At 38.6% G+C, this 144,179-nt stretch overlaps 1 protein-coding gene across 3 annotated transcripts; it reads left to right on the forward strand.

Annotated features, from left to right (window-relative positions):
- Window positions 1–3,716: 3,716 nt before the first annotated feature.
- TRPC6 (transient receptor potential cation channel subfamily C member 6) lies at window positions 3,717–105,253 on the forward strand. Of its 3 annotated transcripts, none has more exons than XM_054056499.1 (12): window positions 3,717–4,143; window positions 63,276–64,050; window positions 71,698–71,883; window positions 73,896–74,060; window positions 79,793–80,006; window positions 81,842–82,069; window positions 85,187–85,451; window positions 87,119–87,314; window positions 89,011–89,214; window positions 99,251–99,334; window positions 100,988–101,063; window positions 101,889–105,253. In XM_054056499.1, the coding sequence occupies exons 1-12, from the start codon at window positions 4,001–4,003 to the stop codon at window positions 102,038–102,040; spliced, it is 2,688 nt and encodes an 895-aa protein (XP_053912474.1). In that variant the 5' UTR covers window positions 3,717–4,000; the 3' UTR covers window positions 102,041–105,253. The 3 variants fall into 3 exon arrangements, with proteins under 3 accessions (XP_053912474.1, XP_053912475.1, XP_053912476.1); XM_054056501.1 differs by lacking the exon at window positions 3,717–4,143 and adding an exon at window positions 4,310–4,443; XM_054056500.1 differs by lacking the exon at window positions 71,698–71,883.
- Window positions 105,254–144,179: the final 38,926 nt, after the last annotated feature.

The raw sequence follows: 144,179 nt of genomic DNA on the forward strand, positions 1-144,179 counted from the left end.
GCCGGCTCTTAACTAACACTTCCATCTCACACTAAACACATCAGTTCTTTTTATCTGAGAAGACAGATGCATTTTAGGATTTGTAATAAAAGCCATTTACATAAGTGAAATATTAAACAGGGAAATACTGCCATTTTTGTATATTTATATACATATAAATATATGGGGGTTTATATTTTATCTCAAAAGAATGAAAGCTTAATGTGTGTACAAGTCAAATAAAGACTCAGAAAAAATAGCTCTTTTGTTTAGTTCTGTGTTCACTCTCATTGGATGGAAAAGACTGCAGTAAAGATCTTTTTCTAGAACAGGTACAGTAATCTCATTGTAATTCGATTTGCAATTTAGAAGTCTAATGAAATACCGCATAAAGACCAACAATGGGTAATTCATTAAAAAGTAGCATATGTTGTTCATCTTTGCAACAGAAATACCAAGTCATTAGAAAAGCCAGAATAATACACAATACATTTTGGTGTTGGAAAGATCTGCAAGAAGTGTAATGAATAGTTAAAGTCATAATATCTGATAAGAATCTTTTTCCTTGTCTCTTGCAGAAGGAAAGGACTACTTCTTTCTTTTTCAACCCAGCACCTTGCTATCCAAAGTAATTCTCTGTAACCTCACTAGCTTTCGGATGGTTATGGACAGGCCATCATCTCTAGACTCAAAGAAGGAAAGAGGTACAAGTCCACTCCTATACTCTGACTGGTTCAGAGACAAAAACATCCAAAGGACCATAAGTGCAACAGGACGCTTCACCTTTAGCCAAGGTTCCCATCACCTTGTTACTCTTGGAACATTCACTAACTTCTGAAGACACGTGCTTACCTACCCACTACTAGAAGTATGGCCCAATCCCATAGTGCTGCCTGTTTTCCCTCTATAACCACTTAAAGAAGACTAGAGTTGCTATTGTACGTTTAAAAAAAAAAATATATATATATATATATATATATATATGTGTGGTTGTAAAGATTCAGAAGTTCAGCTCAGCATCTTTTTCTCTTTCAAGGATAATAAACATTTTTTGTTCTATGGCGTGATCTACCCAATGTTTCTGAAAAATCATACAGCTGTTTAACTTAGCAAATCTTACCAGTCCTTGATGACGTGAAACAAAACTGCATCATACAGAGGTGGTTTCCTAGAGGTAATTCATACTTGGCAAGCATATAACTTATCACTGGACTAAATACAAAAAGACAACATAAGTACAAGTTTCTTTCAGTGTTCTCAAGATAATAGATACTTCTGCGTTCTTGAGAATTGCATTGTCCAATGCCTGTTCAGTTGTCTCTCTGTAATGATTCCATTTTGTAGTTCATTTTGGGAACAATGCTCTGAAACACGAAGGACCAAAACAACGAAGCTGCATGACAAAAGTAATGATCATCACTGTTACAGTCTGTTAATCCAAAATAATAAAAAACCTTGCACTAAGATGACCGAAAACTGGAACAGTTCACACTCTTACCACATTTCTTGGCTATCAAATAATCAGAAGCAGCTGTTTGTGGTTAACTTCCAGTAAGCAATCACTGTTGTGATATGATCTGAAAGAAACCACAGGAATCACCACTGCAACTTATCAGTGTGGCTGCAGAATTTCCAGAGGATTTAAGGTAAATGAGAAAGTGTTACAAGAACGCCTCGGGTGACACCAGAGGCTGAAATAAGAATGAATGAAGGCTTGGGATCTAGGAAGGTAAGCACCTGAGAAAATGAGAAGCACCTGGAAGCTGAAAGAGATGCACCAGTATCAAGAGAAAGATGGGAAATAACGATAGGGGCATTCAAACAGTAAGTGGAAGACTGCAGGAAGCAGCAGAAGAAAACGGAGAAAGTGGCTGAATGGGTTCTGAAATCAAATGATCTGATAGTCCTTCAGCAAAGCAGGATGGTATTAGTCTCAAAAAGAAAGTAAACACACCAGAGGGTGAGCAAGAAAGAAAAGAGAGAAAAAGAAAAAAAATGGACCTAGAACAGAGGATTTAAGACATCACTCCAGTATCAAATGGCGCAGGTGAAATAAAGTGATAAAAAGATATCTGCGAATATTTTGGGAATATACCTGACTGAGTGGAGAAGCACTATATCTTCATAATAGAGAAGGACAAGTTAAATGAAACCATTATGCATGAGAACAGTGAAACACATTAAAATTCCCCCCATCACAAAGTGTTCTGTTACTGGCAAAAAAATTTCTTACAATAAAAACGTGAGGTATTATCATAGCATATTTCTCAATTGCCAAGCCTACACATAACTTTAGAACAGCTTTTTTTATAGTAATATGAAATAAGAATTTGCATGAAAACCATAAAGTATGCATGTATACGCTGCTACTAAACCTATTTGAAATAAAATAATCTTTAACAGAAAGATGTTTTGCAAAGAGAGGAAGATTTCTAAACCCCACTAAAGTCTCATTTTAAGACCCATAACTATTAGGACAAAAGAAATTACAGAAACTTTGTGCAACTGTGGAATTACCTTTGATTGCAGGTATTTCTGAACTTCATCTAAAGACCACATAAATACCAGAAGCTGTGGATCTCTGTACCCCTCCTGCTCTTGTAGTTCAGTATGTGAAAAGAGTATCTGGCTCAGACAGTCATTAAACCTATGTTCTGGCAAAGGCTGGGGAGAGCATGGGCAGCCTTGAGCTCACCTGCACGCCCAGCAAAGGATTGCATGGAGGTTTGCCCAATTCGTGTGTCAGCATGTCACGAAACCAGGGGCAGCTGTGCATGCCTGAAGAGTAAAGGCTGTGCACTACTCAAAGACAAAACCTGGCAATAGTTTCCATATGGTGAAAGGATGATGCACTTATTTTAACTGCATATTTAGTTATAAATATTCCCTTGTGAAACAGTAAGCCTATTATGTTAAATAAGATGAAAGGTGCCTATAGATCAGATGCTGTTTCCTCCATGACTTATAGTTTTCCCAAAAAAGTTTGTAATTTTTTCAGTACATTTAAGCAATTACCGTCCACGTGAGTAAAGTAAGAATACTGTCAAATGAAGCGCTACCTGTGAAGCAGAACTGAGAAATGCAAGGTGATTGAGTTCTGCTGAAGTGTTAACACTGTAGAATTACTGCTTTTTTTTTTTTGCTAAGAAAGGTGATGTTTTGCCCTTGCCTTTATCTGAAATTATTACAGGCGATAAAAACACGTTCCGCTGTGAAACAGGTACACATTGTTTGTCAAAGGACCCAAGCACAGCACACGCTGTATTGCCAAGCTAAAATGAAACAGGAAGACTTCATCCCGCTTCCTCACTGACAGCTGCACGCTTGCAGCCCTGCCAGATTCCCGAGGGAGAGTTTTGTGTGATTTTTTTCCATACCACTGTGGGCTACGTTTTCGGCAAAGCGGTGGAAAGCAGGCACTGTACCTGCCGAGCTTGTTTTTTAGACTATAATCCCTCTTTTCGAGTGTTGTTTTTACAGTCCCTGGGTTTGGAGAGGTTGTTTTTAGGGTATAATCCCTGTTTTTTAGTGTTCTTTTTAGAGTAAATACCTGGGTTTGGAGAGGTTGTTTTTAGGGTATAACTCCTCTTCTGGAGCGTTGTTTTTAGAATACAATCCCTGGGTTTGGAGGGGTTGTTTTTTTAGAGCATAATCCCCTCTTTTCAGGGCTGTTGGGGATCAGAGGTAGGCGCGTCTCTTCTCACCAGCCGGCACCGTGCCACGGTGACAGAGGAGAGAGCGCGGCGGCCGCTTCGGTGGGAGCCAAGGAGGGATGGTGGAGGCGGTGGGATCGCGGGGGCGGCGCGGAGGGGACACCGCGGTCCCTTAGGGGAGGCGAGAGGCTCCCGCACGCCCTCCCAGCTCCCGCCCCTTCCCTCTGATGCTTCCCGCAAACTTCGCATCCCCCGCGGTGCCGCTCCGGAGCGGCGGCTCCGCTTTGACATCGTAACCCCTCGCTCGGCGCTGAGAGGAGAAAGAAGCTTCGCCGCCGCCTCTGCGAGCGCAGGAGCCTCGGGACAAGATGAGCCAGGCGCAGCCCTACGCCCCGCGGAAAAGCGGCTCCCCCGCGGGCGGCACCCGGAGGAACGACAGCCAGGACTACCTGCTGCTGGACGCCGAGCCGAGCGAGGAGAGCGCCCTGCCGCCCTACGCCTTCTACCCGGTGTGAGTCCCGCAGCCCGCCCTGCCGCGCCGAGCCCCGCCGGGGGAGCCGGGGGGGGCCTGAGGGGAGGGCGAGGGGGAGGGAGAGGCGCGGGAGAGTCCCGCTGGACGGGGAGAAGGAGAGGCGAAGGCGAGTCCTCCTGGTTGGAGAAAGGGAGAGATGGTGTAAGTTCCGCTGGACAGGGAGAGGGAGAGATGCAGGCGAGTCCTGCTGGATGGGGAGAGATGCTGGCGAGTCCCACTGGACGGGGAGAAGGAGAGGTGCAGGAGAGTCCACCTGGGTGGAGACGGGGAGAGATGCTGGTAAGTCCCGCTGGACGGGGAGAGGGAGAGGTGCAGGTGAGTCCTGCTGGATGAGGAGAGGTGGTGGGAGAGGTGCAGACGAGTCCTGGATGGAGAGAGGGAGAGATGCAGGCAAGTCCCACTGGGCAGGGAGAGGGAGAGGTGAAGGCGAATCCTCCTGGATGGGGAGAGGAAGAGGTGCAGGCGAGTCCTCCTGGATGGAGAGAAGGAGAGATGGTGGTAAGTTCCACTGGACTGGGAGAGGGAGAGGTGAGTCCTGATGGATGGAGAGAGGGAGAGATGCAGGCAAGTCCCACTGGGCAGGGAGAGGGAGAGATGCTGGTAAGTCCTACTGGAGAGGGAGAGGTGCAGGCGAGTCCTGCTGGATGGGGAAAGGAGAAGTACTGGCGAGTCCTGCTGGAGGGGGAGAGGAGAAGTACTGGCGAGTCCTGCTGGAGGGGGAGAGGGAGAGATGCAAGCGAGTCTTGCTGGAGGGGGAGAGGAGAAGTACTGGCGAGTCCTGCTGGAGGGGGAGAGGGAGAGATGCTGGGAAGTCCCACTGGATAGAGATAGGGAGAGGTGCAGGCAGGTAGGGAGACCGCGCTGGCTGCTGTGAGAGGTTCTGCTGCACTCCCATGGGGCAGAGCCACTGGTGGGACCTGCTGCTGGGCAGCTGCGGTGCGGACTCGGTCACCTTTCCCCAGAGAGGGAGAAGCAGAGTAAGAGAGGAGCAACAGACCTGGTGAAGGGGCTGGAGAATAAATCTTACGAGGAGGAGCTGAGGGAACTGGGGTTATTTAGCTAAGAGAAAAAGAGAGGGGAGACCTTATCAGCTGTCTACAACTGCATGAAAAGAGATTGTAGAGAGGTGGGTGTTGCTCTCTTCTCCCAAGTGATAGATGATAGGATGAGAGCGAATGGCATCAAACTGCGCCAGAAGTTCAGATTGGACATTAGGGAAAATTTCTTCACTGTAAGGGTTATCAAGCACTGGAACAGGCTGTCCAGAGGGGTGGTGGAGTCACTCTAGAGGTATTTAAAAGAAGGGTAGATGAAGTGCTTAGGGATATGATTTAGTAGTGGACAGGTACAGTTGGGCTTGATGATATCGAAGGTCTTTTCCAATCTAGTGATTCTATGTTTCTATGATTCTGATCATGCTTGCGGAAGGCAGAGGAACAGCAGTTGTAGACCTGTGCCCGGCTGGCAGAGGTCTACTGCCTGGGTGCATACTGGGATGACTGCTCCACTGTAAGGGAGGCTTTGATTTGCTGCGGAGTTGGTAAAAGCTGCTGGGTTTGCTTAAAACCACTGGTGTCTAATGTGTGTAAGACAATTACAGAGACTGTTAACTCCTACGATCAGCTGCTCCCACCGAGAGTGAACATTACAGGCATGTTCATAAACCCCAAATCCCTTCATTACTGTGTTTTGTCAAAATCATGTGGCCTTGTGTGATTTGATTCTCCAGGTTTTGCTGAGTTGTTATCATTTAAGGTAGGGTGTAAGAACATATGTGATAAAACCTAAATGAAACATAAACTCTAAAGGTTCCAGGAACCACAGTTTTTAACATCCTGGTCACTGGGCATTCAGTGTTGACAGTGTCCCTCTGGTTATCTGTTGTCAGCATGTCTTCTATAATTACCATTTGTTAATGCTTCTGAGGAGAAGCTATCCCATAGAGGAGGAAAATGAGTATTAAGCAATGCAAGATGAGTCCTAAAATCGCAGGTGATCACCAGGAGATGCATACTTTCTTTTGCACAAATTGTATTTTATTGCTTAACTGGTAAATTCCAGTCAACAACATCTCCTAGTTTGCTGCTTTTATCTATGAGGGACTTACAGCCACTTGCCAGCTACCTGGATATAGGAAAGGAATAACAGCAGCAAAACTGGCAACACTCCCAGTGTTTGATTATTTATAAACTCAGTTAAGAACAACCAGAGTTGTCAGAATTCTTTGCTGTGTTGCTGTTCCTAAGTGTCTTTCTAGAGTAGTAATTTAGTATGCTCATGTAGGTATAAAAGCATACTTTATTGCACATTCGACTTAAACCCCATCTCAAAATATATGATTGCATCTATCTAATGAATGCTTTCCAAAGGAAAACTTCACGATGGATACTTCAGAGGTTGGTTCTGACTGGTGGACTTCAGCTGTGAACTAATATAATGATTCTGTAGTTCCTTTGCTGTGTACTCATTCAGAATGGTTGTGCAGATACAAGAGGATATATCTTGCACAAGTGATTCAAAGCATCTCTTAAGGTCTGTGGGGTGCCAATATTTTAACTTCAGCAGCATAAGCCTATGGTAGTGGCTCTTGGTCCAGCACACAAGTGTGGAGAGTGCCTCTCATCATCTTGAAGTGGCAATAAGAAAAGCTTACATCCTAATCAAGTTGCTCTGTAGAACTAGGGTAGCACTAAATGCAGGAATTTATCTTCAGCTGTGTCAAGACAAGGCTTTAGATGACTGATTCTTTGATACGGTTAGGTCCAGGACCCTGGAGTCCCTCCCTGATGGAAACTGTTTCCATCAGTCTTTGAGAGAATAAGCAGAAGCTCCTGATATGCATTGAGGGTATAAATTTGAGGAATGTGATCCTTCTCAAATTTATATAAATGCTACTGAAAGGGGTGCTTTAGTGGACAGTGCTTGTTTTTAGATGCACGGTGGGCATGGGAAAGCTGTCCTTTGAGACTTCTCTGCATGTGGAAAGTAGCTGCTTCACAGGCACCCGTAGGCAATGCCTCCACACAACTGCTGCAAGGACTTTAGCTGGCAGGGGCGAATGTAGTGAGTAATGGGCTCCTCCAGGGTATGGTGATTAGTAAGCACAGATTTTGAATTTTCCTGCCTATATTCCACCCACATCATATTTAAAGTACATTTTGCAGATCTATCTTTTCATCCAGAAGGTATTATTTACTAGTGGCCTTTATATGGTCAAGAATATAACCAGATGACCCATGCTTAAATATGTTTATAATCTTTGTCACCTACATGCAGTAAGAATATGTTTGTCTACTTTATTTGAAAATCCTCAAATGACCAGTATTTCTCAATGTTATTATGGCAGAGAGTATCGTGTGACTCTTGCCTGATATCTGTAGAGTCATAAGGTCTCTGAAGGTACCGAGGATACTGCTGATGAAGGGCATGTGTTACCCTGACAGATAATGTAAAATCAATATTTTATGTGCTGTGAGGCTACCTGGACTCAGTGTGCATGCCTTTTCAAGTCTGTCCTTGCATACTTTGTCAGTGTTTATTCTTTAGCTAGTCATTCAGAAATGTGGCAGTTTAGGGAGCTTTTTGTGCTGTCAGGTGCAATATTTTTCTTGGAAGTCCTTCTATGAATCTTTGGTGACCATTCAGTTGTAAGTCTAAACCATGGAGTTGGTGAATCTGTCCATTGAGACAGAGCTATGTGTCCCTTCAGATCAAATAGTATGGCTGTGCTTAAATGTGAACACAGGAAAATAATTCTCCAGATTACCTCAGTTGATATGTTAAAGTGTTTTAACTAAAGCTACTTACTCTTCACTTTTAGTATTTCTTCATATATCCAATTGCTAAGGGTATTTTTTTCAAACAATGTGGAAAATAACAGGCATCATTTGCACATGCAAAAATGCCCCAAGAACTTCTTGTGTAATGTTGCTTAATGCAGAGCAGTAACGCAGAGTACAAGTGATGTCCAAAAAAGAGCTAGTGTACCTCATTTTAAATATTACAAAGAGGGTAGCACACTTTGTGGTGCAATATGGCATGTGACTGTTGCTTGAAAAGTAGTCTCATACCATGGGACAGTTTTCCTCAAGTGGTGATTTAGTGCTAATGCTGGTGTCATTGCATGTAGAATTGCATTTGTAGAATATGTTCTTCATGTGCTGTCTTGTGACTGCCTTTAACTGGTGTAGTGGCCGGATTTCAAAATAACAATTTTAGGATAACTCTTTCTTATATTTGCAGCTAAAGCCCCAATCCATCAAACTACTACTTTAGTTCAGTGGTGCTGATCCCGAGCCTTGATATACATTCCATTTATAACAGCAAGTAATTGTCAGTTTAATACAAAACACTGAGTTTGCCTCTGTTTTTCCCAGATGATTTTTTCAGATGATTCATTAATTGTAAATTGCCATGGTCACATTAAAAATCGGACTATTTATCAGTGATCAGCTCATCTTGCTTGATTTGTCAATGTGTTCAGCTGCACTGATTGGGTTATTCTGTGACGTTTAGGCTAAGACGGTAGAGTGTGCTTAAATATTAAATTACTTGTACATTGGAAAAACATTTGGAATACTAACCTGTTAATGTTAACTGACTCTCTGAGTAGCAAGAGACCTGCCAGGCTTACTCATATATTTGAGGCTTTGACTTTCAGTACTTGTGCTTAACAGTGTGCATCATACCAAATGAGCATGAATTCAGTATCACTCTTTGTGAAGAACAGGTTTACTGTGTCCCAGGTAGCTTCTCCCTTTGCTGCAAACAAGATTTCAACAAGATACCCTGGGCTTAGCAGCAATGCCAAACACAGTCCTTTGGCAGTAAGTAGATAGAAGACTCTTATTTACCGTATAGTGTAAAATGAAATTCTAATGGGATTTTGTGCTGAAAAAATCTTGCTTTTCTTTTGAATTCAGAAACTTTGGTAGGAAAAACACAATTCAAGCTATCTGCAGAATCTGTTATTAAATGGTTTCCAAAACCTGTGACTACTTTTCAAGAATTTAATCACTCTATACTAGAAATCAAATGCAAGTAAACTTTCTAGTAGTCCTCTTCCCTCTAGTCATCAAATCTCACCCCTAATGTATAAAAAATGCATTGCAACATATATGTCAGAAGATCGTCTCCTGAAATACAAGAATGTGGATACCTTTTTTTTCCTCTTGTTCAAGTATTCCATTGGCAAAGGGCCCAGTTTTGTAGTTTAAAACAAGATGAAAGAGCATTTTGAGGTCTAACCCTAAATCTGAGAGCTGATGTGCAGTGGGATTTGAAAGTGAGCATACTGATTTATAAACTTCCCTGTTTATAAATGTTATTGAAGAACAGATTGTCAGTGTACGAAGCTGCTGAGAATACACTGTCAGGCATCGAGTTATATTGTTCATTTATACTTTGAAATATTTTGCATCATGAAAAAGAAATGTATTTTCTTTTACACGTGAGGAAGAATAATTATGCACTAAAATGTCAGTTGTAAAGTAAATGAGGCGCACAAATTATCAGATGAAAACAGGATAAAAAAAGAGTTCTGGTGTTGATAGCTGCTTTGAGGTCCAGATTATTCCTTAGCTTTTGTGGTCTTCAGATCAAGCATTTCTTGGTACCGTCAGACCCAATGCATATGTTAAAAACCTTTTTTTGACAAATATGTTTAATAATTTCTGTCCTGTTTTCAATAGAACAGTTTCTGCTATTGACATAACATAATTTTTATCTCCAGCCTCAACTGTCTTGCTTGAAATGACCTGTAAAATTATCTTCCAGACCCTTCGTTAGACATAATCTCTTCAGGGAGTACTGTGCAATGCAGCAGCTGTGTTTCACTTTGCTAGTCTCTTCACTGAGATGCTATGTCTTCTAAAAATATGTTGCAATAGTTTTGTTGATAGCAAAAAGGTAGAAGAGTTAGTGTGGAGGGAGATAATTTCCTTTTACAGCCTAGTGGATGGAACACTTTCCTGTGAATCAGGTCTAATAGATCTCCTTCCTACCGGCCACAGGAAAAAAAACATCAAGTCTGGATCTCTCCTATTCTGGGTGACTGAATTTAATTCCCGAAGTCTTGAGTAGAAGAAGATTTATTATCAAGCCCCAGAAAAAAACAGCTTTTAGTTCCCCATTTCCTACAAATGTTTAGAAGAGACTGCTTCACTTAGAACGAAAGATATGCTTAATGTTGAGTTCTGCTTTTTTTTTCCTAAATAATTTATTTTTAATCTGAATAATATTTTGTGTTAAAGCAAAAGGAAATACGTCTATTTTGATATTTAAGCCTGACAGGTTAATTAGTAAAAAAAAATAAATCAGTCATGTGGTCTGATGTTTCCCGCCTCATCAGAAATGAGGAAAAACGAAACTGTAACTGTGGAGTTTGGGGGCAAGGCATTCAATAAAGGTTTATTTTAAAGGGGCAGCAAAGCAGACCAACAATATTTATTTAACCTTGGAGAGCTGAAGTGTGTTGCTGGTGAGGTCTGCTCTAGCTTAACAATGCAGCTCAGTCCATAAGGTGTATGGTACTGCCTGGGGATAGGTGCTGGTTAGGTGGTCCTCAACATGCTCCATTCCAGGACATTCCTGGAACAGACTCAGTATTATGTGATGGAGTTTCTTGCTAGATCACCTTGTGCTTTGAAGCTGTTTGAAAAATCAGTGAACTTATGCAGAAACTGGTACACAGCCTGGAAATTATCTCTCAAAGGTGAATTGAAACGTATATGTTCATTTTTGGTGAAGACCTGTGGGATTTGTTGGGTTTAATCATTAGGCACTTTTGTATCCACTGCATATGCTTACTAATGTAACATTGAACTTCCTTTGGTTAGCTACATTATCTGAATGGTTTCCTATGCTAATACTTCATTATGGATTTTACTTGACTTGCAGTATTTCTGTAGATTTATTTGTACCCATTCTTAAGAAAATTTGTGGATTGCTCTTACATAGTTACCAAACAAATTAAAGTCATCTCCCTGCAGGATCTAATTTTATAAAACTGGAAGATTTCCATGTAAATATAATTAATTTGTTACATTTGTGTGATGAAGGTAGAGTACTGATTAAGAAATGTGTGGGATATGTATGGCATACTTTTCACTGTAAATGTTAATAACAAGCGTGTTCTTTGTCAAACACCGTCCCAGCAGCATTTGCCACCACAGAAGCTGAAAATTATAATAATTGGCTACTGGAATAATTCCTGCCAACTATCAGTATCCCCAAATAAAGGTGACTTGTCATGGTGAGTCTACCTCATCATGCTGTATTTAGACTTTAGAGCTCTGCAAACACAAGCAAAAGAGAATTTTGGCAGTTAAATTATTTTAATCAAATTCTTTATAACTTGGTTCCCTACCTCAAACTGTTGTGCAGTGCAAGGCAGTAACTTAGAAAAGGGCTTCATTATTAAACTGTGTAAGATGAGTCTTACATATGTGTTTATGCACATATTTGTGGGTATAGGCAACTGCACTCAGAGTCTACTCAACAGGAGGCTTAAAGTGTTTACATTGATAAGCAGTATTTAAATGTAAGTTTTACTAATTAAATGTGGACAAAAAGCTTAGCGGTAATTAAATTACATGCAGTTTTCTCTTGCATGGATTAACATTTTTAATTTGCAGTACAATGTTTATTAGTTGTTTAGCAGTGACAAATACGTAATCAAGTATACTATTTTTAGAAAAATAGAAGTTATGGAATATAAAGAGAAAATGACTAATTAAAATCTGGGTTTATTTTTTATATCCAGTTCTACACCACTACACTTTTTCATACTTTTTCAGTAGTGCAATTGACAGCACAGCTCTATCGTTTCCCCCCCAAATGAATATATCTCATTAGTTTGTCATTGTTAAAAAAAAAAAAGGCAAGCTTTGGCACTGGGAATGGAATATGAGAGTGAGTACAAGAACCTCAGATAAGTGGAGCAGAGAGAAACTGTGTGTCAAGAATTGTCATTTTAGGTGTGTCCTCAAAGTTATGTCAGAAGTGTGGATAAGTTGTTTTCTGCAAAAGTTGAATGTAATTCCCTTTTGTTTAAAAAAGTTAGTAGTTTGAAGAATATGGCAGGATTGCGGATGTGGATTAGCTAGGTGAACACTTTGTTGTAGATGGGCCACTTTCTTTTAATGTGGAATAGCAGTGATGAAATAAAAATGACAACTATTACTAATAACTAATCATGAATCACCAAGAATTAGATGTGATGCCACACTCTTCACTCAAACATCCTTCCGTATCAAACACTTCCTTCAGTAGTGCCAGTAGTCATACTACTGTTAATGTTCTTCACCATGAGGATGGTGAGACACTGGCACAGGTTGCCCAGGAAAGCTGTGGCTGCCCCATCCCTGGAGGTGTTCAAGGCCAGGTTGGATGGGGCCTTGGGCACCCTGATCTAGTGGGACGTGTCCCTGCCCACAGCAGGGGGTTGGTACTGGATGATCTTTGAGATCTCTTCCAACCCAAACTATTCTATGACTCTATGACTCTATGATTCTATGATTCTATTATTCTATATCATTAATTGAATACAAAACCAACCTTGCCCACTACCAGTTCAGAAGAACATGACTGGAGTTCAGTTTTACCCTTAGAAATGGATTAAGTACTGGTTTTCATGTCAATATTCACCTTAACAAAGAGATTAAGGAACTGAAGTTTGTTAGAAATCATTTTGTATCTGTGAGACCTTCCCATTCTGGTAGAAAGAAGGATCATGAATCAAAAGATGGCAATTGTTACAAATTTGATTTAAAAATACCCCAGAAAACAGAGTTCAGATCACAAAGTCTGTATGATGCAGTGCTTCCCATTGTACAGAATATTCAGACTGGAGAATTTCCATGAAACTTTGCTGCTATGTTACCAAATCTTGAATGGAACTGTGCCTCTCTTCCTCATATTCTTTTGAGTGAAGTCCCGGTCTGGGAAGTTTATGGGAAGGTAGTGGGAGTTTTGCTGGATAGCCCAGGTGTTTAGCAGGTTTGTATCACAAATTGACCTCAGTCGTACGTGACCATCGGCAGCAGTACCAGCTCCTCCTGACCATGTGCACAACCATTCCAGTAGCTCAGGTGTGGTGTGCTAATAGTTGTGCGCTTGGCAGGTTATACACCTCAGCTGCACAAAAGGCGTCATGTATTTCTAATCAGATGCTGGTTAATTGCTGCTAATAAGGACAAATTGCTATGGAGCCAATTGAATTGTTATTTTGAAAACAGAGGATCTTGATTTCACCGTGACATGTAGGGACCCACAATGTGTGAGCAAGCAGTGTCCAACTCGGTGCTGGACTGTAACTAGCCTGAGACCGAGGAAGTGCTGGAAAGACTTGGCATCCCTCCTTGTTCCTCCTGAGATGTTATTTTCATGCATTCTGATCAGCCTAACTACTAAATAGGCATGTGCCCGGCCAGATGGAGTAGAATGCAGTGGTGGTCTGTTGCTTCCCACCTTGTTCTGTCAGCACTGGCGTTAGTTCCAATGCGCACTTGGTTGTGCTGATTCTCCTCCTGGCCCTAGTCTGGGTTTCTCCTGTCACACACATTGACTGAATTTAGAAATGATGACTAATTGCAGAGAAGCCTTTTCAAAGGGAAGATCCCCTCATCTCTGAGGAGTGTTTTACGTTTCCTTTCCCTTCTGTAACATTTCTGCCTGTGGTGTACGTTTCAACTGTTTTCTCCCCTTTTTAAAAACAGGTAGCCATGTCACACTGCTAACTTTGTTAATCCTACTCTGTGTACGTATTTTGGGCCTGCCAAGTGGTAATAATCCAAGACTTGGTGCTTTTTTTAAGGCTCTTGAAGTGCATTGCAGACAGACACATTGCACGCAGTCCAGCTGTCAGCCTTCCAGCCACGGGATGCTTGGCAGCAGAGGGAGCGATTTTTGAAACAGCAGTGATTGAAATCACAAATTGCATCAATTAAACACCTCTACAGCACCTGGCACATCGTAGGAGAATGTAACAGCGGTGCCACCAGAGTGAATTCAGGAAATGCTTTTAACTGAGGTGCAGGTTGTGGGAGGAAGCTTTGAAAGCTGGCATCGCAAAGCTCAGAAGGTCTGTGCCATTGAGACTGGTGCCACGAACGTCACAATTACCTGCTATCTTAATGTGGGAAAGTGCCCTCCCTTCTTGACATGCCTACATGCATGCCGAGTCGTGCATAGCAGAAGCACACTCGTGAGTGGGGTCTTGTGATGGGGAGCGTGTCTGATACATCTGATCACTTAAGCAGTGGGATCCTGCATCCATCCCACACGAAACAGCTGAGCTCAAGAGAGTTGTGTGTTGACTTGCAAGCTGCACCATGCAGGGAGCTTAGTGCCTTGAAAGATATAAATAGGGATAGCTTAACTTTATTTGATCTAGTGGAATCTAGTGAGATGACCCTGCCCGTGGCGGGGGGTTGGAAGTAGATGATCTTAAAGGTCTCTTCCAACCCAAACAATTCTATGATTCTATGAATTAAAATAGTGGATAGTAGGGATTTTTCCTAGGCATTTGTAGTATGTGCCGACACTTACAGGCACGTTCTGTGAGTTTCTAACCATGTTTAGTGATTTACATGGGATCAGAACCATTGTTTTGATTTTTTTATTTGGGGGGGAGGTAATCTTTCAGAAAATACAGCCTTTTTGAGAAATGGTCCTATCCAGCTGTTTTTCATGATTAAAGGCTGTAAACCATTCCTCCCTTCTGTTTTGCAGTGCAATAATTGATTTTCTATATTAGTTTAGTTCCACTATTCTAATCTTTGGTTTTATGTGTTATTTCCTTAAGGTAATTGAAAATTGCTTTTAATTTCCCATTTTTTTAAATTTATTAATGAAATGAAATGTCACATATACTAGAAACTTCTAGTTTATTATCTATGTTTGCCAAGTTTGTTGGATTATACATGAGTTGAAAATACTTCTTTTATTGCTGCATTTATTAATTTATCATTAACTCAAGTAAACCTACTATGACCAAAATATATGAAGTAGAGAAAGTTTTTTTAAATGCTAATTTAAAGGTTATTGAACTTTTATTTGGGGGATTTCTTTTGATTTTTTTAGAAGTTAATATAAACATATGTAGTACTGATGGTGCTTACTCAAAAGGAAATCCCATACTTTGTGAACTCTTTTGCTTCTCTCACCTCTGAAATGAAGGACATATGCTCATGGGTCTACCTGCACCACATCCACTGCCTGGCTTTTGCTTTTGTCTGTCCTGTTAGGAGCGTATGGACTATGATAGTTGCTCAGAGGTTTCGGGCTCTGTATAGAATAAACATGTTTCACTGTATCAGGAAGGTGATAAATTAACTCTGGTGCACTGGGATACAGTAGAACTTCTAAAATTTCCATAGAGACATTTAAGTCCTGCTCTCACTAAATTATCTGATAAATTTGATTCAAAAAGCAGGCTGCTGCATGGCAGCGATGACTCTTCCTCTCTGTAGCTCTTCTTTTCCTCTCTCTAAGAGAGTTTCATATTGATTTCTCAATACAGTTTTTGAAGACTGCTGCTTTGTCAAGTGAGTCTTAGAATCGTACCTCTCCCCTTACAACATACTGTTTTGTTTTCATCTCTCTCTGTAAGCGTGGAAAACTGAACTGAAAAATGCAATGACCGTTAACAAAAATTGGATCAAAGTGTGGTACTGCTAACAAAAATTAGTTATTATAACTTCATTTTCAGGTGGTGGGGCTAGGATGGAATTCTCTGAGGATACTAGGTATTTTGTATGGCTTCACATTAGCATTCTTACTTCGGGATCATAAAAACTAAATATCAACATCACTAGAGAGTTTGGGCTGTAGTCCGCGTTACTGTTCTAAGTCTGTGGAGGTCGGTGAGGGTGGGAATCTGTAATAGCCTCTTGCTGGCCAGGAAAGGCTAAGGCATTACGCCAATGTGGCAGATACTGCGGAAGAAGAATAGCCGTATCTCGAACTAACATCTAAGCAACGAATGAAACAAGCAAAAATTAGAGTGGGAGAGGAACATAACTTTCTGAAGATACAGTCTATTCTATTTAAACCATTTTGTAGGGCAGTGCTTACAATAAATATCTGCAATTGCAGTATCTTCAGGTCTGCACTGCCTGCGGTATGAAGCGGTAGAAATTAATGTTCTCCACTTTTCTTCAGGAAAGAATTTTGGAGGACTAAGTCGAAGAGCTATTTAATCATTTAGCAACATATGATGTGAGCATGTTGGTAGGTAAAGAGTGACTGAAAGTGAAATTTCAGCACTGTTTTGTATGATGAAATAATAATGATCTTACCTAACAAGCTAATATTTAAAATATACACTGGGATTTCTTACTCCACAGCCAATTCCAGCCTAAAATTGACAACAGCATTTAATATATAATAGGAAAGGAAGATAAAAAAAGAATCTAGGCAGGGAATTACAGTGACAGTGAAGATAATGCCTCTGGTCTTACACAGCTGTCTGAGATCTTCAATGGCCTGAGGTTTCTACATCATTGATTTTCACATCAAATCTGAAAAACAGCAGAAATTTTCCTAGTGAGAGTGTTGATAACACCTTAAAGGGAAAGAATATCCGTTGTGGAGTAACCAGCTTTAGTTTCTGCAGGATTTGTGACATCTTCATGAATCAATGAGTAAGGTGCCGATACCAGCACTGCTCAGGATCTGTGCACATTTTCTGACCTCTGACCTCTGAAGTAAGACTGACTTACTCCTACCACACAAGTCTTGGTATCTCCAGAGGGCCAGAAAAGGCATGTAGGTACACAGCAAGGAAGAGGGGAAATAGGGGGTCTCACTGGGGATATGGTGCCGTTCCTGTCTGGATTTCCTTTTGACTGAAACTCGAGTACAGGGTGGTACGTATTCAGCTATCGACCTCAAGACAACATGCATACAGGAAGGTGCAGGAATATGGGAGCACTCTAGTGTTGGTGGTGTATGAACAACTTCTGTTTGCTTCATGTTCTTGAGGTCATGAGTTCCTTGTTTCATGAGTCTTGAACTTCTAGATAAGGTCCTAGGTATTGCGTAGTGTGGATCAAACATAGTAGGACTGACAAAAACTCCACATCCAATTCTGCTTTGTTTTCAAATCCTGTATCCTTTGGTAAAAACATCAGGAACATTATCAACTTCTTTTACTTTTGAATTAGGTGTGGGATTTGAGATTGGAATGTAGTTCTTTAAATTTTATAAATGTCACCAGAAAATATTGTGCAATTATGAAGTAACAGTAACTATTGAAAGGTCTCATTTTATGTCTTTAATCTATCAAATTAGGTCTCATTTTTACATTGTGATGTGCACTGGAATCGTTATTGGATCTCAAATCTGAGAAAGACAAATGGTCTTTTCCTGCTGAACTTGCATGTGTGACTTGCTACCAATTCAGTTTTCACTAAAGGTGTCCCTGAGCTCAGGGTGGTAGTAGATACTTTATTTGTGCATAGCAGGGAACAATAAACATTGTAATTTTTTCTTTATACTTGTAAAGTAATTATTTTTAATAACAGTAATTACAGTTATTAGAAGTAAACTACAGTAATTATTATTTTACATTGTTTTCCCTTTTATTTGAAATGCTAAGCAGTTTTACAGTTATACGTCTTTATCCTGAAGTTAGATTACACTTAATTTTTTTGGGAACTCTTTTTTTTGTTCAGAATGCATATTTCTTCAACTGACTTTATAGCACATAGGGGGTAACATCTACAGAAATGGCTCTGCTCACTCCTTGTTTTCATTGAATTCAGTTTCACGCTTTTTGTCTGGTTTTAGTTTTCTTCTAGGTAGCAGCACTCAGCTGTTGTTTTTGTTGAATACTGCTTTGGTCTTTGAGCACTTTTAAGGTAAATTTTATGATATTGCCTTGCTTATTCCATTTAATTAGAAATATATCATATTTATGAAAATTTATGAAAATTATTTCTGCCTAACACAGATCCTAGAAGAGTATAGATAAGTACATTTCAATATTTTACCACAAGCACAGGAGGAAAAAAAAATCTCCTGTACCAGAACTATATTCTTGTGGAAATCTTTATGTTATCCAAGAAAGAAAACTTGAGTTAGATTTCTTGTTTTCTCTGAAAATGTTAAAAAATGGAGTTTCTAGTCAGTGTCAGCATTTCATTATTGGTTGTTACAAATGAAACGTTTGTGGAAATTTTTGTTTTCTGGACATACTTGGTTGGACTGACGTTCATATGAACCGATGGGGGAATTTCGTTGTGTTACAGAGTATAATGAATGAACAAATGGATAAATATTTTAAGGTTCGTAATCAGTCAAATGTGACTCAGAATAATCATACTTGCCGCCTTTCTGGAATTCTAGTTGATGTATTATTTCATATCTGTTTTACGGGAAACACAATTATCTGTCGGTTGATGTCATTAATCCAGTTATATCCTCTTCTGCTGTTTTGCAAAGTGCAGACAACTTAATTGTATGGTCTTCTTCAGGTGCTGAGCAGAACGCATACATGCTGCCTTTGCAGAAGTGAGTTCTTTGTCACCAAATCCTAGTCACTCATCTAATTCTTCCACGTTCTCCTATTGCTATTTCAGACTTTTAGAAGGCCTTTTATTGCTTTTTCTCCAAGTAGTTCTGAGGTTGTCGGTTGTGATTTTACCAATCAGTTTTTTACATGGCTTTCATTTCATATCAGTCGCTTTTATCCACAGTAGCATTTGTTCATAATTTACCCTATTATTCTGGTTCTCCTTCAGTCACGTGAGATATTTGTATTCAGCATGGAGGATTCATGATGCTTAATCATGAATATTTTTCTGCCATCTTTATTTTATTGGCAATTTTTTTCAGTTAACAGCCCTCACTCATGGCAGGTCAATATCAGTGAGAGACATACAAAGGAGGATATCTGGAAAAGATTATATTTTTAAAAAGGAATAGGATCTGAATAATATTTTAGCATGAAGAACTCTGAATGTAGGGGCTATACTTATTTGATGACATCTTAGGATTGTTGTATCTCACATCTGCAGTTCTCTGAAAAAAGCAGACAGTTATTGTCAATGGTAGTGACAGGTGGGTTAGATTGATTTCAACTGCATTTGATGTTAATAGTCATATTTTCAAGAAATAGAGCCTGAATAGACCTCCTGAGGGTAGAATAATTACTCTGGTTTCTGTTACAATCCAGAAGCTGCCAAATATGATTAAAGCACAATTTATTCCTATGTTGGAGTGTTAGGTCATTGCTGACTGGAGAACTTGATGATCTGCTGTATCGCTGTTACAGACGTGATAGTTTGTGTCCTTCCCTATAGGCTGTGTGGGTAAACTGTGCAGGTGTATTTTCCCTCATTCAGTCAATCATTTTTTACTTTTCTTATGCTCTCCTATATCTTTACTTGCATTGCATGTGGAAATACCAGGATGATTTTAGTTGCCACATTGTTTCCTGTCTAGAATTCATACTTTGCAACTTAATGGGATTTTATTGTCAACTCTGTGCTGTAGAGTATAAGATTTATTTTACTAGGATCTTAATTTTTTTCTTAATGTTTTTCTTGAAAGATGCTCAGTAGTGTCAGTTTTGGACAAACAATAAAAAAATGTAAATACCTGAAATAATAAAATTTTACAATAAAGTGGAAGTATTTTCTTCCCTTTGACAGCATTCCTCTGACCAAGCAGCAGCAAAGGAGGCAGCTAGCTGAAATGCTGTCTTGTTTAGGCATTTTGCATTACTTTTATCATCCTTTTTCTAATCCTCCCCAGCTTTTCTATTGGAGGTGTTTTTTGTGTTTATCTGACCTTTTTGCTGATACCATACCCTATTGTCTGGACCTACAACTCTGTATAATAAACTGTGCTAAAGGTAATGGTGAAAATTGTGTCTGACTCATGCTGGAAGTAATTCACACAACTAGAACAGGGAAAAAGAGACAACCTTGTGATTTTGTTCTTAATTCTGTGCCAGTAAATCTCCCCATGAGTTTCCTAGATTGCTGTGTTACAATTTGATTTAGATATGTTCAGTGAATGGGTTGAGCTCATTAAACTGCACTCTGTGATGTATGTTTCATTTCCCTCTTATAAACACATCTATAATACAGGCATCCACTCATACACGTTCCCGTTTTTTCCCTTTTTGAAAATCGATGGCATTACATAGAATTAAAGGAAAGTCATCCCTTGTCATTAAATAATGAAGGCAGTGAGAGCTCAGCAGAGCTCTTGGCAACCCTGTCGAAGGCTTGCACTATCCTTTCAACATAGTGTCACGTTCCTCCTCATCTGCTGGAGAGTTCTGTGAGTTGATGGTGGCTGAACCATACATGTGTATGAATTATGGAGTCATAGAATCATTAGGTTAGAAAATATCTTAGAGATCATCAGCTCCAACCGTACCTGTCTACTACTAAATCATATCCTCAGTTGTGTGAAAGGCTGTCAGGAGTTTCTTCTGCCCCTCCATCACACAGCACCCATAAGGGGAACTGCAGCTTCTGAGCTAAGGAAATGTATGGCACTGCTGCTGGAATACACTTCAGCAGGCTTACTGAAAGACATAGAAATGGACAGTGAGAAGACGGGATCATGTCTCTGTCCCACAGGTGCATAAAGGGATGATGAAGGTAGCCAGCCTTGTGGGATGCAGAGCAAGGGTTATTTCACTTTTGTACATACAGAACTGGTCTATCTGGGTTTGGTTTTGAAATGTGAAGTTAGCCACCACATGCCAATTCATATATTTTAAATGCAAATTGACATTTTTTAAAGTATTACACAGCTTGAGCATGACTTTAGGAGGAGTTGGTGTGTCCTAACATCACACCTTTTAAATAAGCACCTACAGAAGGTGTGAAGCAGACAGGCAGTACCTGAGTACGCCCTTGTTATTGCCATAATATGGCTAAGTGCCATGGGTCAGCATTTGGCAAGTGATTGCAAACATAAACAAAGCATCTGAGTCAGAGTATGGCACTTTCAAACAAGGCCCTACAGAGCTAAAGACAGAAATATTTCCTGCTTAAGCTTAAATCTCTTGTCTGAAAGAAGAGAAGACTCTTGGGTTTTTATGTTGACCCAGCATAAAGCTGGGAAGGGAAAAACTAGAATCTTAGCAAGCGTTTGTCACAGATAGATCATGTTTGCAAGCCTGAGATAATTTTTACTTCCTCTGTTTCAGCTTATACCGGATAATATTTTCATACTTTGTTGCAGTGCCAAAGACAAAGATGTTATCTGTACAACTCCTCAGCTGCTTATGCTTCTGCTGATAGATCATGACATAAAGAAAGACAGCAGTTAAATACTCTTTAAATACTGGAAAATAAACGTTCATTGAAGAGGTTGACAACTGAACTGTAGGAGATGCAGCCTATGAACATTTTAAAGAGAAAAGTACTAAATGTGGGACTGCAGTACTGAAGATGCAATTCAGCAAATTGCCGTAAAATCCAGTGTGGCAAAAGCAGTGGTGGCTTTAGAATATAAATGTTAAAATGAAAGGTGCCATGGTTGTTCATCTAGTTTGCCTGGTTTCTTCACTCTGCTTAATCAGAGATGCCAGCCAGAGAAGCTTTTGCATCTGGGGAGGCAAGAACCCAGCCTGGGAAGGGGGCAGGCAGCATTACAGAAGCTGCTGCCTCTTCTGAGGCTGCCTGTGACTGTGGGGGCTCCATTCAAACAAAACAGTGATTAATTCCTGACTATGAAAGCATGAAAGGATTATTGTTAGTAGTTTGAAAATGTGGGAGGACTACGAGGCACTTGACAACTATTTTGTTTTGACAAATGTGATTATATGTGCCTAAACTGCAGCTCTGTGGAACTTTCTTTTGCTTTCCAGTTCTTACATACACCAAAGGTGTAGGGGGAAATGGAAGTACTATGAATATATAAATTATCTAAGCCTATCCATAATGTTGAACACACATTTAAGGCTTCTCCAACTCAGAAAGCACTTGAGCTTGTGATTAAGTCTTAATGGTGTTAATAGATTTAAAGTGTATTCTTAATTGAAAAGCACAGATCTTCTTTTATGAACTTAGACTTCAGCTATGGAAGAGGAAATGGAAAGAACCCATTCTGATATTTTATGACTGTTATGCCCCACCAATTTTTTTTTCCTGTTTTCACATGTGGTATTTTCATTGGACAAGCTTGAAGAGAAAGATAATTTTAAATATGCTAGAAACATAGAACACCAAGTTGGAAGGGACCTCAAGGATCATCTGATCCAAATTTTCTTGGCAAAAGCATGATCTAGACAAGATAGCCCAGGCACCCTCTCCAGCTAAACCTTAAAAGTGTCCAAGACTGAGGAATCCACCACTTCCCTGGGGTGATTATTCTTATTGTGAAAAATTTTCCTCTTGTGTCTAATTGGAATCTCCCCAGGAATAACTTGTACCGATTACCTCTGGCCTTTTTCCCTGTGACTCCATGTAAAAAGGGAGTCTCCATCTTTGTTTTAGCCACACTTTAAATACTGAAACATGGTGATGAGGTCTCCCGTAAGCCTTTTCCTTTCAGCCTTTCCTCATGTGGCAGCCTTCCTAGTCTTTTGTTCTCCTTTGTGGTCCTTCTCTGGATCGTATCCAGCCTGTCCATATCTTTTTTGTATAGCAGGGACCATCACTCCTGGATTGTGTTTTCCCAGGTGCAATATGTTACGCTTGTCTTTGTTCAACATCATGAAGTTCTCATTAGTCTACTATTCCGGCCTATCCATGTCTTCCTGCAGGGTGGCTCTCCCTTCTAAAGTGTCCATTGTTTTACTTTTTTCTAATGTGTATCTTAAATCCCATTCCTGAACATGATTCTGTCATTCCATGCTTCTAAATAATTTGCTCATGCTGATACTTCTTTTACTTTTATGGTCTCTTACATAAGGAAGCAATACACTGAGTTTTCTCTAGTATTTATTTCAATATTAATCAGTCATTTAATTGAGTTGATAACAATGAGTTAGAAATTTCCAGATGTAAAAATATAAGTTCCAGTATTTAGTGTTAATGAACCGTATTCATATGATATGCTAGAAAGATGGGTAGGCAAAGAGGTATCATTATACATGCATTTAACTATCTTGTTTCTGTGTGTGGATTTTATAAAACATGTTATAATACTTCAAAGTACTTGTTGCTTTTGCAAATTTAAAAGGGTATAAAACCACTTATGAGTTAATTTGCATAAATAGAGATTGAAAGATGATTTGGCATAGATGAGCAGTAGGACTTCAGGACATTCTATTGATGCTAAGATATTAGAATGAGAATTAATTTAACCCAGATGCTTTCTTTTTACTACGTGAGACAATTTAAACATGTCAGCGCTGAGTAGTGGTGTTAACTGGCAGCAGAGTCAATGGAAAAAATCACAATGTTTCATGCCTAGTTGAAGAACAAGTGTTTGAAAATGAGGACTGCTGACTATGGGAAAATGTCCTCCATTCATTTAATTTGGAAGTACAAATGAGATTACTTAAGCACTAAAAACTAAACCTAAATATATCTGAGGAAGTGTTTAAAAACATAGAATGTATCTTGGCTGTAATCAAGTTGTTGAAGTATCTACTGCCAGAACTTCAACTGTTCTTACAGAACAGACCGAAGATGGAAACACTAGTGCTATAGTTTCATAGCTCTCCTGAAGTAGCCCTGAAATGTGTGTTTTATGTTATAGACAAGTAAGTTTCAGCTTAATTTAGCCATCTAGCATCTCTTCAGTCTATATATTGCAGGTGAACAGGATTTTATGCAAAATTTTATTTCCTAGTTATAAAATGTGATACGGTTTATGGTTATAAACTCGTGATATGGTTTCTGCACTTCTACAGATATTTGCTGATTGTCTTCTTGTGTAGACTGGAAGTCTATGTAGATTCCTGTTACCTGGATAACTTTCAGTCTTACTGATTAAACTGCCTTTTGTGTCTGTCTGTGTGTTGGGGGTGGTGTTGTGTTTTGATTTGAGAACCTTACCAATTTTAATTTTTAGCAATTAAGTATGACCAAATGATTTGTTAGTTGGAAAACTAAAAAAAAATACTTCACTGTGCTCCACTTTCTTCAATGACAGTTTAGGAATCTTTATGGTTATCTTTACAGTTCCTATCAATTTACAAAAATAATTCCTTAGGGTAGTGGTACAGACAATGTAATAAATGCAATTAAGTGAGACAGATAAATATTATGGTGATAATGGAGCGTTTATGCATATCCACGTAACTGGGAAAAGATCAGTGGTTCTGTTAACAGTTTACAAGTTCTGGAGATCATCCTTATTTATGGCACTGACTCGGGACAGGGAGCAGTGTTTGAACAACTTTTATGTAGATGGACAACATTGAGAAATATATTTGAAGACTATATTTTCATACTCACAAAGCCCCTCCACAAATAGTACTTTTGTTTTGAAATTATTGAGATTGGTCTTTCTGATTATGAACGTTCTTTTTGTAACATCACAATATTTACTGCACAGTGCACAGAAGCTGAGGCAACTTTCAATTAAAATAGATCCGACTTGTCAATCACAAGGGTAATTCTGATCCTTTTACTTAGAATCATAGAATCATAGAACAGTTTGAGTTGGAAGGGACCTTAAAGATCATCTGGCTCCAAACCCCTTGCTATGGGCAGGGACACCTCCCACTAGATGATGCTGCCCAAGACCTCATCCAGTGTGGGCTTGAACACCTCCAGGGATGGGGCAGCCACAACTTCCCTGGGCAACCTGTCCCAGTGGCTCACCACCCTCATTGTGAAGAATTTCCTCCTTCTGTCTAGTCTAAATCTTCCTCCCTCCAATTTATAGCCATTCCCCCTAGTCCTGTCTCTACCTGCCTTTGTAAAAAGTCCCTCTATAGCTTTCTTGTAGCCCTCTTCAGGTATTGGAAAGTTGCTATAAGGTCTCCTTGGAGCCTTCTCTTCTCCAGGTTGAACAACCCCAACTCTCTCAGTCTGCCAGCCTTATATTGGGATGACCCAGGCCCAACACATGCTTAATTTAATACTTCAACAAAAGTTTTGTTTGGTCCCCGCTTAAAATGTCTGGTGCAGTATTTTTAAATGAGCTTTTTCGAAAACATCAGAAATACAGTTGACATTTCAGGAACTTTGGGTTTGGAAGAGGCTTCTAAGGTCAGTGACTTTCACTGGCCAGTGCCTGGGAGAAGAATGAGAGTTGAGTCACAATGTGAATGTCATGCTCAGGGCATGAAACTTGGCAGATCGGGAACAGCTGTCAGATAATTTGACTGTGGATGAAGGTGAAAGAGATTGAAGTGTTTAAAGGAAAGTTAATTATATCATTTGGTGAACTACACAAAGATGCTGAAGTCCCAAAAAATTTCTTAGAAGACTGACGCATATTGAGACTGAAAATGTCAGAATTATAGTGCTTTAAGTGGTAATATGGTAACAATTAGCAGAGCTAAATTGTTATAAAACCAGTCATGGATTCTTGGATTTGAACTTTCATCATCATTGGACATCGTATTTGTTATCACTTGCCTTAAAAAAACAGGTGTGTTGTACATTATATGCTTGATCATATCATATAATTACTTGGACCGCTGAAGTTACCTTAAGGTCCTTTCATAATCAGTAGAGAGAAACAGTCATTTTTAATGCACAGTTTACATCATATAAATATAAAATATAAATAGAATAGAATATTTAGAATATAAAACTCTAAGATGTCTAAAATAGTGCAAAATAAGTGAGCTGTACCCCAGGGGTTTCTGGTTCTGTAGTTACAGTGGGAGTGTGTGGTCCAGCTCATGTGCCGCTTTCCATATTGTACTTACTGTCTGTATGCTATTTAGGTAACTGTATAGAAATGCAGAGCACAGCGTATCTCATTGGTGATCAGAGAATCATAGAATCACCAGGTTGGAAAGGACCCACTGGATCATCGAGTCCAACCATTCCTAACACTCCCTTAAACCATGTCCCTAAGCACTTCATCCACCCGTTCCTTAAACACCTCCAGGGAAGGCGACTCAACTACTTCACTGGGCAGCCTCTGCCACTGCCCAATGACTCTTTCCATGAAGAATTTTTTTTCTGATATCCAGACTGAACCTCCCCTGGTGGAGTTTCAAGCCATTCCCCCTTGTCTTGTCCTCTGTCACTTGGGAGAAGAGGCCAGCTCCCTCCTCTCCACAAACTCCTTTCTGGTAGTTGTAGAGAGCAATAAGGTCTCCCCTCAGCCTCCTCTTCTCCAGGCTAAACAACCCCAGCTCTCTCAGCCGCTCCTCATAAGACTTGTTCTCCAGCCCCCTCACCAGCTTCGTTGCTCTTCTCTGGACACGCTCCAGAGCCTCAACATCCTTCTTGTGGTGAGGGGCCCAGAACTGAACACAGTACTCAAGGTGCGGTCTCACCAGTGCCGAGTACAGAGGGAGAATCACCTCCCTGGACCTGCTGGTCACACCATTTCTGATACAAGCTAAGATGCCATTGGCCTTCTTGGCCACCTGGGCACACTGTGATGTAACACACCAATGTATATGTTAGGTGTGTTTAAATTAATTTTTCAGGCAAATTAAATGAATTATCCTAAATTCTGTGAATTGGTTCTCACTTTACAGTAGAAAAGCTACGAACACATTTTCATATGGATATTGGAAGGTCAAAGAGTCAAATAGAACACCCAGCGAGAGATCTCATTAAAATTAGAGGCACCTTCATCTTGAAACAAACGTGAACATCTAAAATATGTTCAAGTAGAACAAGACCTATGAGATGCCCAACTCTGGCATTTTTTACTCCATTGTGTCAGTTAAAATGGGACGTATTGAGCAAGGTCTGTTTCAAAATAAACCCTTTGAAGCGTTTTTTTAATCTACATCTTCACATTTTGATTGTGAATCTTTTCTTCTTTTCTTACTAATTTAGGCTTTTCCCTTTTTAATACTATTAATTGTGATAGGATCCCTGTATCCTTTTATTATCTTTTTAAAATTGAAAGTCAGAGAAGACTGATGCCAGCAGAACATCAGATCCTTTGGGACACTTAGACTCATCAACCGTAGCTCTCCCTTCTGGTAGAACAGCGAACCAAGACTAGTTTTGTTTCATTGCTTTCTGTTAATGTGTTTTTGGAATAATCACTGACTATTCTTCAGGCACCTTCAATCTGTTTCCCTTTCATTATTTCATCCCTCTCCTCCCAGCCTCCAGCCTCCCGACTTCTATATTCCCTTTCTGTGTTTTTATTCTTTCAAAGCAAGCTGTAACTTCTGTTTCCAGTACTTTCCTCTTATGTATCCAGAAAGGTCCATGTTTTGGTCAAGATCATCTATTAGCCTCTCTATTTGCCACAACAGAAGACTGAATATTTATCCCCATAATACTGGCTTCATTTTTAATCGTGTCCTAATTATCATTGATTCTTTTTTCCTTTTACAGATTTTTTTCAAGATCCTATTTACCATTTCTTGAAATATAATCTGCTCTAAGCTGCTATTTTTCTTTTGGCACTATGCTTCCTTCTTGTATTATAACTATTTCCCTTTCCATATATTGACAAGGTTCTCATTTTCCCAGCTCAGGCAATTTGATCTGGACTACATAAAATTATTTTCCTGTTGCTTTTCAACTGTTTTGCAAACAAAAAAAATGGATAGATGATTTCAATGAATTTAGGAAATACGGTCAATAAAAAAATAAGCTACATTTCATTCAGATACAAGCTCAGAAGAAGAGTTAGAAAACTGTCTCTTAAAATGAGATTTCATCTTGGTAGAGTTGATCCAAAATATGTTATAAAGGGAATAGGGAAAATATTACAATAATTTTTTTTCCACAGCTTTACATTTTTTCTACAGCTTTCCCTTTCTAAAGGCAATCTTTCCTTTGCTATTTCATTTTTTAATAGATCTCTTAAACAGGGCTGGTACTTCATGACTGGTGAATGGTAGATGTAGTAACCCTGGTTTAAGAACAGTACACAAAGGTTTAGAAAAAAATGAAAGGAAAGAATAATTAGACAAAATGAAATAAAATGCATTGCAGGCTAGTACAAGACTAATTTGTATATGAATAGGGAAGACAATAGAGTTAATTTACCAGAACTCAATAAAGCATTTGCTATAATGTCCTATAGGAAATTATTAGTTAAATTGGAAAAGATTGTTGTAATTGAAGAAATTGGTTTAGTGGAAGGCAATAGCATGTTGAGTTCTGGTTTCTAAATGTTTGACTTTTACAGTTCTTTTTGCTATGACTCCTTGCCTAGTCCAAGGGAATAGTTATTCCTTTACTCTTTAAAGCATTACCCATTTGAAAACTTTTTTTATATATTGGAAGTCTTCCCATATTGAGAGTAAACAATCTGTTTCCTTCAATCTTTTCCTGAGCTCTTTTCTTGACTTCTAATAATTTTACCACATTTGCCTGTGATGGATTGGTCCCTATTCAGTCATTTGCAAAAGAAGTCGCTTCTTAGAAACAGTTACTGTTTCTTATGTTTCTGTGCTTCTGAGATATTTATTCATTTTCTAGGTGGAAAGGGAAGCTATCTTTGTAACGGTAAATGAAACAGCTTCTGGAAACATCCCTGGGTACTGCAGTGGGTTTGTAGATGACTGTTGAGTTGCTCATGGAGTCACCAAATCATAGAACACTGTGCGCTGAAAGGGGCCCATATATGTCATTTAGACTTATTTGCCCTCCTACAGTGTGCTGCCAAACGTCTCTGAATAAGCTCATGTTTGCTCTCCTGAAGTTCAAGGCACTGATTCTGCTGTTTGTCTTGCTGTCTTCTTTTAAGGTTTTAAATTGCATAACTTCACAGTCACTGCAGGCAATGCTGTTGCTGACTTTCATTATCTTTAACCAATTCTTTGTTTGTGAGTAACTAGTTGGAAAGCTCCCTGCATGCTTTTTACCTCAGCCATCTACAGTCTCTCAAACAATTCCCTTCACAGTTTGGGAATTAAGAGTGTTGCTGGAACTGTTTCTAGTTGTTGGTTTTCTTGCAGCCACTCTGTTTTCAACAGTGAGAGAATTTACTGGGACTGAGCGCAGTGGACGTAGTTGCGGGCTGCTAGATGCCAGCTGGTATTAGTGACCTGAAACATTCATGGGCATTTTTACTGGTGTAGATGTCACTGAGTATGAGCCACAGGCTTGGCATGCAAACAGTTGGCTAAAATAATGAAATACACCGTACCAGCTACTGCCAATGAAATGAACATATTTCTTTATTCTGCAAAAGCAGTTTCATTAGCTCTGAAAAGGGGAACAATACAGAACAAATGATAGAGAAATTTAAGAAAGTGTGTGTGCATGCATGTGTATGTGTGTGTTTCCCTAAAGACTGAGCCAGTCCTGACCTGGGTACGTTGTAAATAGAGAATTTGTTGCTGGTAACAGATAAGTGGTCTGTCTGATCTTTCAGTATTCATTTTCCTTCCTCTTGGAAGCTTCCAGAGTGATGGTGTCACTCTTCCTGCCTTCACAACCCCACACCTCTCCTGTCCCCATTTGCTTTTGTAGGAAAGAAACTCTTGTATGCAGACTGGAAGTGAGTCATACCTCTCTGGAGTTTACTTGATGCTGAGTTTTGACTTAGGCTTATGACAGTTTAATTTGTCTGCATATTATAGCCACAATATAACTGTTGAAAAAAAAATAATCTCTGACAGTACACCAAAAGGGAATGTATTAATAGTTGTAGGATAGAAGGGCAAATGTGTTCTTGAATCCTTCTAATAAAATCAGAATATGTCACGGTAACAAAAAATGATGAATTGGCTTGAGGAACACTTATAAATTTATTGTATGATAGTATTTAATTGATAAGTTATTCACAGTGTTCTAGGTAGAGGGTTTTTTTTCTTTTTTATTGCTTGCAGTATTTTAATTGGATGTTTTAGTTCGATTAACTCCTCTATATGATACTTAAACAATACCCCTGCATATGGCATCCTCTCTCTAAATTTATTGAATCTACTTATGAATTTTTTGCATTTGTAATGCAGAGTTTTAAATCTGTGTACTGGTGTAGTTCTGCAGTGATGGACACCTCATTCTGGATGGAGGCATCCTACTACTCTGCCATGGCTTGTATTGAACTATCCCATGAGCTGGGACATATCAAAGCTGGCTTCTTTGATAACCAGTCAGCTGTGCCAAAAAACAACCGGAATAACCAGTCAGCTGTGCCAAAAAGACACAATAGTTGGAGAGTACATTATACGTATGTACTGGCCTGTGTGTGCTTCATTGCTAAAGTCAGTCATTTCTCGTGTATCCTAGAGTGCTGGAATGCTGCAGGAGTCCTATGGACTCAATAATTTCAGTTTCTTGCTAGCATGGTAGCTCTAGGCTGGCTTTGTGTAGTGCAAGGTATACGTCCCTGCATCACACTCCCACTGTGCCTATTCTCATAGCTTTTTCATCATCTTTGTAATCCCAGAGTGCTGATACGCTGCTGATGGGAGGTTGGCTGTATTAACCAATTAGAAATACTGATTTGCAGAAAATGAAAATTGCTTCTATGCAAAGGATCATGGAATGAGATTTTGTGATGATTTAGTTAGCAGCCAGACCATGATTGAAATAAGTATTATCCGCAGGTCAAGGTGCATTTGACATTCATAAGTGTTTCTTTGTGCTATGTGAAAGTTTCTTATGGGAATTTTTGTTTATTATACACAGATTATCTTCTTACTGTTGTGTGTGGTATGGTGTTTTTAACCATTGTTAAGAACAGATCAATCAGAAAATATTCTGAAAGGGGATGTCAGGACAGGTTATAGCCAAATTCTGCAAATAGTAACAGAAACAAGGCTCATAAGTCTAGAGTTTAATTGATCCTGGAGGGTAGAAAAACTTGCTAAATGAATAATAATAAGCCTTGAAAAGTCCCTCAAATGCACCAAATAAAACAAATCAGATTAATCTGAGAAACAAGAAGGGGGCTGATAGCTATTGCTACAACCAGAAAAGAGCTGCGTCAGAGAACATCATCAGTTTCCTGAATCACTGACTTCCAATGTCCCTATCAAAATTCAGACCAGTAACAGAAGCATGAAAGAGAAGAGGGAAAACACAGAATTTAAATTGCAACTTGTTCTGAAGGAAACAGGAAAAGGTAATTTGAAAACAAGATAGTAATTAGTAACATCAAGTAAATGCTATAGAGCAGATAAACACTACTCTATAAAAGTAAAGAGCATGATATTGCACCTCCAGGGCAGCTGTCACTGTCCAAGCTGAGGACCTGTCTGTAGTGTTCTATAGTTGCCTTCCAGCCAGGAGACTTATTTTCTTTCTTTGGAAACTTCAAGATGTGAGAGGGAAATCTGAAGATAGTAATGAGTTATTGGGTCTTGTTCTGATGTGGAGTTCAAGTATCAGTGGGACACACATCTGGAATCTGGGAAAAGCTCTAAAACTATATCTGCAGTGAAAAGTGAAGCATGCTGGGATCATAGAATCATAGAATGGTTTGAGTTGGAAGGGACTTAAAGATCATCTAATTCCAACCCCCCTGCATGGGCAGAAACGCCTCCCACTAGATCAGGCTGCCTAAGGCCCATCCAACCTGGCCTTGATCATTGAAGTGGACTGGCCCTAAACAGCCCATCACTCATTATTGAACTGTTAGTTACCAAAAGAGGGTGGCAATATCCAGACTACCTAATGGAAATTTTCTATGGCCTGGGTTAACTCCTGAGTAGTGCGTGGGAATGTTTGGGAATGCTAGTTGGCTAAGCCCAAAAACATACCAGAGACCATGCTAATAATTTAGCTGTACAGATGATGGAATTCTGCTGCCCAGGAACATTCCCTGGCACTTATTCATTTATTAATACAGACATAGCCTAAGAACTCTAATTATTGAGCAGGAACCCTTTGTGTGAGATGCTGTCCACACACATAAGAAAACACAATACCTTTATGATCAACAAATTTATGAGGGAGACAAAAGTATGAATTTCATTTCATTTCCCATTACCTACTGATTCTGTTTGCAGGTGTTTTGTGAAACTCCTGGGTACTCATAAAAAGTTGAAAAGGGCACATTGGGTCCCAAAAGAAAAATGTGGTGAGATCAGATGCCAAGAATAACCCTAATAAAGCTCCTGTGTTTCCAAAACAAATAATAAACCTTGCATATCCCAGGAAACATGGCTAACTGAATGACAAGATTTCCCCCTCCCCCATTTATTACCAGAGACAAGTGGTGTAATGAAGGAAAGAGGAGGAAAGCATGTTGTGCCATTGTGGATGGATTTGAGAGGAGAGGTAGACAAAATCCTGAATTCTCACAGCCATTACGAATGTATGATGTTCCTAAAAAAAAAAAAAAAAAGTTCTTTCTACTAGAAGTAGAAGCAGCTTTCTTTTGTTTCAGTCTTATCTAATTTCTTCTTAAGCAGTTCAGATTTACACCTATTAGAAAAAAAAGTAGTTGCCTGTTTTTTCTGGACATGCTGTTTACAATATAAAAACATAAATATTATTTTACTAATAAAGATCATTTTTAACCTAAAATAGAAGGGAGAAGTCTGCAGTAATATATGTATGAAACTTTTAGATTCTGTAAACAGGAGGGAGTTTGAAGAATGTGAAATTAAAACAATTGAATGAGATTGAAAAGTCAACCAACAATGATATCTCTAAGACTACAACTGTTAAATGATATGTTAAGATATTTTCTAGGAAATTAAATAGTAAAAAAAAGTCACCCAAAAGTGACCATACAGCAATTTCATCCTAACCAGTGGCTATGTCAAGAATCTTTGGGTCTTTTGAATCCTATAGGTAATTTGCAATTTTTCACCTGTTCATGAAGGTAAACACTGGCTGAGTGGAAAAATAGAGCAGAAAGAAGTAAAGGCTTTGAAAATGTTCTTAAATATGATAGCAAAACAATACTGTCAGGAAAAGAATGCTTTGGTGTGGGTAAAATATTATCATCGGTATGCTATTGATAAGTGACAGTTCAGTGTCTTAATTATAGTTAAGGTAATAGTAGATGGAGAATAGTTCATACACCTTTAATCACTGGAGATTCTCCCTTTTCGTCATGTAGTAGAAACAGCCACATTAAAGTTCCTGGGCGGAAACATTAATGGACATCAAAAAGTCACACTCTGGCATCTATATAATCTTTGCCTGCAGGCGAGTATTCATTCTGCTGGCTTTCCAAGCTGGCCTGATGTGAACCCCTGCCAACTGCAAAGCTGAGTAACCACAGCTAACCCAAAAGTTCAGTCTGAGCCATTTGACTTTCCACTGAGCTCGTAACCCGAATGCTGCACCATCCCAGTGGCATTTACAAGCTAAGAGGAAGTTCAAGCTCAGTTGGCATCTATGTGTGAAGGACTGTTTATATACACCCATGCAGAGGTTCTCTGTGGGAACAATAAGTCATCTATACTCTTTTGTAGACAGACGAGAACATTAAGTGCATAGATGCTAATCATGCATGCATAATTAAAGTGACACTATCGAGTTATTTCTTATGAATACAGGCCAAGATGTTACTAATAACTGCGTAGTTAGATTCTTGAAGTTCCATAAAGTATAACACTTTTAGCTAGGCAAGGATCTTTCCTACATTTTTGTTAGCAGAGAATGGATTTAAATTGGTTATATACAAGTATAAATCCTTGTATTCTGTCACTGCAGAACCTCACTGGTACTATGTAATATAATAGTGGGTTTGGGGAAGATCCAAGAACCCTGCCTTCACTTTTCAGGTGTTAATTTACCAGGAAAAGATTCTTAACTTTCTCATTGACTCAGTCTCACACTTTATTCCAGTTCTGCTTGTTCTTAGATGACCATGAAACATTGGACATATTGATTCAAATCCAGCCTTGTGTAACATACGTTATCTATATGAAAAGATGAAGCTTGAACAACTTTCTGATTGAAGTTCTTTATATTAATTCGATAAAACTAGGGTCCTGAGATAGTCAACAACAAATGCCTATGGAAATTTTAAGCTAAAAAATAAGTTATTAAATCTGTGATTTGAAATTAAAGAAAATTGTAAAATTAGTATCAAAGTATTTCATAAAGTATTTGAAAATCTCTTCAACAGGGTTTGAAGGAGGGTATCAGGTGGCTTCTCATGTTGTAGGTAATAAAGTAGTGATAGAACATGGTTATTTTAAATGCTGGGAAAGATATTCTAATTGATTTTTTCATTGACAAAGATTATCTTTTGCCAGTTTGTGTCAGTAATCACATTTTAAAATTTGTTTCAGGAATTCACTTAGAATTTGTCTGTTGTCTTTGTCTCCTGTAGAAATCTACTAAAACATATGCCAGTAAGTTGTTACAAGTCAGTAAAACTGTTAAAACTCCAGTTATCTCTTAACAATTGTACCTTAATTATAGGGTTAAAGTCAAGTGCACAATTCTAGTGAAAATGTGGTATGCAAATTTATTCTAAAATTGTTGCCATGTCAGAAAGTGAAATCCCAGCCTTATTAAGATGAGAAGCAAAACTTTTGAACTTTGATAAAGTAAGGAATTTATCCCTGCTAGGTTTTTTGTTTGCTTCGTTTTTTGTTCATTTTGTTTATTTGTTTGTTTTTATTTTAACATACATGGTAATACATGGCTGCTTACTTTAATAGTGGTTCATCTCTTACAAACAGGTAATATTACTTCCTCTCATCATACGGCTTTTCAAACTCTTTTTGACCATTCAAGGTCCAGACCAGTTCCCACACAAGTCAGCAACACTTGGATCAGATCCAAAATGATATTTGGCTTTATCTAACTTATGCTGACATGGTACAAATACAGCTGCCTGGGGAATTGTCAAAGTATTATTTGACCTTTTGCAAAAGCTTAGATTAAGTATCAGAATACTATGTTATCAAGAGGGTGTTGGTTCTTATGTAAACCGCTGGGATCCATGCTTTAATTTTAATTTCTGGTACAACTTCAGGCATAATCCTATGTATTCTGCTTTATAGACAGAGGCACAGTTCAAAAACTAGTATCCTTCAAGTTCCAGACACAATGTATTTATAGTAAGAATGATTTAGTTGGCCTGTGAGAACCTCATGAGGTTCAACAAGGCCAAGTGCAAGGTCCTAGACCTGGGTTGGGGCAATCTCCATTTTCAGTACATGATGGAGGATGATGTGATTGAGAGCGGCCCTGCAGAGAAGAACTTGGGGGTGCTGGTCGATGAGAAACTCGACATGAGCCAGCAATGTGCACTCGCAGCCCAAAAGGCCAACCGTGTCCTGGGCTGAATCAAAAGAAGCGTGGCCAGCAGGGTGAGGGAGGTGATACTGCCCCTCTATTCCTCTCTTGTGAGACCTCATCTGGAGTACTGTGTCCAGTTCTGGAAACCTCAAGATAGGAAGGGTGTGGAACTGTTGAATGGGTCCAGAGGAGGGCTACAAGGATGATCAGAGGGCTGGAGCACCTTCCCTATGAGGACAGGCTGAGAGAGCAGGGCTTGTTCAGCCTGGAGAAGAGAAGGCTCTGAGGAGATCTTATAGCGACCTTCCAGTACCTGAAGGGGCTACAGGAAAGCTGGAGAGGCACTGTTCACAAAGGCTTGCAGTGACAGAACAAGGGGGAATGGGTATATACTGGAGAGGGATGGATTTAGACTATACATAAGGAAGAATTTCTTCACCACGAGAGTGGTGAGGCACTGGCACAGGTTGCCCAGGAAGGTTGTGGCTGCCCCATCCCTGGAGGTGTTCCAGGCCAGGTTGGATGGGGCTTTGGGCAGCCTGATCTAGTGAGAGTGTCCCTGCCCATGGCAGGGGGGTTGGAACTGAATGATCTTTAAGGTCCCTTCCAACACTAACTATTCTATGATTCTATGATTCTATGATTTAAGGACATTGGCAAAGTAAGGTTTGTGGAAATAGGGTATTCCTTTCTTGGACCAATTTGTGTAGTACTGAGTCAGAACGTGAAAAAGGCTTAATCTTGTCAGATAACTTCAGTGAATTGTATGTAAGTATCTACATCTCAACTAGGCGTGCTTAGCTCATTTTATAATCAATGGAGGTAAATAGGCAGTGCTAATGTGCAATACAATTTAAACATTTTCTTGGGGTGATGAATCATGCTGTGGAAGGTCTTATTTCTGTTCATTGACTGTGGTGGAGCTGCCTAGCTCAGTTGCAGATGTTTGCATTGTGCGCATCTATTTTTAGTCAAATCAATACCATCTGATTGTGTCATGTATAATGGGTATGATTAGACATTATCTCATTTTCCAAGTCAGTTCTGGTCTCAACATGAGTATACTCCATTAAAGGCTATCGGATTGTTTTCTGCTGTGATGACTGACTAATGTTTAATATTTTTTTGAAGAAAACTATACTGTACTGACACGCAGAGTGTTTCTTACCAGTGGATTTCTTGTGTAGCTTAAGTCAGAAAGATCTAGTATAGTAGTATAGACTGTGCACAAGAGGACAGGATATAGACTGTGCATGACAACAGAGCTCCCTCCAGATCTCATTAGTTGTAGAAACGTGAATGAATCATATTCCTGAGTCCTTTCAAGGTGTATTTGGAAATGCCTGGGGCATTCTGCTCAGGTATGTTGAAATCTGCTGTGTAACAATATAAGGACGAAAGGCTAATTTGCTCTTTCTAGGAAGAGTTGCTGGCATCTAAATAGTCCTTCAAAAATTCTGTAACTATTCATTCAGTTTGCTAAATTCTATTAAGAACATTTACCAATCAAAATCAAAAGAAGAGATGGTGACAAACTTGCTCTGTGAGTTGTATTTAAAAAATAAAACATAAATTTAGAACAAAAACTTATAAAGTTTTTGTAAGACTGAAACATACTAAGCTCTGCTAAATCTGCGACTCAAATTTAATGACATATTTAGATATTTTTCCCAAGTTATTGCCTAGTGTTTAGATCTCAGTGTTGGAAACAATTACAGTCCTTGTTCCTAGACACTAGTTTTCACATCCTGATTCCTGCACATCCTGTTAACACGCAAATGCATATGCATCCCTTCCTTGCTCAGTTCCTGCACACAAAAGTGAAAAAGTTCAAATATAGGTGTTGAAGGAATGAAATGGAATCCACTGGTGAACAGAATTTCCTATGACCTAAAATGTATGTATACGGTAGTTTTAGTAAAGAGCCTTTAAGGGCCTTTAATGAATAATTTGATGAGATATTTAGAGAAGGTTAAGCAGAGAGATTCTTGAGGGGTTGACTTGTGTTGTGTTGGCAGGCGCTCACAGATGAATGCACCTAAACAACTAGTTTTTATTTTCTGAGTTTAGACAGTACTAAGGACACCTGAGAGACAGTAAAAATTGAAATATGTAATTAACGGAAATTTTGGATTCATAAAGAGGATTATGTCCCCCCTGTTCCAACTCACATGGGGGCATTGCAGGGCCCAGGCAAGCAACCACAGCAGAAGTTCTTGGCGAGGCCAGTAATGCCACCGGAGCCCAGCAGGGTGGTCATGTGCAATGCAGCTGATTTGAATTTGGCCCTTTATGAGCTGAGCCACACATTAGCTTGGAAACTAAGATGCTGGAATGTTATCATGGGAGAGTATTCTGTAAAATATCTCAAAATGGAACCTAGAGGGAGGCAAAGCAATTAATAATCATACGAGATCCCTATTGGACAAATGTTGATTCCTCTTTAAATTCTTATGAGGTTTCCTGGGTGTCTGTGGAGCCACCAGCAAAATAAGAATTACGAGGCTTTAGATGCTACATCAGTAAATAAACATAAAGGCAAAACCTTTCTCATAAGCCAAGTGAAATTTATTTAGTTATGCGTAGTATTTTCAAATAACTTTTGTCTCATCATTGAATTCAGCGCACGTGAAATGGATGTGAGTTTTTACTCTGGCTTAGTGTCAAACGGGTTTTTGGTGGATGCAGTTGTAACCAGATATGGGTGCCTCACACGGCACTGTGATTGTGCATCATAGAAGCAATTTCAGAAGCTCAGGAAATAAAACAAGAAAAGTGGTGTTACACAAAACACAAGATATTTATTAGTTCTTTATCAAGGACAACATTTAGGACATGCTTCTCTAATCCCAGCAAAACAGGCAATTTGGAAACTTCTGACACTGTTGAATAAAAAACCCACCCTAGACATAGCAATGACTACTGCCACACAGTTGTAAGAAGTTGGATTTTTCTACAGATTTATTTTCCCTTATTTATTCTTCAGTCTCTAATAATTTGCCTGAATAAAAGCACAGTGTTGCTCAGGGATCTGCTGATACTATGATACTGGTTCCAGAAGCAAAAGCAGACAGAAATTGCTTGTTACATCTCAGGGCCGCTAACACCAAGTATGAGATGCTAACTCAAGACTTGTTTTTCCTTTTAAGGCACAAAAATTGGCAGTTTGGCAACTAGCTTGTGGCCTTGAAGATCAGGATTAAAATGCATCCTTTTGATGTGAACAAAGTACTTAAGACTTTTTTAAACTTTGCAGTGATGGGGCTGGAGAGAATCCCAAGTTAATGTTTAAGTTTAGCTCCATGCCTGTGGTCACTGAAACCTTGCATTTCCTCACTAATGAACTTAGGGACTAAAAAAGAGGCTCCCCTAGAAATGAAGCTGTGTCATCCATTTTGTCTCATCCTGCATGTGTTAATGTGAATAGGATTTTTATTTTAGTTGGCTGTGGTTTTGGGATTTCAGTTGCTGCTATTTTGCGTGAAGCAGAATCAGCCTAAACTGCTACATTTTTGAGAGAAACGGTGTCAGCCTACCCACTTAAACTCAAATAGATTATGGATGTCCAGGTCAGTTCCAGGCTACAGGAAGCGACATCTGTGATTTTTCTTTCTTGCTGTTTGCTTACTAACTCAGCTGGGAGGTCAGCTTGCAGGTTTTCAGTGCAAGTGATGATAGGTGTTTGAAGCCTTTCCTGTGTACAAGGTAGCATGAATTTTGGCAATCTAAGAAAACAACATGTTCAGATTGTTTCTTTATATGTCATTGATATTGACCGTGATTTAATTTGAAGAAAATAAACAAAATGCTTCATTGCCTCCTGTTTCATTGATGTTTTTGTGCTGGAAACAGAGACCCAGAGTGGTAGCAGCAGAGCTGTAAGTAGAACTGTGTAATCCTGTTATGCCAGAAAGCGTCTGAAGCTCCAACCAGGAACTGTATATCCATTCCTTTTCTGGCAGTCCATTTATCTACAAGATTCCTACATACAAACTTGTGCAGTATGGTTGTTGTGCTGTGGCGTTTCAATGATATGTATCAACAGATCTGTAAATCTTCCATTGTTCTGGAGAAGCACATTTAGACCAATTCTGTACTTCCAGGAATGGAGGATACAAAAGATATTATTTTTCTTTGTATCTCTGTAGTGATTTGGTGGTACTGCATGAGAATTCTCTGCTCTCTGGATATGCAGATGTGATGAGTTTGGAAAGGGTGCTTTCGTTGAAATCCAGTGAAATGTTTTGTCGGGCACAAGAATTTTTCAAGTCAAACAAGAAACATAGAGTTTGAACATAGCAGACCAGCATGGTTTTATTTCTGGTTGGTTTGTTTGGGTTTTTTTAATACTTACTTTATTTGAGGAAAACTGTTTATTTAATGATTCAAAAGGAGAAGGAGTGGCATGAAGACATAAAGGGTCTAGCTGTGCATTCTCTTGGAGTGTATATGATCCAAATTCAGGCCATCTCTGACACCCATGGGTTTTAGTTTTGCAGGGAAGCATCCAAGATCTTATACTGCTTCAGGAAACAGAGTTTGTATTCTTTAGTAATTTCCTGACCCGAGGTCCTGGTTGTTAACTTTTCCTTGAATTTTCTCATGCTCTCTCCTATTTAAAGAACATTTTTCCCCTTTGGGTAAACTGACTGCCATCTTGTAATTTTTTAAGTGCCTTAAATAATCCAGGTGCCAGCATGAGAAGTAGGTTTATAAGTCAGATTTCTTACATTATTTTCCTTTTTGTCAGCAGTACTTCCTGATACAGTTGTGGAATGATAACACAACCCTTTTATGTCATTCAATCAAATTTTTATGGGTCAGTCCAGCAAAGTCCTTCTCAGAAAACTCTGTCAGACTTCATTCAGGCTTTTTTCCTCCAAGAAAAAATCTCGAGTGAAAACTGATGTTATTGATGTTGTTTCAATGATATTTTGATAATTTATATTATTTATTTTGATTATTTATTTTCAATTTTAACTGATTTTAAAATATTTTTTACACTCCACACCTTATCTCAATGTTTGCTTCTCTTTTTTTGTTAGATGAAATGGGGAAAATATTTGAAAAATTATATCTCAGAGGCAGCCTATGTGAGACAAAATATGTGGTCTCTGTCTTGGGATTGATTTTCTTCTGTAATCAATTTGCAGTAAGTTTAGCTTCCTTTCAACAAGTTCATTACTGGTATTGTAAAGCTGTCGCAATTGCTCTGCCAATTACAGTAAGCAACAATTTCAACAGAGGCACAGTATACATGAGAAGTTACACAGAGGAGCACTGAAAGGTCAGACCATAATAAATAGACTGTTATGGTTGATGATACAGAGAAAGGGAATGTAACGTATTAACCTTATTTTCTCCTTGGTATAGCAAAGAAAATACATTGATTTTCTTGGAATAGATGAAGTTGGCATGGCACATAAGTATACTTTTTTATTACTGACCTGTCTATAGAATGACACAAACTAAAAAGAAATACAGCAAAATCATTAAAATCTCTGGCCTGACTTTCAGAAGGTTTGTAAGATTTATGTTTAGACCCCAATGTAGAAACAGATAAATGAACAGCGGGAACAAATAGTACAACTTGTATGTGAAGGCCCAAGAACAAGATCCAAATATTTTATATTTGTGAGTCGTTCTGGGGCACTGTGTTGTTCTCCAAATAAAATACATTAATCAGGAGAAAGGTAAAATTTAATGACTTTTAATACGAAAGACTGAAAAGTCATCTCTTTGTGTATACTATTTCCACTGTTTCTACTTTATTTCGTCTTTTCTTTTTTATTCCGTCTTGAAGTTATTTTTTTAATTTACTCATAATTCTTTAACTATTTGTGTAAAATTTCTCATAATCATAGAATCATAGAATAGAATCATAAATAATTTGGGTTGGAAGGGACCTTAAAGATCATTCAGTTCCAACCTCCCTGCCATGGGCAGGGACACCTCTCACTAGATCAGGCTGCCCAAAGCCCCATCCAACCTGGCCTGGAACACCTCCAGGGATGGGGCAGCCACAACCTCCCTGGGCAACTTGTGACAGTGCTTCACCACTCTCGTGGTGAAGAAATTCTTCCTTATGTATAGTCTAAATCCGTCCCTCTCCAGTATATACCCATTCCCCCTTGTCCTGTCACTGCAAGCCTTTGTGAACAGTGCCTCTCCAGCTTTCCTGTAGCCCCTTCAGGTACTGGAAGGTCGCTATAAGATCTCCTCAGAGCCTTCTCTTCTCCAGGCTGAACAAGCCCTGCTCTCTCAGCCTGTCCTCATAGGGAAGGTGCTCCAGCCCTCTGATCATCCTTGTAGCCCTCCTCTGGACCCATTCAACAGTTCCACACCCTTCCTATCTTGAGGTTTCCAGAACTGGACACAGTACTCCAGATGAGGTCTCACAAGAGAGGAATAGAGGGGCAGTATCACTTCCCTCGCCCTGCTGGCCACGCTTCTTTTGATTCAGCCCAGGACACGGTTGGCCTTCTGGGCTGCGAGTGCACATTGCTGGCTCATGTCGAGTTTCTCATCGACCAGCACCCCCAAGTCCTTCTCTGCAGGGCTGCTCTCAATCACGTCATCCCCCATCCTGTATTGAAATTTGGAATTGCCACAACACGGAATATAATGGATAATAGAAATCTATTCTCTTCTGCATGTTTCTTCTCAGACTCTCTCATAATGCTTGTCCTTTTTCCCCAGTAGTCTTTTCCATTATGTCTTATATTTTGAGAAGCAAAAAACCAATATCCAAAAGCATGCAGACCTAAAAAAGAGGTTTAAAAGAGCTGAGTTTATCCACATTATTTTTAACTTACTTCTGTTAGTGCCAGCAATTGCACAGCTTTAAAGGGACAGAAAAAGTGGTTTAGTAGGAAATTAAACCATTCTGAAACTAAAGGTAGCATTAAATGACTCTATTCACTTTTTTTGATAGCTGAACTAGTTTTAGTACAGTGAGCTTGGCCCAGATGGTTCGTGTCACCATTACTTATTTATAGGTAAAATGTAAAGTGTTTTTAGAAAAAAGACAAGGTTCATTCTTAGCTTACAAGAGTTCTTTATTTAGGTCACGTAAAAAGAAGGAAGTGGGAAATTTTATACAATATACATGAGATTTGGGTAGGGAAATGTAGTTCTGTGTTTCCAAAGATATTACTTTGGATTCAAGCTGCACTGGCATTTGTAGCAAGGTGAGGAGGGGGTAACCATTACACCAAACATTAGGCTTTTTCAGCTAAGTTCAGCAAAGTTCTAGGTGATCTGAGTTACTTTTTCTACTTGTAGAAATGAGATCTTTTGATACTTTTTTCCTCTGTAGTATTGAGTATGATTATGAAATGTTTTCACTTAGGTTTTCTGAGTAGACAGAGTTTTCTGTAAGTTGTCTTTCATTGGAGATATCACGCATCTCTATAAAAAGGACTATTTTGGGCAGTGTGCAGGTAGTATTTGAGGAAATTTTGATTTTTGGTATAATAAACTAAAGACTAGACTTCAGGATGGTTCACTTTCTCTGCTTCCTGCTAGAAAAATCAATTCAGGGTGGGCCTGTACTATTGAACAGCTTGACTGATGTCGAATAAGCAATTCAATATGTTGATTAGATACCTTCTAAAATTTTCCAATATGTTTGCTTAACATTCTGTATCAGTGCGGAATTGAAGCATTGCATAAACATCTAGAGTAAAATGACAGGATATTTTTTCTCATACTCTGCTAGTTGATATTCTGTTTTTTCAGTTATATATCAGACTGTCTTGCATCCACTGATTTTTCCTCATAGAGAAGCCAATGTATCAATGAACCAATGAAAGTGAAAGCTCAGTGCTCAGCAACGAGGTCAAGTGTGGCTCCGCTGGCTTCTGCTCCAGCAAATCTTCTGAATGGAGCAGCCTAGACCTGCGGTGCTCTTCCCTTCAACAGAATGCTTATAAATATTTAAGACCCTATTTGATGACAACTTTTGTAGAAGTAATTACCTTAATTAACCCCAGTCCATTTATTTTTTTAAAGTTGTGGATTGTTTTTCATCAAAAATGGTCAAAGCATAAGTTCACATTTTTATTTACTCCTGGAAGATCAAGCCTGACATGGATTTTAGGTAGATTTATTGCTTGTACTGTGAGACAGATTTTTATTGTAATACACAGAGAAATCTACTTTTCAGCAGAGCAGAGCTGACGGTAGAAAGTAATTCTTTAGTTGATCTCAAATAGAGTGTAACCTTGTTCAGCCTGAAGTACTTGTAAAGTGCCTTTTACTTGCATGGGAGATGTTGAATTTTTCAGTCTCCGTTTATCTGCTTCATGTCTATAATAGCTACAGTTCCATTGGTCATGAAAAGCTGTGAAAGCCCATAAAAAGGAAAAGGCAAAAAAATTTGAGTACTTCAAAAGGGTTAAGAAGTGGATGTATTTTTTTTATAAGATTAATTAAAGAGTCTTCAGAACTAATTGCTTGAGGTGGTTGTAAATCTAGTGAAGAATAGTGGTTCATTTTTTCCCCCTTTTTTACTCTCCAGAGAAAGTAATAACTGTCTGGTCTCAATATAATATCCATGTTAGGGTCAGTAGCACTAGAAGACCTGCTCTTTGTACAGGTTTAGCACTGCTTGCTACACATACAACTTGTGTTCCTCCTGTGTTATTTCAAGTTCTTTTTCTTCAGTGGCCATCTTTCATTCTGTTGCTGCGTTGTTCAAGGGGAAAGAATGGTTCATAGAAAAGCAGCTGTATATGCGATATACTATATATAACTATAATATTTTAATTTGATAAACTGTTTGTTATATGAACATGCTGATGTTTCTGTGGTTTGAGGAACTGGAGAATCCCTGAAAATAGATTATTTAACTATCAATAGCCAGCAGAGCAGGCTTTGTTAATTTTCCAAAGTCCTTTTTAAGTAACATAAAAATGTTGTGTCAGATAAGTGGTATTCCTTGGAGACAGGGTATTTTCTAAAATCATATGACAAGATTCCTCACTGGAGATTAAGAGCAGTGGTAAAGTGGTTTTGAGTGAAAGATGAAATAGGATATTGGCTAGTTCCCAGGAACCAAAGAGGAGCCATAGTTGGATCTTTCATAATGGATAGGACCTAAGACAGGAGTAATCCAGCAGCCTATCCATGTCAGAAAGGGGAACTTATTATACCGCTGGGTTTCTCCCTGTCTCAGAGGTGAAAGATAGTTCAAGAGTGATAATAGCACAGAGAGGAGAGACAAACAATATCCTACATCCCAAAAAAGTCATACCATGGGCTCTGGGAAAGTAAACGTACCCTCTGTATTTCAGAGAATCAGAAAGGAAAGGGTAGATTTGGCTTGGGTTTTGGATTTTTTTTTGTTTGGTTGGTTGGTTGGTTTTTTCCTGAAAATATGTTTAGGATTGTTCATTGTTATTAGAGTTTAAAACCTCTATGCGTGTTTCTTACAACTACAAGGTAAGGGATTTTGAGCACTGATTACCTGGACAGATAGTTGTCCTGTCTGCTTGAATCCAGTGTGTCTTCATACAAATTTGTGCAAGTTTCCCCCTGTGAGTATTTCCTGGGAAATTTCAAAGTAGGATGCCTTTTCCATATGTTCTGGTTCAGTAGCTAGTTATTAACAGCTACCTTTTAAGCTCAAACCACGTAAAGTGCAGCGAATCTGTGCCCTAAATAGCTTTCATTTTACACATCTAAACAAAGAATCCAAAGGATTGGAAAGAATAGTGCTTCATTTTTCAATTTTTGTTCTAGGATTAAAATTTGATTGTATGTTATTATTATAAGACAATTTATTAGTATCTGCTGGCAGGTTTTGAATATGAATAAAGTAGGTGACAATATTATCTTTAATGAGTGTTAGTTTAGAAATAAATGAAGGAGTTAAGAAGGTGCTTGGGGAGAAGCGTTTCACAAATGAGGTTAATTATCACATATGTCAGTAAGCAGAGTTCAGTCTATTAAAAAAAAAACCAAAAAACCCAACAAGGACTGTGGTAAAAGGTGCAATTAAAATAAGCTGAAGAGGAGAAATGCTAACCAGAGTGAAGTTTCTCTACTTTTAAAATGCCTTCCCAAATGTGGCAGCTTTACAAGCTGAAGTGAAGTTAATCTTTAAACAAGCAACTCCACTGTTATCAGAAGACTGATGCCTCAGGACCATAACAGGATATCTCTTAATATCTGGGGCATAACTTAAATATATCCTTCCCTGACATTGCTCAAGTTTTCTTTCTCCTTTCCATTTCGTTTTGTCAACAGTATTCAGTAAGGACTTTTTCCTGTCCCTCTGCGCAGTCTCCCACAGATCTGCACGTTCTAGTAAGCAAACCAGAATTCCCCGTGAGAGGCTCTTACTAAAGGCTGCTTAGTTAGATTTACCCATCATTTCACAGATTTAGGCAGGCTTTTTAAATTCTACACCTATCTACACTGTTCAGCTATGGTCATCTGGAGTCACGGCCTCTGTTGTCCCACAGCTGAGATTTTCCTGGAGGTCCTAAATGCATAACTGTACTCCAGAATCCTAACTCTTCAGCCGTTTCTCTATGCTTTGGGGATATGAGCTACTGCCTACTGACGGGTGTCACTTCCCTGATGGCAAATGCCCTGAATCTGTAGGTCCATGAAGTAAACTGCCCAGTTATTCCAAATTAGATATCTGAGGTTTCCTGCCTTTAATTTCAAGGTTCTCTGGTCCTAGTAGTGTTAAGCCTTACAAGTAGTGAAGCACTATTAAATTGGATTAAATGCATCTCACTGAAACACCAACACTATGTAGTTGCATCTTGTGGGTTTTTTTCTCTGAAGGTCAAAATATGCTATGCAAAGCATGTTTCATACATTTTTGTATGTACTATTCAGAAGAGGGTAACTACTTTTAGAAAAAGGTTCTGACCTGTGCTGTCAGATACTTTAAAGGACTTGAATTTCAAACTGGAGTTGGAGAACACAAGGGAAAATTTTCCTCAGCTCTATTTTTCACAGTTAATTACTCTTCTTGGTAGAAGTTCATCAGAATAATGAGGTTTACGTCAATGTCCTTCTCTAGCTGTGAGACACAGTTGTATAAGGTTTTGCAAAGGCAAGAAGGGTTAGATGTAGAGAATGATAGATGACAGTATAGTAAATCAGTGTTGCAGAGTTTACAGGCTGTTTCTGTAGCATTAAGAGCTCATGCCATTGAATTTTGACATGATTTCAGCTCTGGAATTTGCTGATGAAGAATGGACTGCTACACAACCAATCAATTAACTTTGATCTCCCTGTCTTTCTGATACATCATACTCAGATGTTGGTATCTTTTAAAGTTATTGTTTAATTTCAGACATTGATACTTATTAGAAAGGAGAATAAATCAAGATCAGCTGCCTAAACAATTGAGTTCTTGAAATTCTAAAGAATTGTAACGCAGGCCAATTTTTGATCCTTACACTAATTTGCACTAATTTCTTCAGTGTTATTTTCTCCTAGGCTTGAAGTGATTTTATAAACGTGAATCCATTAACTGTAAATTACCATTATACTAAATCAGTTTCTATGTTTTTATGATAGATTGTGGCTTTACTCAGAGGAGCAATGCAAATGTAATTTTGTCCCTAGTATATAGATGTACTTTCCTGTTGCTTAATATAATAAACTCTATCCAAGCTTATGTAACAAATGCTCATGCAGAAATTCTTTTTTATTAAGCTATATTGTTACAGCGTGCACACATTTTTGTGATACTTGCAAATATTAAAATTATTGGCCTAAATCTCAAGCTGTTCTAAGTCCTGGTCAGAGAATGAGAAAAGAAACAGTCCTTTGAAGAGGTTCTTGAGCTTTTCTTGTCTATGAGGCACCCAAAGGAAAGCTGCTTTCTTGTCAGGGTAAGCTGAACAGCCTCAAAACCCCAGAAGACATGCCACTATGATGTGCTGTGTTCTGCTGTGGTGATCAGAACAGATTAATAGCAGAAGCTGTTGGAATCTGCTATGGGCTATGCAAACAGCTACAGATATGGGAATACCATTACTGAATCTCTCTGCCCAGAGTAAAGGATTCAAAAGACAAACCAGTACGTCCCCTCAGTTCTACCCAAGATTCAAGAAAACCTTTTGAGTCAGGAACTTATATACAATTATATATATTATTCATAGAATCATAGAATATATATGTTATATATATTATCAAATATGTACATGATGTATTATTAAGTATGTACATGATTATATATATAAAAATATATAGCAATTACAGATTAATTACAGATTTAAGAGTATCGTGTCTCCAGCAGGTGACAAAAGCAATGTCTAGAAAAGACTGAGACAAGTGAAGACAAGAAGCCATACTTGGCTTCCTGCAGTTTACTGCTCAGAGACCTCAGAAACTTTGTATTTCCTAGCAGCAGTGGATTTCTGTTTGATGAATTTGTCTAGTTGCCCCTTAAACCTATTGTTGATTCTTAGCACTCACAGCATTGTGTGGCGAGTTCCACATACCTAACTGCACAGTATCAAGGATCACATCCTTTTTCTTATTTTGGACTAGTTATCTGCTATTTTACTGCTCTGTTTTCTTCAGTTTCCTTTGTAGTGAAGAGTTAGAGTCTCTGCTTGTACTTGTTCTTGGAATAAAAAAGAGAGAGAGAACAGGCAGTGTAAGTCATCAGGTCTCCTTCCAAGTGCTATTTAAAACATGCCTATGTGTGGTCAAAAATCAAAGAAGACATGACAGAAGGAAAAACACACTCTAGAAGCCCACTGTTGCATTGCCAGATAGTTTTAAACATGGTGTTCTGTCTGTTGATTGGTATGTACTCAGTAGAGGGAACATGAGTGTGTGTATGTATGTTTGTAAATGGGGCTTCTCTCTTTCCAGGCTACCAACAGTTCTCTGCGTTCTCAGTAGCAGCAGTTCTGTAGTCGTTGTATGGTCACTCAGAGATTTGAACAAGAGAACTGTGGAGCAGCAGTCCTGGAGACAGGGAATCAAATAATCACAAGCGTTCGCATTTGTGAGCTGTAGACAGTGAGCAGACAGTAAAGCATTAAGTGCTCAGAAAATATCCTAGCCCATCTGGACCTCTGGGTTTTAACCCGTTCCCTGTTTAGTATTCACTAAAACTAGAGATGTAGTAGTTTCAGGGTTAATGCAGATCAGCTGAAGGACCACTATTACTGATTTAAATATGAGTAATATATCCAGGTTCTGCTTATGTGCTTGTGACGTGGGCAGCCACAACACAGAGCTTGATAGAGAAAATCCACACGATATTACCTTATCTGTTCTGCTTTTCACCTGTCTACTAGATCTTCTATCTATTCACTAGATGACCAAATACAAAACACTGATTGATTAAAAAAACACTATTTTTTGCATCTTAGCCTATTGTTCTGACTAATAGAGCTCACAATATAGGTATAATATGAAGCAAAATGGGAAGGTGCAGTGGACAGAGGGGACAGCACGAGAAAACAACAAAGCTCTGCTAAGCGTCATGGTAGACAGTAGTTTTTGTGTCGCAGACCAGTGTTACTGTAGATGTTTGCTAAATAGCAGCAGTCTGTAGATTTTCACAGTTTGGGGTGGTTTTAACAACCAATATCACCACAAGAATCCAGACACCTTCTCTCCTCACTCACCACCACTGATTCCTGTCCTCATGCTACCTCCTGCTGTGGGCCAGTACAAGTGTTTGTATCTGCCAAGGACCCTGACTTACAGCAAGCATTTTTTGGTTTTAAATGTTAATTTCCATTTAGATAAGCTCCTTGATTAGGATCAACCTGGAGATGCCCGAGTGCTTATGTCAGAACAAATGGCATGGTGCAGGAGTAGCACGGAGCAGTCAAAGCTGAGCAGAGTTGGAAGTGTTTCTGCAAGAATGCTCATTAAATGACATCCTGACCTAATTTACTAAGCAGTTTGTAAAACTGCTGCACCATATAAATTATGACAGTATATGAATTAACCTGTTCACCAATTTTAATCCTTCTTGAACTAAAAAAAAAAAATGTATTTGCTCCTCTGTCTCTGTGGGATCAACATTTTGTGTCAATAGATTTGATTAGGAGAGATGAAACACTGAAACTTGTCTATAATTTATTATTTGAAATGCAGTTTCTCGTAAAGAATCATAGATTTTCTAACAGGGGAGTACCAAGATCAAGTTGCTATATATAGCAGAACTTTGCTTTGTTTGCATCTAGTTTTAGCATTGGTACAAGTATTGATGCTCTATTTTAAGTGCTTTTATTTATAACCAGTGGAACAGAGCTCTAAAGCACATACTACATGGTAGCATAACATTTCAGAGAACTGTATGAAAGTGAGTTTTGCTTTTGTTTGAACTTCTTGTCACGTGCTTCCTAAAGAACTCTGAGAAGATAACAAGGACTGTCTTGTTAAAGTCTGTGACTTCATTACTAATGTAATAATATTTGGTTTATAGAGGCGTGTTTGTCATAGACAGCCAGCTGTGATTGTGTTACAAACATTATATTGATTGTGATCCTTCTAGCTGGATTTTTAAAAAAAACCATGAACTGTTAGATTTAGTGGTTTAGTCTACAATTCATCAAGAATAGTCATATTACAGTAATAATAAAAGAATATTAATAGAAACAAGTGACATTGGAAGAGTTATGGAAATTTTGGTGATGGTTCAAATATGAACTAGACAGACCTGTACAGTGGGCTCATACCTAGGTAAACAAATAGATCCTAAATTGCCATCTCGGATATAGTCAGATCCTGAATTTTTAGATTGTTAACTGCGGTAGCTTATTAACACAGAAATCATGGAATCAAGAATCACTAGGTTGGAAAACACCTTTGAGATCAAGCCCAACCATACCTGTCCACTACTAAATCATATCCCTAAGCACTTCATTTACCCATCTTTTAAATGACTCTAGGGATGGTGACTCCACCACCTCTCTGCGCAGCCTTTGCCAATGCCTGAGAACCCTTTCGGTGAAGAAATTTTTGCTAATGTCCAGTCTGAACCTCCCCTGGCACAGTTTGAGGCCATTCCCTCTCATCCTATCAACTATCAATTTCATGAAGAGACCAACACTCACCTCTCTAGAACCTCTTTTCAGGTGGTTGTAGGCAGTGATAAGGTCTCCCCTGAGCCTCCTCTTCACCAGGCTAAACAACCCCAGTTTCCTCAGCTGCTCTTCATAAGACTTGATCTCAAATCTGAATGACAATTAATGGAAAGGAGAAGCAGTTGTTACCTACAGTAGTGTTCATGATAGCAGCAACTGCTAATGATCATCTAATGAGGTGAATAATAAAGCCAGTAACCCACTGGAGACTGTGAGCACAGTTTACTACTTGTGTAGCATATATACTATGAAGTATTAATAGCTGTGTAAAAAGATGTGGCTTGAACTGGACAGCAAGCACTTAAACAGAAGACTGAGTTTCTGGAAGGAGAAGTTGTTTTCAAGCCCTAACAGAAGGAACCTCTAAAAGAACCATCAACTGTAATGACAAAGTTGGACACTGCCTGGTAACTGAGGAGTGAACAAGGCATGGGACATTCAGTTTTGCATAACATGCAGGCTCATTGTTTAAACCCGAACTCCAAAGGCGTATAGGTACCTATAGAGCTGCAGAATTATTTACTGCATCTCAAAATGGCCATACATAAAACTGTAGGAATAGATACAGAATTTAGCATATCCCTTGGAATATGCTGGAAGCAGGATATCTCTATAAACACATGGCAATGAAGGCTGTGATGTATTTTAGGTATTCCCTATAAGAAACACAAATTAGCAAAGTAGCCAGCTATTAAATTTATGCTGAAGTCATACTTCGTATTTCATTTGTGTCAAACTTTTTTCATTTTTTTTCCTTTTTATAGCTACAGTGTTAGCTTTAATTTGAATTATTAAGACTTTCTGACCTTTGTTGCTGAAACCAGTAAACTTTGGATGATCTCTCTCTAGAGAGGCAGAGGATGTAACAAAATTATGCAGCAGACTCCAGAACGTACTTCCTGGAAAACATTTAAGGAATATGGAACTATAATTTTTTTATTGAGAAGTTGGGTATAGAGGGGAGTCCTGGTGTTATCAAGTGTCGAGCTTAGTAAGGAGTTCCCTCTGGTGGGGGTACACTGATATCCTTTGCCACCTTCTGCAAGAAACAGTCTGCTTCCTGACTTTAAGCAATCTTACAATAGCATATTGATCAAATAATCTGTGAAACCAGGCAATTGCACTTAAATTAAATGTGTTTTAAAGGGTGAAGACATTCAGCATTTTTTTGCAGTTGAGGAAAATTGGTTTAGTGGGTATGGATTCGATATAAAGAAACTTGTTTTGCAGACATAGCTAGATGCCATCCTGAGCTAGATTAAGTACCAGAAAGTGGCAATTCAGATTTTCAGTAATAACTCTAAAATTAGGCTTTAAAGCTTATATTTAAGGCTTATTGTCAAAAGTTTTCAGCAGCCAGCATGAAATTTTGCATGTGCTCAAGTATAACAAGATTTTCAGACCTACAAAGCCTGGTTCCATAGTAGTCTTCAAAAGCTTACAATTACACTAATCCCTGAAGAAAATGGATCATAAAAATAAAAAGCTACCTTTTGTCCTTCCATACAAAGCAGTCTTATCTCATTTCTTAGAGTCATCTGTCCTGCTCTACCATTCTGTGCTGTTTAATCTACTCTGTTTTCTTTGCCTTGCAATTATGGTATATAACATGTTCTGGGCTAGTAAAGCACTCTCTTCTCTCCCTTTTTATTCTTAGGAAAGAATTTAAATCCCGTTTCTCTGTTTAAAAGTTTCAAGCAATCAGAATTCTTTGACCTATTATTTGTTGTTTCTGATAAGTCTCCTTTAAGCAGACTCAGTTACAATTTTCCAAGTTGCCTTTCCAACTTCGACCATTTTTCTCCAGACACTGTTTTCTTAATCGTTTCCCTAAACGTTTCTATTTACTTGTCATTCCTGTTTCAGCATTTGGCAGCTGCTTCATCAATAAGTCTCTAGTTTTGTTGCTGGAGTGAAAGTGCAGGGTAAAAATTAGGGAGAATGACAAATGAAATGAGGAACCTGGGAAGAGGTTGTTTGCCTATGTTGTGTACTTTCCTTCCACCAGCCATTAAATAGCCACGGAACTGCTTTCCAAGGGAGAGAGAAAAACTTTTTGCAATTCCCTGAAGAAAATGTTTATTGGACCACTACCCTTCCCGGTTCACATCAGCAGATGTGAACTTTTCACCAAGCTGTGGATGAGGAAATACTCTCTAAAATTAAATTGGTTTTATCTGCTTCTATACAAAAGCATTTGAACAATTAGTAAATGAGCTTGGAGAAAACTCTTCTCAGCAGTATGTAAGCAAAAAGCTATGATGGTTTAAGTCTCAGAATTGCCTCCAGAGCAGTCCCAGAAGATACATCAATTTCCACCATACAGTCAAATAACAGTCTTAAGGATGATGTTAACTTGGTGTTAGATGTGCATCTTCTGATAAAAAAACTCCACACAAATAGAAATACTCCTATTTGTACCTTTCAAGTGCAGCAAAATGAAATACTTAGCAGATATTCCTTATGGGCTTTTCTCACTTCTAAATCAGTCACTGTCATTGATTATTTGGAAATTTTATTGTAAATGTCTGCAGCTGGTGTTAGCTTGTTATTTATAGTGCTTCAGCTCTAGCCCACTTAGGTTTTAGCACTAGCCTCTAAGGGTTATAGAGGAACTGTGAGCCTTTATACTAAAGTGGATGTTAAGAGGCCTTTCCCGCTATCATTAAATAAATCAAAGAACGATCAAAAGTCATTCCAACTAGAAAACACCAGAATAAGAAGCCATCTTGCTACCTGTAAAAGATAAAGGTCTCTGATGCTGTGTGAATGGTGGCCCCACAGGATGCCCCAGCCATGCTGTGCTGAGCTCAGACCTGTAGACTCTGATAACCAACACCCTGACACAGCATCCAGGCCTGTGAAACTGGCCTTTACCAACACTCAACTCATTGCATGCCTTCCATTTGTACAGGCTCTAACTTCAGCAATTGGATGCAAGCCAGGGAGTTGTTATGGTCTATAGTTTGTTGCTAGTTATCTAGGAGGTGTGTATTGTGAGAACTACGTGCATGTAATTTGTAGTAGTAAAGGATCTGGGACCATCAGCTTTATTGACTGATTGATAATGATGAACTACAAAAGAAGCATGAGTATTGAATAACATGGTCTGAAGGGTTTGTTTTCCCTCATGACACAGATATATCCTCGTTAACAATTTGCAGCATCAAACTGTAGACAATAAGGCCAAGAGAGAAATGGACATCTTAGCCAATTCCTCTCCTACAGGTCAGCTGTCCTGTAGCCATTGCTACCACGTGTTTATCCCAGCTGTTCTTTAAGCTCTCTGGCAACAGAAAAACCAAGTTTTACTCAGTTTATTTGTTTCCAGACTTTCATTGTCTTTACATTTAGAATTTCAATCTGATCTTCCTTTCTATTTTTACGCCACTAATGAAATATAGATGGAATCCAATGACTAGTGTGTTGCTGTTGATGGCTACAGGTGGTTCAGAAGGGACAGGTGAGGAAAGAGGGGTGGAGGCATTGCCCTTTACATCAAGAAATGGGTAGAGTGTGAAGAGCTGCCTCTGAAGATTAGCCATAAGCACACTGAAAGCTTATGGGTAAGTATCAGAGACCAAGGCAACAAAGGGAACCTTGGGGCACGAATCTACTACAGACTGCCCAATCAAGGGGAACCTATTGAAGAAGACTTCTTACTCCAGCTTCAGGAGGCATTGTGCTTGCAGGCTGTCATCCTTTTGGGAAATTTCAGACACTCTGATGTCTGCTGGAAAAGTAGCATGGCAAGCTGTAGGCAGCCCAGGAGACTCCTGGAATGCACTGAAGATAACTTCTTAAGCCAGATAATAGCTGTACCCAAGGGGATGCAATACTGGACCTGATGGTCAGCAACACAAGTGAGCCAGTTGGTGATGTCAAGACTGGGGACAGATTGAGCTGCAGTGATCATATACTGGTAGAGTGCACAGTCCTGAGGAATGGGGGTCAGGTGGAGAGTGACATCATGACCCTGAATTTTATGAAAGAAAAATTCCAGCTCTGCAAGGAGTTAGTCAATTGGACACCCTGGAAAACTGCCCTCAGGGACAAGGGAACAAAACCAAGCTAGCACATCTTTAAGAATGTTTTCCATAGACCACAAAAGCTCTCAGTCTCTGGGTGTAAGAAATCAGGAAAGGAAAGCAAAAGACAGGTGTTGCTAAGTCAAGAACTGCTGGTCAAACTAAAGGGCAAGAAGGAAATGCGTAGGCAGCGGAAGCAGGGAACAGGTGTCCTGGGAAGAGTACAGGAAAGCTGCCTGGTTATCTGGGGGTGAGGTCAGGAAGGCCAGTGTACAGCTGGAATTGAACTTGGAAAGCAATGCAAAGAATAAGGGGAACCTGAACATACATTAGACCTCACGAGATGCATCCCAGAGTCCTGAGGGGATTGGCTTATGTAGTTACCAAGCCAATCCCCATGATATTTGAAAAGTCATGGCAATCAGGTGAAGTCCCTGGCTATTTTAACGTGTGCTTATTCTTAGATGTAAAACCTTTTTCTTCTTGTTTTCAAATTCTGTAGCATTTATTTCAGATCACTTCTTGTGAGGCCCATCCAAAATTCTAGACTTGGATTTCCTCCCATTTTTTATTTCCCTCTGACTAAGTTCCTATGCAAATGTAAAACATGGAGTTTCTCTTCTATAATCTATCTAATTTAATGAATGCATTAAATAATAACAGATCTAAGTTGAATTTTCTGGTCAAATTGTCTTTATAACCCAGGACTGATAATTACAGTTTTCCAACTCTTCATAATTTCTTTCAGCCTCTCTCTATTTTGCTTGTTAAAATATCATGTGTGAAAGCAGCAAAAGCCCTACCAAAGACCTGTTAACATACATATGGGTCCCACCTGGTTCACATAGCTTCTTATTCTATCACAAAAGGAAATAAAAATGTTTCAAAATGATCTATTCTTGAGTGTTTTGGTGTTGATGGTCTTATTTGGTATTACTTCTTATCTGATATCCTGGCTAATTACTAATTATTGACAGTTTGCCAACAGCACATGAGAATTAAATTTGAAAATAATTTAGTTTACACTGGCTTTTTTCTGTTTTTAAAAGCAAAAAAGTTTCATGGCCTTTCAAGATTTCTGGAAGTTCACCCACAGAGGTGATTCAGAGGTGATTACTAATGGTTTCAGCATTGGTTTGGCTGGTTACTTGAATTTCAACAAGCAGTGGATACTATCTTCATGCTTAGCAGTTGGCCAATTTTCAGTATTCCTGAACTTCTGGAGTTTGAGGCGGTTGTGATTGAGCCAGTGCAGTGACCTAACTCTACTTTCTCCATTTACTTTGCTCTGAGAGCATTTACCTCTATGATTTACCTCTTTGATACTTTTACTTTACCATGCTGCTAAAGCCCCCTTTTTTTCCTTACCATTCTTCCAGCTTTTAAATTTGCATTGCTGGTTCTATACATGAGGACACATTTATTTTGTCTTCTCGAGAACTACAGGCATTACGTCTGTTTTTTGCATTTAATATGTTCTAGTAAGGAATTTCACTCTTGTGTTTCTTACTAATGCACAGACATGAAAACAGAAGCATAGCTGGATTTCGTGAGTTTATATGTTCTAATTTCCTAAGAAGTTGTATAGTCTTCTTCCAGAGGTAATAAATTTTTGAAGGTAAGCCAAACCTCAAGTTCAAATGTGTTAACAGATTACTCTTAACACAGTAAATTTAGAGTATAATAAAACATTTTACATGAGTAAAGGAAAAAGAGGAGGAGGCCATCCTGCACTATGCAAACTTGTCCAGCCTCTAGTAGCTAGTGCAGACTCTCCTAAAAAGCTTTCGACTTTAAATTATAACTATATTATATATATAACTTTAAATTATAACTATAAAATTATTCTTACCCAGTCCCAAACTTTCCCAGCTCCACAAATCTTTGTAGTGAAAGTTGAGCTGAGTGTCAAAATCAGATCTCAGCACAGTTCTTTCAGTTCATAAATCAAGAAACTCACTGCCTGACATCTGATTAAGGAAAGTCAGCAAAGGCAGAAGACTTATCTAACAGAGGACTCCATAATTCCTAAATGATTTATTGGATGTAAATGCACCAGACAGATAGCCAAAGATGTACCTTCTAACACAAAATAGTTGCTAATCATTTTACTGCAGACGGTGACACATGAGTTTACTGTATAGTACAGGAAGGTGTACTTGAGCAGGTTTTTGTTCTGTGGCAGATCTAACAGCATGGACTTAGCAGGAAATGAGATAAGCTTGATTTAGCTCAGCAAAATGAAGGTTGAGAGGGGATGTGATTGCTATGTATTCGCATGTTGAAGGTAACATTGCCAGGGGAAAGCACTACTTAATTTGAAATACAATTCTGATTCCAAACAAACCCAAATATATATAAATTAGCCATTATTAAATTTAGTGTGAAAATAAGATAAATGTTTCCAACTGCTAGAGCAATCATATTTGGATTGTTCTTTCAGTAGGATTAGTGAAATAAAATAAAATTCCAGTAAGACACCAATTTCCTTTAAGAAACAGCCTGATATTTAAATGGAAATTATTTGATGTGGTGTCTGTATTTGTAAAGGATTTGACTCCATCATCCTTCTGTGGTCAAAGTTCCTACTAAATTATATATATTAAAAGAGGCCCTAATCTCACTTAATTAGCTAGGACTGTTTTTTAAACAATGGAAAAATGTAGGTGTTCTATTTGAAAATTTATGCTACCCCAAAATAGATATTAAAGGAAGACAGAATTGTTTCTCCTTTATCTACAAAGTAGATCAAGACTAATTTATACTAGAATCCTGCTATACCTATGACAGAATTGAGATGAGTGGAATACCACCCTATGTAATTCACAAAATCAACTTTATGCTTAAGGTGGAAAATACAGTAAAGACTGTGTGATCCCTGCTGCCCTCTTGCATTTTACTTCTTATTTTATACAATGCCTTCCCATGGTAAGGTATCCAAAATGATGGCAATATTCCAAGCTTGGTCATGCCACCTCTTAAGTAATAAGTAGTAAAAAGTATGGTCATTAAGACCACAATTCCCCCAAAGTGCATTAATAATCTGTTGCAACCAACAGTTATTAAGTATTCTGGGAAACTCAGTTTCGTGGCTTAAGACTTACGTGGCCAAAGTCTGTGATGACAGCTGCTAACACTGTCATCTTTTTGATAAAAAATGGACTGAAAAGACCTTAATTATAGTGAAATAAATATAAGAACATCAGGACTGGACATACACCTCTGAACCATCAAATTTATTTCCCTGCTCTTGGAGGCAATTGAGTATCTTACACTTTTCTTGACAAACTCCTAAATGAATATTTACTGTGCGTATCTAATTAAGCAGAAATAATCAAGCAGAACAATTTTCTCTCTCTGTTACAATCAAACAAGTCTTGTGCTGCAAGAACCAGTTTTAATTACAGACCCTTAACTTTAATTAACTGTAATTGCTAATGGGCAAAACAGGAAATTTATTCCATATATATAAAATATATTGATGCAGGGAAAATTAATTACTCTGAGATTCTAGAGCTCTGCATCAGGCACATGCTGGTGTCCAGGAAACAATGCAAAAATATTCTATTTCATCCTCTAATAAGTTCTCTTCCAGAACATGAGCTACTGTCTAGGGAATGTAAGTACTGAATCTCCCATTTAAGCAGTGATTTTCTTCTAAATACAGGCAAGGAAAGAGGAAATGGTGCTGGACAAACACGCTAATTCTAAGTATTCATCACTAGTAGTGATTACTCTTTGTTTTGGTAAATCATACCGAATGTATTTCTGGAATAGAAATATAATCGGTTTCTATTATTTGAAAAATGAAAGAGGCAGTGTTAAATGAACTGCAGTTTTTGGCTGGTTAAATGAAGTTATTAACATATCAGGAAAAACTAATTACTGTGATCTTGTTGAAGGGTTTCTTTCCTTGTATAAGAATCAGATGCTAGCAAAATAATTTTATGCTGAATTAGCTTTGTAGGGCACACAGAGAGATGTATTTAAAATCAATGATATTGTTATTGTCACTTCTTTTAAAAAGGATCTGAATCTACACTGAATGCATCTTTATTTTTTTGAAGATGTTTTTATAGATTGTATTTTTTATTGCCTGAATTTATTGTCTGTTCATATAAGTTCAGTTTAAATTATTTAAATTATTCTTAGCAGTAAATAATGGCTGCGCAGATCATGAAGGAAGAAGCAGTTCGAGATAGATACGGAATTTGCTAGCATGCTGCTCCATAGGATGGATTCTGCATTTCAGGTTATTGTGCTACTGCAGTTCAATAGTTAGTTTATTCAAAACTGAGAAGCTAATGGGGAGCTATGAAAGCTGCAAAACCTGTTTCCTAGGAGTAAAAATTCCCCTAGTAATTATGTGCTTTTAAAGGTGTTAGAGAGCAGGCTTGCAGTGGAACTACCGGCTCCCTCTATACCCCTGGAAGCAGTGTTTCAGGATTGTGTGCCCAGTTGGCCTAATTGTAGCCCAGGTCAGTCTTCCTTGAGTGTAGGTAATGCTTCACTCTGTAGGTACCTTTGAGGTGCGGAGGCAGACCATACTGGTAAAAACTGAGAGCAAGAAAGTATTGAGTACCTCGATCTCACGTGTGTCCTCAGTCACTGGATCCACCAATCTGTTGGATGGTGGGTTCACGTGAATTTCCTTAGTCTTCCTTTTGCTTGTAATGTACTTTCAGAAGACATTTTCTGCTTCTTCACGTCCTTTGCTACTTTTATCTCCAGCTTATCTTTACCTTTCCTAACTCTGTCTTTGCATGGCTATTTATTGTCTCAATGTTTCTGCCAAATGTGAGAATCAGGAGGATAAGGATAAGCAGTAGACACATGTTATTATAAGTTGAGCAGATGTGGGGAATTTAGGCTTTTTATCTTAGAATGAAAATCTAATATCTAAGCAATCTATAGGATGCAAGCACACTTATACCTACTATGTAACTATTACATATAAGACTTTAATAATTTGGTACTTTGTAGTAGTTTTTCCAAATTGCTATTAGAGAAACATTTCCTTTACTTTCAAACAATATTTAAATGCCAGCAGGGCAATGTTTAGTTCTTCATGTAAATGTATTTTGAAGACAAACTTTTTATTAGTAATAAATACATATCCTATGAACTGTGGAAGTGTAGCTCAGGAAGAGAACTGTAAGCTCTTTATGTTTATCCTAGTTTTCTTGTATACATGTTTCAAATCCTGTAAGTTTGCTACATTTTTCTAAACCTCAAAAAAAACCCCTCACAAATATTCCTTTTTAAATCGATTCCTTTAAATGTCACCTTTCTTATCAGTATTTCATCTGCAAATGCTGTTTTTGACCAAACCATGTTTTGTTCTTAGTACTTAGTATAATTAGTACTTAATATAATTAGTATATAATATGTCATTAGTACTTAGCATAATTACTCATTAAAAATGCAGGAAAAAAAACTGAATGATTTTTAAAAAATTGTATATCTTAGTGACAACTATCCAGCCCAGATATACTTGTTTTTCTAAATGTCTCCTAAGAAAGAATAGAACTTTGCAATTCAGCAGACTGCTGTGACATCACATGTTTAAAAAGTCTTAAAAGGAGTGTGGTCAAAGTTCTTGTATCCATTTTTATAAATTTGTTCCTTTACATTGGAGAAACTTAATCAGGTAAGCTTGAAAGATAAACCATGTGTAACTAACGTTGTTAGAAGCGCACAAATACAAGATGTGTAACTACACTATGCATTGTTTATTTTTACTTTACTTCCAATTAATTTTGCTATAACAATGTATTTTTACCAAATATTGCACAGTTTGGATATGCAAAGGCAATGGTAGATGAAAATCAGTTCTGATTAGTTGATCAGAATCAACTAACCAGTTTTTCTCAAAACTTTATGATTGTTACACTGAGCCTCTTTTTTTCCAAGCAGCTGTAAAACTCAAGAAACGTATGGCCCAGTTAAAACCTTTCACTGTAGAATTAACTTCATTGTGATGAGGTATTTTAAGTCCTTTACTTTTTGAGAACTAACCCTTTTTTTGGAAGTTAGGGAACTTGCTCCCTGTGATTTTGCTATAGATATCTCTTTGGAGTTATTCAGTGCATAAATCTTAAAACCCAGCAGGTTTTAAATTTTCCCCTTATGTTCTTTTCTTCCATATTTTGCCCCTTCATCTTGTCTTCTCTTTCCTGCGTCACAGCTGATTTTCAGCCTGCCGGTATACTCTGTTAGTCCATTTTTGAACAAACTTTCCAGAACCACACTGCAGTCTTTTAAGGTATAACTTTCAAAACTGGAGAGTCTGGCATCTGCTTTCTCTGCCGTGATCTCTTCTTTCTACCATTTAATCTCTATTTCAGTTTAGCACACTCATATGCAGTTGCAGGTATTTCAGTAGTCTGGCTTCTATTTAGTGAATTTCAAGTTTTGGTACCAATATTGTCACCAATGCCAGTAATATTTTCATTCTTTCAGTTTTCATATTTTCTCTGAAAAGTCTGCCAATGCTGTCCTTGCAACAAATATAAATATGCTTGCAAAAATCTCGACCAGCCATGTAACATATTTGCCTGTATTACATCAGCGTATATCTGTTCTCTCTCATATGGTTTGAACTCACAATAACTGAGACAGCCTTCATGGAGGAGTAGAAGAGTATGGGATCTAACTTTATTCCCTATCTTGAAATAACAGTCTGAACTAAGTCTGTAAACTTGACATTGTAGCACAGCATGAATACTATCTGCATATTGAACAATGCTATAGATGTCAATTTGGATGTATTCTACATTCCATACCTGTGAATATCTTGCAAAAAATAGTTGTCCTTTTAGATTTAACACTTTGGCATTTTGAAGCGTTCCAGTGCTGCAGAGGACTCTGTCTCTGAAACTGAGAAGGCAAGAGGCAGAAAGCAAATTTATACTAAGCAATCTAGAAGAAATAATATCTTGTTGCATTTTGTAAAGATGTTCTGAGTCACAAAGGACTAATTTTTTTTACTGAAATTTAAGTACTTAAATTCATGTTCATTAATAAGTATTTAATCAAGAAAATGTTGCTTGTGGTTATTATTTTATGGGAAATACTGAAAATAGTGAAGTGTATTCGAGCATATGTATGAAAAGAATCCTTAATCTACCATTCAAAAATTAAAAAGATGAAGTTGTATTGAATATTGTGTAGTTTAGTGGAGTAATTCTAGGAGAGAAAATTATTTGCAATTGAATTTCTATTCAGAATTTGGATCTTAGTTGACTGAAATAATAGAGTACTAAACTGGATTTTCTTTTTAAACAGCGTGTAGCATATTCCTCATCAAACATAGCTTTGATATGATTCACTTTATATTTTAATAATTAAATCATTGTTAAGTAAGTAATAATTATATATAAGAGGTGAGGAATGGATGAGGGATTCAGTAGTAGAAGAATGTGCAACTTATTTGAGCTATCATGAAGCAAGAATTGGCAGGATTTGTTGGCAAGCCACTGACTGAAGGGATAAGTGGAACATAGAGGTTATGAACTAATATGAAAAGGATAGTGGATATGGGAAGTAACGGTTGTTATTCAGTATAGTAGATATGCCATTGTCTTGTAAAGATTCAATTTATGACTGAGCATTCAGTTGTAGACATCAGAAAAACATCAGCAGGACAAAGAGGAGAAACCAGGTCCAAAATTTAAGGTAGACAGTTGCTGAAGTAGTGATGGGGATAAGAATGACAGCAAGTGAAGTTAGTCTGCCTGCTTTTCTGAGGCAGAAGAGAATTTAGAGACTTTCCAAGCAAATATGTCCTGCTGTCCTGTGAAATTCCATGTCCCTCATCCTGCAACTGCCGATTCCTTTCATATTGTATGACTTATCTTCACGCTGAGCTGTGACTTTGCACCAAGGTAGACAATGTAAAGAGCTTTCGGTAAATGGCATTCTGAGGAGATGGTGGCTTTTAGAAGGGCCACCTGAAGACTCCTAGGCACATATGATGTCACTGGGACTCTTTCTACAAGGAGCAGACGTGGGCTTTTCTAACTGCCTTGTGCTGTTGGTGCTGGCTGTGTCTGGACTGAGGTAGTCATTGCATGTCATCACTGTTCTCCAGGTCATTTTGTATTTAAAATATATATTTAAACAATTATCTTTTTATTTTTTGATACCCAGTCATTCCAGTGAAATCCTTCAAAATCTGTGTGTCAGAAAGTAGTACATTCATCAAGAGAAAACATAGTTTTGCTCTTGCATCAATTCTCAAACTTAGATTAATGTTTTCTGTTGAAAATATTCTTGCAAACAGAAAGTGAAATTTTTGGAGGTAAAAAATGTTATAATGCTTCCTTCTTTTCTAAATTAAAATAAGAAGCAGTTCTTTTCATGAAGTGACTATACATCAGAGAAATATGTGGGATACCAAATGATGATGAGAAGTTTGGATACAAGAGTGCGGCAGAAACAAGAGTGTAAACTTGAAAAAAACAACCTTATCTTTAAAGCAGTTATTTTACCCATGTAACATGAAGCATATTCTGATTTCACTAAATGTTATGCGAAGCTGTGAAGGACAAAACAGGGGGAAAGAGGTAGTCTTACATGATGATTGCCTAGAGCTTTTTCTTTTTGTTGAAATAAAATGTAGCTGGCTACTGATTCCTGGGCTGTGTAGCAACAGTGGTTACAGAGTACATCAAAGTGAGGGTTTCTGGTCTCCCTGGTGGATTAAAATAATGCAGCAGATAAATAAGAAAATATTTTTATTAATTATTATTAAAAATGGATATGCCCTTGCATACATCAGAACTATTAATTTCTCTATTTCCACACAGCCGAGGCAACGAGAACAGACTAGCGCTCCGACGACAGACCATTCTCCGGGAGAAGGGGAGGAGGCAGGCCAGTCGAGGGCCAGCATATATGTTTAATGACCACTCAACAAGTCTTTCTCTTGAGGAAGAGCGCTTTTTGGATGCAGCAGAATATGGAAATATTCCAGTGATTCGCAAAATGCTGGAAGAATGTTCCTCACTCAATGTGAATTGTGTGGACTATATGGGGCAGAATGCCTTGCAGCTGGCAGTTGCCAATGAGCACCTGGAGATCACAGAACTTCTGCTGAAGAAGGAGAACCTGTCTCGGGTTGGGGATGCCTTGCTTTTGGCAATCAGCAAAGGTTATGTTCGGATAGTGGAAGCCATCCTAAACCATCCTGCATTTGCTGAAGGCAAGAGGCTTGCGTTGAGTCCTAGCCAGTCGGAGCTCCAGCATGATGACTTCTATGCATATGATGAAGATGGCACACGATTTTCCCATGATGTTACACCAATCATTCTGGCTGCTCACTGCCATGAATATGAGATTGTCCACACTCTGCTGAGAAAAGGAGCTCGGATCGATAGGCCACATGACTATTTCTGCAAGTGCAGTGAATGCAATCAGAAACAAAAGCATGACTCTTTTAGCCATTCTAGGTCTAGAATCAATGCCTACAAAGGTCTGGCAAGCCCTGCGTATTTGTCTTTGTCCAGTGAAGACCCTGTAATGACTGCCTTAGAGCTCAGCAATGAGTTGGCCGTACTTGCCAACATTGAAAAAGAGTTTAAGGTGAGTAGAAGGATATCGATTCTGACAGACACAGAATTGCGAACTTCAGTCAACCATCTTTCTCCCATTCCTTGAACAGGAAGAGAACAGCATCATCTTCACAAATCAGCAGGGTAGTGTGGGAAAATGTATAATTGTTTAGTGAATGTGAGATTTTAAGTCTTTGGGAATCTCTTATTACTCTGTGCTGACTGTAATTCTTATGTAGAAAGTGCCAGGGAGTTAATTTTTCACTTCCTATCAGGCAGGATAGTAAGGGATCCCTTCAAACCCATGGGTGAAGCTGGGTTAGGACAAGAGAAAGACAGGACTGCAGTAGGACTGCTGTCCCACTTTTATTTTTCAATATAAAAATGATTTTTTCAGTTTTAGATAGAATTTTTAATGTTACAAAAATGCATGATTTTGGAAAACAAGAAAAAAAAAGGTTCCTTAAATCCTTGACGAATTAATATTCTTTGGGTTTTTTCTTATTATGTAGAAACAATGTTGAACAACCTACCAAAATATTTACCACGGTTTATTTGTGTTAACACAGGAAAAATAAGCTTTTTGCTCTCAGTAGATGCAAAGTCAGGCCTTGTGCAAACATAGGCAGTGTTAATTATAACTTTATCTAAAGTCACTTGAACTGGGTTTTCCTTATGGGACCCTGTTGAAAGCCTATGCTAGTACATGATACTGCTGTGACCAAACAAGATATCTAGACTTCACTAGGTTGATATCCTATCAACCTCCCTCCAAAGCAGTAAGGGAATAATTTCCAGCATTGCGTTAGGAAGAGTTTGAAGTTGCCATGATTAGTGTTAATCTTGTTAGCAGTGGTACAGTTCTCAAGATTGTGACCTCATCTCTGTTCAGTCAGCCTGAGCTGAGATGCTGCCATTATGAATTCTTTACTCCTGACTTGTCCTTGTAGGTGCACCTTTGTGGCACCAATCCATTGTAAAAAACTGAATTATTTCTTGGGAGGATGTGCTAACGTTTCTTCAAAACAGCAGCTAAACAGCTGGAATAGGAGCAGATGAGAATGTTTATTTTGTATCACTAAGACCAAATTCTGGAAAGAGCATTTCAGTTTAAAGCAGAGGATGAAAATCTACCCCATGAAGTCCCTGGCAGAAATCCTTAGGACCTCGGTGGACAGAAGTTTCATCCAGTGCTTTCCTGTACGGTTCAGAGTATTTAAAGCACGGACTTTTGTTTCTTTCTCTTTAGCAGCTGCTGAAGATGTGAACAAAGGGACTTGATTAACTTAAAGGGGAATAAATTTAGAACAGAACGGAACAGAAAAACATTTTTCATCTACCATAAATGCAGCCTGTTAAGTTCACAGCTACGTTGAGAAAAATAGTATGTCTAATTTGTAGGGACTGTATAACTCCACTTACCACGGTTGAAGCGACACAAGCTAAGATTATTGTAAAGATAAATGAAATCATCATCTGGAACTGTCAGCAAGAAATGTCCTTCAAATGTATGCTGCAGTACATAACTGGTGAGATGAACTGGGAGTTCAATGTTGTTGCAGGGAATGGAGCACACAGATGAGAACAGGTAGTCTAGTTCAGAAAGCATGCTTCTGTAGCCTGGCCTGAAGTGCCATGTGGAGTTCCTTCTTCAACGTGACATGGCTCATCCCTGAGTGACTTCTGGTTTTTTAGCTCCTCTTTTATCTCACTTGCCTTCTCTAAAGTTAGAGCTTTACTTCTCAGGTAGCGTCATATAAAGAATTGCAGCAGAGATTTGAGGTTCCTCAGCAGAAATGGCAAACTAGACAAGAGACATTGTAGCTCCGTATTGCTGGGTGTTAATCCGCCAAGCTCTGCTGGGAACGTACATGCTCTTCAGAGTAGAGTGAGGGTGAATAGGAACAGTGAGGACCAGGAGCAGAAGACAACACAGAAATTTAACTCCCTTAATTTAAGGTTTCACCAGGAACAGGCAAATGAAAACATAAATTCTTCTGGGAACATTTTTGTAGGTGCTAAAATCATGTGATGGTTCTGAATAAATATTAAAGACAAGGGAGTTCATGCATTGACAAGACTAACATTTACACTGTTGGTAAGCGATAATATTTACTATATCTAGACAGCCTCTGGGCTTGACTGAGAAATACCTGGCTTAGGTTCCGTGCAGGCAGTACAAAGGTGGTGTGGTCAAGCTGCCGGGAATGGAAACTGTTGTCTTTACTGAGTTTAGGCTTGCTTGTTTTCCTGCAAGCTCATATCTGTTCTTGCAGAAATTTATCTAAAAATTGTTGCCTTTACTTTATTTCAGGAGTTTGCTACAATTATCTGGATAGTGTAACTCCTGTGTAAAAATGTGTTTTTCCTAAAAATGTGAGGTTTTGTAAAAATGTGTTACACATATTACTATAATCAAAACAAGTATTTTTATTTACACAGATTAGCTGGACATGGCAAATCTTTAGCTCCACCTAGAGTTTGCCTGAGCCATTTAGAGCATGTAAAACATTGCCTAAATGAAAATTTAATTTTCTAGTAATACACTGTTTAAAAGTCACCTATTTTATAGTGCTGATGGGGTTTTGTTGCAGCTAGCACGTGCCTCCAGCAACCAGTGGCACAAGCGGTTCCCAGGTTTTCTTCAGAGGCAATGGAAAGGGTTGATACTGAACTGTGGTGCTTGTTGCTTTGTGACTATCTTATAAACTACTTCTCTCTCCTATCTTACACTGTCAGTTATGGTTAGAGATATCACTGAGCATGAAGCTGTGATTCATGCAGAATAGCAAATGCCATAATCAGTGGAAACTGTTGTTCTCCAGAATGAATGACTTTATTTGCTTCAAACCTTCATAGGGTTATCTAGCATTACACGCCTGTTGCATTTGGATGCAGGTATTGTTTTTACAAGTCTTTTGGATGTTAATCCTTTATTAGGAGTAAAACCAGAAGAAAGCAAAAGATTGCTTCTGAAGGAAGGCTAACTGGACGGATGTGTCAAGCACAGTGTAGGAATATTTCTGTACCAAGCAAGCAGCTGATTCAGGCTTCCTGAATAATTCTGAGCTTTTCAGAATTTTCTGAACACCATTTAATTTAGTTGTTTAAGGCATGGCTAAGTTGTGTGCAGCTTTATAAGGCTTGATACTATATTGATTATTTTTATTTGAGGGGACTATGCTCATATTTTCTGTCATCGTCTAAATTGTTTGCCCACCCTCGAGCTAATATCTCTACTATGTCCGTAAGGATGTAGATGATATCTGACAAATGTCCTGCAGAGATGTGGCCTGGAGTTTGGAGAGGGACAGCTGTGGCCCAGTGTTGTTCAAAATGGGCAAGATTTGCATTTAGTATAAATTCCTTTGCAATTTTCTATAATGGCAACAGACTGTTTTATCGTTTAATGTGATGGAGTAGAAAAATGTATTTTTAAAATACATGTAAATATGTTACTCTTTGCTCTCCTGATGAGAAGCAAATTCAATTTATCATCTCAAAATCTGATTTTCTGTTTGTTTCATTTATACAACCCCACTAGAGGAACCAGGGCCCAAACTTCATCATGGGTATTGTCAGTTCTCAGAGAACCATTAACATTACCTTTTAAAGAAGAACTACTGGGGCGTCTAAGGAGTAGGAGCCACCTTTGTAAAGGGAATAATGTGTTTATCTGCCTACTAAGACACTTAAATCCAAAATTTAGGTCCAACTTGCATTCACAAGCTGCTTTGAAATCCTCAGTCCTCATGTAGCGATACCTGTGTTTCTGGTCTGTAATTCAATAAGAAGGGCCAGGGTGCGATCTGAAGCACTGCAGCATATCATCTGTGGGGTTCAGCGTCAGCCTGCTCCCTGAGAGCATTTTCATCCACGGCACAGTTTGGGGGACAGCAGGAGCCTTTGACTGGTCACAGAAGGCCACATGGAGAAGGCCCCTTTCTTCTGGGACAATCAGCTGTGGTGATGCTCATGCTTTCCTAGCCATCCTCTCCTGCTTACATGTTCAGAGGTGAGGCAACATGGTCAGCTGAAGTTTTCAGAGTGACCGTGGCTTGCTTGCTCCCTAATCCAGGACACCAAGACAGCCTGTCGCTTCTCGAACTGCAAAAGGCTGGTGACCCCTCTCAGCAGCAGCAGCCACTGTCAACGCGTACTCTTCTTTGTCATTCCTTTGTGACTATGAACTTGTTCCCCTGGTTCCTTGTCCCCTGCAGCACCCACCTCAAATCAGCACCTTCCTTTTGCAGAGTGGGAGCAGCCAGTGCTGCCCCCTCGTTCTTGGTGTGACAAAATTTGGCAAAATGTTTTTTTTTGCTAAACTGCTCAGGAGCCCTGAACCAACATTGTCACATGCATAAAATCAAGTACATGAATACTTTATTACAGAATTAAGGGTTGATTCTTTTTACAGCCTCCAACTGTAATTTAATTGCTAACTACCTTCTCAAGTCTCCCAGGACTGTTTTTTTTTTAATTCATTCAGTTTACTACTGGCAGTACAGGAGAACTTGTGGAATTATCTGTGTGCCTTTGGCCATTTTCAAAAATAAGTTAAGCCAAACAAATTACCACATTCCCCTGGCTCAGATTAATGGTAAGAGACATGTGAGAGTCTGGGGGAGAGGGAGGTTTCTGTGCATGTGTGACAGAGAGATAGTGAGATGGTGAGTAGAGCACATTAATCATTTTTGCTGTCACTACACATTGAAGTGGACTAAAGAGACAAGAGGGAAAAGGCAACCCAAGCAAGTTAACACACTTGATTTCTTAGAACCAAAGTTCTCCAGCTATAGCTACCTTCCTTCTGTTCGAGACCCTGACAAATGTCCCCAAAGCACTTTAAGATATTATCATCCCATCTGCCCTCTATAACCTTCCCTAAGAGGATAAATTCTTCTTAAGTTAGTATGTCTCAAGACAGCAAACTGTGAGCTGGAGCAGGGATGTGCATTGCCTTCAGCTGACTTTGCTGTGTTACAAATGCCCTGTGCCATGATTGGACAGAAGCAGTGCTGGGTGCTGCTGAATTCCCCCAAGCTCAGTTGCTATAACCTGACCAGTGAGGCTGTTTCAGCTCAGCTGCCACCACTGATCACAGCTGTGGCAGTATTTCACAGGAGGGCAAGCTGTTTTGTTGCGTTTGCAAATGAGAAAATAAACTGATGGAGTTTGTGGATTAATGTACTGGGTGCTAATATGTGCTGTGATAATATGTACAAACCTAAATTCAGAAGGGATAATCCTGCAGAGTGTGAATGGGGGTATGTGGCTGTTTTTAAAAGCACCCACCCAATGTTCGTTTTGATAAGCGGGGCTACACGCAGGAAAAAAAAATCATATTCTTCATTAGAATAAATTACCGCATATGATTTTTGTTTTAAGACTACCTAAATGATTCTATGATTCTATAAAGGCATTGGACTCCACCATGGAGAAATCGTATCCTCACATGCTGCTTTGAAAATCCATATCACATCTCAGTCACCAGTGCTGGAAAATATTGATGAAGAGTGTATGAGTGTGCATATATATTTCTTTTATATATGTATCTCTATATCTTGTAAATATGCACATACTAATATATTACAATTGTGTTACAATATTTTGTAATATTTCTTTATGAAGGCCAAATTAACTTATTCCTAAATTTATTGAAAGATGTTCCTTTCTTCATTTGATGTTCAAGAGTCAGATGTCAGTTTGGAACAGTTCATGGCATCTAGCCTAGATTGACTCTATGTTTTTCCTTTGTCTGTGAATCTCAAATGGTTACTTTTCCCTTAATTTTGAAGAGGGCATTTATGTATTAAAATGATTGAATACTGAATCTTATCTTAGCTACTGCTACAAAAAATGAAAGCCAAACAAAAATTAATATTTTACTGTCAAAAAATGTCTTTCTGTAGTGCCAAGAAGTCAGGATTTTGGTTAATCTCTAACTGTTATTCTTCTATAGAGAATGAAAATAAATAATACTATAATAAAATACACAGCATGTCAAGGAATGGTTAGTTTTAGCGTTCAACTTCTGTTGTCTTTGTAGAAAAATGACATTAAAGTTCCTTTTTTATGGCAGATCTGAGTTATCTTGCTTATATTACATTATTAAAAAGATAAATCACTAGCATTTTTATGTAGACATACAAAGTGTCTGTAACTATTTGTCTATGAATGTTTGCATCCATTGAAGTAAAGTGAAATGTAAAACTTGGATGCAGTTCTTTGATATATCCAAGTAATAAACTGGTATTATGGTGTTGTGAGTAATAAAGCACCAACACGCATGAAGTGCACCCTTGGCAGATAAATTAGGGTACTCTGTATACTCAAAATAATGGCTTCTCTACCACGGTGCGCATTAGATGGCAGTTAGTGTGAAGGAAGTAATTAAAAAGAAGGGACTGAACAGAGACTAAGAGTAGAAGATGAGGAAATACTGTGAAGAATAGACTAGAAGATGGGAAATGTCTCACTAATAAAAATATCCATATTTTGAACATGAAATAGAGACTAAATGAGCAGCCTTGTTTGATGTGTGGTGACTGGCATTTTTTTTTCATTCTTTTGTTTTGGAAAAATTCTGCAGTAATATAATGTTTTTAAGACACTAAAATCAGCAGAGATCACAAAAGTATCAATGATATCATATGTAAGTAATTATATATCAGTTATATATCATGTATGAGTAAATCTCTCATGAGAGCCAGGCTGGGGCAATATATCTGTATGTATGTTTTAGCTTTAGATAGTTATCTTTATATCCACCTAACTCCTTATCTGTCTAGCTGTGTTCATCTTTTCTGACCCTAACACAGCTGTAAGTAAGAAGTGGTTAATGAATATGAATTGCAGTGATCAAAATATTTGGGTTTTGTTTTGACTTACACCTTTTGGAAAACCGTGACTGAGATTAATATTTGGTAGTTAAAGCCATAAGCAACTGAATTTGCCATTGTAGAACAATATTTAGGCTCTCATGGTGAAGTCTGTCTACAGATCTTTGATACAGAGAGCACTGACTTGAAGTTAGAGATGTGGTATCACTGTGCTGTCTGTGGCACAACTGACTGTTGCTGGAAAACAGCAATCAAATCTTGTGTTTGCAAGCTGGAAGAGGTGTTGGAAAATGAGAAAGATAAGATTTATGAGAATAATTCAAAGCCTAAGAAAATTCAAAATATTTATGTAATTCTTGGGGAGGTTGGGAAGTTGTTTAGACATGTTCCCTGTAGGATAGTCGTTTTGTCCAATTGAGATCTCTACATCTTAGCTAGTTATCTAGACTTCTGTGACAGTCAGTGAATAGAAAAATTCCCCTGTGCTATTCATCTAAATAGTCATTAAAATATGCCATACAATGTTTCAGAAAGTAGGTGGGTTTTTTTGCTTTTAGTTGTCTCTAAAGCAAGCCTAGAGAAGTTAATTCAGGTGTCAAAATTGATAATGTGGATGTCGAAGATAACGAACGTCAGACGAAGCCTGCTTTTTGAGCATTCAGTAGATACCTGATAAAACAGTCCTGTTAATCTACTAGGAAAAAAAAAAACAACAAAAACATAACAAGGTGCAAACAAACTGCTGATGCTCACAGATGTGCAGATGGGATGTAGAACTATTTCTGTCATGTTAGGTCTAAACAGCGAGTTATCTCCTTTCTTCTTTTCTTTTCTAGAATGATTACAAGAAATTGTCTATGCAATGCAAAGATTTTGTAGTTGGACTCCTTGATTTGTGCAGAAATACAGAAGAAGTGGAAGCTATTTTGAATGGTGATGTAGAGATGAGCCATAACAATGGAGAACATGGTCGCCCCAGCCTTAGCCGCTTAAAACTCGCCATTAAGTATGAAGTTAAAAAAGTAAGCAATTATGTTGATCAAACAGACTTGTCATTATAGTGGTATTAAATCATGCTATTATTAAATATTCAGGTATTGATAGCCTCTGACACTTAAATGAACATTTGGGCCCTTCTGAACTGTGTATTTTACAAGCAAAAGAATACTTGCCCCAAACTGTTTGCGATATAAACAAGAAGCAGATATTCAGAGTGAATACTGGTCACACTGAGTATGAAAGCAAATGACTCGGAAAAAATTTGAAGCTATATGCAAAATTTGTAGATATTTACTTGTCTTTAGTTTTAATCTATTAAAAAAAAAAAGATGGAAGAAATTAGCAGTACTTCTGCCATCTGGAAAAATATAAGACTTAATAAAAAAAAGAGGATAGCACAGCAGTCCTGTGCACTGCACGATAGGAAATATTGATACGCATTTTTGGCAAGCTGTTGTGTCTTACTCAGAAAATTGAGAAACCTGTAAAATTGAGTGTCTGATGGAAAATATGTATTTGTCTGTATAGTTGTTCAGAGACACTATTTAGGAATTCCTGAATACAGGAGTTATCATCCATTCTTTGGGTTACTTCCATTTCTACTGTCTATTTAGTAATCTGGTCTGCATATAAAAAGTACTTTGTAGAACCAGCTGAGTTAGTAGCTGCACCAAGACCCTTGAATTACCCAGGAAACTTCTCTTGGATAATACAGGTTTTAATGTTCCAGGTGACATATGTGTGAACCAGGGAGAAATTATTTGTGTGATGATGTTTGTTCAACCAAAGATCAAGAGGATACAGTTCAGGGATACACTCCAAAGTAGGTTTCTCAAAAGTAGGTTACCCTAAAGTAGAGCTATCTCCTGACAGAGTAGCAAGACCTTTGATAAAACTTTTCCTACGTAATGAAATGGATCCGATCAACAATGTGAAAATTAACAATATCTTTTTTTTAACCAAAAAAAAAAATAAAAATCAGGATTTTTAAAAATCCACTGTGAACAGATCTAATTTGTCAGGGAAGAGTTTCAGCTATTTTTACAAAGATATTTTTCTGGGCTGAACCTTAAACACTTATATATGAGGAGCATTCATGTATTCATGAAGGGAGGAAAAGAAGAAAAGCATTTTGATTGAGGAGCACCTACCTGCATATGAACACAAACCTGCGAAACACTTGGCACGCGACGGTCACCAAAGAGAACTGAAACAACTTTTGAAGGGAAGATATCACATTGTCCTTGTCCTTCATAGTATCTGAGTCTTAATCCTTCCTTGAATATGGACTTTCTTTCAACACTTTCTCTTGCCCGAATAAAGACGTTTCTTGCACTTTCAGGCAGTTGTCCTTTAAATACAGAGTACTATTCAAGAAAAAATATATTGGGTTCAGTTAAATTTTTAATCATATTTCCTGGTTTAAACTTAAAAAAGTACCGTGAAAAAGAGTCTGCTATTTATTTATATTTACCTTGGTAAGATGCTTCTTTTACTCTTCAAAGGTTTTGATTAAAAAAGAGGTTTAGAGACCAAACTTTGGTTTAGCAGAGTTTGCCCAAAAGATTCCAGAACCAAGTTATAAATAGTTCTTAGCTGATTACCTGCAAAAGTGACAGCTGTCTTCTTATGCCAGCTGAAAGAAATGGTTTTCTTCACCTTAGCGTGTGAAAATATGGCATATTCTTTCTGTCATAACTAAAGACTGTATGGCATATATTACAGAACAGAAAGACTACAGTTTGGACTTTCTGAGATAGCAACAAGAAAATATAAATGTGAAAAACAAGTAGAGTTTGCCTACTGAAGTTTATAAAAGTTTTTAAAATTAAATGATTTATTGTTGCTGATAGCAACATGCCTGCATTCTGGGAGACTGCAGTTATCAAAAACTCTTTTCTTACACCCTTGTTAATGTTCCTTTGAAAGAGTTTTTTGCTATTCCCACGTTCCTAATGCACTTCATAGCTGTTACTTTAATAAAAGATACTCTCACAGCAATGTTGTTTTGTTTTGCTCCTTTTCTTTGTTACAGTTTGTAGCACATCCAAACTGCCAGCAACAACTTCTTTCAATCTGGTATGAGAATTTGTCTGGTTTACGGCAGCAGACCATGGCAGTGAAGTTTCTGGTGGTTCTTGCTGTTGCAGTAGGACTGCCATTCCTTTCAATGGCTTACTGGATTGCTCCCTGTAGTAAGGTCAGTCCGTGAAATTTCATAATGACCTTTTATTAACTCCTATATTATCTATATGTAGTTTCCTGTTTAACAGAGGTGAAGGATGGGTATCAATTAAAGAATACTTCAGAAACACGTTGTTTTAAAGATGAGTTAAGATGGAATGGCTGCAGGATTGCATGTATTTAAGAGAGGTAATTGTGTTAAGTGCAATGTATATTAAATTGAATTACAATGAATGACCAAGAGTCGCTTTGTAGAAATTGTCATTTAAAAGCAATGAGTCAAACTGTTCTTCACTTAGTTGTTGCTTTAGCTAGGAAGATGCGGAGGATCCTCATTTCCCATTGACTTGGAGCTAGACTAAGTTCAAGCTGTAGGTTGATTTCCGTTACCTCAATTTTACTTTTTACTACTAAAAATTAGTAGATAAAAGTTACTGAAACATGAATGCCAAAAATTAAAACAATCATCATCAGTTTTCTAAAAGTCAAAGCGAACTCTGTTGACTGGTTAAGACAGTGCTAATGCTCATTATATTTCATGAGTTTATTAAAGCTATCACACAGCCTCCTCAGCATCCATTTATAATGTGCTCTTTGGATCTGGATGCTACCATTCTATTTGTTTTGGATGATGTATACTATGGAAAAACTTTCCACTGAAGATAAGCTACAAGTTCTGACCTCTTTAAACTTTGTATTGAATCTCTGTTTTAATTTTTCACTATCCATTTTAAATGGACACTGATGGAAAATTTCCCTTGAGAGTATATTAGAGGGAATAAATGGGATCCTATAGATATTATTCAACACGTTACAGTATAACATCCATGATTTTAGCAGGTCAAATCATGTGCACATACAGTGATTTCAGGGGAGAAGGAAGATTGAAAGAAAGAACTGATGTCTTTGTGGTTTGCTATTTTTATATTTTTCTCTGAGAGGAGAAAGATGGGCGACTTCTGTTTTGTGAAATTTTTCATTTCTTTCAGCTTGAACAATAAAAATCAGTTATATCATTTTCACTTTTCTGTGTAGTATAGACGAGGATTTTTATTAATACTTCTGTCTTAAAACATACATTGAGATTTAACGTACTACAATAATTGGTTTTCAACTATAGCGGTGATTTGTCTATTTGTTATTTTCCTTTTTCTGGAACGAGTCCAGAGGAGCGCTACAAAGATGATCTGAGGGCTGGAGCACCTCCCATATGAGGACAGGCTAACAGAGTTGGAGTTGTTCAGCCGGGAGAAGAGAAATCTTCAATGAGACCTTATAGCAGCCTTCCAATAGCTGAAGGGGCTACAAGAAAGCTGGGGAGGGACTGTTCACAAAGGTTTGTAGTGATAGGACAAGGGGCAATGAGTAGAAACTGGAGAGGGGCAGATTTAGACTAGGCGCAAGGAAGGATTTCTTCACAATGAGGGTGGTGAGACACTGGCACAGTTTGCCCAGGAAAGCTGTGAATGCCCCATCCCTGGAAGTGTTCAAGGCCAAGTTGGATGGGGCCTTGGGCAGCCTGATCTGGTGGGACATGTCATATCCCTGCCATGGGCAGGAGGTTTGAACTGAGTGATCTTCAAGATCCCTTCCAAACCAAACTATTGTATGATTCTATGACTCTAAGATTCTTTTTCAATGATTTATTGGATCTTAAAGTAATTTTGAACTATTCTGAAAAAGCTATTTCAGAGTAGCTTTTTAAAGTCAAGGTTCAAGGAACAACATCATTTAAAGTTTCACTTCCTCTGTTGCTGTTTAATCATCTCATAGCGTGAATCATGTTTAATACTTTTTTTTCATCATATTTTGCAAATGTAAAATCTAATCCACCTTTTTCACCAGATGCGATTTCTTATCTTATGTTTCACTCATACTTCAAAATTTGATTCTTCTGGTTTTTGAAGACAAAATGTTTAATTTCAGTGTTTAATTTCAGGATAGGATGGCTCCAATGCAGAACATGACCTGTATCAACAGAGCCCATTCTGTGTTTGAATTTATGGAATTTTATAAAATTCTTTTCCTCCTACCAAGATGAAATACTCTTTCTTTCTCTATATATGGGCACAGAGACAGAACAGAGGGAGTACTCACACTGTCTGTGGTAAAAATAACAGTTTGCAGTAGAAGTATTCTGACACATTTCTTTGTATTCTCACAACGTGGCCCTGAGAAAGGCAAAAATGTCTTTATGTCATTTTCACCATCTCACTTAGTTGCCTGTATAGATGATCAGTTTCCTCTTTAGGAAAAAAGTTAATTTGAGCTTGGACCATAGATGCTGAATTGAGTTTCAGGTCTGGAAGAAATTTCATAGAAGTATGTGACAAAGTTCCATTGATTTGACAGGAATTCTGTAGTGTCAGATGCTGAAAAGAATTAAGATTACCTGTTATTTGTTTGTTGGCCAGCAATCCACCTGGAGGCATTCCACGGTTTTGTAAACCATATACTTGACATTTCTAATCGGTAATTCAGTGTAACTACTGACGTAATTAACCAAAAGCTTTTAGAATACTGTTTTATCACGTCATTTTGAAAGAATAAAAGCTTTTTTCAGTTATCTCCAGGAATCTCTAATGTCTGTGCTCTTCAGCTCTAATTAATAATAGAATTTAGATTTTTAGGTTTATGAATTCATAAGCAATTCATCCAGCCCTTGGACAAGATGAGGGATGTGAATTAGAAATTGAGTCTTCTTTTGTAGTTTCCAGACACCTGGGGTTGGCATTTCTGAAGAAGTAACTTCGTAAGTCCCTACATGCTTTCTAGAAGCATATTCTGAGGACCATGCACATTCCTCTTTTGCACTGTGGTAGAGGAGAATAAATTGAACATTATGTCCATTATATGAAGAGTTAGGAAATTGTTTTTTCTAAAAAATGAATATGCATTATCTCTCTTTTTGCTACCAGGGCTTTTCTCCTTTGTGATATATGCACTACCTGGAGTCCTATTTTGTAATTTCTTATCAATGCCATACTCCATAATGTTACAATATTGATTGTTTCTGCATAATCACAAAGGTGGGGTAATGTCAGACAATGACTCCAGTCACTAGCAATGTCAGGTGGCCGGGCCCAACGAGTCGTGGCAAATGAAGCTAAATCCAGTTGGAAGCTGGTCATGAGTGGTGTCCCACAGGGCTCAGTGCTGAATCCAGTTCTGTTCAATATCTTTATCAATGACCTGGATGAGGGGATTGGATGCATCCTTAGTAAGTTCTTGGATGGCATTAAGCTGGGAGGTAGTGTCAATCTATTTGAGAGTAGGGAGGTTTTGCAAAGGGATCTGAATAGGCTGGATCAGTGGTCTGAGATCAACGGTATGAGGTTCAGCAGGGCCAAGTGCTGAGTCCTGCACCTGGGATGCAACAACCCTGTGCAGCACTACAGGCTTGGGGAAGAATGGCTCAAGAGCTGCCTGGTGGAGAGGGACCTGGGGGTGTTGGTTGACAGCTGACTGAACATGAGCCAGCAGTGTGCCCAGGTGGCCAAGAAGGCCGATGACATCTTGGCTTATATCAGAAACGGTGTGGCCAGTAGGACCAGGGAAGTGGAAGTGATTCTACTCTAGTACTTAGCACTGGTGAGACGGCATCTCAAATACTGTGTTCAGTTTTCGGCCCCTCACTACAAGAAAGACATTGAGGTCTTGAGGAATGTCCCAAGAAGGGCAGTGAAGCTGATGAAAGGGCTGGAGAACAAGTCTTATGAGGAGCAGCTGAGGAAACTGAGAAACAGCCTAGAGAAGAGGAGGCTGAGAGGAGACCTTATCACTGTCTACAACTCCCGGAAATGAAGTTGTGGAGAGGTGGGAATTGGTTTCTTCACCCAAGTGATAAGTGATAGAGCAAGAGGGAATGGCCTCAAGTTGCAGCAGGGGAGGTTCAGATTGTATATTAGGAAAATCTTCTTCAATTAAGGGGTTATCGGGCCCTGGAACAGACTCCCGAGGGAGGTGATTCAGTCACCATCCCTCGAGGTATTTAAAGGATGTGTAGATTAAGTGCTTCAGGATATGATTTAGTACTGGGCAGGTGCAGTTGGATTGCATGATCTCAGATTGGTCTTTTCCAATCTAGGGATTCTATGATTCTATATACAGACAAATACATGTCAAAGTATGCACAGTATAACTATTGTGTATCTTGTCCTAACCCAAACCAACCTATAAATCACTCTTCCAAAACTATAGCAAACGAAAGTCACAGAGGGTCAGAAACCAGAAAAAAAAAACCAAACCAAAACCCGAAACAAAGCCCAATCAAACTACAGAAAGGGATTCGGAGCATTTAGATTATGTCTAAATGTCTGTGCAATGGGAGGGGATTTAATATGTCAAAATACACAGTGAAAGTGTATTAAGGAGGGATTCTAGTTTATAGAGAAGTCCAAACTATCAAGGTTATGCACTTGTCTTTACATGTTGCTCTTTCTGTCCCTGATTCTTATTTTCTGACCGATATCTTCTCCATAAATACATTCAGAAAAAATAATTCAGATAAATTGATCTTATTGAATGAGAAACAGTGTGAGTGTCATGGATTTGCAAAATAATGTAAAAGAGGAAGAAGGTCGAATTTTGTGCCTGGTAATCTTGACAGTGTTCCTTTAACAGTATCTTTACATGTGTCTGATTTTCTTCATGTTATCTGTATTTTGAGACCTTACCATTGCATCCTCGGTTGTATCCTCTTACTGTGTTTCTGTAAAAGCTGATTATAGGGACATCAGAATTCTGAGTTTGATATTGAAAGAAGCGTACCAACAATGTGAATGCCAGTAACTTATCTTTCTGCTTTCCCCTCCATTTTCCAGACATCATATTCTATATCTCAGCTGAGATCCATGATACTTGCTTTCAATCCTTTCCAAGAAATTTTTGTCAGATATAGGTACTGTCTTCATGTAAAATAAATATTTTTTACAGCTGCCAACTAAGACTTTTACTATTAATAGAGGCACTCGAAAAAATAGTAAATAATTGCTAAATATTCAGCCTTGTGTGAACTTGTATGAAACTTCTGGGTTTTTCAAGTGTGGCACTAAATCATTTTAATGTTGTTCTTCATTGTCACAAAGTTTGGGACATTTCCATTAAAGGAGTCAGGTTAAGACACTACAGAGCCCCATGGCAAGGCGTTGGGACTAGATGATCTTTAAGGTCCCTTCCAACCCAAACCATTCTATGATTCTATGATAAGCACAACCTTTTGAGGCTTCATCACTTTTTTTTTTTTTTAGAAGAAAATAAGTTGGGAAAACTGCACAATAATAATGCTAAATTGAGCATCCTGTCAGTCAAGAAACAGAATTCGTTATTCATAATTCACTCCTGGTGACAATTTAATGCTTTCTGTAAGTGTCAAAATCTCATTTTCTTTGGTGCCTCTTAAAGATGACTAGCAGGCAATAAATTCAACAGCTATAATAAATTTTTGTTTTGATAACCTGTAATAGACATAGATGCCATAACATAATTACAGAATTATTTCAAAACACTGAGGTAAAAATACGTATATGGTGAAACTGATAGATTACACATCTGAAAACGGAAAATAAGTGGAAACTTTTAAGGGCGACTTTCAGCACGGCATCATAGTGCACAACTTTTTCCAAGTATCTGTTCCTGTGTGTTATTGAAATATTGAATTATTTATTTTTCTGTGTTACTGTTCTTTTTACACGTCTGTTTTGGAAGAAGACAATGCAATATCCTTGTGTTTCATAACCTCTGTTGCAGCTGGGGAGGATAATGCGTGGACCATTTATGAAGTTCGTAGCCCATGCAGCCTCTTTCACCATTTTTCTTGGTCTACTTGTCATGAATGCAGCTGACAGATTTGATGGCACCAAACTCCGGCCTAATGAGACAACAGGCAATGTAAAACAGCTATTTAGGATGAAAACGTCCTGTTTCTCATGGATGGAGATGCTCATTATTTCTTGGGTAATAGGTAAAGATTAATTTTTGCTTAAACTTGTCTTGCTATGTTTTCGGTGAGGCTGGACCCAATTTAATCCTTCCTATTAAGGATTACAACAAAGGCAGTTTAGTCAACTGGCTGCATTCCTATGTTGGCCTGAGGGTTCATGGAAGTTATCAGGATTCACATGTGCCTAGTTAATCGCAAACATTCAGGTTAAGCATTTAAGTGAAAGCTACATCATCTGAATGTCAATGATTTTAGCATTATGGATATTAAAGGAAAATGTCTTACCAGTTTTCTGGGTTTTTTTAGTTGGGCTGTGTCAGCTCCCAAAGGGAAAGACTTCCACATCACGGGCCAGGTTTTTGTGTCCAATTGTCTTTTTCTGCTGATAATCTCTTATTTTGCAAGCATGCCTGCAGAATTCATAGTATATAGCTAAATATGTTATTAGTTGACCAAAGAGAAGCAGAATATATACCTCTGAACATTCAGCATTAGATTTTTCCATCCCAACATAGGAATGAAATGAATACTCTGAATTGTACTCTGAGCTGATCCATTCAATTTGGCGATGCAGTTGATTCAGCATAAGAACTTGAGCACAGACACTCAAAATATATAGCTGTCCGATTCTTAATTAAAGGTCTAATATCCTTTATTCCAATGGGGGTTAGATGCCCAAATATTTCATGGATGTTAAAGTTAAGACAGTAATACCGGAGAGTGATATTCAAGCTAAGCAAAATCTACTTCCGTTCAAGACCTTATGCATTTGAAATATCTTGCTCTTATGAGCTGTCTGTGATTGAAATTGAAGCCATTTGCACACCAGCTAATTCTTATAGCTTTAAAAGACATTGATAATCTTTATTTATTTAATCATAGAGCCATTTGTATTTTAATATAATTGTGCATTATAGGAACAATGTGGCACTTAGATTCCCAAATAGTCTACAAATATCAATGTTTTCATCTGATAATAAAGGTGTAAATAGTAATTTCCTATTTGTAAGTTCTAGATTTCTGATTAAATCTCTTATTTATTTCAGTGTCATGCAGAAGACACTTAATGAAAATTGACTCAGTGCATATAGATATATCATTGAATTTAATTACTGTAATTAACATTATAATTATCCTATCTGAAAATGATGAAAAATTTCTTCAGACAATTTGATAAGTACAAAAAATAGTGACATTATTTCAATTCAATTTTTTATAAACTCTCTTTAGATTATTAGAAGTGTAGTTCATGATTAAATAAATTTTATCTTGAAAAGGAAAAGTATTTGCTCAATAAAAAGAATGACATAAACTAATATTGTACTCCTGTATTTTATTATTAAGGCAGAATAATTAGGAATCAAACGGATACCTTTACCCTGTGAAAGAAGCATTAGTTATGGTTATTACTTCCATGGTTGTTTGTCACATATATTTGCAATTTCAGAAAAAATAGACTGTACCCAGGGAACTCTGCAAATAAGAAAATGTGAGTTCTGCTATTAGTTCTAACACTGCTATTTGATCATGCTGGAGCATTTCTGCTCTTTCAGTCTCTTTCTGAGTCTATAACAGATGGGAATACTCAGATCCCATTCTTCTCTTTGAAAGCTTTTGTAGTTGTACAGGAAAAAGCAGTATGAAAGATTGTTATTATTACTTCCATGAGAAAGTAGTACTGGAATGTATATGAAATGGCGATTTAAAGGATTTTACTTTGTGTTCAAACTGCCACTGACCAAAATAGTTTTGGATTTGACTGCAACCAAGAGCATACCCTACACACAATGAAATATAAAAAGAAACAAACATGAACATAAAAGAATACACTGTTTTCTCTGTTCTGTCTTATACAGGCATGATATGGTCTGAATGTAAAGAAATTTGGTCCCAAGGTCCGAAGGAATACCTATTTGAATTATGGAATATGCTTGATTTTGGTATGTTAGCAATTTTTGCAGCATCATTCATAGCCAGATTTATGGCATTTTGGCATGCGTCCAGAGCCCAGAACTTTGTTGATGCAAATATGAAAGATCTGACAAGTCCGACACTGGAGCCCAACATAAAATACTACACCTTGGGTAAGTTGATTCCACTTAACTAAGATTTACTTCTTGGAACAATACATTGATTTTCTATTAGTAAGACTCTTATACTTTAATTCCACAATGTACTGCTTAAGAAATTCCTGCCCCTTCTTCTCGTTCTCATCCCTACTACTTGATCACAGTTCTCTCCGCTCAGCTCATACCTCTCTTTGGGACTGTTCTAGATATCAGGCACTGAAATGATCTGAAATCAAATAATCTTGCTATCATTCCACGCATTTTCAAGGTTATTTTAACCCAGATAATTTCATTTGTTCAGTTACACATTAGTATCCTGCAAACACTTGTGTTGTGCCGGCACAACTGCAAATATGATGCACTATAGTGCAGGGGCAGAACTAAGCAATGAGGTACAGGAGTTTTTCAACCCGCTTTGCCAATATAACCAATGTATCTTTTGACCTTAGTCTAATTCTTTGCTCAGAAACTCTGTTATATTATTTTAATATTACTCAGTCCACTCTCTTTACCAGTAAGGGATGAAAATGTTAATAAAGTTGCTTGTCATATGTGAGAAATGACTAGAAGTTATTTTCCCCAAATGAGAAAAAATGAAGCTTTGTTTACTTGTGTTTACTCTCAATACTACCACGTCTCTCTTCCTTTTATTAGATATTTTTTCTCTAGATACTGAATTACACCAATTTCTATCTCTATTCTATGCCTTACTCTTTCCGGTAAGGTTGCGTTTCTTCATTATGCAGGCTATAAAAAAAAGCAGAGCAATTAATATATATAGTCTCAAACCCATTAAATCATAGTCTTATAAATTTTACTGGTAAGTTACAAATTTCACATAAGTTATAAAAGCAGCTAGTGAAATATTAATTCAGTTTTCAGTAACACCCACTTGAAGGATCTGCAAACAGGGGCTGTTGTTTATGTTCACAGTTTCTGGGTATGACAAGCATAAGTCTTGTACTCACTTTTACTATATAATACGGTACCATCTACAGGGGGAGTTTCTGTTGACATCAGTCATGAGTCATGACTTTGATATGCACTTAAGCATGTTTTAGTCTATACATGTACACTAAAGTCTACTTGGAAGACATTCATGTATGATAGTGCTAACATGGATAATATTAATAGTGAATATTTAATGCTACAACATTAAATAAATATACAGTGGACACCAAGCTGAACATGAGCCAGCAATGAGCCCTTGTGGCAAAGAAGGCCAATGATGTTCTGGGCTGAACTAGGCAAAATATTGCCAGCAGGTAGAGGGACATGGTCCTTGTCCTCTACTCAGCTCTGGTGAGGCCAGACCTGGAGTACTGTGTCCAGTTCTGGGCTCCTCAGTACAAGAGAGATGTGGTCACATTGCAGAGAAAGCCATGTGAAGATGATGAAGGGACTGGAACATCTCTTTAATAAGGAAAGGCTGAGGGACCTGGCGCTGTTCAGCTTGGAGAAGAGAAGGCTCAAGAGGGATCTCATCAACATATATGAATGCCTGAAAAGAGGACACAAAGCGAATGAATGGAGCCAGGCTCTTTTCAGTGGTTCCTAGTGATGGAACCAGAGGTAATAGGTCCAAACTGAAACACAAGAGATTCCGTCTGAACATCAGGAAACAATTTTTTGTTGTGAGGATGATCGAGAACTGGCACAGATTGCCTAGGGAGATAGTGGAGTCTCCATCCTTGGAGAAATTCAAATGCCATCTGGAACATGATCCTGGGCAACCAGGTAGTCCCACTGTAGCAGAAGTTTTGGTCCAGATGACCTGCAGATGTCCCTTTCCCACCTCAAACTTTCTGTGACAATACAGCTCATCTGGAAACCTAATAGACGTCTGACTTCTAGCCCATACTGAAATATCTGCCGTGTTTGATTTTAGTTACTGTAAAATCTGAGGCAAAGCTACTGTAAAGATGTCTGTTTAAGTGAAAATGTGCAGCCTTTTGCCATACAGACATTTTCTCATTTGCATATAATGTGTGGCAGGCTTTAGAGTGCAGACCTCAATAAACGAAAGAATATGCACATACCTACAAGAAACACACAGCAGCTAACAAGTCAATGAATATGTGATAACTGAGCCTTGTTATGTCTTTAACAAGAGTCATTCATTATTTTGTCACGATACATGAATACTTGTGCATGGCAGTAAATTCCTTGAAGAATATAATTTTAATCCCGAATTAATATTTTTCCAAATACCAGTGATTACCTTTATTGCAGTATAAATTATTTGTTTCATTTTTTGGCATTCGCGGTAGAATAAAAGCAGATGATAACACTGCTGTGATGTGGGAAACTGGGAAACCAATCCCAGGTAAACCTGTTCTCTTAGCCTGAAGCACAGCAGTGAATTAAACTTAAGCCTCCTACCTCATGGGAGAATGCCTTAATCTCCAGTTAGGATGTATCCTGAATGGTATTGCTTTGGGTTTAATCTTCTGACACTTTTCTATAAGTATATCTTTTAAGTACAGATTTGAACCTGAACATTCCTATTTTCAGTTCAGTGGGTTCCCTGTCAAACAGCAGTGTCATGTTCACCCATGATCAAGAGGATGTTCAAGTAATTCACACATGTGGATTAGCTTCAACAGAAGGGATTGATAGAAATGGTGATAGAAAAGGTGATGGAAATGGTTTTTGGTATATGCCAGGAAAGGTTCGTATATCACTATGAGTAAAAAGGGGAGTAGATAGAAAAGAAGTAGGGAAACATTATTGTTCCCATAGTTTTGGAGTTGTGGATGACCTTTAATGATCAAACCAGTTCCATTTGGATAGCTCAGACGAATCACATTTCTAATTTATTTTATTCAAATTTCATCACCTCACCCTGTAAGCTGAATTTTACTTAAATTCTCTAATAGGTTGAAATTCAACTCCCAAAAAGTTACCTCAGTGATCTTATGGCCCATCTTTATAATGGAGATCTAATAAGTACAGTCAACGGAGCTGTCAGATGGGTTTAGCACTACTAGCTCAATTCAGTTCAGTAAACATAAGTGACTAGTGCTGTTTTGGTTGCCTAGGATTTCTTCCCTCAACTCCGGCTGCTATTTCAGAAAGACCTTCCACAAGTATCTTGAAATACTGACAGAAATTCTCATTTCTCGTTTCTAGCCAGAATAAACTGGGATCCATCCGATCCTCAGATAATATCTGAAGGCCTGTATGCAATTGCGGTAGTATTAAGTTTCTCCAGAATAGCCTACATCTTACCAGCTAATGAAAGCTTTGGACCACTGCAGATATCACTTGGCAGAACTGTGAAAGACATCTTCAAGTTCATGGTGATATTTATCATGGTGTTTGTGGCTTTCATGATAGGCATGTTTAATCTCTATTCCTACTATCTGGGGGCAAAACAAAATGAAGCATTCACAACGTAAGTAGAGCATTAAAAATGTAATGATTGTGGACTATTTTTATGGAAAGTCAGTTACTTGCATTGTATGAATTGTTTATTAATTGTTTTATAAGGTTTGCATCTCTTAAAATTTCTTCTTAATCTTGGATTAAGTAGTAATTTTCTCTCTTGTTTTGGTGCTTAGAGGATATATTTAAAATCAGAGGATGAGCTCTTGACCCCAACACTACTATGATAAAACAGAAAAGAAAGGCTGGGAAGGTGAGATGTAGTTGCCCTTTACATAAGAGAGCAGCAGGAATACCAGTAGTTCTGCCTAGGATGATGAGCCCGCCAGAGTTTATAGGTCAGGATTAGAGAGCAAACCAACGTGGGTGATGGATGTCAGCTGTGGAATGCCTGATCAGAAGGACTGGAAGAAGTTTGTGGCCCTGGTCCTCATGGGGATTTTTAACCACCGATATCTGCTGGAGGGACAACACAGCAGGGCACAAGCAATATAGGAAGTTTCTAGAGGGCATTGACAATAACTTCTTAACACAGGGGATGGAGGAGCTGATGTGGAGAGGAGCTTTGTGACACTGACTTTTACAAAAATTTGAAATATTCTTGCTAGTAAAAAAAAATGGAAGTTTTAAGATAAATCTCTTGAGTGGAAACTCATTCTTTTCCATGTTCTGCAGCCCTTGCCCACTTATTTTCTAACTGTTATGATATTAAAGCTGTAGTTGATGTGAAGTATGCTCAACCAGGAACCAAATTTGGCCAAGAAGGGAAAAAAATTTACTACTATTTTATTATTATTAGTTCACACAATAGGTAAAGTACCTAAAACTACAATTCACTGGTAAAATATTATAAGCAGAGAAGTAAATTCACAACTGAAAATTAAAAGTTTCTTTTAACTTCTTTTCCTAACAATAACACAATAATATCCAAAATGTGCTTTGCAATGCTACTGCATTTTTGGATCTGGGAAAGTGACAACTCTTACTCAAAGCAAGAAAAGATATATCTTCAAACAGGTGGAGATAGATAGGAAAAGATACTTCAGAGGTTTGGACTTATGTTTTATGTATACATATAAAAAACCTGATTGAAAGTAAATACATGTATTTAAATGAACTAACCTGAAAAAAAACCCCTCAGTGTCCCCACACCATAGCTTATTACCCTTACCCTGGTGTTCTAAAATAGTGAAAATTGAGCTGGAGGGTTATGGTCTGTGACACTTATTGTTGGAAAAATGCTGATTTGCAGTCAGACATCCTATCTTCTTCACAGTTTCAGAATGCTAGTCATAGTAATGGGGAAATAATACTAAGTGAAATAATTGTATAATTAAAATAAAGTAAAGTATTTACTGGTTAATTATTTACATTCACATCCCCAGCGAACATGTAGCATGTAGTTAACAAGTGAATCTTTGTAATATATTTTGGAGAATGTATATATAATTCCTCAACTGAATCAGGTGTTTCTATTGGAATCTTACATTATGGCACAGCCTGTACCTATGAAATTATATAGTCACTTGTTTTGCATATTATCACTATGGTAGAGTTCTAGATTATGATAATGGAAAACTTTGTACAATGTCTGAAAATTGTAACTAGCAATTTATAAAATAAGAATATACAACTTTTCTTCAATAACATATACATGTGTTCAATTTCTCTTTTTAGTGTTGAAGAAAGTTTCAAGACATTGTTCTGGGCTATATTTGGACTCTCGGAAGTTAAATCAGTTGTCATCAATTATAAACACAAATTTATTGAAAATATTGGTTATGTCCTTTATGGAGTCTATAATGTTACCATGGTCATTGTCTTACTAAACATGCTTATCGCAATGATCAACAGTTCATTCCAGGAAATTGAGGTAAAAATTCCATTTCTGATGGGATATCACCACATTTACTCTTATAGCTAATTGTTTCAATCTTCTTCTTGACATCTTATTTAAGAAAAATAGCACATAGGCTTTTGGAATATAGTAGAACAAAATATTAATTCCACTGTAGGACAAAATAGTACTTCCACTGTACATTTTTATTATAAAATACGTGGAAATTACCCAACAGCATGTGCTTGCATTAAGAAGAACTAGACAAGACTACGAAGAAGCTGTTGAACTGTGTTATGTTCCTGAAGAGGATGGGGTACATTGTGTGAATCTTTCATTTGCCCGTTATTGCCTGTTATTATGTAGTTATTATTTGAGTAGTGTCCCTAATGCTGCAACGATGGTCTTGTTTCCTATGCCTTGAACTTGCAAGCTAGTCTAAAATATGCTTTTTTCTTCTATTTAAACAATAGTTGTTCTAGTCTTCTGCAGTGAAAAAAACTTTACCTGAGAGAGTAGTCAGCAGGGCTACTGAATATCAGCAGGTACTTTTGCATCCCATGGAAAACAAAGGGCTAAATTTTTACATTGTTTAGAGAAAAAAGAAGCAGCAGATCTCTAGGAGTTGGGTATCCCAGGCTTTCCTAAGCTGATGCCCTTGCCACAAAGCAGCAGACTCATGTTGCTTCACATGGCTCTGGTACCAGGTTTTGGGCTCTGATCTGGGGCAATAGCATTGTTCAGCTTGAGCAAGAGCCTCTGAACCTCTCTAGAGGGAAGTTCAGATTCTTCTGATTCAGGAGGCCACAGAATGAATGATTATCAGGTTCAGAGCAACAAAAAACATGCTATTATCCAAAAGTATGGTGACTTGACACAAACAGCTTCTAAAACCGTCTACAGCAATATTGAGTCATGTGCTTGAACGTGACGTCAATCCTTTCTGCAGAAAACCCTCTTGAACTTTACAGGGAGAAATAAAGTGAGTGTTTTGGGTATCGTAAATGTTAAACATAAACCATGGTGATGATAGCATACCTGATTTACTCATATATTCCAGCAAGTGGAAGGAATTAAGTAAGATTCACCTGATCTTTTTTAACTTCACAATTAAAGTAATAGAGTAAAATTGTAATTTAAAATTCTGACACTGCGTCTTCTTCACAAAAAAATATAATAGTCTAGCTGCTACAGAAGAGACCAGTAAGATAAGAAATCAGATCTGGTAGCCTCATTGAGTGATATACTTTTTTTTATGTCAAAGTGGAATTTTTCCTTTTTATTTACTGAGCATGACAGTGTTCCGAGCAAGCAAGCTACTCGGTCAAGCCCTAGTAGATGAGTTTGAGTGTTGCCATAAAGCTTTAACTTGGGAATTGCATTGTGTGCTTTTAAGTCAGAGGTTTTGTTCTTATCGGCGTGTTTACAAAGACTGCCAAACAAAGAGGTCTGTCTTTGTGATCCTGTATTGCAGACTACTAGCACTCACTCTGGAGTAACCAATCTTTAAATCAAATCCACTTTGTTCTCTTGTAATTCCATTTTAAATGGATAAAAAAGAATAGTTCCATTCATTGAAATTTGGTTCTCACAGATTATAAACAAGTTCTCGATCTGTTTGAAATTAACTTCAGCCAATTACATTCAAAAAACACATAAAGTTTAGCTAGAACATCTTTGATGGTCAAGGTGGTATTAACAGTGCATTAACAGCCCTGTTTCTGTTTAATAGGATGATGCTGATGTAGAATGGAAATTTGCAAGGGCTAAACTTTGGTTTTCCTACTTTGAAGAAGGGAGAACTCTTCCAGTACCCTTCAACTTAGTGCCAAGTCCCAAATCTTTGCTGTATCTCCTCCTCAGAATCAAAAAATGGATTTCTAAACCATTTCTGTGTCAAAAGAAAAGCTTTCAAGAGGATGCAGAGATGAACAAGGTAATTGTGTAGTGTTTATAGTGACTGCTAATTTTAAAAGAGAAAACCAATTTTAACTTCTTTGTTCTGGTTGACCTGTTTTTCTTATGAATTTCCCAACATATTTAGTCCATGCTGAAGTGAATCACTATGTACAAGCTGAAATTCTTACTTTGTTTTTTTAATATAGTTATCCAGATCTGAAATCAGCTAAACCCAAAACTAGCGTTGTAAGTTTACAGTTCTTTCTGCTTCTTTTCACAAAATGAGAGAATAATTCAGGCTGGGAAGGACTCAGGAGGTCTCTGGTCCAGCCTCCTGCTCGCTGTAGGGTCAGCTCTGAGGCCAGGCCAAATTGCTCAGAGCTTCATCCGCCCAGACCTTGAGAACCTCCAAGGATGGAGACTGCACAACTTCTCTAGGCAGCATGTGTGACCGCCCGACTGTCCCTCATGGAGAATAAATTGCTTCTTCTACCTCTTATTTGGATTTGTCTATTTTCTCTCATCTTCCTGTCCTGCAGCACTGTGAAGAGCCCAGCTCTCTCTCCTCAGTGAACTCCACGTACACACTGGGCGCTCCTATTGGGTGCTCCTATTAGGTGTGCTTGAAGCTATTTCTGCTTCAGGCTGAACAAGCCCAGATTCCCCAGTGTCTTTTCACAGGGCAAGTGCTCCAGCCACAGAAATCTTAGTGATCCTCAGCCGAATTTGCAGCATTTTTTTAACATCTTTCTCACTGTCCCACAAGTTCCCCAGGTCCTTTTCTATAGAGCTGCTCCCCAGTCAGCCATCACCAGTCTATGTTGTTGAAAGAATTGTTGCTTCCCATCAGTTCACAGGGTTCCCATCAGCCCCATCATCCTAGATAGCATACCTATCCTCATGTCTATCAGCTGCCTCCTGTCAAATTTGGCTTTGTCTGCAAACTTGACAGGAGTACACTCCAGCACCTCTGACACCTGATCACTAATAAAGATGTTTAAAAGGGCAGGTCCCAGGATGAGACCCCTATGCTACAGTCTAAGCACAACCATCCAGCCAGGACATTGCCCATCTACTTGTCCAGCTATCCAGACAGTAGCCTCCTAATGTGAGTCCAAGAATATTGTAGGATTCAGTGTTAAAACTCTTGCTAAAGTCAAGGTAGGTGACATCTTTAGTTCTTCCCTCATCTGCAAATCCAGTCATTTTATCCGAGAAGGCCATCTGGATGGTCAGGCAGATTTTGCTCTTCACAAACCCACACTTGCTCTAACCAGTCACCATCTGGTCTTCCATGTGCCTAGAAACGTGCTCCAAGAGGATTCGGCCCATTATCTTAAAGGCTTGGGTAGTCTGTGGTTGCCCAGGTCATTACTTTTGGCCTTTTTTGAAGATGGTTTTGACATTTGTCTTTCGCTAACCTTTGGGGACCTCTCCCAGTCCCCATGTCCTGTCAAAGATGATAGCATCTTTGCAAGGATTTCCTATGCTGTTGAGCTCCCATGGATGCAACCCAATCCAAGGGACTTGCCTGGGTCAAGTTCTCTCAAGTAACCCCGGATTTAACGCCCCTCCACAGTCTCTCTACCCTCCTCACCCCTTCACTAAGCACGGAGGCCTCGCAAACTGTTGGTGAAGCACAAGGCAGAGAAGGCATTAAGTCTCTCAGCCTTACCTGAGTCCGCTGTCACCAAGCCTTATCTCAGTCCCTGCCTCACTGGGCAACAGGCCCATATTGTCCTTGTTCAGCTTTATACTGCTATTGTAGCAGTAGAAGCTCTTCTTACTGCCCTTGCAAATGTCACCTTAAGGTGATCTTTGTCTTTCCTAACACCACATACTTGAAGAGTTTCTTCCCTTTGTAGACTGTCTTTGCTTCCACTGAGAATGCAGCCTGCTTTTATTGTAAAACAATATCTGCTTTATGACAACTCAAGCACTTGAGTTGATTCATTGCTGTATTTCATGGACTTATTTAAAGGTTTTCTAGTCAGTCTGTTTTTCCTGCAGTGTCTTGTTGGATATTGAATTAATGGCTTTATGAGAACATAGCACATAGCGCATGGTGCTTGGTGTTACTGAGAGTGTGCAGACTGGCACTATGGTAACATTAGGGAAGAAGAGTTTTGCAAGACAACTGATCAGGCATAGTGAGTGGAAAGGTGGGCATATGATAACATTCACACAAAAATGCAATTACAGGCTTGTCATAGTGGCAAAATCAAATGTGTCAATTATGGAACTTTTAAATGTGGAAGGATCCTTGTTAAAATAGCAAGTATTCTGAGCAGAGACCTTCAAGGTTAGGAGTTCTTGAGTCTCTGGCAAGAGTCAGTAGGCTGGGAGTCAGTAGAGAAATAGTTATGCATTTGTCAGCTCTCTATCATCAATGTGACCAGAACTTTTTGCATCAGTTATTAGTTGAAGAGCAAAAGAAAGAAGAAATTGGTTTCTATCCTAGAAGGAAAAAATGGAGCTGTAGGGAAAAATTCTGTGCCTCTGACAAGCCTCTGCTCTTGGTTTAAGTTCATAATAGTTTATGAAAACAAACACAGATATTACAGACACTGTCACCAAAGTACAAATTATTAACTTCAGATGTCTCATGTGTGCTACTGGTAAGTTTTCCAGCATTTCCCAGATCTCACTTCATTTTATTTGAGAAATATAATCCTAATATATTTACGACCCGTAAGAGGTGATACTGCATTTGCTGGTGCTTTTGATGATTATAAAATTGGCAAAATTTTTCCTCAAGCTTCTTGATGCAAATTGATTTCATAATGTCCATGACTGATAAGCTCATCCCTGAAAAATCACAACTTTAAGGAGATGTATATAAACTTCAAATATTGTAATGGTGAGAAACAATTAATCAAAGCATTATTTTTTTCTAATTCATTTCATTTGTGACTTTGAAAAGGGCATGAGCGAGTTAGAAATTTGTTTTTAATAAATTTTTAAAATTAAATTTCTGTTCCCATAGGACAGATACTCTTAAAAATCCTATTCTTCACCCTAAGGAAGGAGGCTGGATTTTTATCATTCCTTTCCAAATCTATATTCAAATCTAGTAATTCAGATGGGTAGAAAGGTGCAGATTGTAGCAATTAATAGTTCTAGACAAAACAGTAACAGTTCTGTCTTCTTTTACAGCAGTCCCTCTGAAAGAGAGCTGTGAGGATGCAGCCATGGTTTATCAGTTTTTTTCCTAACCCTGAATTAATTTTTAGTCTTCAAATATTAATGCTTTCCACTCACTGCAGATTGTAGTATAACTAGTGCTAAATAAAATGTGCCTACTGCCCAGTGAAAGAAGCTATAAAACTGCAAATCAGATTTTAAGAAAAGCTTTTATGTTGAAAAACATAAAGCAGATGAGTCACATCATTAATTCCTCAGTTTTTGCAATGGGGTGACTGATATCTGCCCCATGATTACATCTTTACTTACCTTTTGGAGTGCTACATAATGTGGAGCTGACTTTGTCTGAATCTGTTAGATGCTGCCATCTTTTGCACTTCTAAAATGTCACTAATATTTTTTTGTGTCACATTTTGACACGCTGTTGATTATTCGTTATTGTTGAGACCACTCTGTGGCATCTTATTGCTCTCTTCAACTCAGAAGAAATGTCCTCAAAGTGTACAAGGGAAAGTTCAAATTAGACATCAGGAAAAAGTTCTTCACCAAAGGGGTTATCAGACACTGGAACAGCTGCCCAGGGAAGTGGTTGAGTCACCATACCTGGAGGTATTTAAAAGATGTGTGGGTGTAGATGTGGTGCTTAGGGATGCGGTTTAGTGGTGGACTTGGCAGTGTTAGGTTTATGGTTGGACTCCATGATCCTAAAGGACTTTTCCAACCTCAGTGGTTCTGTGATTCTGTGATCTTCTCAAAGGCATTCTCAGGCTTTGTGGCTGTCCGTGCTGAGCAGGTTCATGCTGCTGTGACTGCTGAGCAAGAAGTTACTTGTGCAAGAGGCTTCTGTAAACACAGAGATCTGTGCAAGGACAAGAAAAGATTTGGCAAGAGCAGACCTAAGATTTCATGGCTATGGCTCTGCTAGTAAAGGTGACTGAGAGCTTATCTGGGCACTGAGGCCAGTTCAGGAATGGCTTGCCCAATTTAAGCAGTTTTCCTCCCAAAATAAGGTTGCTGCAAGTTTTTGTCCCTAGACCATTCCAGCTGCCAGGCTGTGCCTAGGGAAAGAGTCAATTGCTCTAGTGCAAATCCTGCTTTGGAGGACAGCAAAAGTCTACCGATGGAAGACATTGGACTACAGTCCCCAGAAAAGTTAGCAAACGCTTAGGTTTACTGATTCAGACACAACCTGTGGGTCTTTCTCTTGCAGAACCCACATCTTCTCAGTGCAAAAACAGTAGCAGCACCAGAGTGAGCATAAGGACAAGAATTAAGATGGGAAAGATGAAAATTCTGGCCCTAGAGCAAAGTCTGCCCTGATTACCATTGGCAGAAAAAAATGCCAAATGCAGACAGTGCTAAAAGGCGAGTGGTTTACATAGCAGCGTTCAGAGTGTAGCATGCCAGAAACTTGAGACGTGTCTACATATAATAGTAAAGGTTGTGAAGTTCTTATCTTTCAGGCTAGAAAGTTCTTTTTGTTCAGGTTGGAAATAGTGTTTTAAACCTCCAGTGAACAAGGAATTAAAACCAAAAAGGGAAGAAATAAATGCAGAAAAAAAGAGAGTTTTAAAGAAACCTACTTTGTGTTTTATTCTAAATTGAAAAATTGCCCTGTGTTTGAGAAAGTTTATTGGTTAAGAGTCACAGAACTTGTTCAACTCCCTGAGCTAGAACCTCATAGTAGCAGATGATGTATTTAAGCCTTTTTCTTAAAGCATAGCACTTCAGAATAGAAATAAGGAACTTATCATTAAACTAGCTTTAAACCCTCATTCAAACAATAGAAACTATGCTAATTTTTATTTTCCTAGTATAAAACAATGTTTCTGAATTTTTCACAAGGGACCTCTGGTTTTGGGAGCACAAACGGAGTCATTTTCTGGGAACCCTCTCTTCTGTTCCTGGCACGTACAAGTTACTGTCATTCCAAGTCATCAGCTGCTTCTGAAAACTGGGATTTAACACTTTAATGAATTAATTACCTTACTGTTCTGATTGTATTGAATTCTAACACTATGCAATGACAAAATGAGAAGCAAGTTTAAGGAAGAAGGTGTTTCCTAAGAGCACTGGTCCATATGTGCTGCATTTCTTTCACACACCACCTCTGCAAGAGAGTAATTTTTCTTAGGGATTATATCATTGTTTTATTTAAATTACAGTTTTTTCCCTCAAGTTACAAATGTGTGGGTGTTCAATAGATATTAACTTAAAAATATGAATCCTAGTTCAAGCACTAATGTGATATGCTGCGTTTACTCTTGCAGTAATTTCTGGGAGAGGAAAAAAACACGGGCATGAAGCTTAAAGAGAGTTCAAAACTTTTGTGTAATACTGAAGTTATAATGAAATCTTGGCAATCTCTGCCACCAAGTGGTCATTCAGAAATGTACATTAGATGTTCTGTCCTGTTACTGTTAACACATAAACAGATTTAAAGAAGTTACACACTTCTGCTTTTCCTGCCAACTTTCAAGATGCAGTTGTAGTTAATTAAAACTATATTATTCTGTGCAAAAAATGCAGAGTGCTGAAAGGTCAAAGTTAAGATAAAGAGGTTGGATGGCCGGGCCCAGAGAGTGCTGGTAAATGGAGTTAACTCCAGCTGGAGGCCAGTTACAAGTGGGGTTCCCCAGGGCTCGGTACTGGGTCCAGCCCTGTTTAATGCCTTTATCAATGACCTGGATGAAGGCATTGAGTGCACCCTCAGCAAGTTTGTGGGTGACACTAAGCTGGGTGGAAGTGTGATTCTGATGGAGGGTAGGGAGGCTCTGCAAAGGGGTCTGAACAGGCTGGACCACTGGGCTGAGACCAATGGCATGAGGTTTAACAAGGCTGAGTGCAGAGTCCTGCACTTGGGCCACAACAACCCTATGCAGTGCTACAGACTAGGAGAAGTCTGGCTAGAAAGCTGCCTGAAGGAGAAAGGCCAGGGGATGTTGGTTGACAGCCGACTGAACGTGAGCCAGCAGTGTGCCCAGGTGGCCAAGAAGGCCAATGACATCTTGGCTTGTATTAGAAACAGTGTGATCAGCAGGTCCAGGGAGGTGATTCTCGCTCGATACTCAGCACTGGTGAGACCACACCTCAAATCCTGTGTTCAGTTCTGGTCCTCTCACCACAAGAAGGATGTTGAGGCTCTGGAGCGTGTCCAGAGAAGAGAAACGAAGCTGATGAAGGGGCTGGAGAACAAGTCTTATGAGGAGCGGCTGAGGGAACTGGAGTTGTTTAGCCTTGAGAAGAGGAGGCTGAGGGGAGACCTTATTGCTCTCTACAACTACCTGAAAGTAGGTTGTGGAGAGGAGGGAGCTGGCCTCTTCTCCCAAGTGACAGAGGACAGGACAAGGGGGAATGGCCTCAAGCTCAACCAGGGGAAGTTCAGGCTGGACATGAGAAAAAAACTTTTCACAGAAAGAGTCATTGGGCACTGGCAGAGGCTGCCCAGGGAGGTGGTCGAGTCGCCTTCCCTGGAGGTGTTTAAAGGATGGGTGGATGAGGTGCTGAGGGGCATAGTTTAGGGATTGATAAGAATGGTTGGACTCGATGATCCAGTGGGTGCTTTCCAACCTGATGAGTCTATGATTCTATGTTTCTATGATTCTACGATTCTGTGTTACAGTGCGTGTGGTTTTATAAGTTTGCAGTGTCTTATTTTACTCATTCCACCACATATTACTGATTTTTCTGTTTCAAGTGAAAATCAAGTTTTAGTTAAGCATTAGATTAACTTTTGAAGTGAGTCAATGTAACATAAATTTGAAACTGGTAACCAGCATGACAGATTACATTTAAAATACTTATTAAAATACCTATTACATACTTCAAAATACATAATAAAATTAAATTAACTTGTAGTTTATATGTAAACTGATTGGTAAGAGAATCATAAATGATGTCACAGTTGCAGAAAACACTGGATATTCAGAAGGGTTGAGACGCCAGCCACACAGCTGGGACCCAAGCTCACACCATAGAGCAGCTTCGGCCGGGGCATCTTCCCTCTGCCACAGCAGAGGAAGCATACTCTTCCTCTTATTCTACTATTTTATTTCCTAAAATTGTGAATTAGGAAACCAGGAGCTGAAAAAGCAGGATTTTTTTTTCTCTTTTAATGTAGTAATAAGGGTGAGGCCAAATATAGTGTTATTAATTCTAAAATCCTGAAGTATAGTAATTACACATTGTGTAAACTCACTAGCCACTTTTTCTACTATAAATCATACATGTTAGATAAACATGTTTTCTAATATATGTTCAAAGTATTTAAGGTAGCTTTATTCAAGCAAGGAAAAGTAACAATAGCTTGCTCTTTTTATACATCTTTAATTCAATTTCCATCCAAATTCCAGTTAATATGTTAGAGATAAAAATTAATTATTTGTGTATTTATTTATATTTTACTATATATCTTCCAACATTATTTTTGCTTAGTCAAACAGACATACTTTGAATAGATAGGCAATGTTTTTAAAAGCATCTGTATATAAATATCATTAATCTTTGTAAAGAGCGAAAAGAAAATCCAAATTCAGTGTAAACTTTATATTAGTTGTAAATTGATATATTTTACAAAAAAGCATAATCTTTTCTTCAGGAAAAAATACTGAAGTAAAAACCTGCTGTGGTTTTTATCTGTGCCCATGGCAGGGTGGTCGGACTACATGATCTTTAAAGGTCCCTTCCAACGCAAACTATTCCATGATTCTATGAAATGCTAAACAAAATCTGGAAGAATTTAAATTATTTCCTGTTTGCAGTTTCATGAAGACTTATTTGCTTTATTGTTAAAGTGAATATTAAGTTATTTGGAATTCTAGAAAAGTGGAAGACTTCTAAGGAGTAAGCTTTGCAGCAGCTGTGATAACTGAGAATTTTAATTGATGTCCTCATTGCTGGTTAAACAACTGAATCAGGTTCCTCATTCAGCCTTGTCATAGCTATACAATTCCTAACTTTTTTATTTTAGCCTTTGTGTTAGTATCTGCATGTTAGAACGAAACCCCAGTAAAGCTCTCTGCTCAGATACTTATACAATGTTGTAATTGACATCTGGTGAATATTTATCACATATTCTTATTCCTAGTTACATTTATTATCGAAGTCCAACTATTCCCACTAAAATAATTGCATTCTGGACGAAAAAGACTTGCAAGTATTTTAAAATACTATGTGCATTGATGCATCAACACAAGCAGCCGAGAGTCTGCCTCATCTTTTAAAAATCCATAGGCTTAGAAGTTTACTCCTCATCCTGGGATGGATCTTCAGTTCAGTTGCAAGAGAAATGGCCACATGAAGGTTTTAGCCTTCATTAGCATCAGGCATTGTGTTGTGGACTCACTCGATGTGCGACATGCCTGTACAGCTGCATAAGCATCTACCTTTCCCTGCTTTCCTCCCCATCAAACTATATCTCAGCATATTCCACATACTACTTAGTAAGCTTCAAAGTGCTCCATTTTGATCATGTGTAGGTGCTCGATGCATTAAGACGCAAAGATAACCAACACAGAGAACCTCACTCTAAGTGCAAGAGGATCTCACAGGAGAGTTGGGCTTGTTCAACCTGGAGAAGAGAAGGCTTTGAGGAGATCTTATAGTGACCTTCCATTACCTGAAGGGGCTACAAGAAAGCTGGGGAGGGACTTGTAGTGATCTTATCACATGGTTGTAGTGATAAGATGAGGGGAAATGGGTACAGACTGGAGAGGGACAAATTTAGGCTAGGCATTAGGAAGAATTTCTTCACTATGAGAGTGGTGAGGCACTGGAACAGGTTGCCCAGGAAAGCTGTGAATGCCCCATCCCTGGAGGTGTTCAAGGCCAGGTTGGATGGGGCCTTGGGCAGCCTGAGCCAGTGGGACGCGTCCCTGCCCATCACAGGGGCTTTGGAGCTGGATGATCTCTAAGGTCCCTTCCAACCCAAACTATTCTATGATTCTATGATTCTATGATTTGAGGCACTGCAGTAACAGCCCTATGTTTTCAAACAGTAAAAATTTTGTTGGGCCATGTATAATTACAAAGAACTGACTTTTTAGGGACAGTCTCATTTATTCCTCATCCAGATCAATCATGATTTATATTTCACTTTTTTATTATTATTATTTCTTGCACTACACAATTGAACTGGCCTTATTATCAATCTAAAGTAATATTCATTTCTTTGACAGTTGCATTTAAGTTTTGCTGCTGTCTAATCATTCAGCTTGCGTCTCAGATCACCATTTTGTGATGTTTTAGTCCTTCTCAAAGATGTAGATCAGTCATGAAGCCTGCAAATTGTATCCTTGGTGTTCTATTGGGGACTGATGCTCTTTCCATTCAGCATATGTAGTAAAAAAGATGCTACTCAAAAATGCCAGCTGATAATTTTGTGAACCCTGGCATGAACTGCTGAACCAATTACATTCAGCCGTTAGTGCAAGTGAGGGGAGAAGGAAATTCCTTGTGTATTTTGTGTCAGTGGAGGTCACATTAGATGCTGCCACTGGTCCTTTTTCCTTGGCTTCTCCCACACCCTGTCCTGACTCTCCCTCATCCATTGCCTACAAAGCTGTGCACAACCAGTGCTGCCTTCCTCCTGATGTGAATCCCCCTCCTGTGCACCTGAGGCATGAGGGAAAGCCAGCGGGGACATGGCTGCACTGCTCTGATCTCTTGGGTGTTTTCGGAGCAGGTGAAAAGCAGAATAAAGGGTAAAAAAACCTCCCAGTCTTCACTTTCCTACATGTCAGTCTGAAAGAGGTTGGTTCAGCTTTTGAAATTAAATTCTGCACAGGTATGAGGACTTTACCACAGTAATTTAATACTCCCCAAACAGTTAACTTAACAGTTAACGTTCTGTCATACGATATATGTATGAGGTAATTTAACCATATTGTTCTTCTATTTATTTTGTACTATAAATAATGTTTTCATTTCAGCTTGGTCAAAGGAAGCAGTCAAGTATAAGAAGCTCAGATGAAGTCCACTTAAACAGTTTAAACAATCCTCCAAGGCAATACCAGGTATAAAAATGATTTCTTTTTAAATAGAGTCAAGAAGTAACAGGACTGGGAGATCAGACTGACAGCATGAGGATGATTTTGAGTTTCTGTTAAACAACTGGAATCAAGGATAAATATACAAACTTTATACATTAAACAAATGCAAAGATTTAGGTATTTGCAGTACAGTGAGGGTGGGTTTGTCTCCTCTTTGTTTCTTAAATGCTATTCTCATAGTGCACTATTTTAAAGTGCTTGAAAAGTGTTTCCAGTTTTAGAGACAGGCTGAGTCCTCAGCTGCACAGTGTGAATTAAAAAAAATAAGCAAAATCTTGCCATTCCATCTGCTGAAGGAGTTCAGCTTATGGGGCCACACCTCTGTGTTGCAACACCTCAAGCATTGCAAATATCTTTCAGCGTTTATGCTGTCAATACAGTCTGTTTATTCTTTGCCTCCTACACAACCATAATGAGCCTTTGTGCAGTTAAGCATAAAGACACTCAGCATAGTCCATATAAAGCCCAGCTGTTCTGTTCCAGAGACTATTCCTTTCCTTCCTGTAAAAGCAGGTGGAAAGAAACAAGCAAGAGCTGCTTGGGCAGTAGAACAAGATAGTTTGAACACAAAAATGGTATAGAAAGAAGTGTGGAATTAAGTATGCCTTTTTTAATCATAGGAGATTGTCCTGCAAAGGTCTATTCCAAAAACTCTCTGACTCTTTCATAGCTGCTTTCATTATGATTCAGTGGTAGATATTAAGATCACAGTGTCATCCCATAAATATGAGTGTGTGGTGTTGTATTTGAAACATTTGCATATTATTAGAATAAACAGTACAGCTGCTGACCTTGCAAGCACGACTGCAGTGATGGTCTGGAACCACTAATCTGGGATGATTCACCTCACCTCTGGTCAGGTCTATTACCATGGAGACAAAACAGACACATAAATATGTACATGTTTTCTACCTTGTAGTGAAAACCAAAAAGTATTGTCATGGGTTACAGCATATGAAAATATTACAGTCAAAGATAGATCCTGAAAAGTAATTAGATACATTGTTCTTATTAAAGTAATTTGAACTAATGGGAGAATCAGGAGTGGAGTTCATTTTTCCTGGAAAAGCAAAATTTGCATGTGAATTTGCTGGCCTTACTTTTAGCAGACAGCATAGTCGTTCTAATAGTGTGGTTTACTTGATCAGTTTTAGCAATCTGAGATGAACTGCCCTCTTAGGTTTGCTTTTTTTCTTCACATAGGGAGTTAAAGGTGATTGCCACAGATATGGATATTTACGTTAGAAGCGATATGTATTTGGTTAAATGAGTCCCAGGGAGGTGCTTAAGTGAGTTTTAGAATATGAGCCTCATTTTCTCTAACTCTTATTTGTGAAAAGAACTTATCAGATAAAATTGGCAAGCTTAGTGAATGGTAACCTTTGTAAGATTTATTTAATTGTCTAGCTTTCACGTACATATATGTGCAGGATAATAAAGTCTAAAAATCTACTGCAGATGAAGGCAGAGATTTTTACATTATATTTCTTTAAACTGGCAAGTCCTACACTGGAATGTCTGAATACAACAGAAGATAACAGAGCTTGTATGTTGAAATTATAGCAATACTAGAAAGTCCACCTACAAAAACTCTTTTTCTTTCTTTCTTCTTTGCAGAAAATAATGAAGCGTCTCATTAAAAGATATGTACTGAAAGCTCAGATAGATAAGGAAAGTGATGAAGTCAATGAAGGTGAGTATGTTGATAAATTGTATGTTTCTCTCTAATCAGAGAATCAAAACAAATTAATTAAAGTGGTTACATTTACCCCTTGAAAAATATTTCCAAATTACTTAATCTTCTTGGCATGTTTGCGAGTGCAAGGTGGAAAATTAGCATGAAATTGAACTTCAGGAAGAGATGGTAGAATCACAGGTGTGTTTTTCTATCTCTGCTCTCACATCAGAAACCATCACTGGTCTGACAGCTTCTTGGGAAGAGTGTTGCCACTTCTAGTACTGCCTGTGCATTTCCCATAGGCTGGTTTGGGGCACTCCAGTTCTCCCTTGTGTAGCAGAGACATACATGGTGTTACATGTGCTTCAGCCTATTTTTTTTATTTTTTTTTTAATGTGGTTTAGTAGCTGGAAGCAGGCTGAATGCACTTCACAGAAATGTTTTCTTCTGTTTGCACCCCTCTGTTGCTTGAAAACTCTCAGTGCAGCAGGAAAAGGAGAAGACCACTCTCTTATAGACAGCAAGAGGCCTTGTTGCTGGCGGAGAGAACTCAGGCACTCTCGATATGAATGATCTCTCTTCTGTCTAACAGATGATTTAGGTTTTGTTAATTGATGTGATCTCTCACACTTTAGCCTTAAGGTTTGTTTGTTTCCTGAACTGCATCTTCATATTCCTATTCCTATACCTAAGCCACCATTCATCAATGGATCATAGAACATCCACTTTCTCTGCTTCAACAAAGAAATCCAAGAAATCCTTTGATAAGTGTGATGTATTTGGATATGCAGGTTTTCTCCTTTGTTTTTTAATAGTGTGATCTTCTAATGTTTCTTACAGGTGAACTGAAGGAAATTAAACAGGACATCTCAAGTCTCCGGTATGAACTCCTTGAGGAAAAATCTCAGAATTCTGAAGATCTGGCAGAACTTATAAGAAAACTTGGGGAGAAACTGTCAATTGACTCTAAGGAAGAAGAAAGCAAGAGATAACCTAAACAATTAAGAAATGCAACAGAACATTAACAATTCACTTAAAGCCATATTTCTGTTTTTCTCAAGTCTAGCTCACATTTCTACAACACATTCGGAAATTAAATCATTCCAATTCTGCTTTGAAAACCACAGCGGCAAATTCTCTGAGTCTGATAGAGAGGAAATGCCACTTGAGTAAAGGTATTTATTTATTCTTTACCTGCTGAAGAAGAGTTAGTTTTAGATCATTTTAATATTCAATTTACCTCATTTACAATTCCAGTGGAATCTTGCTAAGCCTGGTCATGAAAGATTAAAAGCATAAATTTAAACTTTTCCTACATTAACTGGTTATTTTTGCAAATTTCCTTTTGTAGACATTCTTAACATATATTTTAGTAAAGCAAATTATGAAAATTCCAGGCTTTTACATATTTATATCAAAAGCTATTTAATTTTTCAAAATTTCTCAACTAGCAAAAAAAAAAAAAAAGCAACACTGCCTTTCTTATAAATGTGCAGGATATTAAAGTACTTTGTTTGAACATTTCCTTGAAGAGGTAGATAGCAGAATACTCAGAGCACTGTGTTATACTTTTCCCTACTTATTCTTGTCACCACAGAACTATCCTGAAAGATACCTAGGTTCCAGTGGGAGTTAGTGCATTAAGAAAGAAATATTTTTCACAAAGTTTATTGAAAAGCTGTTACTGAGGCCTGTTGAAAACTTCTTTAATCCAAAATAATTAATCTTTGAAGTCCTCATCTATTCCAGAATTCCCAAGTTCTCTGGCTTTTATGTCCAGAACTACAACCTGCAAACTGCAGGGTAGGGTATTGAATGTAAAACTGGTAACTTGTTTATTTCAGGTGGAAGATACTAAATTGTCAGGTCCAAATCGTCTCTCTGAGTTCTGGAAATGCCACGCGTTGGGGTCCATGTTTCCCCACAGTTAAACTTGTCTAAATTGCCGAATTTTGTTCAGATCGATCGTTAGCAAACAAAAACACGTCGTTCCAAAAGTTCATGAAATGTCATCTATGGATTTGTGTCCTTTGTCCTTTTTTTCCACTGGAGAAAGCTCAGCTGTATTCCCTAGGACTCCTTCAGGGAAGAACGTTCAGTCCATTTCAGTAGCAGCAGCCTTCAACGTTCCCACCCTGCTCTTCTGCAATAAGTCTTCTATGTCTTCTGCTAAGCTGGACAAGAGGTAGCCCATAGTGTGGCTGACTGGTAGCTATGTGGTTGGCCAGCTGATACGTACATGCAGGACAGTCAGCTGGTTTCTGTCTCTCCAGATAGGTACAGGCAAACTTCCATCTAATTCCCCTCTAGGACAAGAGGGATTGGCCTTAAATTGTGCCAGGGGAGGTTCAGATTGGACATTAGGAAATATTTCTTCACCAAAAGGGTTGTCAAGCACTGGCAGAGGCTGCCCAGGGAGGTGGTTGAGTCACCATCCCTAGAGGTATTTAAAAGACAGGTAGATTAAGTGCTTAGGGATATGATTTAGTAGTGGGCAGGTACGGTTGGGCCTGATGATCTCAAAGATCTTTTCTAACCTAGTGATTCTGTGATTCTATGATTCTATGATTCTATGATTTAATTTTTCCCTCAGTTAATACAGTAATTTGGGTTTCTTCTGGCAGTCACCAGCTCTGAGATTGCTAGAGGCATATATTACATTGAGGATCTCTGCTCCTCTTTAAGCTTTGCTGAAATTAGTGAAAGGGCTGTGAAAAAATGTGACAGGAACATTAAGATGTATAATGCACCTGTAAATGCCTTGTATGTTTGGGAAACAAGGCTGAAAATGGCTTGTCAATAATTGCTTTTAAATTAGTTTTGTGAAACTTATACTTTGTGGAATGTATCCAAATGTTTCTGCCTCTCCCTTTTAGGCTAGAGGTTATTTTTTAGAGGGTTGAGGTTATTTTCTAGTTAAATTTACTGACAGTCCTTTTTTATAAAAAATGGTGAAATCACTGTGTAAGTTCTGGGACAAAAAAAAGAGGGTATTAGAGGAGGTTTTGAAACCACGTGGAGACAGGTGGAGATGAGGGAATCTGTCCTACCTGGGGAGCAATAGAAGTTTCTGTGGAGGTCAACCTGCCCCAAAGGCATTTGTCATGGTCTGGGGGAAGTGCTGAGCCTCCTGCTCAGCCCGTTAGTTTAGCCACAATTGGAGGGCATGGGACAATCTGCATCCTATGGGCTTCAGGCACAATGAACTCAGGGTTTAGAACTTTTAAGGCTTCTTCTCTGAGGGAGGAGAGGGAAAGCAAGATTCTCAACGGCAGTAGAAGAGTCTGTATTAAAAAGTCACAGTGTGCTGGCCTGAAAAACTATGAGCTACAGAACAGCCAATTTCATAACTCACCTTTCATCAGGAAAAATCATTACCTTATAATCTGCAGTATTTCCTGCAGTAATCAACAGGAGGGACTACAGACTCTGAGATGGCCTGGTGGCTGCTCTTCAGCAGAAACACTCTGGTTTGTGTCAGCCACCATGTGGAAAACTAAGGCATTTGGGATGGTCCCAAGCTAGAAAGCATCAGGAAGCTAACTTTCACTAGCTTTGAGGTCCTGAATGGTTCTCACACATTTCTTTTGGCCAGGATTGGCCACTAATTTTGAGGTCCTCCTTGAGAATGTTGGGTCTAGTTTTCTGAAGCAATGAGCACTTACTACAGCTCAGTTGAATAACCATTTTAGAGGCCATACTGCTGAAAGCAGATCTTTCACCTTTGACAAGCTCTTCAGAAAATCTGTTTGTCCGAACTTGAGGTAGCAAGGACAGTCTAAGTTTGCTTTCAGTAACCAAAAGTCTTTATAATGTACAATTTAGTCTGCGGTCTAGTGATAGATGATGGTAAAACTTTGGTTTCCATAAACCCAATATAAGGAAATACATAAACACAGTTTAAGATCCAGGTACTTTTAAGGTGAAGATTTTTATTACAGAGGTAAAATGGACACTGTGAATTTGTTTAAGCCCAAATTTTGACTTACCTTAAAACTATAAGATGGTAATGTATATATTGTATTTCATGAAGAAAATACATATGGAGTTTTTTAATTCAATGAAGATATTTTATATGTTGTTACTACTCATGAAACAATTTGTTAAATATATTTGAAGAGGTCTATCGCAAATGTAATGTGACAAGCAATGTAGTATTTAAAATGAGCACAATACCAAATATATTATTCTGATTAAAAAAAAAAATTAAATATACCAGACTCAAAATACCTTTGTGATGCATTTTATGGTCCTTCACTGGGAATCTTTGGCTGCTATTGCTTGCCAGACAGCAGCAAGACAAATACTGTAAAATATTTCTGGTTGTCAGCAACACTAGTACAAAAAAAACATTTTCACAGAAGGAACAAAGGTTTTGTCATACTTGATGAGACTCAAGGTCAAGTGTTGTTGTCTACTGTTGTCTACTGTGACTAACAGTAATTGATACTAGATGTTTCAGAAGAATCCTGTAGTAGGTAACATAATCTACGTCCTACATAGTTCTCCCTCTGATTTCTAATAAGAAAGATTGACATAACTTTGATAAGGAAATGTTTCCAGATTTTTTTTTGTGAATTATTAGGATAATAAGATAGTCTTATTTAATTGTTTCTTTTGAGCTCTGCAATTCACAGTTTCTGCAGCAGCAGTTTTGACATCTCAACCAGATCTACTATGAAGAAATACTGGCTTTTAATATTTATTTCTCTGAATAGCTCTTAAGCTTGAATAATGAGACATGGTGAGTATATTATGTCATCTCTTAAACATTGAGCTCTCTGTTCCTATGAACACATATCACTAAGAAATACAGGAGGTCTTAAACAATTCTGGACAGAAGAAAACGCAGTAAGAAAATCCCCAGATCAACAAAGCTTTGCCAAAGGGTTTCTCTCACTGTTCAGTATGAAAACAAATCATGCCTAGGTATGGGGGAAAAGCATTGTACATTATGGAGAACTGTAAATATTAGGGGCTAGTACTTCACTGGCAATGCAAACCCGAGGTAATCAAGATTTACAGTGACAGGTTCTAAGACCTACGGGACTTCACATATAGATTCAGATGTTCCAGATTAACATCTGCTCACCAACCCAAGCCAATGAATCCCAGTGGTTGTAGAAGTAAAGTCTAAGCTAAAAAAAAATAGCTTTAGCTAGTTTTAGATGCCAGCCATGAAGACTTCTGCATCTGAGCTCTCTTTAGTCAGTGAACAGAAATAGTCAGAGACCTACCATAAGATAGACAACTATCCCAGGTGAGTCATATGGTAGAAGCAACTATTTCTTTCCAGTTCCGCTAAAGAAGCCACTCTAGCTATTACCAGTGTTTACAATGAAGTGTGAGAAGTCCCACCTTGGCAGAAATGAGCACTGCAGTACACTTGAGAGCTATGAACCATCATATATGCCCATCTGCTTGGAAGCACTTAAATCAGTGAGGCCAGTCGTTGAGATGTGCAGGATCTAAGGACTCCAGAGGTACCCAATGCATCCTCCAGATGGATGAGTATGGTTCTTCTTACTTTGTGGCAGCATTACATTTTTCCTTTGTGCATTAGTGTAACTATGGGTCGATATAAATGCAAATACTCATTAAATGCATCTACTCCTGACATGAGAAAAACTATAACTTACTGTGCACTTCGCAACTAAATTCTTGTTTAATAACCAGGAGCTTTAGGATAAAGTTCATATCCCATGTATTAGTACTTTGTGGTGAGCATGTATTTTCAATATTATATCTTTGCAATATACAGTTTGATATTGGCAGTACTTCAGCTATAGCAGCTGTATCATGTAATTTACTAAGAACATGTTCTTCTGACTATAGTGTCCCAAAATGCAGTTTAGTCCAATGAAATCTTGCATTTGCCTCTTAGAGATTTCCCCCAAGCTTAAAATTTGTAGTTGAACATTATCATTAATACATTGTGGACCACATAATGTGCAACTGTACTCATTTACAGAACAGTAGAAATTGTCCTTATGTTGAAAATTGCTCATTTTTCATGTAAATTTTTAATGTGGGTTTTTTTTTAATTCATTAGGAAAATGCTTGGTGTGAATAATATTTCTTATTTCTAAGCACTTATGTTCCTCCTTAAATTTTAATTTGGCCTGTGCAAAATAGAGCTTGTAAATTAAAAACTTCTGTTTCAAAGAAATACTTGTATAATACTGCAGGAGTTCATATCAAAAGAGTAGTTAGGTGAGACTGGTGAGTGTACCTTAATTTCTGTGCACTTAGAAGGCCAGGGGATCCCATACTCCGACTGCTCTTCCCTGGTGCATATGACCTTGAGTAGCTGAAGCTATTTCATTTGTTCTCTTGTTTCCATTGTTGCGAAATCCAGATTTCCTCTTCCCCTTTCTGTTCTTGTCTCCATCCTTAATGTGATAGTGCAGAAGGGATCACAAGGTACAATCTTGCAGTGCTTTCTATGTCAAAGCAACTGTAATATAGTGGCATCTGGTTTTGTTTTAACTTTATCAATGTTCTGTGATTCGACTCCTTAAAACTTTACTCTTTACTCCTTTAAGTGATGGACCTCAAATCAAAGTAATTAAAAAAGTTCAGATCCCATAGTATGCAAAGTGCAATTCAGTGGATAAATATCAATATCAATATTAATATCAATACTTTTACACACTTTTATGTATGAACACTTTTATATCACTTTGATATTTCATTGTGCTTTATAAAAAAGAAATTGTATATTCTGGATTGTATATTCTGGTAGGTTCGCACAGTCTGTCAAAAAGGGCATAAACGAAATGACAACCAGTCCAAATATCTTCTGATTATAGGCAAAACCTGCTCAATCTCAGGAAGTGAACGAATTTCTACAATTAAACTTATTTTCCCACAACTTTTGTCAAGCCAGTTCAACTCTCCATTCCTCAGCTTCTACATTTCTTCTGCAGAGAATTATACTAACTGATGTAAACATGCTTGAATAAGGAGTTTGAGAAATTTATAACAGAGAAAACTTAAGTTCTATCTCAAAAGAGTATCCTTGCTTCCAGAAAATACTGTAATTAACTATACCAGAACTCCAGTAGTGTTTCTTCAGTAGAGAAGAAACACATGATTTCATGAGATTAATGTCTTCACAGCAAAACGCATTGCTCTGGGATTGTGCTTGAGAACTGCAGTTTTAAAAACTGCAGTTAAGACACTTGCTGAGCTTGTCCTGTCTGCAGCCCAGTTACCCAGCTCCCATCTCCTCATGGTAAACTGGGGCTCTGTGGCTAGCTCACGACATACTCACTTTTGAATGGAGAAAAAAAACTGACACAATAAATTGTTTTAAAAAATATACGTCACAAACAAGCCTTTCTGGCAAACAACAAATGAGGTATAATACCAGGTTACTATCAAATCATGTTGATAGTAAAATATTCAAGACTACTTTGGGAGTTTGTGCTAGAGCACATACGATCTCTCCTGAGATGGTGGTTATGTTTTTCGTAAGAAAATTTTTCTGATAGATGGCCTCATGCTTGAATTTCATCATCATCATCATTTGAGAACGCTGTGAATTTCTTCCCTCTGGAGCAGAACTTACCCTTTGCTTTGCACTTTATTTGAGAAAACTAAACTGCCGGATACTGCCACTTCCCTTCAGCAGTGAGGCCTCTGTCCATACATGCAGCCATCGACTGTAGTACAATCAAGAGTGGTAAAGCCAAGCCCTGGCTGGACCAAGAAAGATTTCTCAGTATCATAGTGTAAGGAAATAAAAAGAAAATCATTCCTACAGAGCCTATAGTTTCTCTGCTCTCTGAAGTTTGCCTGTAAACATCCATAGATAACTCGGTGAGTCATACAGGCTCCTCTTCTAGTCTCTGAAAAGACATAGAAGATTCTCAGGCATGATTTTAGATGTCTAAAGTATGCCAGCAAAGCATGTTTTCATAGTATGTCTTTCTCTCCACCGCTTAGGTAAGTCCCATCTACTGTCACAAAACCCTAGCTGTGAATGCCTGTGTGTAGAAGCAAGCACAGAACACCAGCAACTTCTGCTTCAAGATCTTCACTCAACAGAGTTCTATTGCTTGAATGCTGCTTCAGTTATAAATCTTGGCTTAGACTGGAGTTGTACCCTTTGCCCAATCCATTTGTAGTTCAGTAACTTTGGGAAAATGGGAATTCTTTATGTGAGTCACCATTGATATCTGTGTGGAAGTAGTGATCTAACAGGAAGTTACACATAAAATTATGCTGAGTGATCTTCTGTGCTGATGGTTTCACACCTTCAAACAATATATTTTAGTAAGATTCAGACATCTGTATTATTTGCCTCTCTTACAGATTAATCCCCATTACACTTGGCTTTATGCTGTAAAATCCATCACCTGCATTTGATCTAGTAGCTGATCATTCAACCTCAAATTATTCAATAGTTGCATTAAGCAAGCACCAAGATGGTTTCATTTCATGCAGGTAAATTTTCTAGTCACCACCCAAAACTTAATCTGAAAGAGATTGTTTTACGGATAGGATGTGTGTTGATGATCCCAGTGAGATATCCCCACCTCCCTGCCCCAAAAGTGTCTCATAGGATGATGGCATGTCGTCGTCCTCATGAGTTTCCCCAGCAGCTCGATGGGAGAGAAGACAGTTATCCAGAGTTTAGAAGAATTAGAATAATTTTTAACAAATGCTTTCGTTGTCAGACTTACTGACTTATTTCAAATACATATTTCTACCAGTCTATTTTATACAGAGAACAGTTCCCGAGCCACAGGCCTGCAGTCAGTGTACTGCAATAGCTTTTAAAAAATAATCCTAGCTCTTCCATTACTTTATCCAACAGAAGACTTGAAAAATTTTGAAGCAGCCATGGTTACTGTGAAGTTGACATATGCCTCCATCTCCAGTAAATTGTGCCTGCTGAACTTATCCTAACGCTTCCTTTGAAAGTAAATCACTGAGTGTGCCAGTTTATTTTTAGGTTTATTGGTTTACATACTTAGGCAGGAATTCAACTATGATTGAAATAAATATATTTCAAGTTATCATTTTCAATGTCTATAAATTTTACAGCGCTGTCATAGCATAGGCAGCACTAACCAGCCAACAGTTTGTCATACTAAACTTCTTCCATGCGCAATAAATATCATTTCATGCAATGAGAGGTAAAGCCCTCTGTGTACATGCAGACCACAGGATGCATGCCATAAGAAAGATGGTGGATATCCATCTTATTTGGCTACAGTAAAGTCAGGCTGGTCTTTTTGGCAGGTAAATTATTTTTGGGTTCACAGGGCACATGGTAGCAGAGCTGCTACTTCAGACTTTGCAGATCCTAAGTCAAATTATTCCATTCAAGTGACTTCAGTGGCCATATGTAAAGAGTGAATTTGCCTTCCTATGTACTCAGACAGTTTAGATTAACTTTATAATGGGAATGAAAATCACAGAATCACAAAATTCTTTAGTTTGGAGAAGTCCTTTAAGATCATTAAGTCCAACCATTAATCTAATACTGCTAAATTAACCAGTAAATTATGTCTGTAAGAGTTATCAATATGCATGCAGTTCTGTGCAATAAAAGCTTTCGTTGCTTGTCCAAAGTGAATTCAGTCTAATAGCAATAAGCCAGAGAAACAAGTCTTCAAATGCAATCTTAGGTATTTCTCGGTCCAGGTGACTTGGTGGATAGGAAGGAACTAGAGGGAACTATTATAATGAGGCTTGACGTACAATGAAGTCACTGCGGGGCTGTAGATAGGCTCCCAGCAAGGACTATCCTGGAACCTTTAATGACATAGTCCAGTAACGATTGGAAATTCCTTGTCCTAAAAACTGCAGAACAAAACCTAGGGATAGCTTAAATGTAACTGAAATAGTAGTGACTATCGAAGTAAAAGACAGCTTCTAGAAAATTCTGAGGTGTATGATCCACCAGACATCTCAGGAGAGTTAGGCTTATAAATCCTTCTTTGCCAAAATCCATAAGGTTGTGGGCATTCACATACAGAAAACAGGCAAAGAAACCATTGACAACTTATCATCAACTTATATGAGTCACATCAGTTGGGTTTTTTTTAATGCTATGCAAAATAAGTATCATTACTGTCTGAACCAAAAAGAGGATTTGACGTAACCTAGAAGGATATCATATTTTCTCCAGTTTATGAGAATTACATTCCCTCTTGTTAGGCTAGCTTTGTCTACATAAGTCCCACTAAACCATATCTTCTGCTAAATACATTCCTGTGAATGTCATAATTGGGTATGCAAATACATGAAGTGTTATTCTCTTTCTGTTAAAACAAATATTTTAACAATATTATTTCCCAAGTGTATTTCCATGTTCTTTTATCTACTCTTTTCCTAAGTATTTGAAAACAATGATTTCCCACAGTGGTGCCTTGTCTCTGCCATCATAAACTAGTTATACTGTGGCCAGAGGTTTGAATTGACAAGTAGAGCATAGGAAATAGATGTATTGATTCAGTAACCATTATAATATAACCTACTTATCTTTGTGTAGTACATTTATCAAGGTCATGTCTAATTGCTTAAAGTACATCAGTTTTCCAAAAATCTTACTGTGAAAGAAGGGTGAGACACAAAAAACCCACACTTGTCTGAGTAAATTCAATTTGGGAAATCAGAATCACTGTCATTCTTATTTTTTCTTGTTTACAGTATAAAAGGATTTGAGTATTAAAAACAGGCCCGTAGAAGCCCAGTTTCTGCTGGGAGAAGTTATTCTTAGCACTGCAAATGGCTGTAAACAAAAACAATAAATCCCCTTCATCAGGTTGCAGTTCTATAGAATTCAAATCTTATAGCTTCGTTCATATTTTACCTGTACCCTCAGGCTGTGGCAGCAGTGAATGCAATGGATATCCTGGCTGGGCATCAGTGTAAATAAAATCTGTAAGCCCCTGATGGTCTAATAGTTCTCTTTCTATTCCTATACACACGAGCTCTAATTTCCTGGGCATATACATGCAGCCTGCCTGCCAACCATGAGCACAAACCTTAACTGAAACTAAAACTTGCCTCTGGTTCGGATTATTCGGAAGAAGGTGTTAAGAAAATTCCAGGCATGGAGGCTGAGCCCACGCATACCTTCGAAGTAGATTCAAGAGCATTCCCAGCTAAAATGTATGTGGATCTGGCATAGGAATGTGGTGTTTGCCTCGCCTGAGATCGCTGTTGGAATGTGCAGAGTAGAGCACAAATCCATAATTTTACTCCACATGGCTCACTCAGGACAGAGAAATTGGCCTAAAATCCTATAAATCAGATACAACAAGGCTGTATTAGTTATTCAGGTGCAAGAACTCCAGCCATCTAAGGGCAGGAAGGAAACACAGGACATAATAGCACATACGCTTGATACAGGACTATGGCACCACTTTTCTACCCAGGAGAAAAAAAGAATGGCAAAAAGCAGTGTGACTAGAACTGGTGCCTCTGTTGAGGTCTCTCAGGCGCAAGGTGATTGATGGCCCAAACCATAAGAATTCTCAAGTACAGACGTTGTGTTGAACAGTTTATATCCATTTGCAGCGTATTGTTTTGTGTATGACTTCTTAAACAAAAAGCAAAGCATAGTACTGTTGGAGCTGCCTAATTAAAAAAAGCAAACCTATTATTTGAGGTCCAGGTAAACTGCAAGTACAAAGCAAGCCAAACCTGTTTGACTCTGTATCAGTGTAGTAAAGCTTTAAGGACGAAAGTGAGAAAAAGTTCAGTGAACTCAAGACCTGCAATTTTGAAGACACATGCAAAAGCACAATCCACCACACTGGGGCAGTAATTCCCTGTTCTTGCTTAAAGAGCAGGTGGTGGAATAACTGTGCTCAATCCTTCCAAACCCTGCAATCTCATCGTGCTGAGCAGTGCTGGGAAAACACACTGACACACACACACACTTTGTTTTATACATATACTCATATATATATATCTATATTCTACATATGTGTATACAGTATACGTCAATGCACATACACGCTCCCAATTTTCTTATTTGATTTTTGCAGTGCCTTGGACATTCCCATTTAACTTTTCCTGTAAAACAGACTTTCAAGTGAGGCTAAGACTTCATGTAAACAACTCAAAGGCCAGACCAAGTGCTGTGGAAAACCTTTCAGACCTAAAATTATGCATTCCAGTCACATGAGCAGAATGAGGGGCAATGGACACAAGCTGCAAGAGGGTAAATCCAGGTTAGACATTAGAAAATTTACTGTGAAGGTGGTAAGACACTGCGGCAGGTTACCCAGAGAAGTCATGGATACCCCATATCTGGAGGTGTTCAGGGTCGGGTTGGATGAGGCTTTGAGCAACCTGATCTAGTGGAAGATGTCCCTGGCCATGGCAAGACAGCTGATACTAGATAATCTTTGAGGTCTCTTCCAATCCAAACCATTTTATGATTCTGGGATTCTATGAAATGTATTTCTCCAAGAGATATGCTCAAACACGAGAAAAGAGAGACTATACAGAGGTTATGTAGTTATAGTCTTTGGAGATTTTGAAAACATTGACTGAATAAAGCCTTGGGACACCTTGTCAGGGTTGGATCTACTTTGACCAGGAGGCTGCTCCAGATGTCTATTGAGCTTCCTTAAACTCAATTATTCTATAATTCTGTAGCTCTCTGATTATATTATGGATACCTTTATATGCATTTACAAGCCTTGGTTTCCAAAACTTTTATCTGTATTTATGCAAAGCAACTGGACCAGCCACATTCGTAAAGCCTCTGGTTCGTGTTCCAGTAATTGAAGGAATGCAAGAAATCTTCTGAGATTTCAGTATTTCACTTTTTCATTGGTGAGCCTGGGAAATTTATTAATTTTTATGGATGGCTTCTGAGTCTATGATTAATCACTTCCCTCTCATCTAAACACAGTGGTTTTCCAGTTTTGTTTATTTTCTTTTCCCAGCCAAGGAAAATAACCAAGGAACAAGCAGCCAAGCAAAAGCCCCAAGCAGACAAACCAATACAGGCAAAGAAACACACACCCATCCTTACTTGAGAAAGCTGCAGAATATAACATTTTTATGCAGCAGAAAAAGATACTATTCTGACCTGACAGAGCAGAGTTAAAAAGTTGCCTAGAAAACTGTCCAACAGTTCTTTAGAAAGATATATTGATTTTCTGTAGCATCAAAATGAAGCTTTATAAAAGAAGTCACACTTCATCAATAACTCAATATAAAACTTTAAATCCCTGTACTTGAACACCTTTATATCTTGGAGTACACCTGCTGTCATTCCTAAGGCTGACTCTCCACACATGGAATGGGTTGTTCTCAGTCTACTTCAACATATTTTTCATGTTAACCTGTTTGTAGAAACATGACTTCAAATTTTTTTCTCTTGTTTCCTATCCTGCACACTTTTTTTCTCAATAAATCCTTGCTCATCTATGTTTGATGTGGATTTTGGAATAGCTGTTTTGGAATAGCTGACAGTGCTCGTTTGGGGTAGGAGAAGGCACAAGAGAGGGAAGCAGAGAACCCCCTCTGGATTTCCAGCAGAAGGTCAATTGAGTTGGATTTTTTTTTTATTTATTTTAATTGCCATGGATTAGCTTTTAATATATTACAGATAAATATCAGAAATATTTCTTTTCTTTGATCCCAAATGTGTATTGGATTTATTCAGATTTTGTAAAAAGAAGAGAGGACTCTATAATCTTTATTTTCATTATATTTTGTTTTATTAATGCATGTATTTCACAATTCCAACAGCTAGCCAGTGCTGTAGCTTTGCACAGAGCTTATGCTGTATTTTCCTCACTCAACAAGGATGGAGTCAGAGGTTTCTGATAGATGGTCCTGAGTAAACGGCCTCTTAGGACGTATATGAGCTTGGAAAAGGGAGCAGGGAATTTGACCCAGAAGCCCTGGAGTTCAAACACAGCTCAGGGACAGCTCAGGACATGAAAGTAGAAAAATCTGCACTGCCTGGACAGAAGAAAGCACAAGCACCAGTGCCAGCTCTTCGTCCAGCTCTGCACATATGTAGTGGCTCACCCCAATTCTCAGTTGTTCTGGTTTTACAGGAATTGAGCCTGCAGAGACATATGAGAATATAACTCTCAGCCTCATTTTTTTTTGGCTCTCCTGTGTTAGACCTGTCTATTTGCTCCCAATTGTTTCTCATTTCACAATGGTGTAAAGGCTGCCTTGATTTTACCCATAAAAACCAAAACATTCCATCCACCTGTCCAGCTGCCTTGAAGCATCACAGCAAGACACAGCTGTGGCACAACTTGCACAGACTGCAGGATTTGGGGATATAGTTCCTTGGGTCAAGCTGCAGTAAGCGAACACCGAAAACTAAAGCATTGTCAGGGTGCATTTTTGTATTTCTCAGCCCTCCTCAATTCCACATCTGCTAATTGGCTGCCTATTGCCTCATTTATAAATACAAAATCTCATTTTAATGTTCATTGTCTTTGTGACAGATTTATCGATCTGATGTCTAGTTTCTGATTTGGGGGCTGGCGTAACTCCAATGCTGGCAGGGTCAGGGGGGTTGAATTACTTCTGTTGCTGGGTTTTATTCTGCAGAAAAGTGATTAGATGACACATGGCCTTGTGTCTATTTGCTTCCTTCCCTGGCTCTTAAGCCTTGACAAACTGAGGAATGATGTGAATAAACTGACTGCAAGCTGATGCCTGCTGAAACTGTTAGATACCTGGAAAAAACACAGCAATTTATTGCTGCATTCCAATTTAAAACTTCTTTTTTTCATGAATAGTTTTCACTAATTTGCACACTGAGGCTCAGAAAGAACATGGACTTTTCAGAGTTCTAGTTCTTTAGCCAAACAGGTGGCCTTTTGGCAAACTTTGTGAGTTATATTGTCCTTCTTCCAGAAGTTTTTTGTCTAGATGCAGACAAGAAGTTTTTGTGAAATTATGTAAGATCTAAGGAGGACTCAGAAGAACAGAGCAGATACATTTCCCTATTTATGACTGGAAAATTCTTGCTTTTATTTTCTTTTTTTTGTGGAGGACAGGTAGGCAACAATGTTGTCTGAAAGGTCTGCACACCTGCTTTTTATGTCCTGTAGGGAAAGAGGTTGCGCAGAACAAACAAATGATAAAGGATATGTCCTCCCACCAGAAAGAAAATTACAAAATCACTTCACCTGAATTAGTTCTGTCAAATAAATGCTTTAAACATACTTCAGGTAGATCAAGGCATGAATGTTTCATCTCTGCATGTTCTGCACAACATTGGTGCTCAGTAAGAAAACACTAAATTATGTCCTGGCTATAAGCAACAAGACTGTAGCCTCTCAACAAAAAGATAGGGCTGACTTGTGTGTATTTGATGCTAGTGCTTTGTGATCGAGCAAAATAAGGGGCAGTAGAAGGCTTTCGTAGCTGGGGGAGAAGAGATACCTTACTCTTACTCAAAAGAGTAAGCTCTACTTTAAGTTTAGCCCTAGGTATAGTACTGCCATCAGCTTCTATGGTCATTAATGCTTATATGTCTGCCTGATTTCTAGCATCAAAAAGAGCATTTTTTGGATTAGGAATGCATTGGGAAGGAGTCTGTGTCCTTGTTTCCAAACACCAGAGAAGTCCATGGCTGTGGGCATCCACCCAGCACTGTCTGCCCCGGAGTAAAAGTTGCCCCTCTGCACTCTACGTTTGCCAGTCTGGAAGTCCACATCAGTCTTTCTTGCTCTGGACCTATTTATTGCATATAAGGGGAAAAAAATAGTATATTTCATGAGAAAAAGCTGTCACTTACATTCAGTTATAATTTCTTACTACATGACGATTTACTGTACTTTTACATAAAGTTCTTGGAGTCTGACCTCAAAATGCATCAAAGTGACAAACAAAGGATTGGAGTAACAACCTGCCAGTGCTCCAGAAGTACTCAGTGTGTTTTTACCCTGAACACGCATAAAGCAGGATGAGATGTAAGAGAGGAGGTTTTGTATCTCTCTTTTTCATCAGAAGAAAACTTTCTTTTCTCCTCTTGACCAGCACCATTCCTTCTTTTTTCTGTACAGGGAAGGCCAGAAACTTTACTTTTTTGTAAGTAGATTTATAACTACACTACATCAAAGTCCATATCAGGAAAAATCCACTTTTTCCAAGCCTCCTTCTTAACCTTCTCATATTCTCACATTGTTTCTACATATAGAAATATGCATATGCAATAAATATACAATATATTGTGAATACACAACACATTTTGTATAGACTTTCTGAACATATGTATATATAAAAGTTAATTTATGCATAAATACATCTGTATTTGTATAAAGACAATATATAAAATACATACAATTTTATATAAATATACATGCTTGCAGATACGCACATACAAACACACACCTTTAATTTAATCTAATGTAGAATATTAAGGTATAGTAATCTGATCAAAAATCCCTGGAAATTCCTCAAATTTTGCCAATACCAAACCAGCAGAATTTTTACTTCATGGTTAATCCAGAACCAGGAAAAGAAAGCATTTTCTATTTTTGGTGTGATCTAAATGAACTATGAATTCAATCTGCAGTAAGTAAAGGTTTTGGCAAAATTTATCTTACTTCTTAATCCGAAATGTCACCAAGACATTTGGCTTACAGGATTCTGGCACTCCTAAGCCTCAGCTGACATTGCTGGGCAGATTTTATCCATAGTCATGTACTATTAATATAGGTTAAAAATCAAAAACCCAAATTCCTAGCTTCTTTTTTTTTTCCAGTCCATCACTATAAATCACAAATCCTAGGCCAAATTCCAAGAGGAAAATAAATCTCCAGTCAAAATTAATCCCCCCCTCTTTTTTTTTTTCCTGGTTGGAGATGTTATCAAAACCGAGTCCCACAGGATATGAAATGGCTGAAATTGTCAGAAAAAGTGGCATGACCTTTCAAAAACAGACACATCTTCTGTAATCTGGGTGGTAAACAGGTTACACTTTGAGCTCACTGTAAAGGAACCGCTAGACATATTAAGACTGAAAAATCAAGTGAGAGAAGTTTTCTTCTGGTCTGAAACTCAAATTCTGTAATTTCTTAAAATGTCTGTAAAAGTTTCCCCAATCTGCTCCCAATGATGCCAATGGCATCACTTTGCCATGCTGAAAGACATTCTGTAGGTGATCCTCAAAGTTAACAGTGTTTAGGGGAAAAAACATACAGGGAATTAACTCTTCCCACCACGGGGTAAAAAAAGTTTTTATGGATTAAACTACATGCGGTGTTTTTTTATGGAAAAGGTTTCAAAAATTTGTTTTCGAAACAGAAAAAAAACAAAAAGCAGGAAAGGCTGATCTGCTAATATTTGCAAGGAAAGTAGATCAAAGGGAAAGATATACCAGATCTTCAGCTGTTTGAGGGTCTTTCAAATTGCCTGGCAAACACATTATATTCAGTATACCTTTCAAGTACACATGATTTAATAGGACAGCAAAGGCACGAATAAAAAAAAGGCAGAGATGCCCTGGTGATAAGACAGCAGGATACAGAGGAGAGAAAGCTGATTTGGTTCTAACTCTCACACAGACCTCCCACCTCACATTAGGCTGTGTCTGCATTGCAAACTCTTGTCTGTGCAGCTCGGGCTTAGGGTTTTGCTCTAATCCAGCTCAAATAAACATACATTTCGAGGCAGATGGATTGCCGCAGATGCCAGCATAGACTAGTGCCGTGAGCATGTCTGTGGCTGAGCGTTACAGGCCATGCCAGCTACCACAGCTGTCTTAATCATAGTTACCAAACCAGAGAGGGTAAATTTAGTGCCCCTGGAGGCTTAGGTAATGATGCGCCTTACACCAGCTGCAAATATCTTGAAGCCACAATCAGCTCAACATGAAGTTACCACTGTGGATCCCCTACATGCTGCAGGAGTTTGCCTGCTAGGTGGAAAGCACAAGCAGGGTTTCACATAGAAAACTATGGAGACTTGATGTTTCTGTGCCAGTTTCTTATCAGTATGAGAGAAACAATAGCTTGTTTTTTCACTCCCATCTTGTCGCATAAATTCTCCAGCGATGGTTTTATTTTGTACTTTCTTATGTCTCTCACAGCTGGATGTCTATAGGGCCAAAGTAACACAAGCAACAACCACAAAAAATAGGAATAATAACAAAGTGCAATATTGTTACTAGTCAACCAGCTGGCCAAAAGGGCTCCTTCAATGTTTTTATTTTCTTGTCATTTTGATCCCCCAAGTTATTTGCTAGGGTTAGGATGAGGGAATCGCTGGCAGCTGCAATAGCAATTCCTGTCAAGACCCGGTCAAAGAAGCCTTAAACCAGAAAAAGGGAGGTTTGTTTTTTCTGTCTGTAATTTGTTTTCTCTTCATGCATTTCCTTTGGGCTTTACAGGAGGAGATGTGAATGTGAGTGTTTAAAGTGAAACATTTTCCAATATTCCAGACCTCCCCTAGGATCTTTACCAGTTCTTGCTTCTCTCTGTATGAATATAAGCATTACCTTTTTTGTGAGGACTACACAAGTTTCTGTAGGATTCGATGAGAATATGACTGGTAAAAAGCTTTGAAATTGATTAAAAAACCTGTTCCCATGGGGTCAAGCTCTCACCCATTTGTTATGTACTGTGTTGAGGATCATCTTTGCCTTAAAATAAGTGCGTTCTGGCAGAAAAAAAGATTTGTAAGTTAAAAACTATCCATGTTGATGGGTCTACAAAAGCAGCCAGGAGTCAGCATCATCTTTTAAAAACCCATAGACTCTGATGTTCACCCCTCATCCTGAGGTGGGATCAGCTTTATAAATGTCTTGTCTCAGTCTGCCCTGAAAACCTCAGATGCTGGGGACTCCACAGCTGCCATAACCCTTACACATGCTTTAGTATCCCTATAGGTAGATTGTTCTTTCTCTTTTTTCTTTTGTGATCTGAAGATTCTTGCTATATTTTCAGGCCACTCCGTCCTAGCACAGAGAGTTAGAACAGATGATACTTCCTCTATCCACAGCCTCCTAGGCATGTGAGGACTATTGTCATTTCAGTAATTTATTTCAGACTAAACATCAATTCTTTCAATTCTTTTCCTCAAAAGTCATTATTTTTAGACTCTTCTGATTTAAGATGATTTCTTCTGATTTTTTTTATGTCCCACACTAAATGTGGCTGTCCAGCTGAGCCCCTGCCAACACAAAACTGAGCTGTAGTATGAGTTTCTCTGACAATCTCACCTCCAGCTTATGCTGATCTTTTAGTTAAGAACATGTCATAGGTGACTTTCTTTTCATTCCTTGTCTGTCATAACCCCTAGATCCTTTTTTATTTTTCTGTCAGAATTCCTACCCAGTCTATTGTTTTCTAGCATCGATTTGCAGGTAAATGTAGATTTCTGCTTACATTTTAATTGAATTCTATCCTATTTGGAGGATTTCCCCAGATCAATTCTCCAATATGTCCACATGATTTTGCATTTATTCTGCCTTCCAGCAGCTCTGCAGTCCCTGCCAACTCTGGGAAAGAATCATCTTGAATTAAATCTTCTGCTTATTTGCAAAGCTGATGATTCCTGAGGACCTTCCTGAGTCTAGACAAAGCTATTCCTTCCTATTATACCATTGACTTCAGTTGAGGCCCGCTGTTCTTCATGCTGTCACGCTCAGAGCTTGCTGAATATAAATCAGGTTTTGTGAGAGGTCTTATGATGCTGCTGCTCAGCTCGCCCAAGGAATTCCTCTCTTCCCTTACAAGGCTGCAGTGATCTGCTGCTGCTCCAGCCACACGAAGAAGGATCTGCTGCTGCTCATGTTCCTGTTCCAGCATCTACGATAGGCAAGCTATTTCCTGCAAAATTACAGGGACAGCAGCACTCTGCACACATTTATACAGTGATTTTGCATTGTTGTTTGCATGTTTGCGTGTGTTGAATGCCGGCACCTGCTGCTTGAAGTTTTCACAACTTTTATATGGCCTTAAAAATAATATTTTCCTGCCTCTTTGGCTGTGTTGGAAATACACACCGGTTCCTGGGGAGAACAACTGAAGTCCCAGGCTGGATTGTGAACCTTGTATCTCACTGATATGTCCCTATGTAGACATGGAGTACCTCCACTACAATTAAAGGATTTTTTTTGTGACTAATTCCACCTTGACTGGAGCAAGGTGTGACTTTTGCCAAATATATAAATAAATAAAAATGAAAGATATTTTCCTTCATCCTCCCTATGTGTTTCAATTCTATTTATTTTAGGGAACACTTGTAATAGCAATGTATGAAATGAACAAAAAGGCCAGATTTTATTTTCCTCAGGTTCCGTTACAGCAGTCATCCCTTCTCGTGCTGCCTGCTTTCAAGCACTGTCAATAACTGCATTGTTAATTCACAGTGTTTCACATGAGAAGCCGCCTGTTAGCTACATTGTTGTGGGAATGCATCATTAATTTTGGATTCTTTCAAGGCTGCCCTTTGCAAAGCAGCTTGAATTCACATTTCCAGCAGGACAGTAGAAATGGGGGGCGAACTTATAACATTTATCATCGCCTTCCAACTGAGCCATTCCAATTTGCCAAACTGATATAGCTCTGCTCACTTTCCTGAAAAAAATTTGCTCAGTCTCTTTCTCAGCCTACCAGAAATTTCCTGGGAGGCTTAGATATTAAAGCAGGATTAAGTTGAAGTATCAATGCCTAAATCCTGTATTCCTACCATAAATCTTTGCTCAGCTGCTGCCTGAACTCACCAGGCACTTAAAGTCACCGTATCAGTCCTTTGCTTTTCTTTCAGCTTCTAAGCTCGCCTTTGAAACTTGTACTTCATAGCAGCAGAAATGTGGCATTTCATGCAGTTTCTAATGCAGCCTTATGTTTGGCTTGGAGTATTTGCTGCTTAGGCAAAGAAAGAAAAGGCTGTTTCTACTCCACAACTAGTGGTGGAGTGCAGACAACCTTCTGTGTTTGCCTTCTTCTTTGGGTGATGAGAAAGATGAGGATGCAGAAATGTTGCGGAAGCCACAACCAGCTGCCTCTAAGCCTCCATCCAGGCAGTATGGGTGACCGCTAGAGGGGTGACTGTAGGTTTCCCTAATATTAATGTTGTCGATTAACTTCATACATTGTCTTTCTCGCTCTTCCTTGAGTTTCTGGAACAGATTATTGCATAGCAAATAGACCGAAAAAAAATTGATATCTTTTCTGTTTCAACATGAGAGGAATCATAGAATGGTTTGGGTTGAAAGGGATCTTAAAGATCATCCAGTTCTAACCTCCCTGTCTATAGCAGGGATACCTCCCATTAGATCAGGCTGCCCAAGGCCCCATCCAACCTGGCCTTGTACACCTCCAGGGATGAAGAACATGGAATACTAGATAGTTTGCTGATGAAGTAATGATGAGAAGGAAACAGTGGTATCAACATCAGTATAAAATTCTCCTCACTAGAAGTTGTGTGAGCTGGGCACGTATTAGGGGTAGTATCCTCCCACCTCATCTCCTGTAACCCTCGTTGCAGAGTAACAGCTATATTTTTCACAGCGGGCACCACTGACTGCCCCCATCCTAGCACAACTAACTCTCTGCAGTGAGCTGTACAGCCTCTTGTGTGCATTGTTCTGTCTCTGTGGACTTCTCTCTGAGCTGCTTTCTTCCTTCTAATACATTTTGTAATCTTCTGCAGCATAGCCTAACTTCTCCTTGAGGCTATATTTAGAACATTATTCCATAATGTTCTACACTGATTCTCTGTGCCCTCCATTCAATTTGACTTGAGGTGAACTAGCACAAGATACTTGTCTCTACCAATACTTTTCAGTCACTTTGCCCTTCGGTGCACCCTGAATTGAGGCCAGAAGCCCTATTAAGCTGTTACAGCTCTAGCATGGTTAGCTTTTTACGAATCCAGATCATTTACTGGCAGAACAGCCTATACAAGAATTGCTACAGAAAAATAAGAAGGCAATTTAAGGCATGAGATCACTCACAGAGTTAAATATAGCACATTGATATGTTTGCTGAGAAAAAGCCTTGGCAGAAAATCCTGTATTTATTCCCCTACAATCCATCTTTGAGTATTCCCAATTTGTCAGCAGAATATAATCTATGTGGGAATTATGGTTTTGCCATTTTCTGAGTGTCATGCACTATTTTCTTGATGAAATATTTATAATCATTCTGATTATGTAAGGAAGTGTTTTCTTCACATTCCCTCATATTTTTTGTGGGGGGAGGAACAAAGCAAAATTGTTTTCATACTTCACTGTTTCTTTTACCTGATTGCACAGATGTTCTATAATGGACTTTTACCTTTCTCTGGCTATAACATAGAGCAGTATCTCAGAAGCCTTTTAGGCCTTTCATCTTTTCTTGTGATGGGAACTGTCTGTATTTCACTTGGGTCAAGGCAATCCCAAGCACAATTACAGGCTAGGCAGAGAATGGATCAAGAGTAGCCCCAAGAGAAGGACTTGGGGATGTGAAGCTCAACAAGAGCCAGCAATGGTTGCCGGAAAGCCAACCATGCTCAGGGCTGCATCAAAAGAAATGTTGCCAACAGGTGGAGGGAGATGATTCTCCCACTCTGCTCTGCTTTTATGACACCTCACCTAGAGTTCTGCATTCAGTTCTGGAGACCTTGGCACAGGAAGGACATAGATCTGTTAGAGCAAGTCCAGAGGAGGACCAAAAAGATGATCAAAGGGCCGGAGCACCTCTCCTGTGAGGATGGGCTGAAAGAATTTGACTTGTTTGTCTAGAGAAGCGAAGGCTCCACGGAGACCTTATAGCAGCCTTTCAGTACTTAAAGAAGGCCTGCAGGAAAGCTGGAGAGGGGCTCTTTCTCAGATTGCCCAGAGAAGTCATGGATACTCCATCCCTGGAAGTGTTTAAGACCAGGATGGATGAGGCTATGAGCAACGTGATCTAATGGAAGATGACCCCTGCCCATGGCAGGGGGGATGGAACCAGATAATCTTTGAGGTACTTTCCAACCCAAACCATTCTATGATTCTACAATTCTATGATTCTATGAATTTTGGTATGGAGGTTTGACCCTGGCCTCTGTGACCCTCTGCTTTTATCAGTTGGCTTCACAGGGCTGCTCACAAGATTTATATGTCATTGTTGATGTGGGTTTTGTGTGGTCGTGTCTGCTAGGTAGGTAGCGCTACATGTCCTTCACTTTTCTCTATTTATTTTTATGAACAACAAGCAATCCAGCTTCCGCTGACTGCCTGTTCACAAAGAGAAAACCCTTTGTTAAATGTTCCCCCTGTAAGCTTATGTCTAAATTTTCCATAACTGTTACCAGTAATATGTTCTGGTTATTACACATCCTAAATGCTAATAAATTATTTGTTTAAGGGTCTCGATTAGTGATTCCTCCATCAAATCATGATATTGATCTTTGAGTTTAAGGGTTAATTTTATTTTCTTAGAAACAAACCAGCAAGCTAAAATGTTTGTGGCTGATGCCAGGTGAAGCTATGTAGGTGGGAATGAATGGGGGAAAAAAATTGAATTGTCTGAGAAAAGTGAGAGGTCATACTGTCGTATTTTGCTGCTTGAGAGCATGTCTGAGAACTATCAGGGAGAGAAATATCATTAATACGGATATAAAAACTTACTCTCCCATAAAAGGACTACAATTTATGGAAGAGGAAATCTGATGCAACCATCAGCCTGAGTTTCTACACTCATTCATACCTTGGCTGACTTCAAAGAAACTAGAAAACACTGTTGGAAACATGCAGCCAAAGAAAGTGTAATTTCATGTTTCGCTGACAAGCCAATAACAAGGACATGATTAGGTTTTACTGTGCTTGGTCTTCAATACTACTGAATCCAAATGGACTGAAACTCCAGGATCAATGTTTATTTAGCAGCTTCCTTGTGAGTGCCTGGATTCTTCTCTGTTGTTGGAACTGTGGCTAGCATATTGCGTCTGTGCCAGAGCACCTTGAGAGGTGGGTGGAGGTGTTGCTCAAGCTCTGTCCAAATGCCCTCTGTGATAAAGATGATGCCCCTTTCCATTTCATCACTACATTCACTGTTAAAAGAATGTTAAAGCTCTAGGATCAAAAGTACTCAAAATGTCACTGACAAACCTCAAGTGTCTTGTAAAATTTTACATGCACATTTTTAGTTTTTATTAAAAATATATAACAAACTCCAGGTTATATATAGTCTTATAGTTGGTGTCGTATCAAGTTCTAACATTGCTGTTGCAGTATGCAGATTTGCACATGGAAACTCTTTAAGTCACGAACAAAGTACAACAAGGTACCTGAACCGAATGCTAAGGGATCTGCCACGGGGTTTTTGCCAGGACATCTCACAGTTACTACTGAAAAAAATAAGACTTCAAGCTTCTCGTTTTAATTATATATTCTAAATGCTGTGTCCTTTAATAACTGTCATTCTTAATTTTTTTTCCTTTTCCCCTATTAATTTTCAACCCCTTTCCTGTTCTACTCCCACATGTATTAAATCTGCTGTTTCCACCTCTCCATTTTTCTTTATCCTTGTTGCAGCATCCGCCTGTCCTCTGTGTCAGGACTTGCGCTAGTACCATCCACCATACTACCTCCTGGCCCGCCCTGCTGTTGTAAACTACTTCCAGAAGATCACTGTTTTCTTGTCTTCCTTCACTTACTTTTGACAAAGTCAGAAGGAACTGAAGGTAAGCATGTACAGGCTCTATCAATTTAGGTGACACAACTTGTGCCAGCTGTTATGCACAGATTTTAAAATGCTCTACTCCTTGGACTTTATTCCCCTTTTGCACTGGCTACATTGCTTTTAAGAAATGCTTCCTCTTCACATGTGCCTCCACCACATGATGGCTCTTCTCAGTTAGATTCTCTTGGGAACTCTTAGGTTGCAACTTCCCTGTGACACGGAATGAAAATATGGAGGTGTCAGAAATATACACATGGACGGATATGCTACTGCTAATATAATAACACGTCCTACAGAACATATAAAAGCTCTGGTATCCAGCCTCTGACTGAGGAGGAGTCATGAGGAAATTTTGCATACGATGGGTGGGTATAATCACGGCAAGAAAGTGAATGCAATAGTTGTTGGGATTTTCTATAGAAACACTATTTTTTTTATATCCTGTACCTCCTAGATCTGAACAGCAAAAATGCCTTTCCAGAGGTTGCATGGAATGAATATACGGTGTTTATTTCAGCTGCTTTTTCTGACTTGTTTAAAAAGGCATTGCCACATGTCAGAGAAAACCCAGACACAGGTGTTGGTCTCTTTCTGAATAGCTTTTTTCCTGGAGAAATTATATGTATTGATTTCAAGGTACAGTTGGACTTGATCTCAAAGGTCCTTTCCAAACAAAAGCTTCTATGATTCTAAATAACAATACTTTTAAAATGGTTGGAAATGCTCAGAAAGCTACTATTGAAGGAAGGGCACTATATCAAAAAGTAGCAATTAGGGAGAAATCATAGAATCATAGAATAGTTTGAGTTTGAAGGGAAGTTAAAGATCATCCAGTTCCAACTCCCCTGCGATGGGCAGGGACACCTCCCACTAGATCAGGCTGCTCAAGGCCCCATCCAACCTGGCCTTGAACACCTCCAGGGATGTGGCAGCGACAACATCCCTAGGCAACATGTGCTAGTGCTCCACCACCCTCACGGTGAAGAAATTCTTCCTTATGTGTAGTCTAAATCTGCCCCACTCCAGTTTATACCCATTCCCTCTCATCATATCACTACAAGCCTGTGTGAACAGTCCCTCCTCAGCTTTTTTGTAGACCCTTCAGGTACTGGAAGATTGCTATAAGGTCTCCTTGGAGCCTTCTCTTCTCCAGGCTGAACAAGCCCAACTGTCTCAGCCTGGCCTCACAGGAAAGGTGCTCCATTTCTCTGATCATCTTTGTAGCCCTCCTCTGGACTCGTTCCAACAGTTCCGTATCCTTCTTATGTTGAGGATTCCAGAACTGGACACAATACTCTAGATGAGGTCTCACAAGAGAGGAATAGAGGGGCAGAATCACTTCCCTTGACCTGCTGGCCACACTTCTTTTGAATACTAGTGAAATGATCCTTCCACCATCAGTCTAGCTTCTTAAGGCTCCTGAACACTGGTTTAGCAGTATCTTCCAGCATACAGACAGATTTCTCTAGGGCAGAAGGCTAACAAGACATTAGGAAATCCATTCACTGTCAGGCATAGGATCTGTTGGTTTCTTTTGGTCCAATTGGGTGCCAGATTCTACACAGTGCTACTCCAGATAATTTAATTCAATTTCTTAGGATCAACAGATTTTCTACAGTAAAGCAGTCTACAGATATTTTAACAAGGAGGAGGAAACAGAAAAGAGAATGGCTCTCTGTAGCTGCATTAGCTTCAGCATGTGACAGGGAAATGATGATATGTTCAGAAGTGTTTACTGAAACAAAGACAGTGTTGGAAGTTATCCTTTCACATAGCTGATGACACAAAATAATTTGACTTGGACAGCATGCTATGACTACTGCAAACCAGTAAACACACCATCAAAAAAAGTGTGCAAAACTTACAAAAAATTTGTAGTATCAAAGGTATTGGTGAAAATGAATGGTTATTTTTTAAAAAAAATCTCTAAAATCATCTTCTTACATGATTAGGAGAAACAAATTTTGGCTGAAGGGTATGGAGCATGTAGAAAAGTGGCTTATAGGGAGGTACTAATATTAACTTATTCTCAGCTTTCTCTCCAAGACTTTAATGAAGAAACATCCAACTGGCAAGCATGGCTCCACTAGTGCACACCAACGAATACTGAGAAAGATATTCAGAAGTTCAAGGGAAACTATTCTCCTTTTCATGATCTCTACTGGCATAGACAAGTAGGTAAATGTGCTTAGGGGTAAAACACATCACATTAAGACAACTTGGTTTGGTACCTGTAGGTAAGGGGCATCAGATACTTCTTTTTATGTAACAAAAGCCACAATCCAGGCAGGTTCCATGGATGACCTGATATAGTATCAGTTAGTCTCATAATGCCTCAGGTCTCTGAGCACACTATAGATCAAAGATTGTATAAAGCTGAGCCAATGGGCTTCTAAAGTGCTTAGCTGAAAATCCTGTGAAGTAGAACCACTAGACAAGCACTGGGGAAGAACAAGCATCTTGTACCTAGGGTAGACCTGTGCGTGGCATGTAGGAAACTTGGCTTAGATCCCTGTTCCGTCTAAATGTGTGCTTTCAATACAGGTTTCCCCCTCCTATACCTTAGGTATAGTCTAACTTTTCAGGTATTTCAGGCTAATGCCTTCCATTCATTTCTATTATTTTTGTTGTACGAAGTGTAGATACTTACCAGAGCAGGAACCTGCAGAGGCATTTAAGGTCCACCTCTTCCCAAAGTTAAATCTTCGATAGCTTCAGAGGTCACTCAGGATCAGTTCCAGGAGCTCCTAATTCTCCTCAGGGCTGACTGACGTGCAGACAAGAATACTCTGGGTTCAATGCCCCTAAGTGCTGCTCACCTCAGTGTTGCAAGCCTTAAGTAGCTTTAGGGTTTAGTTCTTAATTTGTCTTGTCCATTTGATCCCCACAGACATAATGAAGTTCCTACTTTAAAGCCACAGCATGTTCCAAGGAACAATGCATTCTTCAGTGCTTGTGAAAAACCCAGTTACTGTGATAAAGGACATTAAAGTGGACAGACAGGCAGATGTTGTATAGCCATCTACCCCAACAGCACAGGGCACCGTGTACATGTTAAAAAGGACTTTCATTTCTTGGAGGGCAAAAAAGGTTGAAACCGTGCCTACTGGAAATTCTATCACACCTTTCTAAGAGAGCGAGAACTACTGCAAAGAGTCCAGTTTCATATTTGATTAGGTCAGCTTGACACGGTTTTTAGAAATCAGAGAAGAATATATACAGATAAGATACAATAAAAGACACTTAGGAAGCTCTTAGAAGAAAGTTAGACTGACAATCTTTTTAAATCTCAGAAATGGACTGTGAAGCATTATGTTTGTCCTGACTGCAAATTTCAGTTATTTTAAGAATTTGAAAGGCTTGAAAACAGGGCTAAGAAAATATTGTTGGATTTTGCTGATCTTAACGAATAAGAAAAGTGTCAGGAATGGATTTTTGCATGGATTAGGATCAGAAACAATATAATTCTTTTAAGTCAATTCTGTTTCCTTTGGATAGTGATGGAGAATTCTGAAATTTTAGCTGCAGACTGAGAACCTCTTTAGATAAAGACATAACTTGTGCCTCATACATGTGAAAATGAAGGTAAAATGAAGATACAACAGGGTGACTTGATTCTTGCCATCACAGCAAAAGGCAACCAAGCAAGAATAATTAACCTTATAGTACTTTTATTACATCAGTAGTTCAGCTTAAAAACATCTTAAAAAATCTCTGGAAGTTAGTATGGCACTGATGTTTCTCTCCACCTCTTGTAAAGTAGTTCAGAAGGCCTTGATGAAACTCAGATGGGCAATCTCCTCTGCAGACTGTCTGTTTTGGCCAGGTATGACATTATAATTAAAAAAAAAACCAAAACCAACAACAAAAATCCCCACACCAGACACATACCATGTGAGCTATAGCAACCAGACAGAGCAAATCAGAGATCTAAGAATAAGACACATTTTTAGCCACCTAAGACAGAAATACATCTGAATCTGAGATTTCATCAAACTTTTAGTCTTGTGAAACATTCAAAATGTATGGGGAAAAAAAAATGTAGTTTTAGAATTTTCATCCAGAAAACAAAGAGTAAAAGACAAAAAAGACCACAGCTGAATAAGTCACCTGTACCTTAATGTTGTAAAGTGTGATAAACCATGTCTTGCTAGCTTTTATGGAACAATGCTAGTCTCCATCATGCTGCTGCAGAAGGATGAGGGGAAGTGTAAATAACTATAGTTTAGGTTCCTCAAAACTTTCAGTGCAGCACTTTTACGAGTCCATAAACCTTATCGTTCTGTCCTTCTGTGGGTGGAGAAGATAAACACTTTAAAGGTTACATGCTTGCCCACCAAATGTATAACTGGCCACTCAGACACAAAATGACAGTGAAAAACTAGGTTGTAAAAATATCGTCCATTGCTCCTTACGTTATTGTATTTGAATACTATAAATTATTGCTGGGCAATATTGCCAAGTGAACAAAGTAGGTGCACTATGGATGCTGCAGAAAGGTTATTCTCTGGCTGACAGTGATGCACAGAGACATAGTCAGGCAGCAAAGCCAGAATGAGAGGAGAACATGCATTTTAAGGTCAGTGTCATTTAATAAGCCAAAAATCTAGTTTGATTTCCACATTCTCCTTATTATGTTTCATGTAATACAATGAGATGATTTCAAGCGCTTTCCTTAGCCTTCAAATAATACTTCCTTTAGAAGGAAAAAGGAGAACTTCTCTGACAAGCTGAAATTCACTGGAAATTTTGTTGTCAGAACACCCCGGCTTTGTCACTATGTACAGCAGGCCATTTACTTAGCTGCTGAAATCGCAAGAGCTACCCTTGTGTACACAGCTGAAAGTGTGCACAGGCCAGTACTGGTTTGAGCAATATTTGATGAAGTATAATCTGCTGCCCTGCAGGAACTGCTGAATTGGTTTGATTAATATCTATTTCATGCAAGTTGTCTTCTGGGAATACTGCCTTAGTGGCATAATACCTTCCTTATGGCAAGTTACCTGGATGTCGAGTTTAATACTTCAAACAGCTCATTGATTGTAAGTTATAGCTATAGCATATGCCAGAGATATAAATGTACAAATTGAAAGTTTCATGGCTTATTCAATAGGAGGGGTTACATTTTTGCAGTGTCCCTCACATTTGACTCACTGCATTGATGTCACATGGCTCAATAGGCAGAGACAATAACATGGTCTTGCTGGCAAATCAATCACATAAGCAATACTGAATTATTTGTTTCAGTGAGGGCAAGTCGTTTTACAGTACCTGGACAAAGCATCTTGTTATGTTTGATTCCTTGAACAGAAGTTTTTAAGGGCTCCTCTATTTCATGGTCAGCATTTCAAGTTTCCCGGGTTTTGAGGAATAGTTTCATAGGTTCACTGATCTACTTGATGGTCTCAGGCTGAACAACTTGAGCATTTTTAAACAGGGAATCCTCAGGAGACGTTGAAGCTATCAGTGTACATAAGCATTTTATGTGGATGACGGAGTCAAATTGTTTTGCAAAGACTCCTATGAGCATGAAACAGGGCACAGGTGAGTGAGAAGGAGGCATGGGTGAATCCAGCATGAGGCACAACTTGCATTAAATATGTGAGATCAATGCTATCCCTCTAGTTCTTCGTAACATGTATTTTTTCAGAACCTAATGTGACGATCTGGATTCTCAGCCCATGCACCTTGTGTGGGTTCAAAATTGTCTTTCTAGCTTAGGTTGTTCACATTTGAAGGGAGGCAGGCACATTGTTTACAGCAATGTAATATCAGGAGGGACCTGGTAAATACCATCCGAGCATGAACAGCTGGGAGTTGGAGAAGGGGGAAAGGCAGGATAACGAGAAAATTATTTTTAGTCAGTATTGGTTTTTTTAAGTGTTCCTTCTTGTCTGATTTTTTTGCATGGTCACATACAAATACATTTCCACTCCTTCTCATTGCCTTAATACTTAAGGCTACCAGAGACAGTTTTAAGAAAGACAAGGCTTGAGAGAGAGGTAATACTTGTACTTAAGTCTGTTACCACAGTCAGTAGAGGCAGACAAACATTCACTCAAGGACTCCATCAGGCCTGAACAGAAGTGGTGGCTTCCATGTCAAGCACAGTCTGGAAACATTTACTCTGACTTAAGATGAATGACTTTAATTTTCTGTGTGCTCGGGCAGGCATTATGATTTGCCATTAAGTGGTAGGTGAAGGTGAGATAGTTTGTTGTCTTTATTCATCTCCTTGGCAAAGAAGCAGAGAAAACTCACGGTAAAATAAACCAGTACTGACAAACAGTTTCACAGCAAGTCACCTGCGGAGTCATGTTAGTAAAACAAGCTCCAATCTCTGCGTGCTTCATCCTCCTGCCCTTCTCAGCTCGCCCCACTTTTACAGTTTTGCTGGTATTAGGAAGTAAATAGGATCACCAAAACAGAGGTTTGGATATTCTCTTTCAGCCAAGTACAAAGTAAAAGGAGAAACCAGTCTATAAAATATAATGACACGATAAATGTCATGATTGTCCTAAATTAGAAATCATGAAGAGGAACAAGACGTCATGTAGAAAAATGTACTCGCAGGCCTGAGTAAAATCTATGTCTATTTTTTAAGTATAAAAGGATAGAAGAAATTCTACTGTTTGTTAGAAGAAGGCAGTAAGGAATAATGCTAAAAGAAAAAGTGGAAACAGTTATTACTCTTGCTCTGTGTCTGGGAAAAGCAGCTTTGTAACAATATAGTTGAAGAGGTACTTTAACTAACGGTGGTAGCAGCCAATATCTGTTAAATTAGAATCAGAGAATAATAGAATGGTTTGGAAGAGACCTTCAAATGCCATCTAGTTCCCAACCCCCTGAAACAAGCAGGGCCATTTTCAACCAGAGCAGGTTGTTCAGAGTCCCGTCCAACCTGACCTAGAATGTATCCAGGGATGAGGTATCTACCAGGTCTCTGGGCAACCTGTTTCAATGTTTCAACACCCTCACTGTAAAAAAAAAATTCTCCTTCCATCTCGTCAAGTCTACCCTCTTTTAGTTTAAAATCATTGCCCCTTGTCCTATAGCTATGAGTCCTACTAAAAAGTTTGTCCCCATCATTCTTATAAGCCCTGTATATATACGTATTGAAAGGCTGCAACAAGGTCTCCCTGGAGTCTTCTTTTCTGCAGGTTGAACAAACTCAGTTCTCTCAGCTTTTCTTCACAGGAGAGGTGCTCCATTCCTTTGATTGTGTTTGTGGTCCTCCTCTGGACCTGCTCCAACAGGTCCATGTCATTCCTGTGCTGAGCTTCACACACTTCTAGACCATGATTATATATAGACTTTTTAAGCATTTTCCTTAGGTAGGCCAAGGCCAGAATAAAGCCTCTGCCCAGCAGCAGGAGGTGTGGAGAAACCCATCACTCTCTACAGGAAGGCTTCAGGCTGGGTGGAACACAGTGAGGAACATCACTCGGGTTATTTATGAGAATATAGTGCAGAACACAGTCATCACTCAGCCAAGCACCTCACACATCTGAAACAATCTCATTTCAAGCCCCACAAATGACATCAGCCTGCCAGTAGCAAAGCATCATTTTCGTGCCAGGGCTTTCCCTATATATCCCCTTCTCGCTCTGCTGGAGGCAGAAGGTGTAGATGCACACCTGTGATGAAAGGGCACAGCTGCTGTTCAGCTCGGTTTGCCAAGACTGAGGCTGAGAGGAGCAATTTGTGGCTGTTGTTGGTCAGGGAGCTGCTTGTGCTGCCCCTGCACGGCTGCTGAGAGCCAGGAGCTGAGTTCGCACTGCAGAAGAGAGGCTGAGAAGTCCAGGTGATCCTGATGAGTCGGGGGGCTGGAGGGAAGCTGGCTTTGCACAGAGTAAAACTTGGCAAAAGCTCCTTTCGCTTAGTTTAGTTGCCACTCCTCCATCACTGACTGGGACCTAGCTAAAGTCTGTCTCCAACCATTTCTCTGCATTGCTTTTTTTCCACATCTGCTGTTCAGAAATTATGGTGTGGATACTCTAGTCTCATAACAAATACAATGTCCCTTGTGCTCCTATAAAACTGTTCTCTTTTTAAGCCTAGAATCTCCAATTACAGATACACATAGTCTTTAAAGTCCCGTTTATAAGGCAATAAAATAAAAAATTTATTAGGAAACTGCATACACGGATTTATTCTAGTGACCAAAGTACACAGTACATTTCAGAAGGAAAACACAGAACGCAGTGACCTGAAAAGCTTTGTGTTGGTAGCCAGTAGATCCTCATGGCAAAACATCAGACAGAGTGGGTGTTGGTTTTTTTTTCCTCTGCTTTATTTATGCTTTATTACCTACTGCAGTTCCTCTCCCAAGCAATATCAGAAAGACAAAATGATGTGTCTCAGTGATTCTAAAGTGGCATCCAATTGCTATTCCTGTTAGAATGGTCTCTATCAATCCTCTTGTAATATTTTTCTTATTTCATGTTGTATTCTAGTCATGCTCATGTGAAGAGTATTTGTTCTGAGGTTAGGAAAAGTGCAGAGCAATAATCTGTGCATAACTGCACGATTCTTCAAAGGCACCATACTCTCTTTGCACCCCATTCCCACCCCAAAGTAAGCCATTGGGAGAAAAGCAGCAACAGGCTGTTGGATGTACCCACTTGTTAAGCCATGATACTTCAGGGGCAGAACTGAAATCAGTTGTCACCCCCTTTCCTATCTGATCAAGGCTGGTAGGATAAGGGTTTGCTGAGCCTTGTGGCTAATTTTTTGGTGGATAGTAGAGCATGTGGGAAGAGGGTTTCTCATTCTCTTTGTCTCTTGTACAACTGTGTGGTCTACATCACACATTAACCCTGAAAAATTAATCTGCGGCTTTGCAGAGGATGTTCCGGAAGAAAAATTGGCAAGAGTAAATGTCAAATGAATTCATCCTAGCTACTTACTGATGCAAGGTCAAAGGATGAGAAAGCGATTAATTTACATGGTCTGAGAAAACTGAGCTGCCACTATAATTCATTGGTTTAATGTATTATTTTTAATTATAAAGCTATAAGCACCTATGCTATGAAAATAAAGATGGTTGTAAATGCAAAGTTGACCCAAGGAGTCAAGTACCTTGGTGTATTACAAGCAGAATTCAGTGCCTGCACCTTGACAGAAACCCGTCTGTTTCAACATGGAGATAAGACCAATTCTTGTCTCTTTTTTTGCATTGCCTTTCCAACCATATGATCTATGTTAGGCATATCATTTTGAAAATTATGTTTTCATTTGATTACTGCTGTCCTTTAAATGTACATTACATACATAATGCTATTATATTGTAATTATGTCTGCATTGTGAATTCACTCCCTAGCATGGGCTGGCTGATTCCCAGGGGGAATTTTTGTTTCTTTCCATTCACAAGACATGGTATTACCACACAGGTCATTTGCAAGATCTTTCAAGCCTTCTTCCCATGCCTCAGTAACAAATCTGTGAGCCTATCATACCCCAGTCTCTGAGCCTATCATACCCCTGTTGGTGTAATATCATGATGAGCCTGCTGGATTCAGGAAAACCCTGCCTTTCCAGGTGTCAGCATTCAGGCTGCATCCAGAACAATCTTTCTACACGAGATTTTGCACACAGCTTCCATCCTTGCATTTCCCCGTCTTTCAAACAAACATAGTTTCCAGAGGTGTATGCAGCACCATGACCTCTCACAAAGTAAGACTGGAGAATTCATTTTATATCTGGATTTCAACTCAAAAATGAACAGGCAGTGGTTGCCTTATTTTTGGAAAGAATAGCAGCTTTTTTTTTATCAGCAGAATCTTAATGTCAGTCTTGATTTACCAGATCCTGTCTACTGACAAGTACTTCTTCCTTTTCACTACACTCCATATAGCTATGAGATTTGCCAGCCTAATGACCTTAAGGGTTTGAAACTAATTTCTAAATGACTGCTCAGTGGATGCCACCATGCAGGTAGTTAACTGTATCTGTAACACAGGATCCGTGGGAAATTCCATTTCTGCAGGTATATATAACCTCTGAATTTTAGTTTCAGTTTTGAAAGCTTTCAAGTATTTTAAAACTTAAAAAAAAAAATCAAAACAATCTTTAAAAGATTTGCAAAGAGAAACTTTGTTGACATTTTTTTCTGTTTCTAGATCAGTTTCAATTAGAATAAATAATTACCACAATTTGATTTTCACTGAAGAAAAGAAAACCACCAACCTCCAAAGGAGAAAATATTAATTCCCCATTTACCTTGGAAATATTTTTCAGCTTCTCTTGAAGATGCTTGAAAAATCTTTGAGATTACCCAACACTAAGTTTAAGCACAACCCTCCTGTTTCTGTTCACTCTGCACAGCAAAGGTCTTTAAAATCACTTTGTCCCTAGCTGACTCATGGATTTATTCTGCTGCCTCATAAATTAGAATATCAGTGAGTCATTACTCCCCAGATAAAGGGACTTCAGATATACCATCATACTCTGTGATAGTGTTTATCATCTCTGACTTGGAGAAATGTCAAAGCAAAGGAGTGACATCACAGCTATACTGAATATAAGATGATGGTGTTTAAATGTAATTTGGTTCTGTAGACAGCTGTACCTAAGAACTGAGTAAGCTTTTTGCTGACTTCCATCACTATCCTTGTCCAGGCCTTTCTATTTCATTAGAACTTGGAGCTATTCTCTTTCCTCCATACTCATGCCTCAGCGCTTGAGGCTTCTGCATTCAGCGCAGTCTGGGAATTCGGGCACGTTCCGAGAGAGATCAGCTTTAGAGATTCACACCCCCATCCCTGGAGGTGTTCAAGGCCAGGTTGAATGGAGCCTCAGGCAGCCTGATCCAGTCGGAAGTGTCCCTGCCCATGGCAGGGGAGTTGGAACTAGATGATGTTTAAGGTCCCTTCCAACCCAAACTACTCTATCGTTCTATGATTCTCTGTAGGAAAAAGGATAAGATGGACCCTAAAAAAAATTTCAGTGAAGATATACACCAAGTAATACACACAGGGAAAACAACAGCAGCAGCACATATTGATACACTCAAATGTTGAAAGCAGAAACCATCCAGGAAATAGATAATCATGTTATTGTACTAGATATCTGCTCAGCAGCTGATAGAGCCACGATAGACTAGGAGAGGTTTGCTGGAAATGACTAGACAACGGAGCAGATAGCAATGTTACGCCACTCTCTAAACAGGGACCATGTAAAAAATGCATTTCAATGTGAGAGGCCACATAAAAAGACTGATAACTGAGCACACAGGTTATACCTCCACTTTTTAAAAGACTTAGTTTTAGACAGTTGAAACGTGGGAAAAGGCTGTATATAGCGCTAGCAAAACTGTCACTAGATGAACACAATCAGACTGAAAGATCACAGAGAAGGGCTCTATGTTGAAGTCTGACTCATCTCAAAACACATTTGCTATCTGCCACGCATAGTGTAAGTGTATGTACTTTATTATTGTTATGATTTTACAATTTACTGAGGAGTCTGCAAGAGGCAAGGAGGGGACTTTTCTGAGTACATGTTTTAGTTTTTAAATTTGTTAAACAAGTAAGAAAAATAAGATAATCTTTGTTGTCAGCTCCCTAAGAAAATAATACATTCATATTGAAAAACAAGCAGAAAACAACTTCCAACTAATCACTCAAGAAAGCTCAAAGAACAAATTGAGTTAAAATTGTAAAACTATTTTTCCAGTATTGTTTTTATTTGGAAGACAAGAAATAAATAACACAAATAATAACAAGAGTATATGTTTAGAAATATCCCTTAAAATGTCAGACTACACTGAGGACATGTAGAAACTCCACAAATATCTTCACTCCTTTGAGGAACATCTTGTACTCTTCTACAGAAAAGATGTGTATCTTGTTTATAACCTATTATTCTTTTAAGTGTAGTAGGTCTGAAATGGTAAATTTGTCTTTTTTTTCCTTTCCAACAGGTGTAGGAAGTCTATTCAGACTGAAGCAGATCATATAGCTTATGCCCACGAAACAGAGTGAATTCAGAGGAAGATCATGAAACTGATACAAAGATTTAAAAATACAATATCATTTGTCTTCTTGAAAAGAAGGCTGAGAAATGGTTTGGATCCTACTCAAAGTATTTTGCCAAAGATTGTATGGGATTTTTCAATGTCATAAACAAAGACATAACAAAATTCTGTTGCTAGATTTTAAAGATAGAAAATTTAACCTAGAAATACAGATTAAGACGATGATGGTTAACCTGTAAAATATGATCAGATTTTTCTAGAAGATCTTTCTTCTGGAAGAAGTTCTGTGTCCAATGTGCATCCACACAAGTGCATGTGCAGGCTACCTGAGGTTAAACAATCTTGTTGAACTCTGTTAAAAACATGTTTCTAAGCTTTGGGCATCCATATAACAACTTATACCAGTTGTTAGGTTTGGGGATTGAGAAAACCTCTTCCTCAGATCTGAGAGGAAGATCTTGAAGTATTTCTTTTTTTCTCTGTGCTTCATCTGTGATGAGCAAGGCACAATTTATCTTCCTTTTAGATGATTCAGATTAGTGGCATAAAAATATCATACTCTACAAATTCATATTGTTGGCTAGTAGAGTAGCACACAGTTCTGCATCCTAGCAACTGTAATTTTACTTCTATAAGTATTTTACAAAAGAATATTTGTACAAAACTTAATGACTTTCAGTGATCTAGTTAGAATAGAAGATGCAGCATTCCCTCATGGATGTAAACTGTAGGTAGAGAAACCTTTCTTTGTGTTGTGCTGAACAAGTATAGGGCAGATTTGAGTTAGAATGGTAAGAAATGGCTCATGGCATATTTTTAAGGGCAGAATGGCATTTATATGGTTTATGGAAGCCAGAAGAAATATTTTAAAATTCAATGTGTATTAAGACAAAATATAAAAATAAATTATGGTGTACTGATCACATTACATGTTGGTATTTTCATTGAATACGCTACCTTGGAAAAAAATGGGAAGATTTAGGAAATCAGCAATACTCATTCACCAAAGACATCTTAAAATAGGTAGGTGTAGCTAATTAATAACCACTGCTCAGCCTCAAAGTACACTATTTGTCATTGTGCCCTGGTTTCAGTAGACTATGTTTAGGCGTCACCTGCTCCAAACACACTATTACTCCATCAAACATGTTTGCTATCCTGTCTAATCACTAGCCAAGACTCCTTGCTCTCCTGTCAAATATCTTATAAAATATAACAGAATGACCTAGAAATAACAGGGCAGCTGAGAATGTTTTAAAATCTTGTGTTGCTCACAACGCAAGGATGTGATTCATTTAAAGAATGCACTTTTCAAATAGGCAAAGCATTTGTTTATGGTTAAAAAAATAAAAAGCATTGCACTTGCAAGGTTTTGTATTAACATAGAAAAAATTTTTGTTTAGTGCCATTTAAACATTGAATTAGCTGAACCCATCTGGCAGCAATAGCCATTACAAAGCATGCTAAGTAGCAAACACTGAAAAACTGAGAAGCAGCCTGAATGGGGCTGGTGCTGTGACTGAATCAGAGCTAAGCCTGAAATACAGCCCTCTGAGTAAATTTGTATTTTACATAATCTCTAACAGAAAAAGAAGTCCATAAGAGGAAAAAATATGCCTCTGTCATCAGCCTGTTCAAGCGCAGCAAAACCTAAGTACAGCTCTGAGCTAAATTTTTGCTCTTTCTTTTTTTTTGAGAGCAGAGTTTTCTGGGCAACAGTAAGGTGTCTACTGTAAGAGCACCTGAAGAGCTAAATTTTGGGGTAAATCAAATCACCTCCACGTTACACTGACTGACTCAATCTCCATCATCTGTTGAGGGAGGGTAGCCACCTAGTTTATATGTAGCCACCTACTTGCATGCACTTGAAATTTTGTCAAGAAAAGGGACTTCACCCAAACAGATCAGTTAAAGTTAAACCAGAGTCCTCTTATAACCTCTGAAAGGCACCAGAAGAGGTTTGGGTAAGATGGATGGTACAGAAGTGTTGGCAAAGTTGTCTGAAGTCACTAGATTTCTAGACAGCAGAAGAGGATGCACAGGGTGTGTGGGTCAAGCAGGACAGAGAAGGATTAACAAAATGGTGTGCATCGGTAAACCGTCAGCCTTCAAAAATACAAGTTAAAAAACCAGTTACCACTATATGGCAGCTGTTTGCAGTGGTTTCAAGCTGGGATGTGACCATTCATCAGAAGGAAGAGAAATTGAATTTCACCATAAATCATCAGTTTGCCCCGGGCTCTGTGTAGAACTCATAGTATCAGGCTGGTTTATGAGCTACTTGGTTCCTTTTCTAACAGGACTGATAAATATACCTCCTGCCTATTTTGATTCCATGGCAGTGATACTATGGTGACATTTGAAGTAACAAACCACTTTGCTTTCCACAGTCTCAGCCTTTGATAAGTCCATAATTTTTGTTGCCTTCTGTATGAATTTCACGACCCTGACTCCATGGTGAGAATTACACCACCATTTGGGTTATCTCCATTAAAGTAATTTAGAAATCCTCTCCGCAGCGCAAGGACAGCAGCTGCTCCCTTTTGTTTTTCTCCCTCTGCTGTGCTAGCTTAGATTCTCTTGTACAGCAATCAGCATTGCTTAGCTGGACGATGTAGCCCTGTATTTATAAGAATTTGCCTATTGACCATTGGTTCCACTCTGTGTTTGATTCTTGGTACATAATGATCAATTAGCAGCTTAACACACACAAGATGACTCGCCGATCTCCCCCTCTGCTGCTTAGCTGCCACACTGAGAAAAGCTGTTAATGATAACTCATGGTATGTTTTCCTGGTGGTTTTTCAATATTAACTACAAAGGCACGGCACTTCGCCCAGTGTAGGACTAGCAGGACAACTTCTTTGTCTTGTGAGTAGCAAAAAGAATGGCCCTACACAACAGGCAGGCACCTCACCGGTGTGGTGAACCTCACTGGGAAGAGGTTGCTCACAGTCCCGGCGTCTGCCTGGCTGTCCACCAGAACACCAATTTCCCACTCCTGGCATGAGCTGAGCTGTCTGCACCACTTCTTTCCATGCAATAACTCTTAGTCCCAAGATGTTTCACTGACTTTGAGCTATGACAAAGATTTTCATAATTTTCTACTTAAAGTTAATGCAACATTGTTTATGAGGACTTTTGCTAAAATCCTTTGACGGGGTGGATAGATGCCAAAGACCCAATGAGTAATGACTATGCATCAAGCTGAATGCACTACGCTCTGACTCTGCAATAGTCAAATCCTTCTTTATGCAATGTTGATGTTTCTCATGGTTGTAATCAAACTGCAGTCTTAAACACTTAAGCTTATTTGATACTGACCTCCTGCGTGCCTTGTCAAACTGATAACTGTTGCTTTTAGGAAGAATTTGAGAGAATAGCTTATCCAATTGATCTAATGAATAAATTCTACTAATAACATTAAACATAAATTCTATTAAGAATTTTAATTTTACCAAGGCTGTAATCAATCAGTCATACAAACTTACATTTTTCTCAGCCAAATTAATGGGCTTTTTTGAAGAGCTATGACAACATGAGTGAATATGGTGAAAGGACTTTAATATAATTTTAATGTGGCCACATTTGTAGCACACATCTCCTACTTTCGGAAAATTCTTACATGCTATGCATTTTGTCCTTATCCTACTTCATGTCTAAAATACTGAGCAAGCTTTGAAACCACTTACATGGCTTATTCTGAGCATCTGTTACACTTATCTATACGTTGTTCTTTTGGTAATAGGTATACGTTCAGCCATTGGCACTGAACTTATGAAAAGCTATATGTCCAGGAGTTTCAGCGGCTGAAGTGCTAGCATCCTTTTGGCTTATAGTCTAGCAAGACTGCTAATAACTACTTTTTAAGGAAAATCCTACATACTAAACCAAGATAATGTAATGCAAAGTATTTTTTTGTTTTGAAAGGAAAAATTAAAAGATAATAAAAACTGCTGAAAATTCTTCAAATTTTATGATTACGAAACAGGGTGCTGTAGAGAAATATTGATTATGGTGATGTATACAAGTCACTTTGAAGAGCAGTAGATTATCTTACATATTTTCAGAACAGTGATCAAAACTATTCAGTGTAGGCTCAACACATTCATTTTTTCCACTCAGGTCAACGGATGTAGCCTCTAAAAGGTTTGAAAGTAGAATATGACTAAATGATAACAACGTGTCTTGCTCAGCGACTCTCTTGAAAACGCGCTTATTCCTCATCTAAGCCAATGGGACTTAAATGACTTAAATTCATCCTTAAACATTTGGCTGAATGGGGGCTTACTCATCTGATTCTACAATTCTCATTCTTGCAGAGTTGTACGTACAGGCTGAGACCAACTGAAATATTGTCAGCCCACCCTTAGCTTAGTATAATTCAGGAAGAGAAGTATGGGCTTGCTAAGACCTGTGTCCTTGCTTGTGAGCTGCACACCTCTCGGGATGCTGGCTGGGGTGATAGCTAAGGTGGGCAAACTCTCGGGCTTCTCAGAGCACTGACAGCATTTTATAACAATTGAAGATCCACAGGTCTGGGGTTCAAAAGTGGGTCAGCACTTCCATCTCTACTGATGTAGAAGGGCAGTTAGCATAAAGGCTTCCAGTTTGCTTTTCACTGGAATATAAAAAGCTTGTCCCAAAAAAACTACTTTAAGAATTGTAGTAGTAGAGTGAACTGACAGCAAATATTCAAGGCAAATTGCCGCAGCCAGAATCTAAGAGAACTCTTGCAGCTCTTGCTGCTTTTCTTCTGAGACAGAATCAGAGACAGGATATAGGGCTGGATGTAACTTTGACCCAGGGCAATTGTTGTTGTATCCTCACAATATCCTTCTACTGCAGACAGAATTGGGCAGGTACATGCTAACAGTCCCCAAATAAATGAAAGCCCCTAGCCATCTGTTGCTGGAACAGTTTCTGCTGTTTCTACAGGACAGAAGCCAACATTTGCAGCTGTTTTATAACTTTCAGTAAACTTACTGTTGCTATTCCATCACCCATGTCAGGTTCCCTTTAGTTTCACATCTAGAAATCTGAATCTGGAAAATTCCAGAAACAAAAATTTGAGAACTTCTTTCGAGCTACAGGCACGGACCTCATGTTAAGTTGTAGTCCAACTCATCTAATTCCTCAAGGTTTTTTTTAATTTATTTTTACTGGTACTTGTTAATAAAACATATAAAAATAACAGAACCTTCTCTTTGCTAGGACTGTTCCCAGGCTTTCACTGCCTACTGTGTTGCATTATCAGGAAATCACACACATACCCTCTTTCCTTTCCTTTTCCTCTGCCTCATGAAGTTAGGAGTGTGCCAATCCTGCAAGCCCACAGAGTAGAGCAGAAGGGTGTGAGGCAGCTTCAAGCAAACCAGCTCATCTATTGGAAAAGTTCTTGCTACAGCAGCACTGAGCAGTGCACAGTTTGATTTAACTTTCAGCGCAAAACCTACCTGAATAGTACTCATCAGCCAATAGAAAACAACTAGCTGCTTCTTAAAATTATCAAACCATGTACAAGTTTTTGAGACAAACGTTGCACACGCTTTGAAGAATCTGCTTTTCAGAATTTAATAATCAGAGCTAAAGTTGGGGGTACACCTCATCAGAAAACTTCTGTATTCACAAGGGAACTAGTCAAGACCTTTCATTGGACTTAAAATGTGGGTTTGGTCTAGTTGCTGCTTGAGTTATTATTAGTAGAAAGAAATACAAGACAATATTGGTTATCAAAATACAAAGTAGTCTAACTACAGAAATTTAGTTATATTAAAATATTAATTACATAAAAAAACAGACTCACAAGATAAACTAGTCAACAAGTCCACTTCGAAAGTAGCCTTGCCAGCAGATAGAGGGAGGTGATTCTGCCCCTCTACTTTTCTGATTAGACCACACCTGGAATACTGTGTCCAACTTCAGAGCCCTCAGCACAGCAAACACATGGACCTTTTGGAATGTGTCAAGAGGAGGGCCATCAAAATGATCAAAGGCTTAGAACACCTCCACTACGAAGAAAGGCTGAGAGAGTTGGGGTTGTTCAGGTTAGAGAAGACTCCAAGGAGACCTTATTGCAACCTTTCAATATTTAAAGCAGGCTTATAAGAAAGATGGGCAAAAAGCCTTTTAGCAGGGCCTGTAGCAATAGGACAAGGAGTAATGGGTTTAAACTAAAAGAGGAGGAGTTTAGACTAGATATTAGGAAGAATTTTTTTTCATTGAGGGTGGTGAAAGACTGGAACAGTTTGCCCAGAGAGGTGGTAGATGTCCCATCCTTGGGAAAGTTAAGGTCAGGCTGGATGAGACTCTGAGCCACATGATCTGGTTGAAGATGTTCCTGCTCATTGCAGGCAGGTTAGAACAAGATGACCTTCATGGTGCCTTCCAATCCAAACCATTCTATGATTCTATGAAATTCACCATCAGCCAGCAATGTACCCTAATGGCCAAGAAGACCAACAGTATCCTGGGGTGCTTTAAGAACAGTGTGGCCAGCAGGTTGAGGGAGGTTGTTCTTCCACTCTGCCCTAGCGAGG

Source organism: Cuculus canorus, chromosome 1, assembly GCF_017976375.1.
Source record: "Cuculus canorus isolate bCucCan1 chromosome 1, bCucCan1.pri, whole genome shotgun sequence".
In the NCBI taxonomy this organism is placed as follows: Eukaryota; Metazoa; Chordata; class Aves; order Cuculiformes; family Cuculidae; genus Cuculus; species Cuculus canorus.

Excerpts from the sequence above, each read along its gene's own strand:
- TRPC6 (XM_054056499.1), top strand. The coding sequence starts at position 4,001 with ATGAGCCAGGCGCAGCCCTACGCCCCGCGGAAAAGCGGCTCCCCCGCG. Across the intron at positions 4,144-63,275 it reads CCCTACGCCTTCTACCCGGT|CCGAGGCAACGAGAACAGAC; the intron begins GTGAGTCCCGCA and ends ATTTCCACACAG. Across the intron at positions 82,070-85,186 it reads CATAAAATACTACACCTTGG|CCAGAATAAACTGGGATCCA; the intron begins GTAAGTTGATTC and ends TCTCGTTTCTAG.